General features: G+C 52.0%; 4 protein-coding genes across 8 annotated transcripts; 2 read left to right on the forward strand and 2 right to left on the reverse strand.

The window, feature by feature from the left end:
- Positions 1-12,743: 12,743 nt before the first annotated feature.
- Positions 12,744-30,323, forward strand: Ppp1r9b (protein phosphatase 1 regulatory subunit 9B). Of its 3 annotated transcripts, none has more exons than XM_046420356.2 (10): positions 12,748-14,617; positions 18,597-18,729; positions 20,659-20,782; positions 22,745-22,849; positions 23,885-24,020; positions 24,555-24,707; positions 24,783-24,836; positions 27,872-28,101; positions 28,431-28,527; positions 28,711-30,323. In XM_046420356.2, the coding sequence occupies exons 1-10, from the start codon at positions 13,244-13,246 to the stop codon at positions 28,762-28,764; spliced, it is 2,460 nt and encodes an 819-aa protein (XP_046276312.1). In that variant the 5' UTR covers positions 12,748-13,243; the 3' UTR covers positions 28,765-30,323. The 3 variants fall into 3 exon arrangements, with proteins under 3 accessions (XP_046276314.1, XP_046276312.1, XP_046276313.1); XM_046420357.2 differs by having other exon boundaries at positions 13,073-14,617; positions 20,662-20,782; XM_046420358.2 differs by lacking the exons at positions 27,872-28,101; positions 28,431-28,527; positions 28,711-30,323 and adding an exon at positions 24,972-26,204 and having other exon boundaries at positions 12,744-14,617.
- A 124-nt stretch (positions 30,324-30,447) lies between these two features.
- Positions 30,448-50,308, forward strand: Samd14 (sterile alpha motif domain containing 14). Of its 2 annotated transcripts, XM_058571528.1 has the most exons (11): positions 34,233-35,793; positions 35,903-36,461; positions 37,329-37,383; positions 44,141-44,307; positions 44,720-45,008; positions 45,942-46,029; positions 46,111-46,185; positions 46,260-46,419; positions 47,477-47,596; positions 47,691-47,846; positions 48,653-50,308. In XM_058571528.1, exons 3-11 carry the CDS (start codon positions 37,341-37,343, stop codon positions 48,806-48,808), a joined length of 1,254 nt encoding a protein of 417 aa, XP_058427511.1. In that variant the 5' UTR covers positions 34,233-35,793; positions 35,903-36,461; positions 37,329-37,340; the 3' UTR covers positions 48,809-50,308. The 2 variants fall into 2 exon arrangements, with proteins under 2 accessions (XP_046276315.1, XP_058427511.1); XM_046420359.2 differs by lacking the exons at positions 34,233-35,793; positions 35,903-36,461 and adding an exon at positions 30,448-33,990.
- Positions 50,309-50,578: 270 nt separating this feature from the next.
- Positions 50,579-65,205, reverse strand: Pdk2 (pyruvate dehydrogenase kinase 2). Its single transcript, XM_046420361.2, has 11 exons — positions 64,991-65,205; positions 62,764-62,905; positions 55,368-55,439; positions 54,808-54,992; positions 54,290-54,379; positions 54,023-54,100; positions 53,269-53,345; positions 53,080-53,178; positions 52,870-52,977; positions 52,215-52,328; positions 50,579-51,646 (listed from the first exon to the last, which is right to left on the reverse strand). Exons 1-11 carry the CDS (start codon positions 65,106-65,108, stop codon positions 51,506-51,508), a joined length of 1,224 nt encoding a protein of 407 aa, XP_046276317.1. The 5' UTR covers positions 65,109-65,205; the 3' UTR covers positions 50,579-51,505.
- A 4,110-nt stretch (positions 65,206-69,315) lies between these two features.
- Positions 69,316-98,249, reverse strand: Itga3 (integrin subunit alpha 3). 2 transcript variants are annotated; one of them, XM_046420447.2, is made up of 26 exons: positions 97,635-98,249; positions 90,605-90,732; positions 90,252-90,331; positions 88,073-88,322; positions 86,119-86,205; positions 85,510-85,717; positions 84,881-85,077; positions 83,251-83,339; positions 82,996-83,132; positions 82,743-82,829; positions 81,837-81,904; positions 81,628-81,764; positions 80,923-81,072; positions 80,742-80,839; positions 80,308-80,455; positions 80,007-80,075; positions 79,091-79,170; positions 78,931-79,008; positions 78,334-78,436; positions 77,999-78,181; positions 77,689-77,811; positions 76,847-76,960; positions 75,616-75,714; positions 71,760-71,885; positions 71,262-71,402; positions 69,316-70,558 (listed from the first exon to the last, which is right to left on the reverse strand). In XM_046420447.2, exons 1-25 carry the CDS (start codon positions 97,838-97,840, stop codon positions 71,292-71,294), a joined length of 3,156 nt encoding a protein of 1,051 aa, XP_046276403.1. In that variant the 5' UTR covers positions 97,841-98,249; the 3' UTR covers positions 69,316-70,558; positions 71,262-71,291. The 2 variants fall into 2 exon arrangements, with proteins under 2 accessions (XP_046276403.1, XP_046276404.1); XM_046420448.2 differs by lacking the exon at positions 97,635-98,249 and adding an exon at positions 91,526-91,783.
- Between the last annotated feature and the right edge of the window lie 41,172 nt (positions 98,250-139,421).

Here is a 139,421-nt window from a genome sequence, read left to right on the forward strand (position 1 = left end):
CTCCTGTATCTGCCAAAGGACCTTGGTCCAGGGGGCTCTTCTTTCCCAAAGCCTTGCATTCAGAGAAGGCTGAGCCCCCCCCCCCTCCAGGTGCTGGAGAAGGAGGCAGGACCCCAGGGCTGCCAGTGTTCCACTGTCCTTGGTATCCAGGTAAGCAAGCCTGCAGGCCTCAAAGTGAAAGGTGCTTCCCACCTCACCCCACAACCTAGCAACCCGGGCAAGGACGTCTGGATTTGCCCTGGATTGGGCCTCCAGGTGTGGGCCTGCAGATGGGCTTGGCGTGTGGACTAGCAGGTAGGTTGCTTCATCTTTGTCCTCTCTCTTTCCACCTGACCACCTCACCTGTCTCTGGAGAGCTACCAAATTCCAGAGTCAGCAACTGCTGTGGATCTCAGGCAGGTGTTTGTCCCTGAATCACCTTGACATCTCTCTGACTTCTCAAAGATGAAGGCAGAGAGGAAGAGCAATTCTGGAGGCAGAGGGCCATTGGGGCAAGGGGAGGTGCCCGAGCTGGGCAGCTGCCCAAGCCTCAGCCCCTGAGCTTCCCCATGTGACTCTTCTCCCTCCCCCCTGCTGTCGCCCCTGCTATTTTTGGAGCCACACACTCACACCCTCAGCTGTCTTAAGGCAGAAGTGCCTGCACCCAGGGTCACCAGGCCTGAGGAGGTCACCCTACCTCAATGGAAAAGCTGTAGCCAACTCCCCTCTGATTCTCCCCAAGACTGCCCTCTTTCAGAAGAGCCAGAGACTGTTCTGGAGCCAGCTAAAAGTAACCAGGAAGCCTCCTCAGTCCCTTAGATTACCAGATGGATTCCCTACCCTCAGAGCTGCCTGAATCCCAACTTGCTGTTGTAACACATAGCACTTTCTGTTGAAGCCTAGGGCTGGAATGGGCGGGGTCATAGGGTCTTTAAACTTCTTATTTGGGGAGTTTTTAAAAAGCATACAGAGCTGGGCTTGGGTGGTGGAAGCCTATAATCCCAGTGGCTTGTGAGGCTGAGACAGGAGGATGGCAAGTTCAAAGCCAGCCTCAACAAAAGTGAGGTGCTAAGCAACTCAGTGAGACTATGTCTCTAAATAAAATACAAAATAGGGCTGTGGATGTGACTCAGTGGTGGAGTGCCCCTGAGTTCCATCCTTAGTACCTCCCCCAAAAAAGAAGTATACAGAATAATATAATAGCGTCTATGTATTTATTGACTTGTGGCCAATCTACTGTCATCTATGCTCCTTCCAATTGCCCTCTCCCATTTGATTTCATCTGTCAATGTTCCAGTACATATCTGTAAAAGATAGTGGCTCCTTTTAACATAATCACAAAACATAATAAATTATTAATATAATCAACAATCCCCTTAATATCAAACTTTCTTTTCTTTTCTTTTATTTTTTTAAAGAGAGAGAGAGAGAGAATTTTAATATTTATTTTGCTTTTTTAGTTTTAGGCGGACACAACATCTTTGTTGGTATGTGGTGCTGAGGATCGAACCCGGGCCGCACGCATGCCAGGCGAGCGCGCTACCGCTTGAGCCACATCCCCAGCCCAATATCAAACTTTCAATGTTCAATTTCATACAAATTTCATGTGTTTGTTTTCAAGAGATAAGGTCTCACTATGTGGCCCAGGCTGATCTCAAACTCCTGGGCTCAAGCCATCCTCCTACCTCAGCCTCCTAAGTAGCTGAGACTAAGGGCACATGCCTAGGGACCCAGCTAAGTTCTTCTTCTTTTTTTTTTTTTCTTTTTACAATGTATTTGTTTGAAATAGAACCTAAATAAGATGGACATACAACTGATTGTATGTCTTTTAAGTATCTCCAAATTCCTGGCATGAGTGAGGCCCTGGATTCAATCCCCAGTACCACCTAAATAAATAAATAAATGCAAGCTCAAAAACAAAAACCCCTCCAATCCATAAGTTCCTTGTCCATCTCTTTCTCTTCTCCACCCTCCCTCCTCCTTCCTCCTGGCTTCTCTTCTTCCTTCCCTCCTTTCCCTAGCACTCTCTCATTCCTTGAAAGAGTCAGCTCTTCTGCAGTTTTCTGATTTTGCTGATTGCAACTCTCTGGTGTTCTTTAACATGTTCCTCTGACCTCTGCACTTTCTGTAAATGGTATTTCCTGTACATTGTAGCTGGATCCAGAGGCCTGATCAGATTTAGGTTCAATTTTCTTTTGCAGAACCACTTTATAGGTGCTGCAAGTGTCTTCCATCTGGAGGCAGATCATGCACCATCAGCTTTTTTAGTTTAGATGTTTTTTCCTCCCCTTTGGAAAATGATGATATTAAAATTTGATCTTTCTTTTCTTTACTAGCTGGAATACTTCTAGGTAGAGAAACTGAGCCAAGTGTGGTGGCACACACCTGTAATCCCAGCAACTAGGAAGACTGAGGCAGGAGGGTCTCAAGTTCGAGGTCAGCCTCAGCAATTTAGTGAGACCCTATCTCAAAATAAAAAAATAAAAAGGGTTGGGGATATAGCTCAGTGGTAGAGTGCCCATGGGTACTTAAATTAATCATCATCATCATCATGATACTGCCCTTCACTAATGATTTGGTTACCTGAATGGCACAGTTCATATAGAAAAAAAAAAAAAACATAAAAAACAAGGTAAATGCTTGATTTGTTTCCTGTATTGACCAGTTTCACAATAATAGGCTGATTTCCTAGCATCCTCCAAACTGTGACTAATTAGCTTTCTTTTCACTATTAGTTTAATTGTGAATTTATGGTTTAAATATATTTGCTTTAACCCATGTGACTAGTGTCCCTCCTGGTGTCCACTTTGCCGGTCTTTAGCTCTCGGTTTAGCTCTCCTCACCAGTGGGAGCATCCGGCCAGGAGGGGAGGGACCATACAGAAGGGTCAGGTCTCTGCCTGTGTGTTTCTCAGCCTTGTCTCTGCAGGCTCAGCCAGAGCTTCCATCGCCTCTGCTTCTCTACTGCGACCCCAGTCCTGCCCTGGCCCAGCTGGTTTTCTGTCCTCGCTTCTTTGCCATCCGCGTCCATCTCCCCAGCTTCCTACCCTGTCTCTTCCCTCCCAACGAACCCTGCATGAATGAATGCATGCGCGATATCCCCAACTCTCTCATCCCACTCCAGGATCCATGAGCCTGTCTCCCTAAGTCTCTTGATCTTTGAGGACCATATTTTCTTTATCTGCATCTAAAACAGGGGATTATACGTGGTGGTGAGGGACAAAGGAAAGGCATTTTCGTCACTGTGATCTGATTCTCGCATCTGCTTCCCAGGCTCCACCCACATCTTTCTCCCCCATCCTCTTCGTCGCCCCCAGCGCAACAACAAAGGGTGCGACTCGTCAGTTAGCCACGAGAGGGCGCGTTCGCCAGCTCCAGCCCGCCCTGCGCCTGCGCATTGGTGAGGCGGAACCAAGAGCTGAGCGGAGAGCCCGGGGGCGAGAGGGAGGAGGAGGGCGGCAGGGCGCCCCGCCCCGGGTTGAGGATGCGCGATCGTGGTGCATGCGTGCTGAACGCGATGGTTGAAGGGGGACGCAGAAGGGCACCCAAGGCCGCGCGCCCCATGTCGTCCTCCTCTTCCCAATTCAGAGAATGTTCTTCCCTACGGAGAAGAGAACCTGCACGGAAGCAGGAGGCTGGGCAGAATGATCTCTTCCCCACCTGTCCCCCACCCACCCATCATCTGTGTCAATCCGACGACTTCCAAAGACATTTCCATATCCCCCTAACCCTGCAGGCACTCTGGAGCACCAGCCTAAAGACTTACATCCACCCAGAATCTTCTCCCCGTATTCACCAGTGGATTCCAGCCCTCTAAGAGGTTTCTTGAATCTCTGACACCCCCACCCTCCACCCAAGCCATCATCACTGAGTTCGAGAATGCTAGAGACTCTTCCTGCCCAAACTTTTTAGCTTCCAGGAGAAACGGAGTAGGGGAGAGACTGTCGGAGGTCAGTGCCATAGCCATTTCTACGGAGGCACTCCCTCTCTGTAAAGGGGCGTAAGAACGATCAATGAGATAATGGAAGCCAAAGTGCTTTGTAAACTGTAAAGCTCTAGAGAAAGTAAGGGGTCTTTTATTTATTTATAGCGGACAGTGCAAGGCAAAGCTGCCCAGGGCCAGGCCACTGGCAGGGCCTGAGAGCTGGGGCAGGTCAAATTTAGAAGCCAGCACTCACTGATAAAAGTATTGGGAACATAAAAGAGACACAATCTCTGACATCTTTTGTAGACGGTATGGCTATTTACATAGAAAACCCAAGAGATTTCTACATGGATTATTATTATTAGTGTTACTAAGGGAGCTCAGCAGGGTTGCTGGACAAAGATCAGCATCCAGCTACAAATAAAATACAAAACTCTAGTGTTTCTACTAGCAATAATTTATTAGAAATTATACATTTAAAAAAAAAATAAATCATTCACAAAAAAAATTAAATGATGGAAAATCCAGAAGAAGCCTGCTGTGGTGGCTCACGCCTGTAATCTCAGCAGCTCAGGGAGCTGAGACAGGAGAATTGCAAGTTCAAAGCCAGTCTCAGCAAAGAAGAGGCACTGAGCAACTCAGTGAGACCCTGTCTCTAAATAAAATACAAAACAGGGCTGGGAATGTGGCTCAGTGGTCGAATACCCCTGAGTTCAAACCCTGGTACCAAAGGAAAAAAGAAAGAAAGAAAATCCAGAAGAAAACCTTACACAATTTCAAGTATTTGTGGGGAAAAAAAAGTTATTGTAGCCTATAAAAGTAATAAATGGAGAGAAGTAGAGTATGGTTGAGTTTAGGGACCAGACTCCTCAATGTCGTTTTCATTCAATGATTCTCTCACTAGTCTGGGTGTCGAAGTCTTGTAATCCCAGTGTCCATCCCCGGACTGAGTTTCCTGGCAGGAAGCAGGAGGACCACAGGTTTGAAGCCAGCCTCAGCAATTTAGGGAGGCCCTGGGCAACTCAGTGAGACCCTGTCTATAAAGAAAATTCTTAAAAAAGGGCTGTGGATGTGGCTCAATGGTTGAATGCCCTGGGTTTAAACCCTAGTACAAAAAAAAAAAAAAAAAGTGCTCTCCGCATTAATCTGTTGATTCAATGAATGTCCAATAAATATCCCAACAGGATGTTCCCCAGAGCTGGGTAGACAAATTCTAAAATTCAGATGGAAGAGCAAAGGGCTAATAAAGAGCTAAACAAGTCCAAAGAAGAACAGGACGGGGTCCTAAACCTAACAGACACCAGGATTTTTTTTGAAAGCCATACTAATTAAAACAGTGTGGTATTGGTGCCCGGCTAGACAAAGGGATCAATAGAATAGAGGGCCCAGAAACAAATGCAAGCATATGTGGGGATTTGATTTATGATGGCAGCGACATTGCAGCCCAGCGAGAGAGGAACAGATTATTCAATGAAGAGTATTGGGACAATTGGCTTTTCATATGAAAACTCTTCACATCATCCATAAATATTAATTCCAGATGGATTAAATATCTGCTAGTGAAAAATAAAACTTTAAGGTAATTAGGGGGAAATGTAGGAGATCCATGGATAGGAAAGCAGCATTTCTTAGACAAAAGACACAAGTTATAAAAGATGGTCTGATTTTATTACAGGACCCCCTGAAAAGCCTTCTGCTATTAAAATGACAAATAACAGCCTGGGTGGCGATGTTGGCAGCACATGAAACAGATCAAAGGTTAGTATTCAGAATATATAAAGACCTCCCAGAAACCAATAAGGAAAAGGCAAGCCTTTTGAATGCCACTTTCCCTTCTCCACACTAGAATCTTGGTCTGATTCAGGAGTTTGGGCTTTGGGGAAGAATGAGCCTTGCCTGGTCTCAGCAGTAAACTGTTAGTCTAAATACAGCCAAAAAAAATTCATTTCTCTGGTCAGTGATTGGGTTCGGTGTAGACATGTATGTGATTCTGGTCACCAAGACAAGATGGAGATTTCCTTGGTGGTGGTGGGGGGGGGGGCTTCTGGAAAAGAGTCTAAGAAGAAAGCGTTCACTTTCTTCTGCCTTGGATATTGCTGCCTATATAAGATACATGAGCTGAGGCAGCAATTTTGGGATCATGAGGGAGCTGGTTTAAGAGACAAGCAAACATGATGAGGGTGGGATTATCCTCATGAAAGAAAAATGGAGAAATGGGAGAACCTGGTCCTTGAAGTCACAGTTGAATTTCAGAATGAACCAACTCAAAGACTTCCTGTTATATAAGAGAATCCTTTTTGCTGAAACCACTTCTAGTTGGGCTTTCTGTAACTTGTATCAAAAGCTATAAAGGACAGAGAAGGATATGAACATAAGTGATTCATCCGGAGGAAATTCAGAGGGCCAAAGAACATGATAAGAAGCTTGACCTCATAGGCAGGGAATGCAGACTCAAATGAGATACCACTTCACATCCATCAGATTGGCAAAGATAAAAAATCTAACAAGAGCAAAAGTTGGCAAGGATGAGGCCAGACAGGACATCTTGTACAAATGCTGGTGATGGAAAAACCAATAGGTTCAGCTGCTGTAGAGATGTTTGGCAATACTAGTCAGGTGGAGAGCGTGCCTGCCCCAGTTCTGCTTCTAAGAGACACTCTAAAGACGGTTGAGAGAACTGTCTGAGGATGTTCATTGCAGCAAAACATGGAAATGATCTAAACAACCATTCCGTGGAGGAACTGATACAGAAATTGTGGCTCATTCACATTATAAAATAACAAACAGAAATTAAAATGGACAAATCAAAGCCAGAAGCATTAACATGGCTGAATTGTGAAAAACATCTCAGACAGAAAAGGCACAAATCGTACACATAGTATGATGGTTATCACCTTAATTGTGAAATGACAGAAAGCACTACTGTTTTATGAAATTTAAATGTGTAGAAAAAAAAACATGAAATTATGGGCTATTTTATTTTCATGGTGCCAGGGACTGAACCTGGGGTCACTTAACCACTGAGCCACACCCCCAGCCCCCCACCCTTTTTTTGTAATTGTAGTTGGACACAATACCTTTATTTTATTTATTTATTTTTATGTGGTGCTAAGGATCTAACCCAGGGCCTTACACATGTGAGGCGAGTGCTCTACCGCTGAGCCACAACCCTAGGCCCAGCCCCAGACCTTTTCATATTTTACTTAGAGATAGGGTCTCCCTAAGTTGCTTAGGGCCTCGATAAGTTGCTGAGGTTGGCTTTGAATTTGTGATCCTCCTGTCTCAGCCTTCTGAACCACTTGAATTACAGACGTGCACCAGCAGGACCAGCAAGTCTATTCTTTAAAAAGAAGAAAATTCTGACACATGTGGTAACACTCATGAATCTTGAAGACATGACGCTAAGTGAAATGAGCTAGTCACAAAAAGACAATTTCTGTATGGTTCTGCTTATATGAGGTACCAAGAGTGGTCAAATTCATAGAGCAAGTAGAATGGTGGTTGCCAGGGCAGCTGGGAGAGTTACTGTTGGACCGATACGGAGTCACAGTTTGGGAAGATGAAAAAAAGGTTGGAGATGGTAGTGATGGTTACACAATGTCAATGTACTTAATGCCACTGACTTGTATACTTGCAAATGGTTAAAATGGTGAATTTTATGTTAGTTTGCTACTATTAAAAAGTGATAATACAAAATTGGGATCTACCAAGGATGTGTTCCAAGTTTGGGAGAGTAGAAAGGACAGGCAAGCAAGGCTAGGGGAAAAGGAACCGGAACTTCATTCAAACTGGAATGGTCACTTTGTATTACAGGGAAAAAACCTGAAGCAAAAAATGTCACACCGCTAGCATTTGTTAATTCTGATTCTGATTTTCTGCACTTTTCTTATCTTTAAAGAAACTTTTCAGGGGCTGGAGTTGTGGCTCAGTAGTAGAGCGCTTGCCTAATACATGTGAAGCACTGGGTTTGATCCTTGGCACCACATTAAAAAATAAATAAATAAATAAAAGAAAGGTATTGTGTCCACCCACAACTAAAAAATATATACATATAAAGAAACTTTTTAAACTAAACGTTAAAAAATAAGGACTAATACGTTATTTTTTAATTAGAAAGTTTCTCTTTCTCTGAAGTAGAACTCCCCCTACACACCTCTCTCTCTCTCTCTCTCCCTCTCTCTCTCTCCCTCTCTGAAGTAGAACTGTCCTGAAGTATCTGAATCTCTCATCCTGGGACTGAGGCCATCTGAAGTGCAAGGAGCTGGGTTTGGGGGACCCATATCTGGACAGTGCCAGAGGCTATACATGTGCTGGATGCCACATTAACCCAGTCAAGATGGAAGATGGCAGGATCCAGGGCAGGTAATGAAAAAACTGGCAGAAGAAGGTGACTCTGAGAGTCAGTCGCCTCCTCAGGCACCCACTGCACAAGATCCAGAGAGCAGATGAAAAATAGAAACCATCAAAACATAGAAATGTGTATTATTAGCAGTTGGAGCAGGCAGTTAGAAAGAGTTCTTCGAATCTGCTGATGACAAAATATATTGCCTAATCTTTCCGGTTCTTTTTCTTTTTTGACCTCCCTGCGTGTCTCTGGAGCTCCCATGGCTACGGCTGTCTGCGCTGCAAAATACATATTTACAGGCCCTCCAAGCCAAGCTAAATATAGGCTTTCCTTTAAAACAACTGATGATTTGGAGAAATCTTTCCTCTGTCCCACCCTCTCCCCCCAACACACACACCACACACACACACACACACTAACTCCTTCTCAGTTCCTCTTGCCAGTCTCCAAATGTATTGAACTTTCCAAGGGGCACTAGACTGAAGTGTGGGAGACTGATGGAAAGAAAGGGGGCAAACCAGAAAGAAGAGGCAGGAGGAGTCTCTCAGCTACAGGAGGTCCTCACCACCCCTCTCCTTGCAGATGCATGGACAAACAGGAATGAAAGACCCTTTGGGAAGTAGAAAAAGGAGGTGACCTTCACTGCAAGAATGATCCCAAGAGACTTGGAGGAACTGCAGGCAGGGGGTACTTGTATTTCAGAATTTCACGAAAGAGGCCTTAAAAAAGAAATTAGAGGCCCAAAGTTCCATGAAAACAGATTTAGAGCTGCAGATACCAATTTTCGTTCTTGGTCACACCTGCCCATATGTGTGCATGTGTGTGCATACACACACCCCCAGATATATGTGCCGTCAATAACAGCGAACACCCCCAGCTCCTCTGTGCTTTATGCATTTAGCACCACTAATCCTCACAACAACTCTCTGAGCTTGGTACATTACATTTAAGTCCCTTAGCTTGAAAGTGGCAGCTTGGGGATTTTAACAAAAATGGTGTGGCTTCAAATCTCACGTCCTGCTCTGTTCCACACACAGATTGTGGAACACTCAGGATCACCCATACTCAGGAGATGATCAGACATTCAAGTTAGGCCAGTTGAGGAAATTGAGGCGTAGGGAGGGGAAATGAGTAATCCAAGGTCACCTACCAAATGGGTGACCCTTGTGAACCCTAGCCTGGTCTCTTTCCTCAAAATGAGTAAGCCACTGCTCAGCCCTCCTCACTCCCCTGTGAAAGGGTCAGACAGGGGCTTCTAAAGGCCCCACTAACACTGATATGCTGAAGTTGAGCTCTGCTCTATGTCAGTGTACACACACAAGTACACCTTCCCAGTGCCCCGGCAGATAAAGGAAGAAATTGGGGCAAGGACTACTGGCTTACCACAAAACATCTGAAGGACAGAGTCTAGACCTGTCTCTGCTCAGATGACCGTGCCCAGGGAAAAAACACTTTTGGAGGCTGTCTCAAGGCCCCAGGGCTGGGAAGAGAAGCCAGTCTTGGCACCCAGCCTGGGCCTCAGCCCAGGGCGCTGAAGTCTCGGGACTTATCACACATCGTGCCTCTCCCTGCCTGTATTGCTGTTTTTGCAGCTACACCCCATGTTTAAAGCAAGCAAGCCTCAAGGAACAGTCCTCAAAGAGCATCTTCCCAAAGGCTCTCATCATATGAGGGTGTGTGGGAAGGTGGGAGGGAGTTGGGGTGAATTATATCTGCCGTTGGCCTTTTAGCAAGTTCTGGGAAAGCTTCACCTTTCCCATGTATCTAGTTGTCTGGGTTGTCACCTCTCCTGGAACTTGATTTATCCTCTCGGAGAACAGAGGGATTACATGACTTGTCCAAGATCACAGAGCTAGTAAGTTGTAAAGCCAAAGTCAGAACCTTGGGAGCCACTCCCAAGGCACAAAGGAAATGAAAGAATGTCCATCAGAAGACCACGAGGCACCTTGACCATCAAGGTCTCTTCCACTAGGAGCATGGGAAGAATAGGGTGCTGAGTTACCCTGGGGTGCTGAGCGAGAGGGAACAGGTGGGCATCAGAGCCTGAGAAGTGAAGTAGGGTATAAAGCCTTCAGTTGGACGGTAACTCTCCCAAATGTAGCCCTCTCCTCACGGTGGGATCACTGATCCCAGAGAGGATGAAGGAGATCATGACACCCATTCCCCACCCATCTTACAATCCAGCAGCTTGGTGCCTGACCTCAGGGAAGAGTGATGGGGAAGCACTTAAAGCTCCCTAAAAGCTTCTTCAGGAATCCTAGCTGGAGGTTGCTCAGCTAACCAGGAGCCCATGAAATAAGAATCCAGCTCATTAGTCTCAGTCACCCAAGGTCAGGGCTGGCTCCACCCTCTTGCATCCCAAAGCCCTTAAAGGGGTTTCACCCTCATAAATCTCTGGACAAGGAAGACCGGAGCATCCTAGTAATTCTATTTCACTCCAAGCTGCTGCAGAGATGTTGTTGGGGGTCCCAGGGTGCCTGCATCTGACAGTTGGTTTTCATTTCCTCCTCCCACCCTCAGAAGCTGGGGGCTCCCCCAGCTGGCCAGAAGCGTGGGCACAGACCCCTTGGGCTGGGACTAGTTAAGATGACTCACTACAAAGGGTGTGGGAGATTCTGGGCAGAACACCCAGGGGCCTTCGCCCTCCTCCAATCCACAAAAGAGCTTCTAAGGACACTGCCCAAATTCCCAGCCCCCACCTGGGTAAGCTTTTAGTCCTCTCCCAACTGCCAGAGCTGGTTTGAGGTAGGGGTTCAAGTCCCAAACTTAAGCTTGGAAACCCAAGACCCAAAGCTTTCTCCTGAAAGAGGCCTTCTAAAAAGCATTAAAAAGGTGGTACTGATGGGAGCCTGAGGTGGGCGTCCTCACTCTGCACCATCTGGAAGTGCAAAACTGGGGAGGGGATCATCTCCTGTATGATGGGACAAAGATGTAGATGGCATTGGAAAGCCTGAAGTCTGGGTTCATTTCCGGCTCCAGATCAGAACCCACATCTTCCCTCCCCCTTGGCACCAGTCTTGAGATCCACTCTTGTGGTTCCTGGCCCCTTCCCATCCCAATATTCAGGGTTCCCAGGCGGCTTCCCCACACCCCATCCCCCACATACAGAGCTCTTAAGCACGTGCTGACGGGTCAGTATCCCGCAAAACCCACACCTATAGTGGAGGGGTACCAGAGCTCCCTCCGCCAGCCCTACCAGGCCAAGACTGAGCCAGTGGGAGATTAGGAAGAGGATGGAAGGGAAGGGGGAGAGGCAGGCAGAGGCCACAGGAAGGCCCGAGATGCAGGAAGCAGCTGGGAGAGGGGGGGAGGCTTTGTGCCTGGGTTGTTCTCTGGGTCCTAGAGTCCACTCTGTTCGTCTGGGATCTGCAGACTGGATCAACACATCTGGATTTGTCCAGAGGGTGGACCTTCACCTCCAGGACTCAGACAGCTGTGGAGAGATAAAAGGCAACCCTAGGCCACTAGTGGTGAATGTGAGGAATGGGGGATCTTCAAGGCAAGGCACCTTTCTGGGTTTCCAGGACAGGGCATGTGTAGGTCACTGTCACCCCTCCTCCCTTTGCAGGCAGTGGCCAGGATCCTTTAAATCAGAGCCAAGTTAGAACTCTCTTTGGGGAAACTTTGGCCCCAGGCCTCTAGAATTCTTCCTCCCAAACCCCTTCTTCCTGTTTGAGAGACAAGAGTATCCTGGTCTGGGTATTTACACATGAATTCGATTTCGGTTCAGAGCAGGCAGGTGACAGGACACTCTCTTCAGACTTTCCAAGAGTAAAGGCCAGGTTTAAGGATCCCTTGCCACTTAGGTAAAGGGGCCACCCCCTTTTATTATTCCTCCTCCACCACTGCAAGGTCAAAAACGGTGGGCTAAGGTTTTACACCTTCGAAGATAAAAAAAAAAAGATTCTCTTTGGGAAATTGTTAAAATGCAGATCCCAGGGTCCAGTCTCTGAGATTCTCTTTCACAAGATTTGGAGAAGGGCCTAGAAATCAGTATTTTTACCAGTCGCCCAGCGATTTTGATGCTGATAGCCCTGAAGCACTTCGAGGAGCCCTAAGACGTTCAAAGAAATGATCCTTTGCCCCTCCCCACCATTCCCTCCCTTTGGGGAAAGAGAGGGGCCGCACTGAGACCACCATGGCTGAGTTGCCTCTCCCCAACTTAAATGGGAGTGCGCCTATGCGGGTCGAGATAAGCCGCAGAGATCGGGATGGAAAGGCTAAAGAGAACTGGTCATGGTCTGGGGACAGCGGAAGGTTCCCAGCCAACCATAGGCAGGGGAAGCAAGACGCTGGGGTGGAGGGAAAGGGGAGGGCTCACAGGCTCCGGCCCCGGAAATCCGATCCCTTTAGGACCCAGAGGTGCCAGTCCCCCAGCGGCGGCGGCGAGAAGGGCAGCCGCTCGGTCTCCGGCAGCCGCCGCTCCGGCAGAGCCAGAGAAAGACCGAGGCTCGGGGCGAGGGGGGGAGGGAGGGAGGGAGGGAGGCGCGGCGGAGCGGCCCGGCGGGCCGAGCAGCCATGGGCGCTGGGGTGCCGGGCGCCCGGAGAGCCGAGGCCCCCGGCTGGAATGGGGAGCGCCCGCGCCGCCAGCCCCACTGACACCGCCTCGGACGATGTGAACCGGCGCCGCCGCCGCTGCTTCGCGGGCTGGGCGCGCGGTCCCAGTGGCCCCGGCCGCCGCTCTTCTAATTTGGGTGGGGGCGACCGCACCAGGCCGCTTGGGCTTTTTAAGGGGGGCTGGCTGTCTTTGGCAGCTTGATTGGGGGAGGCGACCCACACAGGGCGCTCGGAGATTTTTTTTCTGTTTCTTTTTTTTTTTTTTTTTTTTTTGGAGCGGGGTTAACTGTTTTTGGCAGCTCGGTTTCTGGAGGACCCTGAAAAAGGCCTTTCGGGGTTTCTTTCTTTGGGGGAGGGGGCGGTGGTCCCGACTTGGCCGGCCGCCTGCTGGAGGGGGGCAGCGGGGAGCGGGGGGATGCTAACCCGGCTCCCCCCACCATGATGAAGACGGAGCCGCGGGGGCCCGGGGGTCCCCTCCGGAGTGCCTCACCGCACCGCAGCGCCTACGAGGCGGGCATCCAGGCGCTGAAGCCGCCCGACGCACCTGGGCCCGACGAGGCACCCAAGGCGGCCCACCACAAGAAATATGGCTCCAACGTCCACCGCATCAAAAGTATGTTCCTGCAGATGGGCACCACGGCGGGGCCGCCGGGCGAGGCGGGCGGCGGCGCAGGCCTGGCCGAGGCCCCGCGGGCGCCCGAGCGCGGCGTGCGCCTGTCGCTGCCGCGGGCCAGCAGCCTGAACGAGAACGTGGACCACAGCGCCCTGCTCAAGCTGGGCACCAGCGTGTCCGAGCGCGTGAGCCGCTTCGACTCCAAGCCCGCGCCCTCGGCGCAGCCCGCGCCGCCGCCGCACCCGCCGTCCCGGCTGCAGGAGACGCGGAAGCTGTTCGAACGGAACATCCCGGCAGCCGCCGCCGGCGACAAGGAGGCCGCGGCGCGGCGGCTGCTGAGGCAGGAGCGCGCCGGCCTACAGGACCGGAAGCTGGACGTCGTGGTGCGCTTTAACGGCAGCACCGAGGCGCTGGACAAGCTGGACGCCGACGCCGTGTCGCCGACTGTCAGCCAGCTCAGCGCCGTCTTCGAGAAGGCCGACTCGAGGACCGGCCTCCACCGTGGGCCCGGGCCCCCCAGGGCCGCGGCCGCAGGGGCTCCCCAGGTCAACTCGAAGCTGGTCAGTAAGCGGTCCCGGGTGTTCCAGCCACCGCCGCCGCCGCCCGCCCCGTCGGGGGATGCCCCTGCCGAAAAAGAGCGCGGCCCGGGAGGGCAGCAGCCTCCGCAGCACCGAGTGGCCCCCGCCCGGCCGCCCCCAAAGCCCCGGGAGGTGCGCAAGATTAAGCCGGTGGAGGTGGAGGAGAGCGGGGAGTCGGAGGCCGAATCAGCGCCCGGGGAAGTGATCCAGGCCGAGGTGACGGTCCATGCGGCCCTGGAGAATGGCAGCACCTCGGGAACCACAGCCAGCCCGGCACCCGAGGAACCCAAGGCCCAAGCGGCCCCCGAGGAGGAGGCGGTTACAGTGGCAGCGCCAGAGAGGGGAGTGGGCAATGGGCGGGTCCCGGACGTGGCCCCAGAGGAGGCAGACGAGTCCAAGAAGGAGGACTTCTCGGAGGCGGACTTGGTGGACGTGAGCGCCTACAGTGGGCTCGGGGAGGACTCTGGGGGTAGTGCCCTGGAGGAGGACGATGAAGAAGACGAGGAAGACGCGGAGCCCCCCTATGAGCCCGAGTCGGGGTGCGTGGAGATTCCGGGGCTCTCGGAGGAGGAGGACCCGGCCCCGAGCCGGAAGATCCATTTCAGCACCGCGCCGATCCAAGTGAGTGAATCCCCTGCTGCCCGCGCCGCCCCTGCCACGTGCACGCGGTCGCCCCCGCCTCGCCTGCGGGGGTTTGGCAGGCTGAGTCAGCCCCTGCCACCCAGCCCCCTTCCCAGAAGTTCCCACCCTGAGGGGGGCGTGGGGGAGTTCCAGCTGTTTGTCAGAGGGAGGCGATTTTCGATTTTCGGGTCTGTGACCTGGCGACCTGCCCCGACCTGCCCTCAGGTTCCTCTGCCTTGCTGCCCCGCCTAGCACCAGCAGAACCGGCCCTGCCCCGTGTGGGCTCTGGGACACCTGCTTTCCCTTCCTCTCCCAGACATTCCTTCCTCCAGAGCCTGCCAGAGGCTGGGACTTGGATGGTGTGAAAGGGCGTGGGTGTCCTCAGGAGTCACTCCCCACAGATGACGTGTTCCATTCGGAGAATGAGGGGTCAGGGGGCTTAGAAACACTTGCTGCTGTCCCCCGTAGGGGAGCTAGGTCTGGTGAGGAAGTAGGGAGTCAGAAACTTCCCAAAACAAAGGTGCAGGGGACTGGACGGTGTGCCTCCCTCCTCCTCGTCTGTACTCCCACCCCAACTTTGCAGAAGTGAAAGAGGGAAGCAGGTCGTGAGGGTGAACAGGGCCATGGACATGTGACTGAGGCTGAGGGAAAGACCCTGGCGCTAGGGCTCTGCTCCCTGGGGTCTATGCTGGGCTGGCTTCCCAGGTCCCTCATTGCATAGGGAAGGGAAACTTCCTGTTACCCTTGAGGGGGAAGGCCTTCTGCAGACCATGAAGGAGAAGGGGTGGGGCTGGGAGATCCCCAGGGTGCCTGGCAGAGGCCCACAAGCCTTTGCTCTTGGCTGCTCCATAGAACAGACTCCAGTGGCCTTAGCAGGCCCCAAATGCTCTTGCCACATTCTTTGAGTACCCTGAAAGAGGATGGGAACTTCCCCTTTTGGGGGTCTCAATTTGCACTCCCATCCTCACCACCACTGTTGGTAATTGGTTTGTGGCCTGTGCCTGTGCTCTGAGATCCTCAAAGTAGTGCTGGTGAGGAGGGGATGTCTCTTGGGAAGAAGTAAGAACCTGAGCCCCCCACCCCACTGCCCTCCACTTTTGACTGGCACATTCAGCCTTGATGTTTCTCACCACCCCAGACTCATCTATGCCTGGCCCCAGGTCTGCCCAGTGGAAGTATCCAAGTCCTGGGACTCTCCTTGGCCTGGACCCTGCCCAGTTTTTAACCTTCCCCAGCCAAGCCCCATCTGTTTGCTTACAGTTTCCATAACTACTCCTGGACACTGAAGCTGCCCAAGTTTTTCTCCCTGCCCAGGATTCTCACCCTCTGCCCTCTCTCACCTCCTAGCCTAAGTAAAAGGTTAAGGGAGAGTGGCTGTTATTCTCCTCCCGGGCTTGCCCCTTGCCCTGGCTCGGACCTTAGGAACCTTTTCCATCCCCTGTCCCCTCTGAAGGCAGTGGGATCCTGAAGTGAGTGAAAGATGTGGTATTCTTGGGAGGGAGTCAGGAGGCCCCCACCCCTGCCCCCACCAGCAGTTGGAAGCCCTCAGAGATGGAGTGAGGTCTGGGCCTCTGTCTATATCTGACACCTTACCCTGATTTTTTGGTAAAAAATAGCACATGATTTAGAGCAGTGCTTCCCGACTCCCTAGTGACTGTGAGACTGGCCGCCCCGCATGAGAGCCAGGGCACTATGTAGGTGCTGAGTGACTTTGGCTATGCTGGGGATTTCCTCCTACCCACCCTGATGCAGGGGCCGCAGGTTCCTTCTCCCTGCCCCCAACCCTGCATTGATCCTGAGTCCAGGGTTCCCTCTCCCTCCAGTGACCCAGTTGTTGCCCTTATGGAAGCAGAGTATTCCATGGACTACAGAGAATGTAGTTTCAGACTGTCACCTGGGTGGTGGGACTGGGCCCAGGGCCATTTGATAGGTGGGGTTATTGGGTTGGGGCCTCTGAACCTGAGGCCTGGAATTCCTGCAGGGGGCAGGATTTGAAAGGTGAACAGGCACTGGGAACTGTGGCACATGTCTGTAATCCCAGCAACTTGGGAGGTTGAGACAGGAGGATGGTAAATTGGAGGCCAGGCTCAACAACTTAGTGAGACTGTCAGCAATTTAGGGAGACCCTGTCTCAAAAAATAAAAAGGACTGGAGATATGTCTCAGTGGTAAAATGCTCCTGGATTCAATCCCCAGTTAAAAAAAAAGAAAGAAAGAAAACAAGAAAAATGAACAGGTTTGATGAGCTGAGGAAAGACGGGAGGGCAAGACCCATGACAAGATGGAAAGGTGTGTTAGGGGTTGCAGTGGGATGTCTGTGGTGGTAGTGGGGTAACCAGGAAAGGAATGGAAGACCTTCTCCCCTGGAGCAGAGGTGAAGGTTCCTCAGATGCAAAAGTGAGTCTAGGTTTACCGCAGCCCCTGTCCCAAGGCCTGGAGCACTTGTGCGATGGGAACAAAGTCACTGGTCACCCACCTGCCAGAGCCCAGCTGGTATGGTCCCACCCTGCCCAGCCACTGACTAACCCTTGTGAATTGGCCAGCGGACCCAGCGTCTTGGATTATATGTGGAATGGGTGTCCTTTTCCTCCAAGGGGCTTGGGATTCTGACAGATGTTGGGAAAACAGCCCACTTACCACTGCACAGTGCCAGATGATCCCCATGGGCCTGATCCTGAGTGCCTTTCAGGCTGTAAAATGAGGGCATTGGACTAAGTGACCACATAGGCCCCTCCCAGCTATGCTTGTATTTAGTCCTATAAGTGCCCCTCCCCCTTCCACCATGCCAGGGAGCCTCTGTGGTTGGGGGTGGGGATGACATGGAGCAAGCCCAAACAAAGGCTGGGACACAAGAGTGCCCATGGGGCCGGCTCCTAGAGCAGAGGGGGCCCTGGCAGGGTCCTTGGGGGAAACGCTGTCCCACTGCAGCTCCTCAGGCCCAGCCAGCTGCTAGAGCTGCTCCTTCCCTCCCCTGTCCCCACTTGGCTCCAAGTAGTGCCAACCTGTCAACACAGGCAGTGAAGCCAAGCAAGTCATGGAACCCCAAACAGTGCTCATTACACTCCCATGGGGGCACCCTGCCTGTGACCAGAACCAAGCACTCCCACAGAGCTCCTGCCCCATCTTCTCTGGTCCTTTGAGGGAAGGGGGGAGCTGGGGAGTTCCCCTTGACAGAGATACCCAGGAGGAGGGGGACAGCCAAGAGATACCAAGCATACCATGGCAGAGGCAGAGAGGCTGCCCCTTCCCCAGGATCCCTGGTCCTCTCAGGGCATGGGTCCTAGGGTCTCTCCCTGGGTCTCCTGGTTACAGGAGGCACAACTCAGCAGCCAATCCAGAGGGACACAGGCCTGGGCATAAGGGCCAGCTTTTGCCTTTGCTGTTGCCCCTGAGGTGCCCCTGGGGTTGGAGGGCCTGCCCTTCTCCATAGGAGTAGAGAGGATCCTTCCTGCTTCCCTCCCCTACCTCCAGTCCACCTCAGGTGCAGGGCAGAGTGGGGTCCTGTCTGCCTCTCCCATCACTCCCTCCTGCCCCCACCCCACACCTGGCATCCTCCAGCACAGTCGCCATCCTTTATCCTGCTCCTCTCCCTCTTTGCTCAGCTGTTCCCATCTTTCTGTCTTAATGTCCACCCTCACCTGTCTGACCCTTGGGTCTTGTCCTTCACTCTCTCGCTCTGCTCTGGGTATCTAGGTTCTTGAGCCTGACAGTCCCTCCAGTAGTGCCCGTCTGCTCTGCACAGACCTGCTGCGCTAGCTCTGGCTGCAGTGTGGCTGAGGCAGGCTGGGTGCCTTTCTTTTTTGCCCCTGCTGCAGGCCCAAGAACTTTGCTCAGAGCCGGGGTCATCCCAGGACTGGGGGATGAGGATAAGGGAAAGGCCTGTGGCAGGAGGGGAGCAGGGGGCATCAGTGGGGCTCAGCCTCTTCATGCCAGCTCTGCCCTTGCCCTCTTGGAGCCTCTGACAAGCTGCCCTTCCCCAGGTATTCAGCACCTACTCCAACGAGGACTATGACCGGCGCAATGAGGATGTGGATCCCATGGCGGCCTCTGCAGAATATGAACTGGAGAAGCGGGTGGAGAGGTTGGAGCTGTTCCCTGTGGAGCTGGAGAAGGGTGAGAGGCCTGGTCTAGGCCACCTGGGCTCACCTAGGCTCCTCTCTGGTGCCAGCCTCCGAGGAGCACTCCGGGGCTCTCACAAACATGCTGGGCTTCTCCTCCAACTTGGACCCTTGGCAGCCCTATCTTGCCTCCCTCACGAGTGCCCCACAGCTGCTCATGCACTCCAGCCCAGCAGGGGTGCTCCCTGCCCCACTCATCCAGTTAACAAACCACCATGTGCTAGGCCCTGGGCTCTGTTGGAGGGTTGGTGGTGGGCCAAACCAGGCTCCCTCTCTCAGGGAGGTGTCCCCTCAGGGAGACAACAGGGAGTAGACATAGATGAGCAGCCACTGTGTCCTTAGGAATCGTAACAGGTGTGGAAAGAGAGGGTCGCTACTGTTAAAGCATTTAACAGAACCTGACCAGAGAGCGGGCAGTGCCTAAGGGAGCAACACTTGAGTGAGCTTGAAGAGAAGGAACTCAGGGGGTGAGGGAGAGAGAAGAGGGGTTTGGATGCACTTTCACAGTGAAAGCAGGAAGGGTGTGAAGACAGGGCCCCCAGACCATGCCTTTTCCCTGAGATGGACTGGGAGCTATTGCAGGGCATGGGGAAGGTATTCTAGAAGGAAGACCACATCAGGCTGTGATGCAGGATCAGCAGTGAATGGAGAGACCACTGTGGTGTGGACCAGGTGTCGGCAGAGCAGGGGTGGGGGATCAACAGGGCCTGGTGGGATTTGGCTCATCGGAGGCTATGAGGGAGTGGGGTGCTTCCCAGGTCTGGCAGTAGGAGGGTGGTGGTGCCAGCCCCTGGAGGAGTGTCTGAGGGAGGGAAGGTCACCAGTTTGGATATCAGAGGCCCATGAGGTAGACCGGACCAATGTGGCTGAGGAAGTAGGCAAGAGAAAACAAGGTTTTTGGTCAGTGAAGCTCTGGGTATAGATGAGACTGCTTGGAGAGGGACCAAAGGATTAAGGCCAAGTCCTGTCACAGACCCCATTCCAGCCACACACTTTCTCTCTTTTTATTGGGTCTTTTTAATTATGCATAACATTAGGACTCACTTTGATATAATAGTAAAAGCATGGAATACAATTTGCTCTGTTAAGTTCCCAGTACTTGCCCTTTCCCTTCCCTCTTCCCTCCTTTTCCCTATTCTCTTCCCTTTACTAATCTTTCTGTATTTAATTTTAGTGTTTTTTAAATAGTGTCTTGTGGGTACATACAATGGTGAAATTCACTGTTGTCTATTCATATAGGAACTTAGGAAGGTTAGGTCAGATTCATTCCATTATTCTTCCCTTATCCCGTTCCTCCTCCTTCCAACTCAATCCCCATCATCTAGTCCACCCATCTATCTTGTATTTAATGGAATCCCCGAGTTCCCCCGACTCTCTTTGGACTAGCTTCCACATATCAGAGAAAACATGCAGTCTTTGACTTTTGGGGTCTTGGCTTATTTTGTTAGCATCATAGTCTTCAGATCCATCCATTTATCAGCAAATGCCAAAATTCCAGTCCTCTCTGGTTGAGTAACACTCCACTGTGTGTATATATATCACAATCCGTTCATCTGTTGAAGAGCACTAGGTTGGCTCCATAGCTTAGCTCTTGTGTGTTGTGCTGCTATAAGCATGACGTGGCTGCGTCACTGTAGTATCCGGCCATGTGCTCTTATCTGCATGTGTAGTAGTCTCTCACTCCCACTGCCCTTGGCACACTCTGTTGCCTGTGAGCTCTTTAAAAGGGGCAAAGGGGAGCGAATGAGCCAAGTGCTATTCTTGGTGTCCTGGCAAAGAGGGGTGGACAGAACCATGCCCCTTTCCCAGTTGGGGGTCATCCTCTAAGCTTGAGGACTGCCTCCTGGAGGGGAGCTGTTCCCTAAAGTGAGGGTTCAGGTTGAAGGATGTCCTGCTGTCCCTGACATCTTGCCCTTCTGTCCAGCAGACTCTGAAGGTCTGGGCATCAGCATCATCGGCATGGGGGCTGGGGCCGACATGGGCCTGGAGAAGCTGGGCATCTTCGTCAAAACTGTGACGGAAGGTGGCGCAGCCCATCGGGATGGCAGGTACCACCCCCAACCTCCCCACTCCTCTTAAACCCCCTCCCCAATATCATCTGTGGAACAAGCCACTGTGTGGGGGGACAAGCTGTTCCTGGGAGCTTCTGCGCTCTGTGTGGTTCAGATGTTTGTGGAGCGCTGCGCTGCCAGGTGCTGTGCCCGGCCCCAGGGATGCGCAGTGGACAAACAGATGGGAACCCCTCGCTTATGGTGCTGGCATTCTAGAGGAGGTGTAGTGAAGATGGTGACTGTGTGTCTTCTTGTGTGTATTGGCATTGTACCGGGAGCATGGGCTGTTTTTCTGGGTATGTTGGGGCATTTCTTTCACCAAATAAATACAGTGTGCCTGGCTGTCCGTGGGCTGGTGCCTGGCCCCACGCGGTCAGTGTTGACAGCCTTGCCCTCAGGAAGCAGGCAGTGTAGTAAAGGGGACACCAGACAAGGGACACACAGAAAGTGGCAGAATGGAGAACATTACATAAAGATAGAACACAGGAGGCTTGATTTCTCTGGGAGTCAGGGAAGGCCTCCTGGAGGAAGTGACATGGGAGCTGAGAGCTGAAGGCTGGACGGGAGTTGGCTAGGCCCAGCAAGGGCAGGAAGTTCCAGGCAGGAGAGCAGAAGGCAGGCAGGGGGATCCTAGTGTTGGTGTGATGAGTCCAGCTGGGGTGCGCTCTGGGGGTGGGGCTGCTCTTTGTCTGTGTCGTGTGTGCCTGTGCAGAGCATCTGTGGTGGAGGGTAAGTTCTGTGGGCCAGAGGGACCAGGGAGGGTTTCATGAAGCTCTGGGCCAACAGGGTCACACCTGTGCCAGCTCTTCTCCTGTGCTTATGCTGCAGTGGGGAGGTAGGGTGTAGGTGAGCAGTGCTGTTGGCACCCCCAAGGGAGACTGTAAGTGAGAGCTTGGCATCAGGAGTCCTTGGTGGTGGCACCCCCAAACCCAGACCCTCTCCTGTGACAGATGAGCAGGTGTCTTTGTGAGGGCTGGCTGACCTTGGGGTCATGTTGGTAGAACCTAGTTCCCCATTCAGAGGGTTTCTGCTTGTTGTGGCCCTGGTGGCATGGAGAGGGACAGAGAACAGAAAGGGTGACAGTCCCTGCTCTTTTTTTTTTTATACCTTTATTTTATTTATTTTTCTGTGGTGCTGAGGATCGAACCCAGTGCCTCACCCGTGCTAGGCAAGCTCTCTGCCACTGAGCCACAACCCCGGCCCCCTGCTCTTTTATTTGCCGCCTCTCCCTTCCAAATTGAATTTTCCAGATCCTCACTCATTGTCACCTGCTGATTGGGGAGTGTGTGTGTGCATGAGTGTGTCCGAAAGCTCGTGCCATGTGAGGGCTTGGGACCTGTGGGGCCAGCTGTTTGCGGTAGGCTGTGTCTCCATTTCCATGGGGAGCCCTGATAGAAAGCCTGCAGTTCTCCAGACAGAGGTGGGAGTGGGGGAAGGAGGTGCTCAAGTCCCCACTGACCAGGGCAGTCCAGGCTCCATCACCCCATCTCGGCCCTGAGTGGAGGACAGGGCCTCTGGAGGCAGAGCTGGAGTGCCTGTGGGATGTACCTCTGTCAGTGTGGGTGAGCACCAGGGTGCTGCTCAGATCTGAGACTCTTGAGAAAACGTCTGGGGACTCAGGTCTGGGCAGAAATGTCCATGTAAGAGGGCGGCATGGGGCATGTATGCATGGCAGAGGATGTCACACCACTCTGTTGAGTGTGATGGAGGAGGGGGCAAGAGTGTGATTGTTACAGGAAGTGTACCTGCCGCCTCTCCCAGTCCTAGACACCTGTGTCTGGTTGGCTTGCCAAGGTCTTCCTATTCACACAGGTGGGCCTGGTCAACACCTAATCCCCTGATATCATGAATATTTTGCAGGTAGACAAAACACCTCAGGTTTCTGATGGGAGGGGTTCATCTCTGCCGCAGGGTCACGGTTCCCCTTATAACCCCCTTAACCAATGTCACCTCCCCTAGGATTCAGGTGAATGATCTCCTGGTGGAGGTGGATGGAACGAGTCTGGTGGGAGTGACCCAGAGCTTTGCAGCTTCCGTGCTCAGGAACACCAAGGGCCGAGTGCGGTGAGAGCCCAAGGGGTGGGGAAGGGTGGGATGGAAGCAGGCAGGAGGCTGGGCCCTCATGTGGCTACTCTGTCCACCTGCTCACATCCAGTCAAGGTTTCACTGGCTCCTTATCTGCAAAAATTTCTGTGTCCATAGTCCCCTGCTCCAGGCCTGCCTTCCACCCTGAGCTCCCTGGCCACTGCTGGCCACCAATACTCAGGTTTCTAGGCCCACCACCCATGCCCCTCCACACTGTCCACTTGGGCTTGTTCTCCTTTCCCCTGCCTGTATCTGACTCACTCTTTAAAGAACCAAGGTGTTCAGGGTGAATGCCAATCAAACTGGGCTCCTCTCATCTGCGCTTCAAACCACCCTCCCAGCTTGCCCAAGCAATCCTGGGAAGACTGCTCCCTGAACCCAGAAACCCAGGAATTGGGTTCCAAATTCCCTGTGTCCATTTCATCTCTGGCATAACATTTAAGGATCACTCCCTTCCCCCTACAAGAGGGGCACTACCCCCAGGAAAGGGTGGTGGAGAGAAACAGGATGTGGGTAGCCATGGGAGGAGGGGCTGGTGCCTGGAAGTTCCACTGTTTCCTCTCCATCCTAATCTTCAGTCAGCATCATCCCGCCCCTTCCTGAAGTTCAGGGACTTGGAGCCAACCCAAGACACACCTCCACAGCCCCAGCCCTCCCGGATGGGTCAACTTTGCCATTCCCCTGCCTCATTTTTCTCCCACATGGTGGTGAGAGAGCCCCCTATGCTGGCAGCTCCTGAGCTTATGTCCTGTGCAGTCCAGCCCAAAGTTTGGCTGATATCCACCTCCCATTAACTGGCCAGGAGGGTTAGTGGGCCTTCCTGCCTCCTCTGGGAAGGAAACTCAGTAAGGCCCCCCAGTTCCTCCATTCATTATTAACACTGCAGCCTCTGGACTCAGCCTCTCATTTCACCTCCCCTGGGAGGGCCTGGGCCTGGAGAGGGGAGCACTAGCAGGGAGGATGCTGGCATTACCAGCTGAAGATAGGCAGGGGATGACACTGGTGCCCCTGCAGGTTTATGATTGGCCGGGAGCGGCCGGGAGAGCAGAGTGAAGTAGCCCAGCTAATTCAGCAGACCTTGGAACAAGAGCGATGGCAGCGGGAGATGATGGAGCAGAGATACGCCCAGTATGGGGAGGATGATGAGGAGGTAGGGACTCGGGCCTGCCTGGTGGCTTGGTTGCCCTCTGCTGGCCAGATGAAGCAGTACAGACGTCTCCTCCTAGGCTTTCTCAGGCCTGGTAAAGAAGCCCAAACCCCTTGTGGAGTCCCGGTCTGAGGGAGGAAAAGCAGATCCTTCACTCAGAGAACCCCTAGTCTGATGGAAGAGTTACACCCTTTGTCTTCAGAGAACCTTCCTGGTCCCTCGCACAGTCCCCACTCTGAGCATAGGACATAGCCCCTGACCTCAGGGGTCCTAATCTAAGGAGGGAGACAGGTGCAGACCTCAGGGGACCCATACTGTGAAGGGCACAGTATGGGATGTTTTTCAGGGTCCTAGTCTTATGGGGAAACTACCCCTGCCTTCAGGGGACTCCCTGGGCTATTGGGGGAGGCATGAACCCACCCCTGGCCAGCTCCAAGTATGACACGGGCAGACAGCTACTGGTCTCAGCTCTAGTCACAGGTTGCTGAACACCCAACAGGGTGGGTAGGGCCCACGGCCACTTGTCTCCCTTCACAGACAGGGGAATATGCCACTGACGAGGATGAGGAGCTGAGCCCCACATTCCCAGGTGGCGAGATGGCCATCGAGGTGTTTGAGCTAGCAGAGAATGAAGATGCATTGTCTCCTGTGGACATGGAGCCTGAGAAGCTGGTGCACAAGTTCAAAGAGGTAGGAGGAAAGCCCAGGGTGGTGGCCCTGGGTGGTGGCCCTGCTGAGCTGAGTACCACCCCCTCTGCCCTGCAGCTCCAGATCAAGCATGCTGTAACCGAGGCAGAGATCCAGCAGCTGAAAAGGAAGGTGAGGGTGCATGTGTGTGCACGTGTGCTATTGTGTGTGTCTGCATGTGTGTCGAGGGGCAGGCCTGAGGGCCGGAGGGAGGATCCCCCCTCACACCTGCAGCAGTCAACACCCGTACTCCACCCACGGCCACAGGTGCTCATGGAGCAGACTGCTGTGAGGTGAGGGAATGCAGACTGAGAGTGCGAGCTTGGACCCCATCTGCTGCACCGTTCATTTGCCACTCTGGGCCTCCATCTCCTCAACTGTTAAGATGGGGCAAAAATGGGGTCAGGGTTGTGGATCAGTGGTAGAGTGCTTGCCTAGCATGCATGAGGCACTGGGTTCGATCCCCAGAACCATATAAAAATAAACAAATAAAATAAAGGTATTGTGTCCATCGACAACTAAAAAAAAAAAAATGGAGTAAAAATACTAGCAGCACCTAGGAGCCTGTTAAGGATTAAATGAGATAATGCACAGTCCCTCATACAGGAGATGATCAGTCAAAAGTCAAGTGTCAGCTGTTACAGTGGAGCAGCTAAGTTGAGCTCTAGATGTCTTGGTTTACATTGTCCCACACACTTCCTCCATGTACAGGCCAAATACACACTACCAAAGGAACACACACTGATATGTGCCAGCCTTAACCCAGGTACATGGTACCCACAGACCCAGACACCTAGACACACACACCCTCTGAAGAGTCCTAATCACAGGACAACGGCACCTGTGCTTCTTATGACATTCTACCCAAGACCATTAGCAAGATACGTGGACCCACTGCCCTTGAGTGCTCTGAGACACATTGGTGTGACCATCATTTAGAGCACCTGGCTTGGGAAGTGTTACAGGACATACATATTTTCACCTGAGCAAGCATCACAGATGCTAATGCTGACAGCACCAGGTGGTGACATGTGACATACAAACATGCATATGTCCATGCACAGATGCTTACAAGAACACTGGGTGCCAGCACTCTTGCAAGCATAGATACACAGACTTCATAGTGAAGGAGTTGCACCCCCACAAGTTTTCTGGTTTGGGAGAGATGGGTCTACAGGGGCCACGTGGACCCAACACACCCAGGTACACGTGTGCATTCACTCCCACTTGTGCATGGAGTGGGCAGGATGTAAGTGGCTGAGGCACAGCAAGGGCATTCCTCACAGGGAGACAAGCTGGAACTTGGAGGCTGGCTCTGGGAGAAGGCTGTCAGGCTGAAGGGCAGTCGTGTGGGCAGGCTGGACTAGAGTGGGCTGTGCCCAGCAGTGTGCCGTCTTCCCTCTAAGGACTCTAGCCTTGGCTACAGATGACAGGGGGCTGTGCAGTCACTGGGGATTTTCAAAAGGTCACTGCTCAAAAAGTGGGAGGATGTGAGGGTAGAAAGGACTTAGAGGCTGGCAAACTGGTTGGAGGCCTGGGCAGTACCTGTTAGAGTGGTCCAGAACTCCCAGATACAAGTCAGGGGTGTGGAAAGGAAGGGTGGGTCAGAACCTCATTTCCAGGGTTGAGGTGACAGGCCATGTTCCTGGGAGTATGCAGGGCATTCAAAAGGGGGGGAGGGGCGGGCAAGTCAGAGTTCTGTCCAGGGTCACAGAGAGCAAGAGGGCCTTCAGTTTTTTGTGTTTTTTTTTTTTTTGTACTGGGGATTGAACTCAAGGGCATTTTATCACTGAGCTACATCCTCAGTCTTTTTTATTTTTGAGACAGGGTCTTGCTGAGTTGCTTAGGGCCTCACTAAGTTGCTGAGGCTGGCTTTGAACTTGTGACCCTCCCCCCTCAGCCTCCTGAGTCTCTGGGATCACAAGCTGTATTTGACCTAAGGGGCCTCCAATTTACAAACATCCATCAAGTTACTTCTAGATGGCTGACACTATTCCAGTCACTCATCATGATGGGCAAAAGCAGAGTTGGTCCGTGTCCTCCTGCAGCTTACAGTCTGCACACCAGTGACTGTTGTTACAAACTGACACGGGACTCTGTAGGAGTGGACAGGGCTGCTAAGCTCCTAGAGCAGAAAAAACTTGGCCCAGGTGAAAATGGGCCATGTTTTGCTGCTAGAGTTACAGGGAGCTTCTCTGGGGCAGTGATAGATGGAGTAGAGAGCATGGGACAAGCTGGTGAGGAAAAACTAGCCAGAGAGAGTACATGCCACTCCCCACAGAGGGAACAGCATGTGCAAAGGCCCTTTGGCAAGTCTGAGGGTCTACAGGAAGATTTGTGTGGCTGGGCCACAGAGAACAAAGTAGCTGCTTCTGAGGTGACTGAAATGGTGGTGCCTTCAAACAGGTGAGAAAGTCTGGAAAGGAGGCATTGGTTTATGCAGATGGGGACTCTGGTTTGGGGCATGGTGCCTACGAGGAGCTGGGAGATAGGACTGGAGCTATCTCCAGTAATTGGAGAGCTGGAAATTGGGAGTGAATTTGGGCTGAAGATTGGGATTTGGGGCTCAGGACACAGAGGTGGTGAGGGAGGTGGGTCCCTGCCCCAGGTAGTATGTGTGGAGAGAACAAAGGCTGAGCAGTTGGGGACCAAAAGTTACCTGGGACCTGGGAGAGACTAGATTGTTCAAGAAGCCCCAGAAGCTTCAGCGGCCGGGACTGCAGAAAGGACAGAGAGCAGTAATGACCCTCGCCATTGCTGATGTGATGTCTTTCACATCTTCCATCTCATCTGTGTTAAAAGCTCCCTTGCAAGCTGGTGGCGGGGGGAGGGGGCAGTGGTGGCAGTTGTCATTCCAATTTTATAGATGGGAGGGCTGAGGCTTGAGACTGAGCTGTAAGACCTAGTCAGTGGCTAACAGAGGTCTCCTGCCTCCCTGGGAGTGTGGTGCAGTGACAGGGACCCTGGCTAGGAACCCTGAGGCTGGGGTCCTATGTCTTCTCCCTCTGGGTTTCAGTTCCCAGGCTCAGCCAAGGAGAATAAGTAGTTGGGGGTCAGTGGGTTCCATGTCTGCAGGAATCCTCAGGAGATTCTGGCCCCAGTGCCAGATGGGGATCCCTTGAGCTCCCTCTGGCCCACACCAACCCAGGGCCACTCCTCCCTCTCAGCTGCAGAGCCTGGAGCAGGAGAAGGGGCGCTGGCGGGTGGAGAAGGCACAGCTGGAGCAGAGTGTGGAGGAGAACAAGGAGCGCATGGAGAAACTGGAGGGCTACTGGGGCGAGGCCCAGAGCCTGTGCCAGGCTGTGGACGAGCACCTGCGGGAGACCCAGGCCCAGTACCAGGCCCTGGAGCGCAAGTACAGCAAGGCCAAACGCCTCATCAAGGACTACCAGCAAAAGTACGTGGTAGGAGGCTGTGGGTCCTGGGCCCAGGAGTATTGAGTTGCCTTCAGTGGTAGTCCCTATCCCCTCCCCTGAGCAGAGAGACAAGGAGCACAGAGGTTAGAGGACCCCACGGTGGGGTACTTGGGCCTGGAATGACTAGGGCCCAGAGGCAGCGCAGGGCCAGGCCATGGAGACATTAGGAAACCTGGGACCTCCTGACCTAAGAAGCAGCGCAGCAGAGCTGGCAGTGGATCTGAGGACAGGGATGAGGACCCTGATTCTTCGGTGGACAGAAGCCAGACCACATACCCTTACCCACCATCTGTCCATCACCTGTCTCCAGGGAGATCGAGTTCCTGAAAAAGGAGACTGCACAGCGACGGGTTCTGGAGGAGTCGGAGCTAGCCCGGAAGGAGGAAATGGACAAGCTCCTGGACAAGGTAGGCTCAAGGGTAACCTGGGGGCAGGGCTCTGTGAAGGGAGCAGCATGATTGCCCCAACTAGCACCTGTGGGCCCCAGGATGCTGCTGGCTGGGAGCTCAGGGTCATTTCCTCACTGGGGTGGTGGAGGGAGCAGGGTCATGTTTGGTGCCCAAGCTTGACCACCAATCCTTGTTTTCCAGATCTCAGAACTGGAAGGAAATCTGCAAACACTGAGGAATTCCAATTCTACTTAACAGGAATCATTCCTTGACTGGACAATAATAATCCCCTCCCATTGTCCTCCCTCCCCTGTCCTCAATACCCCACCCCACCCTCTTTCTGCCTGGGGACAGGTGCCCCGACTCCCCCTATCCTTCCACCCCACCTCCCCCCAGCTTCAGGGACCAGAGGGCCCATATCACAGGCCCCCTTAAGGTGGCCCAGGCAGACACTGGTGGCTGGAAGGGCGGCCTCCTTCTTGCCCCATAGGGCTGAGGCATAGAGGCCAAGGGAAGCTTAGGGCTGGCCTGGGTGGTGGATGGACACATGGACCTGCAGAACAAACTGCCAGACTTTACAACCTCCAGCCTTTGTCTCTGGACTGGAGTGGGGCTGAGGCTCTCCCAGCATCTCGCCAACTGGAGGCTGCTCCCTACCCATGGGGCTTCTGGATGCCCCTGGGCCTCTTGACTTGAGATTCTTTCTACCTTCTTGGCCCTTCCCTCTCCCCTATCATTGTGCTGTCTGTTGCATTCTGACCCTCCTGCTTGGGGGTGGGGGTTGCCTCAACACCTCCTGTACCTGTTCCCTATCCTGGGAAGGATAGAGCCCACCCCAGAGCCCAGCAGCTGGGCCTGGCCCTGCACTGATTTCTCATGTATCCTTCAGGGAAAGGGGAGTGAGAGTAGAGGAAAGTAGAGTCCAGGACACCTGGTCCCCAGCTCCCCTTTTCCTGGAAAGAGCAGCAGCCCTCAATTTCTCCTTGTGCCTCCCCTCTCCCAGGTGCCAAATAGCCATAACCTCCTCCTGAACTGTTCTGTGGCCTCTCTGGGGTCCAGGTTTCCTGGCCAAGCCTGGGAATGTCAGGGAGGAGGGGAGGTCAGCTTAGGGGGCCTGGTTGCAGAGACGCCAGTCTCAAGCAAGGGCAACAGTTCTCACTGAAAAGCCAGGCCCTGCCCTTCGCAGCCCTGCCCAGGGCCACACAGCCTCCCTCCACCCCGCCCCCGCTGTTTTCCAATGTTTTGACTGGAGGGCGAAATTTTACTACTCTTCTTTTTGGAGACCAGGGCTGCCCCGCTGGCAGCCTGCTTTCTAAGTGAAATCGACTCCGTTTCCCCCACTTCAACCCCAAATTGGGGCTTTGACCAAGGAGGTGAGACCCCCCCAAAACCCCTCCCCTTTCAAAATCCATCTCGTTTTGCCACTTGCTCATGCCCCTGCCCCAAGCCTGGGTTTTTGTTCATTTTTTAAAAACAACCCCTTTCCATCCGTTTCGGCCTCTCCTTGTTCCCTGTAAACAGACCATTAACATCTATCAGTATTTCTTGCCCCTCTCTTTCCCTCAGACGTGCCCCCACCCCCGGAAGAGCTGGCTGTCTCAGTGCCGGGCCCCTGTGCTTCACCCGGCAGATGGAGGGGGCGGAGCCGGTGGGCGGGGCCGCGGGGCGCTTCCGGCTTCTCGGGCTAGCGGCCGCCCCTGCCCCGTCCTTGGAGGACCCCGTCTCTGTATATAATATATATATGTATGTATTGTTCCCGGTTTTGTACGGACCATGCCCTCTGTCAGGTCGTCCCCATAAAAGCAGCCCCCAGAGCCTCGCTGCCTGATTTCTTGATTCACTGGGGGTGGAGGGGTCAAGACCACCAGTGTTGTCCCGGATCCTGATGCTCTTTCTGCAGAGTTCCCAGCCCCTGCAGACTGCCTTTCTGCCATCATTATCCCATCAGCATATATGCTTTTTGTCCAGTCCTCCTGGCGTTTTTAGACAGTCTGTCGCATCCCTTTTGCAAGGTTTCTGAAAAATCCAGAGGATGGGCTAGATATGGTAAGGTGAACCCCAAGTCCTTCCCCTGAGTACTGAAGGAAGGGATACTCTTCAGAGGTGCCCTGTCTTAGGTGCTAGAAGGATCAAACATTTCTTGGAGTGGGAAGTGACATGTCAGGGCAGTCTTGATCCTAGAAATGTCCAGTTTGCCCTCCTGGAGATGAGCCTGAGAGGTCTTAAACAGCCTGAGTCCCCTGCTCTTTTCCAGCAGATCTGGCTGCAGCCTCCAGATCTGATACTAAAGGGTCATGAATCCGATTCTGGAGTTCCAGGGACAAGCTTTGCTGAGTCCCAGAGGTGCAGGCAGAAGGGAGGGGCAGGAACTTGTGGCAGTTCCCAGTGCAAACTCCCCTGCCCTGATGCTGTGGTGCAAGTATGGGGAGAGAACCGAAGCTGGATGCTTGTGTTCCTTGACTTGGCCCCAGTGGGATTCTCAGTCTCCCCACTCTTTACCATAAGAAATAGAAGTGCCAGCCTGAAGGGCCCTGAACTCAAATGACAGCTCCTGAAGCAGCTACTCCCTGTGGATAACTGTCACACAGGTATCATTCATGTCAAGGCAAATTCTGGCATCTCCTAACTACCCCTTTAAATTTCTAGTTTATATTATTGCCCATGTAGGACCAGTCCAGTCCAAACCTATGGTTAAGGACCATATCTCTCAGAGCATCTACTCCAAAGTAGATCATCTTGGGAACACTCTGAGTGCTCTGGGGATACTGAAGACAGATCCATCCAGCATGATCCCATGATCATAGGTCATCCCATGATCATAAGTCATCCCATGATCATAGGTCACGGTTCCATAATTAAAAATCACAACCCAGGGTCACTGGAGAAACCTAGCCAATAAGTCCCAAGAAGTGACATGGCTGGGGAGGCAGACCTGGGGGTTTACTGAGGGCTTCTGCTGGTCTATCTGGGGCTAATCATCCAGGGTGGAGTCCTGCTATCACCATCTGTCATGGGTCAGGTGAGGGACCTTATACATATGTCCAGAAGGTGGGCCTAGTAGCCCCCTCGTGTTTAAGCCCTTGTATGGCTGGGTGTATTGTGGCTTTGCTGTGAGTTTCTCAAGCCTGAGATATGACTTGCCCATGAATTATCTCCATATTTGAGGCTGGGCCAGTTAGTCATGGCCAGGCCTGTGTGAAGTTTTCCACCTTAGCTCCCCTACCCCCATTCTGATCCCCTACCCAGGTCACCTGCCCAGATCTTGAGAACTTGAGCAGTTTTGCCACAACCCTAGCTGAGAATTGTCTCAGCTCCCAGCAACTTAGGCCTCATTAACAACATGGGTCCTCTCAGGTCTAATATATCCTCCCCCAGAATGCCTCACCCTAGCAGTGTCCTTATATTCTATCTATCACCACCCCCCCAACCTCTTGGGATCTATATGAGTTATATATTCAATCCCCCTACTCCAGATCTCAGCCTGTAAACCACGTCCTCTTTAAAAGACTCCAGACACAGCCCAAACAGACTGTCACCAGAGACCCTACCCCCCTCAGCAACCTATGGCTGCTAGCAGATCCTGTAGATACCCAGAGAGTCCCAGACTTCCACAGATCTCCTAGGATCTGCCCTCACCTACAGTTCCATGCCACAGACCCTTGGAGGCCTCAGACTACAGATATGGATGGGCCATGAGGGAGCTTTCCTTCTCTAACCTTTTGGCCTGTCTCATGAATTCTAGACCCTTCTCCAGCTTCACCACCTACTCCTATACCACTTTCCTTCTACCTCTCTATTCCTTCTAAGTCTCTAGCTTCTCCAAGGTAGGGGGTAACAAACACCTACCTTATGGATTTATTGTGAGGATGACATTAATAATCTGAGAAGTACTTAGTAGAGTGCCTGACACACCTCAAGCCCTGCCTATGGCAGCTAGTTGTTGATTACATGATTTCTCTGGGTACCTTTCCTCCACCACCACCTCCCGCTGGCTCACCAGGTCCAAGTCTGAGCTCATCCCTCCTTTACTCCACCCAGCTCTAGGGCTTCCTGCCTCTAGCCAATACCCACAGCCATCCAAGATCCCTCCTTCTCCCTCAATTCTGTCCAGCCAGCCTCCAATTCCTGCCACTTGATTCTCTTCTATATCCTGGATAGTTCTCAACTTGATTTTTATTCTCCCTGCCCCCTACTGTCGTTTCTTCACAGCCTCTTTTGAAGGGGCTCTTGCCCTCAGGATGTCCTCTGCAATCAGCTTTCCACTGAGGAGCCAAGGGTTCTTCCCAAAACGCAGAACTGCACCCCTCTCTCCTCCGTCAACGTTCTCCACCTCCCTCCCCCATGGCTACTAGAATGGAACGCAAACCTCCCTGTGCACCTTTGCATCATCAGCTGGTCTTCCCCTCTGGCCCCTTCACCCGCAACCCCTATGGCGATGGGCATTTCTCCCCTAACGGCCTGTAGGAATCCTCCTCCTCTAGGAATCTTCCCTGTCCACCCTCCCCAGACCAACCAGGCGCCCTCGCTTGCTCTCTCCCTCCCGGCCGAAGTGTCCTCTTGAGACCCGGCCCACAGCCCCGGGCTCGGGAGGGCCTCCCAACTCGTCAGTCCTCGGGGCTGCACGGCCAGCGCCCTCGGCCTGGACTGGGTCGGTTGGGTTCACTGCGGTCCCCTCCGGCTTCAGCGCGGGGCTGGCTGCTGGGCGGGTGTTTTGAATGAGTGTGTGAGTGAGTCAATCAGGAGTCCTCACGGACCCTGCAGACTGGGCGGAAGCCCAGTGGGGCCGCCTCCCGGCCGCTCCCCTGCCCCCGCGCCGGCTCCAGTGCGTGGCGTCTCCCGCGGGCCGAGAAGTAGCTGCAACTGGGAGACCCCGAGCCGGGCCGGCCGAGGCGCCCGCCGCCTCCTTCCGCTCGGATCCCGCCGCCTCCGCCCCCTGCCGCCCGCTCTTTGTCTCCCGGCGCCCGGCTTCCCCGCCACGCGCCCCCGCACGCCCCTTCCCGGGAACCCCCGTCGACCCCGCGGACGCGACGCTGAGCGAATCCGTCTCCCAGGCCGAGGCCCCGACCGGCCGGGCCGGCGGGGGCGGGGCGGGAGGTGGCGCTCCTCCGCTCGCGCGCGCGCTCGCTCCCTCACGCTCTCTCACACTCACACACTCACACACACTCACACACATACGCACACGCACGCACACACGGAGCATCCTTCCGTCAGGTCTCCAGGTCCAGCCCCGCCCGCGCTCCTGCTTCCTGCAAACCTTCCTCTGCCCCCAAACTGCCCCCGCTCTCCTTTTCTCTCCGGCTGCGGGACCCTCCCCGCCGACCCTCCCCCCCCACCCCGGGATGGAGCATGTTGAGCCAGCCCGGAGCCCCCCGCGGCCGGGGTGACGGTCCCTCGCCCCTCTCCTGCCCGGCCCCCGCCTTGAGCACTATGGGCCTGAGGGGTTCCCGAGGCGCCAGCCACTGAAGATGACCGATGCTAGAGGTGAGAGACCGGGCCCCCGGGGTGGACAGGGAAGCCGGGCCGGCCACTTGGCCCGAGTGGGGTTGGATGGGTCCAAGGGATAGGGACCTTTTCCCCCTATCCCTAGGGGGACCGCGCGGGGCTGGGGAGCTGGGCTGTCAGGGGAGGGGGCGGAGATAGGATTTGTGTCCCTAATCCCCTCCCTCTCTCCCAGAGAAATTAATAATAATAATAATAAAAAAAAACCACTGGTGTGGGGGAAGGGGTAGAGGGCTTAACTCCTTCGTGCCCAGCGAGGAGCTGGACTGGTGGGTTGGAGAGAAACTGGCCACCCGCTGTGATTAGGGAGAGGGGCCCTGGGAGTGAAATAGGTAGCCATCCCCACCTCCACCCACTGTCCAGTGGAGCTTAAGAGGGGTGTCGGACTCCTGCAGGCTGTCCCCAGCCTGGGGCCTGTGGAAGACTGGCCACATAGGGAGGGGCACAGCCTCCCTAGATCCACAGTCCATCCTGCCTGGCCTTCCCAGTTGCACTTTCTCTGTGTCTGTCTGTCTCTCTCTCTCTCTCCCCTCTTCCTGGGCCCCTTTCTTTCCTCTAGCCCATAGGCAGTGGCTCTCTGGCACCCCACCCTGGACCCCACTCAGGGCTCCCAGCTCTCTGCCTTCTCCACTGCTTTTCTGGCCCCACTCTGCTCTTTCTTGGCTCTTTCTTCTCAGCCCCCTTTGACATCACCAATCTCTGTGACTGTTTGTTCCTACTCCTGCTTCCTCCCTAGATTGTGCACCTCTACTTTCTCTTTCTCCTTCCCTTGGGTACCAGATTTATTTTTTAACTCACCTGCATCCCTTTCTCCCAGAAGAAAGTCAGAGGTCACTGATGCTCCTCCAGAAACTGGAAGTTGTAGGGGAAGAGAATGGTCTGGTAATGTGGCTGTCCAGAGGAGCAGGCTCATTTCTACCCTTGTTACCTGTCTAGGAGTATGTTTGTGTGTGTGTCTGTGTGTGTACGTGCTCATGTACACTTCTCACCCAGGGAAGAGGGTGAGGTTGAGTATCTAATTTTCCAAGACTCAATTTTGGAAGGAGAGGTGGCAGGGTCTGGTGACCTTCTGCATATCAAGCTTCCCTAGAATTCTCCATGGGGCGGTGTAGGGAGGGTTGGGTCCCTCATACACCCTAGGGAGCTGGCTGTTGAAGGGAAAAGCAAAAGGAGTTTGTGTTGAATTAGGTGGACTGAGAGTGGGTGTCACCTGGAAGCCCTAGCTCACCCCAGAGGGTGCTGAAAGGGGCTTCCACACACAAGAGGGTCTCAGTCCTGGACTAGGTCCTTGAATAAAGAGCACATGAGCTTTCCCTTCTCAGTGTCTAAGAGGAGACACCACTGATGCCCTCAGAGGACCCCTATTCTGATGGGAAGCTCCTGTCTTGAAAGCCCCTATTCTAATGGGGGAATACATGACCTCTCTCCCATCTGATATGGGGAGATAAGACCCATGTAGGGAATCAGTGAAGTCTGAAAAATTCTTCATTGCCCACTGATTGGAGAAGGGTGAGTTTAGAAACTATGTAGAAAAATAGACAGAAGAACTACTATGACAGCTTTCTGGAAGAGGGGACAGCTGGGCCCTAGTGTCAGATAAGACTTTGTGATCCAGTGTGAGAATTTGGTTTATTCTTTAGGGTAGCCTCCCTTCTCATCTGACCCCTCAGGGCAGGAAGAACCATTCTAGATCTTGGCTACTATTAATCCCCAGAGTTCAAGAATGTTGGGAAGGTTCTTGGAGGCCCTGCATCACCAACCCCTCCCCTACCTGCTCAGCCCCAGGTATCCATGGTGTCTGGGGTGGAGGTGGTTTTAATATGGTTTTAATACTTCCCCTAATCCCAGGCTGTGTATACCAGCTCTCCTGTCTCTACCCTGTCCCTTCCCCTAGGGGGTGTTTTTTCCTCAGGAGTACCCCAGGAATTTCAGGCCATCCCTCAAGATAGCGCTAAGAACCGGGCATGGGTCAAGGCAGAGTTCTGCTTCTTATCTTCTGCATCTCAAGTTTTCACATCTGAAAAGTGGGGATACTAAGATCTCAAGCCTGGCTGGCTCACAGTGAGACCATTAGAAACAGAGGAGGAGGGGCAGAAGGTATGTGCTCCAGCTTCTGCACATCTGTCAAGGACATGGTGTAATCCAGTGCCCTGCCCTTTTCTAAGGGACCTGAGTGTTAGAAGTAACTGAAGATCATGTCTTACTTATGCAGTGTTCCTGCCTTAAACCATCAGTGACTCCCAGGCTTCCTCCTTGTCTTCTCATCAGTATTCCCCTACATCTGCTAGGAAAACCTGTCCAAATGCTTTCACCTGCTATATCCGGCTTCCCTACCTGCCATCCCTTCCTGCTTCCCACCAAATAAGCAAACAAGAACAAAATAACGTGGTCCATCCACACTCCTTCCCGGAACATACTTGATGCTCTGAGCATTGGCTGTCCACTGTTCTGCTGTGAGTACTCCTCATACCCTCCTGCATCTGTGCGTCTGTCAAGAACAGGGAGAACTGTGAGTCTGCCTAGAACAGTGGCCCTGCTGATGGTGCCAGTTTCCTGAACAGCTCATGTTCAGAAAGGCAGGTGGTGAGAGCCCCAGTGGACGGTGGGGAGGGGGGAAGCAGGATTGGATGGTGGATGGAAGACGGATACAGAACTGATAGTTGCAAAGATGGGTGGGTGGATGGATTGAGGTTAATATTGGATGGATGGGATGGATGTTAGACAGGTGGGGGGAGGAATGGATGAATGACTGGATGGATGGGTGGATAATCAAGCAGATCAAACAGATGGGTAGATAAATAGATAGGTAGGTAGATGGTTGGAAGACCCTGGGCTCTGATTCTGTATTTACCACTAACTTGCTATGTGATTGTGGGTTAGCCACTCCCTCCTCTGTTTCTGTGTTTGTAAAATGAGAGGATCGGATTTAATAATCTCCACGACTTCTTCTATACTTGATGTTGGACAGTTTATGATGATTGAAAGCTTTTTAGGGGACACTAGTGATGGAAGGGCCCAGGACAGTGAAGAGCCCTGTGTGACGGCAACAGCCAGTTGGCTTGGACCACTGCAGGGCCAGCCTGCATCTGTGCTCAGGGTTGGCTCAGCCATCCCCTTCTGCTTGTGCCTGCTGCCCCGACACCCCCAGTGTAGAGGAGGACTCAGATGGCTTCTCTCCCAGGGCTGTAAGACAAGCTTTGAGGGAAAGTAAGGGGCCAGCAGACCAGGAGCAGGTGTAGCCATGGACCTGTCCCCTGACTTGACCAACCTGAACCTCTTATCCAGGGTCTCTTTTTCTTTCTCTCTATTTGTCTCCACAGCTGTCTTGAGTCATGGCTTCTTCAAAGCTCCGAGAACCCGCAGATGAGGTTTTTGGTAAGTTCTATTTGACTCCATCTCTACCAATAGACACAGCCAAAGAGCACTTCTTTCCAAGGCTACTGGGCATGGAATGGGGGAGAGTGGACCTTCGGGTGTTCAGTGTGTGTGTGTGTGTTGTGGCCTGGCTCTGTCACCACTATCTTAGTGGGTCCTCATCTACTTATCTTACTCTGGTACCAGGCCACATACTCGGTCTCACGTGCACTGTGTCATTTCTATTAGGTCTGTCCGTTTCACGGAAAAGGAGCATAGAATGCAGTGTTAAAGTGACTTGCTCTAAAGATCACATGATAAGTTAGGTGACAGGCCTGGGTCTAGAACCCCAGACTTCCTGACTCACTGTGCTCCATCCCTGTCTATTCCAGCCCAGACAACACGCATCACCTCCTAGTCACCTGCATAGTGCATGCGACCTCACTCCAGGGCTCTGCCCTGGAATCAAATGCAGCACACATACAACCTCACACCCCCACATTGGCCCCACATGCTGGTCTGCATGGCCTTGTCCTCAGCACATACTGGGGTGCCTGCGTGGTTACCTGTACCTTCATTTGGAAATTGACTGCCCCAGTAGGGTGGCATTCCTAGCAGGCCCTGGGGTGGAGAAGCTGTTTCCCAGCTGGATTAAGGTATGTGGCATGGGGGGCTCCCAGCTTCTTGTCCCCTGCCTTCCTATATCCATCTTCCTCCTCTCTTTTCCCTGCCACTGCTCCTGGCCACAGTGACACCAGGGCTGCTGTCTCTTGGCTTCTGAGGAACACTGCTTTCCATCCCAGGCTCCCAGGGGCTCCCCTGGGCCTCAGTCTCTGGGTCCCTGTGTCCCCACACAGGCCCAGCCTAACCCTTGGCTTAACAGGTGAGCTGTGCCTCCCCTGGGCTTTCCTGCCTCCCCTCCCCCTCCAGTCTCCACCCTCTGCTCCTTACCCAGGCCCTTCCTGTTTCCCTTTTCTACTGAGAGAGCTGAGCCTTGCTTCCTGATGGGAAAGGCAATTAAATATTCATTATTCCCACTGCCCAGGGCAGGAGGGAAGAAGAGGGGGCACAGAGGAGGGAGCAAGGAATGGCAAGAGGTGGAAGAAGGGGTTGAGGGGCCTGGTAGACCAAGGGGTCCAGGAGAGGCTGGGTGACCTCGCCTCAAAACTTCTAAACTGTCAGGGTAGAGTTAGTTGCACATGCCTGTAATCCCAGCAGGTCAGGAGGCTGAGACAGGAGGATCCCAGGTTCAAAGCCAGCCTCAGCAAAAAGCAAGGTGCTAACAACTCAGTGAGACCCTGTCTCTAAATAAAATACAAAATAGGCCTGGGGATGTGGCTCAGTGGTGGAGTGCCCTTGAGTTCAATTCCCAGTGCCCAAAACAAAACAAAAACTTTGAAACCACCAGGATTCCATTTGCCCTCTAAACTGTCCTATGGAGGGTGACCATGGTGCCCAGAGTCGGGAGCAGAAGGCCCTTCTCCTTGGCACAGGTTGGCTAAGCACCAGCTGAGTGACAGGAGGGTAGAGGGTGCAAGAGTACAGGTCTGGGAGCCAGGAGACCTGGACACCATCCTTAACTCCCTCCTACCCAGGCCAAACCTTTCTTCCTTGACCTTCAGCTTCCCAACCCATAAAATCAGGAGTTGACTCAAAGTTGCTCCCATTTGTGCTTCAGAAAGGATGTAGTGTATTTGGTGGTTACAGATATGCCAGACTGCCTGTCTTTAGCCCTGGCAGGATCTTACCAGCTCTGCGCCCTCAGGCAAATTAAGGCTGCCCTGGGGATTGGTAGTGTCCCTTCCTCCTGGGTCGTGGGAAGTAAAATGAGCCAGTAATTGTGAAGCACTTAGATGAGGGCCTGGCACTGAAGAGCCCAGTGGGGAGTAGCTCTGCCTCTTCCTCAGTTTAGTCTTCAGGGCTTGCTGATACCAGGCCACGCCTGGGTGTCTGGGTGAGGGGGTCCGAGGGCTGGGAAAGGAGGACCCCTCCCCGCTTCAGCCCAGGGGCTGTGGACACAGAAGCAAAGCAAGTGCAGCTGCGGGGCCAGAGAATTGAGCCAAGCCTGGGTCCAAAAAATCAGTCCTTAAGCCAGCATCTGCCCCCTCAGAGCCCTCAGCCGCTCATTGCCCCTGATTAGCTGCAGCAGCCTCTCTGTGTCCATCATCCCCTTTCACCAGCCCATTCCTGGCTCCTCTTTGCAGGCTGCACCAGTCCTCTGGCTGCTCCTCAGATACTCCAAGCCCAAGCCTGCACCATTCCCTCTCCGTAGAAAATTCTGGGTCTTTCTATTACCTCAGCTCTTGTCACCCAGGCCTCAGCCTGGCTGTCTAAGATGAGTAGCAGCCCTCAGGCCATCCTTGTCTTTTCAGCCATTCTGGAAAGATCCACAGGCTTCTAATAGGTGCCAGGTTCTATACAAGGCTCTGGGGAGAGTCAGCAAAGAACAAGGCAGACCAAGTCACTATCCTTAGGGAGCTTGATTTCTCGGGTGGGAGTAAGTGGGGGCCCTTATCCTGAGAGCACCAGAGACAAACAAAGGTGACCATCCTGTGAGGCCAGAGGAGGTGGGAAGAGGAGGGGTGTGTTAGTCAGCCAAAGAAGGGTGGAGTTGTGGCACTGAGGGAGGGCTGGGGCAGGTGGGGACAGAGGCAGAGGCAGGCAGAAATACATCATCATGGTGTGAGCATTGTTCACCACCCCGGGCATAGGACAGGGCCTGGTACAAAACAAAACTGGGTAGTGACATGCTCACACCATCAACAGCAAATGCCAAGTTGTAGGCATTATGATGAAGCACTTTATATGGACGATTCTACTTAATGTTCACGACGAGGCTCTCAGTAAGACACTGCTAGTTTGGCCCCTTTTTACAGATGAGGGAGCCAGCACCCATTGTAAGTAACTTGTCCAGGATCACCCAGACAGCAAGTGACAGAAGTGCCCTTGGCCTGGGCCATGCAGCTCCAGAGCCTGTGCTCTTACCTGAGGTGTGGTAGCAGAGTCTAGCGCAGGAGGAGTCCAGGAAACTCGGAAAGGTGGGCTGGGTCTCCAGGTCTTGATGCAGGGCTGAGGCTCGGGAGCTGGACTTTATATTGGCTTTGGGATCCACCCCCCACCATCCCCCACAGACCCCAGAGGGTTTCAAAGCAGGAGAGTAGGGGACATGGCAAGAAATGTGCTTTAGAAAGTTCCTTCTAACCTGTGGAAGGTGCGGGAAGGGAAGTGTACCCAGATGCAGAAGCCACGCTCTGCGATGGCAGCCGCTGGCAGAGGTGGAAGCACTGGCGAAGGCCTGAGCTGAGTTAGTGCAGTCTAGATGGGGAGGACAGGCCGCCCGATGTGTGCAAGAAAGGCCAGTCAACAGAATTTCCTTCTTTTATTAAAAGAGTGCTTACAAAAATGTTGGCATGATGGCGCACTCCTGTAATCCCAGCCACTCTGGAGGCTGAAGCAAGAAGATTGCAAGTTCGATGCCAGCCTCAGCAATTTAGCAAGACCCTTGGTAATTTAGCGAGATTGTGTCTCAAATTAAAAAGTAAAATAGGCAGGGGATGTAGTTTGGTGGCAAAGCAACCCTGGTCTAATGTCCAGGACTAAAATTAAAATAATAATAAAAACATTACAAGTCTGGGGCAAGAAGATGACATGTTTGAGGCCAGTCTCAGCAATTCAGTGGGAACCTATCTCAAAATAAAAAGGGGCGGGAGTGTAGCTCGGTGATAGAGCACTTGCCTAGCATGTGTGAGGACCTGGTTACTGCAAAAACAAACAAAATGAAAAACAAGTATTTACTAAGCACCTACTATGTGTACTATGTACCAGGCATTGTTCTGCACCTGGGGTAGTGAACAAAATAGAGAAAAATCTGTCCTTGTGGAGCTGACATTCTAATGAATGAAGAGAGACAATAAAATTACACAATATGCCAGAAAGTGATAAATGATGTGGAAAGAAAAATGGAGTGGGCTTTTGGAGTGTTTGTGGGAAGGTGATATCAACTGAGTGGTCTGAAGGGCCTCGGTGTGAAATTGAGCAAAGACCTGAAGGAGGTGAGGGAGAGAAGCAAGTAGAAATCTAGCCAAGGGCTCTGTAGGAAGAGAGACATGCAAAGGCCCTGAGGTGCAGGCTGGATTTCCGGGAGGAAGGGTTGCTGGAGGGGAGGGAGAAGAGCAGAAGCTCTGAGCAGAGGAGTGACAGAACATCGGGTTTCATTAGGATCACACAGGCTGTGTGCTGCAGAAAGACTGTATGTGGGAAAAGAAGGGGGAAGGTTTTTTTGTTTTGTTTTGTTTTTTATAATAAACAAGGCAAGAGATGATGGTACCTCACTGTGAGTAGTACCTGTCTGCTCCCTGCCCTCCTCTCTCTTTCCTGTCCGTGTGTGCATGGATGAGTGTGTGTAGACTCAATCATAAACAATATGTTTTGAAAAGTCTCAACCATAATTTTTTCCTTGGTGGTACAGGGGCCTTGCACATGATAGACAAGCACCCTACTGCTGAGCTACATCCCCGGCTCCCAACCATGTCCAGAAGTAGGGAAGAGTGCCAGTTGGACGCCTGTAATCCCAGAGGCTCAGGAGGCTGAGGCAGGAGGATCACAAGTTCAAAGCTAGCCTCAGCAATTTAGCGAGGCCCTAAGCAACTAAGCGTGACCCTGTCTCAAAATAAAATATAAAAATGTGGCTGGGCATGTGGCTCATTAGTTAAGTACCTCTTTGTTCAGTCCCTGGTACCAAAAAAGAAAAAAAAAAAAAGAGGAAGTAAAGAAGAGTGCAGTGTACTCTGCCATGTGCTCATGTCCAGGTCACCCCACTTCAACAAGCGCCGACTCACAGCCAGTCTTGTTTTGCCTCTGTCCCTCCCACTCTCTGCCCTCATTGCTCTGGATTATTTTGAACGGAATCCAAAACATCATATCACTTCCCCATAAATATTTCAGTATGTCTAGATATATTTTGAAAGTAGAGCCAACAGGAATTCTGGCTGGATCAGTTTGTAGGATGGGAGAGAAAGAAGTCAAGGATGACTCTGGGGGGTTGACTTGAGCAACGGAACCAGTGGAGCTATCAAACTGGGGAGCCTGGGGGGGGCAGCTTATGGGGAGGCAGAGCCACAGGTTGGGTTTTGGTGTGGAAGAAGAAGGAGCCCACTGGACATGTCAGCGGAAGTGCTGAGTGGACAGTTGGACATATGAATTTCCAGCTGGGCATTGGGCTGAGGGAGGACGGTAGCCCAAAGCTGCCTGACCTGGGTGGCTTAGGTAGGCAGTGGGACCTTTCAGGGAGCCAGAGAAGTCAGCAGTCTGAGGCAAGGCAGAGGGTTTGTTTTGATGTATTGAGTTGGAGGTGTCTGGGGTCCTTTGTCACGGCAAGTTCCCTGGCCATGGCCCAAGTGCCTGGGCTTGGAATTCAGGGGAGCAGTCAGCTAGAAATAGGCATAAGTGGCCATTAAGCCAGGTGTGTTTGGGGATGTTTACAGAAAAGAGGGAGGAACAAGCAAGACAGGGATGGAATGGGGTCCCAGAGGTCCAAGGGAGGTGTAGAGGGGAAAGGTGTTGAACCATGTTGAGATGCAGGAAGAGTCTTTTCTATTCAGAGACCCTAGTGCCAAGGTCAGGTCCAATCAAGCGTGAGGGCACCATTCTCAGTTAGGTACACAAAAAGTGAAACTGATCCATAAGTGCTTTTGTGTGTGACCCACTGCATTTGCCTGCTCCTCCTTGGGGTCATCATGCAGGACCTAGCACTGGGCCACAGATCCCCTGATGGCAAGGACAGGCTTCAGAGGCCTGTGGGGACTTTCTTCCTGCCACTGCCACTGGCTTGTGGGAGTCCCTCGGCCTCACTTCAAATGCAGGCCCCAAATGCTCACCAGTGTTCTCTCTGAATACTACCCTAAGAGTGACACAGCAAGTGTCCCCACAGGGCCAGTTTCTGGAGCCAGTCTAGTCAGGCTCAAATCCCAGAGGACTGCTAGCTGATGGCTCAGTCAAGTGACTCGACCTCTTTGAGCCTCAGTTTGTACAGTGTGTATAGTAGCTGTGGGGGCCTCCCCTCCCAGGGTTGTTGTTTTTCTTCTCTTCTCTTTTTTTTTTTTGTACCAAGGTTTGAGCCCCAGGGGCACTTAACCACTGAGCTACATCTCCAGCCCTTTCTTTTTTCCTTTAATTTTTAAAATTTTGAGACAGGATCTCACTGAGTTGCTTAGGACCCTGATAAATTGTGAAGCTGGCCTTGAACTTGTGATCCTCCTGCCTCAGCCTCCCCAATTACTGGGATTATAGGCATGTGCCACCACACCTGGCTCTCAGAGTTGTTTTGAATGAGAAATGATGTTTGTAGTGTCTGGTGCATTGTAGTTGCTTCTTGAGTGGTAGCCACGATCACCATAATGTCTGCAGCCTCGTCCAGTTCCTCTCCCTACAGAGCTTCCCTCCCACCATCCCTAGAGGTGCCATCCCCACTTCCCTACTTTCAGCATTGCGTATGCCACCTAGTCATTTGGAAACTCCAGACCTTAGGAGCTGGGTTGGCGTTTCCCCCTCTGACCCCTCCAAATACGGCTACTCTGTGCCTCTATGCAGGCTGTACTTATGTGCTGACATGATTAGCTCTCCCCCAGCCAGCAAAGGGGGGCCCTGAATTCCATCTCCCCTGGCCTTGCAGTGCCTGGCACTCAGAAGTACTGGCTTAATGCCTGGGGTGTGAACAAGGTGGACCTCTGGGCTCTCCACCTTCAGGTGACTGGTCTCTGCCCATTCACCTGGTTTGCAGATCTGGACTTGGCTGTGCCAGAGACCGCCAGACTGGACAGCAGTTTACACAAGGCCAGGGCCCAGCTGCTGGCCAAGGGCCGAAGACACCGGCCATCCCGCTCCAGGCTTCGGGACAGTGCCAGCTCTGCTGAGGATGGTGAAGGTTCCGATGGGCCTGGAGGCAAGGTTGGGGCAACACCCACCCACCCACACCCACACCCACACCCACACACACACACACACACACACACACACCTCTCTTTCCCCTGGGCTTTCCCTGCCCTTGGGGGAAGCCTCATTCCCAGAGAGCTGATGTAATAATAATGCTACCAAATGTCAGCCACTTCACTTCTGGCCAGCTCCTCCTATTAAAGTAGAAGCTCCATTTGCCTTGGTTGTGCCCCAGGACCCAGCTTGCAGATCAGGAAGCTGAGGCCAGCACAGGTTCAATATTGGTCACAATAATAGCTAGCAAGGCCAGGGACCTCAACCCTTCCCTATGCAGCTCACGGGGAGACCTTCCCTCCAGACCCCAGAAGGACTCAGGAGCCAGGGCTCCAGCACAGTGGGGAGGATGAACGGCTGTCCCCTCCCCCAGGTGACCGATGGCTGCGGGAGTCCCCTGCACCGGCTGCGCTCGCCTTTGCACTCGGGCCCTGGCTCCCCGGGCGGGGGCTCTTTCTGCCTGGAGCCTCCTGGTTTGCGGCGCAGTCTGGACGAGGACGAGCCGCCGCCGTCGCCGCTCACACGCTACCGGCCCCTGCACAACGCGGCCTCTCACGAGGGCCTGGCTGCCGCCTCCAGCTCGCCGCCGCGCTCCGCACCCTCCTCGGACAGCTCGCCCAGCTTCGTACGCCGCCACCCGCGCGCGGAGCCGCACAGCGAAGGTGAGCTCGGGCGGTGCCCCCTGCCGGTGCGCACAGGCACCGCAGCTTCCCCAGCCGCGCCCCGCGACACGGAGGCAGTGGCTGCGCCCAGTGGAACTGGGTGGCCATGGGGAGCTGGGGAGAATGAACACCAAGGTTCATTCATTCCTTTACAGAGAAATTACTTTGTGCCAGACACTGCTGGATCCTAGGGTACAAATAGGGCAAATAGAGGCAGTTCTTGTCCTCCTGGGGTGTGTAGTTTAGAGGAGCAACAATCGAATCATCCCTTAATTAAATGTGCAGTTACAAAGTGTAATGATTGCTACGCAGGAAATGTGCATGTGGTGGAAGTGCCTGTTATCAGGGTGTCTGACCTATTTGAGAGCATCATCAAAGACTCCTCTGAGGAAGTGACATTTGAGCCAAGATTGGAAGGCTAAAGTTAACAGTAAATAGTAGTGATCCACCAGGCGCCATGTCACACGCCTGTAGTCCAGAGGCTTGGGAGGTTGAGGCAGGAGGATAGCTAGTTCAAAGCCAGCCTCTGCAAAAAACAAGGCACTAAGCAACTCAGTGAGACCTTGTCTCTAAATAAAATACAAAATGGGGCTGGGGATGTGGCTCAGTGGTTGAGTGCTCCTGAGTTCCATCCGCAAAACTTACACCCCCCCAAAAAATAGTAGTGGTCCCTACCTTGTCAATTTGTAAAGTGCTTTACGGTTTGTCAGAGCCTTTCCTATGCATCCCAAAGATACCATGACATGGTCAGGGATTATTACCCCCACATTTGAAATGACAGAATCTCAGAGAAAAAGTGACTTATCCTAGGTCACACAGCTAGTGAAGGACACCAGAGCAAGGGTGGCTGATTCTATATCAAGAATATGCCAACCCGCCAGAGAAGATAGGCAAGCCACTGTACTGGCTCTTTGCTCCCCCTGTCCCCAAAAGATGACAGCCGGGATGCCAGCCCTCCTGAGCCTGCCAGCCCCACCATCGGTCTGGATAAGAAGACGCGCCGGAAGTTTCTGGACCTGGGGTGAGTGAAGGAGGGGCCACGGTGCAGAGCTGGAGCTGCTGGGATAAGAGCAGCTCTGCCACTCCCCTGCCCTCCCCACAGGGTCACCCTCCGCCGAGCATCCACTGGCAAGAGCCGGAAGGAGAAGGGCAGCAACCGCCTGTCCATGGGCAGCAGGTAAGAGGTGCCCACAGTGCCAGCTCCCAGCCTCCCCTTGGTGCCCACACCCATGCTGGATGATCTCTTCACAGGGAGTCGGTGGAAGGGTCTGGCCGGTCAGGGGCCTCCCCGTTCCTGCCCTTTTCCTGGTTCACAGACAGCGGCAAGGGCTCAGCGTCCTCAGGCAACGTCACTTCTCCTGCCTGCTCCCCTAAACATGAGGGGTTCAGTCCTAAGAAGTCAGCGTCACAGGTAGTCTCAGGACTTTCTTGCCCCCAAACTGGCCCCTGGATTCAGGTGACATGAGAACATACTACACCCTGGTCAGACGGGGATCCAGGCCTTCCTAGAATCCATTTGTCCACCTCAGAGGCACTGTGTGTTCCATGACTCCATCGTCACCTGACTTCATTCACTCATCTCAGTAGTTCATTGCCTCACTCATTCATGGCCTCCCGCATCTCTGACACCGGGGCCCTGCTGTTCACCCAGCCTGGGGTCTCCCTGCCTGCTAACCCCTCTGCCTGGCTCAGGTCTGATGTGACACCCTGTTAGGAGTTGGGCCACCTGCTTGTGGGGTGAAGCTTCAGAGATATAGAGGTGAACAGGACCCCAGCCTGGTGCTCTGAGAGCTCACAGCCCTGCAGGAGGAGCAAGCCCAGGGACAGAAGCCGCACTGAGTGTGTGCTCATGTTCATCGGCACTCTCCAGATCACCAGGCCCCAAGCACACCTTTTTGCTTTAACAGTGAGGTGGGGGAGGCAGGCTCACTCCTCTATTGTACAGATGACAAATGAAGGCCCCCACAGAGGGGATCTACTCACTGACTTGCACCGATTTCATTGCAAAGCTCCATGACCCCCAGCCCTGGGGATACTGTGGTGGGCAAGATCCAGCATAGGCCCTTATAGAACTGATAATCCAGTGAGGGCATCTACCAGCAGGGTGACAGCGTCACAGGTAATACCAGGAGTCAGGTCCCAAGGACACCTGACCCAACCTGAGGGAGTCCTGGTGGGCTTCTTGTAGGAAGCAGCACTGAGCCTAACACCTCTATTCCTGCCAGTTCTTCTGTCTGGCTTAGTTCTAGCCCTGTGCCCCCTAGATGGCTGCCTGCCTCTCAAAGGCCCCAGGTCATGACATGTCACACAAGTCACCATGTCCTGTGTTTGCCCAGCTCCCAGCTTGTGCTCAGAGGGCACTGAGCAACTTTGGGTGCCTAGTCCGGGACTTCAGCTCCATGTAGACAGGGTGGTGGGCTCGGGCGGGGGGCTCCCTTCCTCATCAGCACACACCCCTTCCCATATAGGAATCCACCCTGAGTGACGACTCCACGCCCCCCAGCAGCAGCCCCAAGATCCCGAGTGGTCCCCGGCAGGAGGCCAAGTGTTCCTACCCCTACCACACGCTGTCCCAGTCTTCAGATGAGGTGAGTGAGGCTGGCCGCCATGCCGGCTGGAGTCCTGCTGAGTGTGCAGGCTGCGGCCGAGCCTCTCCCCCACATTCTCCTGTCTCTGTCCCAGTTCCTGGATGAGCCCCTCCCTACTGTCCAGCACTGGACCAGCCAGCAGGTGGGCCAGTGGCTGCATAGCCTCAATCTGGAGCAGTACGCCGCTGAGTTTGCGGCCCGGCAAGTGGACGGGCCACAACTCCTGCAGCTGGACGGAAGCAAACTGAAGGTAGGTCAGAGTGCAAAGGTCATGACCCAGACAGAGCTTGAGGCAACCTTCAAGGTTGGGGAACTCCTCATGCTACTTTGACCCTCGGCCCAGCCTCCTGAGCTGCCTTTCCGCTCTCCAGCCACTGCTGTGACCTCTGACCTCTAGGCATGGTCCTAGAGGGGTCTGGTAGGGGACCCCAGTCCAGCTGGAAATCCAAGCCCACCACTTGAACTTGATCATCTAGCTCCAGCCCAAGCCTCCAGGCTGATCTTTCCCTTTGGGACGGTCATCTGACCTCTGGAACTTGAGTTTTCCAGTATCATGGGAAGCCAAGCCTCTCCCCTGGTCAGCTCTGCCCCATTCTCAGTCTCAGAGGCTAGCAGTAGTGATGTGTCATGGGGACGGTTTGCAGGGTGGCCTCTGAACTCGGCTGGAAGGTTCCCAGCCTGTCTCCAGCTGTCATCTGAGTTGCTTGGGGGTAGTGGGGAGGGGCCTTGGCCACCGACCAGCTCTGTGACCTTGAGCAAGTCACTCCCCATCTTTGGGCCTCAGCAGGTTGGGCAGGGTTGTGTGGAGGCTGAAACCCCAAGTGGAGGGAGGGAAGAAACGGATGGGGAGGCCCACCTCAAGCCTCATCTCTCCCAACCACTCCAATTCCACACTCTCACTGAGGCTTCTGATCCCTGGGCAAGTCACAGTAGGAGGCAGAGGCTGCCCTTCAGGGTGTATCGCTGGGACAGAAGGAAGCCCCGGGCTTGTGTTGGCTGGAGCCGAACCTGGAAGGTTCTGGGATGCTCTCCTCCACCCTGGGATTTTTCCCCCAGAGCCTGGGGCTCAGCAACTCGCATGACCGGGCGCTAGTGAAGCGGAAGTTGAAGGAACTGGCAGCAGCTGCGGAGAAGGAGCGCAAGGCCCAGGAGAAGGCTGCGAGGCAGCGGGAGAAGCTGCGGCGCCGGGAGCAGGAGGCCAAGAAGAGCTAGGGGCGGGCAGGGTGGCACTGGCACCTGGGTGCGGGCAGCCACCAGGCTCAGCGGGCACAGGCCTCACCAGGGGGGTGGGCCTGGGTGCCAGGCTTGGGCTGGCCTAGCCCCACACTCTTGGGGGCACGTGCCCTCTCTCACTCTGTCTGGACCCAGAGTCCCCGGGAAGGGAGACCCCAGGGAGAGGGCCCAGTAATAAATCCGATTCTGAGGACTTGTTTGGCACAGAGTTCCTGGGGGAGGCAGGTAGCAGCTGAAGGGAAGAGGGACAGAGAGGCCAGGGCTGAAGTTAAGTCCAGAAGCCCAGAGGAGCCTGGGTCAGGCTGGCCCTATGTCCTCAGGCCAGGGTGGTGCTGGGTATGAAGGTGCCTGCCTGCCTCCCAGAGGCCCTGCACCTGGGAGGGTCTTCAGGCTCAGAGGGTAGTCTGGGCATCTCAGCAGGGGACAGAGCTGTGCCTCTCCAGCTCTTCAAGGTGGCTGTGTTGGGGGAGAGCTGTTCTGCTCCCCAGGTAGATCAATGAGCATTACAGCAAGTCGCACTCAGGGTAGACTCCCAGCCAACTCCTCAACAGGAGAGCAGAGAGAGCAGGAAGAGATACGTGTGGCCTCTGCAAGGATAGGAGAAGACAGGACAAAAAAACCCTTCTTTCTCCTGCCCTGTCCTGTGAGTCCCAAGGCAAGGACAGCATCCAGGCAGCCTGTCCCTTCAGGGCCTATTCAAGAGCAGGACTCTCACCTGCTCTCCAGCCAGGACTCCTCCTCCTCCTGCTCCCTCAGAGAGCACTTGAGCTCTTTTGGGGGGCAGAACACACTTGGAAGCATCAGGGACAGAGCCCTCCCGGTGCCTTGGTGCTGCTGAACCCATGGCACTTCACCCCAGCCGGCAGAGGCAAAATCTGGGGTTCACCTGGAAGCTGCTGGATGGGAAGGGTCCACTGGCTTCCTCCATCAGCCCCGGCCACTGTGAGGAGCTCAGGGCTCTAGACCAGGCAGGGAGCACAGGCTGCAGCTCACAGGCTGCAGGGAGGGCCAGGAACGACCCCCCGGGTGGGAGTGGTGTCTGTCATTTTTGGAAAATATCCAGAGACAGGTTGTCCAGGTACCATGCTGGCCAGCAGCCAGCCCAGCTTCTGAGGCCCTGGTTAGAGCTACCAATGGAACCTGGGGCTTTGGATTAGAAACCCTTCCCCCTACTGTCTGCCTGGAGAGGTGGACAGGACCAGTGCATGCTGACCCCTCACTCCTCCCCGGGGTCTGTGGCTCCAGGCCAGGGCCCCCTCCCTGGGACCAGCACTTTCCTCCCCTCTGCCATTTGGGCTGGGAGTGGGGCTCCAGAGAGAAAGGGAGCAGCGGGGGCACCCCTGGGCTTGGCAGAGGGGCTGGTGGGGAGATGGGAAGGCATGCGTGTCCTTGAAGCCATCAGGAGCTATAGTGGGTGTCCACCTGCATGTGAAGGGGGGAGGCGGTTCTCAATTTCTTTCAATAAACATTTACAATGTGCCAGTGACCTCTCTGTCCCAGTTGTGGAGGTGGGTGGGGACACAGGGACGAAGTGATGTCATGTGTGGTGGACTGACAGGCCTGTCACTGTTGCTGGGCTGTCAAGAGCTCTGGAGGACGCTGCCTGGTATTTTACTCCTGGTACATACGGGTGAGGTCCAAGCTGGGCCAGTGTCCTGGTGGCATCGTGTATGTGACACAGGGTATGGCAGTCTATGTAAATGTGGGTGTGTGTGGCTCCCTGCCCCCAGCAATGCAGCCAGGCCACAGTCTTATTCAATCTCCTCTTTACTGTGAATGTCATTGTCACCGTCACAGCCACTGGGAGGAACACACAGCTTTAACCCCCTGTGTGCTAAGGGGAAGGGTGGGGGCACTGAGGGCTATAAAACTAGCTATGTACAGAGCAGGGAGAAAAGGAGAGAAAGCCACTCGAGTACACGCTGGGCACAGCAGGACTGAGGTCAGGCAGGACCGAGTGGGGGTGTGGTTGGCAGACGGTGTGCACGTGAGGACATGCTGGGGAGGGTGGCACAACCTTGCCAAGGTCACCTGAGGCTCCCTGGCAGGGCAAGCGACCTCAAGGTTTCCCCAGGTTCCTCTACTTTTGGGATAGACCTGGGCTGAGAACCATTCCCTACTCCCCACCTGCCGACTTCTACCTTGATGCATAGAGTGGAGGCAGAGGTGCCGGAGCAAGACCCCGGCAAGGGTCAGAGGTGCATCCTCTCCCTTCCACTCCCCCCACCAGGCCTGGGGGCACCTGGCCCCTTCCTAACACTGACGATGGACCAGGGCAGTATGCCTGTAAGTGGTGGGGAGTAAGGCAGGAGGAAGTCCAGGGCTATGGTGGGCATGAGGGGGACCCAGGACCCCTGGCAGAAGAGTGATAGTCCTGGTTTCAGGACCACCGTGGGAAAGCGTCTCTAGGGCAACCCATCGGGGTGGATCATCCCCAATCCTCAGGCATCACCCATGGAGACTGGGACCCAGGGAGACCACCCAGGTGTCTCCACGGAGACAGATTGGCACTTAAGGACCACCACAAACCAGTTACTGCAGTGACTTCCACAGAGATAGAAACTGGTCATCAGGGAGAACCACCCCCACCCATTTCCTGGGTGACGGAGAGGGTCGCCTTGGTGGCCAGACCCCAAGGCAGCAGTCTGTCCTCTCGACTACAGGGGAGGGCGGCCCCTAGCTGACTCGGTAGGTGGACGTGTTCTTGGGCTCTGTGCTGGGCACACACCAGTCGCCGGCCTCCTGGATGGTCTGGTAGTGGCGCCAGGCTGACTTGTTGTAGACGGGCAGGCGCTCCACTGAGTCTGTGGACAGGGCCTGCGGAGCACAGGGTGAGCCTCGCACCTCCCTGAGACTTGCCCACTCCTCAATAAACCACCCTTCCCCAGGTGGCTGTGCTGGTCCCTGATCTGCACGTCCCACCGCAAGTCAGCCCAGCCACCAGCCACTGGTTGATACACGACCCTGCTCAGAAGGGCAATGGAAGGGTCTGTTCCCTCCTGTGTCCTGCTCCTGCCCATTCAAGAAAGCTACTCCCTCAAAGGTCAGGGAGAAAGAGAGAGGAGGGTGGGCTGTGACCCTGATTAAGGTCACCAGGTTGGGTCCTCAGTTTCACCCTCTGAGCTGGATAACAAGACCTCCACAGTCCCCTTTCTTTCCAGGTCTAAAAGGTCAAAGGTCCCTGAAAGAGGGGTCTTAATCGTGGGCCACAGATTGAAATTCCCTCCCAAGCTGGGGGCTGAGGGTCATATGGGTTGAGGAACTGTACCCCTGCTGATTCTGAGTCTAGAAGCAGGAAAGGAGGGAGGGGTGGATGGGAAACCTCACAGCGGCCCTGCCTGCCCAGAAAACCCTTCTCCAGGGGACTCAGTGGGCAGGGCCTCACCTTGAGATAGATGACAGCATCGGTCCCAAAGCCTTCCATGGAGAAGAGCTGCAAGTCCCCCTGGAAGTACTTGGCATAGAGGCGGGAAATGGGGAGCCCATAGCCAAAGCCAGCCTGCGGGGAGCAAGAAGGCAGCAGTGAGGGGGCTGGGGCAGGTCCTGGGGCCACAGGGACCGACAGGTGAGTGGGCTGCTGGGCTGGGGCCATGCAGGGGCCTCCAGAACTGGGACGGGGAAGGGCATGGAAAAGAGAAGCCCCTGAAGCCAGACGGGGGTGTGGGACGGAGGAGGCCAGGCAGGCAGGAGGTCTGCTCAGGTAGCCAGGAGGCCTGTGCAGGTCACAGGGCTCCCCCTGGGAGTGGGCAGGGAGGCACTGGGCAGCAGAACAATGTCACAAGAAAGGCAGTAACTGTGGGGAGAGGGAGGGAGGACCGAGGAAAGGCGACAGGCAGGAAGACGACCCTCAGCAGAGGTGGACCTGTGCAGGAAAGGGAGAGATGAGGGGACCAGGAGGCCCAGACTCAGGAGAGGGAACTGTCACTACACACTGCCACGGAGGGTACAGCATCACTGGGAGATAGGGAAGCAAGAGGGAGACAGGTGGAAGAGGCGGGCATCCCCCAGGAGCTCGAGGGCCCTGGAGGAAGCCATCTTACCAGCGGGGTGCCCCCAGTGCCGGGCTGGGGGGTGGGTGCTGTGGAATACATGTAGCTGAACAGTCGCTCAATCTTCCTCAAGGGGACACCTCCACCCCGGTCACTCATCTGGGGCCAAGGGGACATGTCAGGAGCCCTCCAAAGCTTAGTTTTCCACCCACCACCACCCTGACCTTTCCATGGTTTTCCCCACCCACAAGGGCCACCTACTTTGATGGACAGATCTTCCTCACCCAAGGCCACCATAACCTTGATAGGGGGGAGAACGAGGCTGGATTCGTGGCTCTCCACTGTGGCTCGCATGGCATTCTGGGGAGGGGGAGGGAATGAGGGCTGAGCTGAGTGAGAGAAGCCAGACCTAATAGGAGCCCTGTGAATGGGGGTCCCCAGCCTCCTCACCTTGAAGAGTTCAAAGAGCATGTGGTAGAGGTGGGAGGGGACGTAGACCATGTGAATGGGCTGGGTGGAGTTGGCAGCTGCAGGGAGTCAGAGCAAGGTCAGGACACAGCCTGGAGTAACCTTCCCACCCTCCTCCAGACAGGCCCAGCAGCCCTCCTGGCCCCCTCTTCTTTGGGTAACAGCCACCCCTCCCAAGCTGTAACTGGGCAATGGCTGCCCAGCTAGAGACATCCCCAGCCTCCCTTGAGCTGGAGGGAGCCAGTGACTCACAGAAGCCCGGTCTTCCCTGTCTTCCTGAGAGCTGGGGGTGGGGAGCCAGCTCCAAATACCCTGCCACCCAGAGGCGGGCCAGAGGGAAACCTCTCTCTTAATTTAGCCACTCGGATTTGGATTCTGGAAAGGCAGCCAGACTGACGGCCCACCTCCAACTTGGCTCCCCCATCGCCCTCCTGCTAGTCCTCCTATTTCCTTCCTATCCATTTGAAATCATCTTGTTCATGTGTTTGTTGGCCCCATCCCCCAACCTCCCCAGCACCCAGAACATAAGCTCCCCGATGAGAACAGGGACCTTGTCTGTCTTGCTTGCAATAAATATTTATCAAATATTGAAATAGTCACCATCAAATAAAAAATCCTAAAAGCAGCCCTGCTTCTCCCCTGCCTGGAAAGCAGCACCCCCTTCCGGCTGCCCCCCTCACCCGGCTCTCCCCTGCCCCGCCCTCCCGGAGACACCCGCGCAGCCTCACTTGCTCACCGTTGACCTCCTGGATCTCCAGGTCAGGTGAGGCCATGTAATACTTGTCACAGAGGAGCTTGGCCATGTCATAGGCATCTGCAAGAAGATGGGGCCATTCGGGGTATGGGTGGCTCACATAGCAGGCAGTCCCCCTAGCGTGGACAGGGCATCACCAACATTACCTTCATGGGGATGTGCCCCTACCCACCGGGAATGGGTCACCCCTGGCAGGTGGACTTAGAGTGGTCCCCAAGTCTCCTGCAGGCCAGGCCCAGGGAGGCTCACCCTTCACCACGTCAGACACCTTGCAGTTGGGGTCGATGCTGCCGATGTGTTTGGGGTGGGCAGGGTTGGTGCTGCCATCAAAGATGAGGGCTGTGGGTGGGAGAGAAGGTGCTGCTGGCTGGGCCTAGAGCCTGTCCCTGCATCCCCTCTTCCCAGGGCCATCCCAGAATCCACCCTTCTCCAACCTCCTAGGGGCTCTGATCCCAAAGTGCCCCCAACCCTGGCTGCACCCGTGGCTCAGGCCACCTGGGACCTCTGCAGGCCTGAAGCATGCTTCTTTCCAGAAGTTTCTCCCCACATCTATCCCACCTGACAGCTGTCCATCTTGATTTTGAAATTAGTTGAGCATGAGAAACTCGTTGAATTTATGATGGCTATGACCTGTCAACAATCACAGTGAACCTTCCTGGACAAAGAAACTCTAAACAATAATCTGTTTATTTTAATTCATGTGCTGGGGATCTAGCCCAGGGGCTCCCCCCTCCTCCCACCCCCACCTTCCCGGCAGCTGGGCTCACTGTGCTGGTTGATGAGCATGCGGATGGAGATGCGGCTGAGGTAGAAGCGGTCCAGGAAGTACTGGATGTTCTGGTTGGAGACCGGGTCATCGCCGTAGGTGTCCTTGTACTCCAGCACGCCCTGGGCCATGGTGGGCACCACGTCATTGTGCCGGTTCCGGATGGTAACCAGGGCATCAGTGAACCTTTGGAAGGTCAGATGTTCACCCCACCCAGCCCCAGCCCTGGGGCGCCCAGACTCCTCCTGGTCTTCCCTTCCCAACCCCACGACACACAGCACCCCCTCCTCCTGAAGCCCACCCTTAATCTCCTGCTGCTGTTCCACAGTCTTCGTGCTCAAAGCCCAGAGCTCTCAGATCCTCTGAAGGGCAGCTCCCCAAGGGCAGGGCCCAGCCTCGCCCAGCTGACTCCCACACTGAGAATGGAGTCTGCTTCTCCCCTCAGACTGGACACCCCTGCCTAAGCATCTTTTTATCCTGCTGGCGTTCCGCCAGGAGCTGCAGCCTCAGATGCCCCTCGCCTGGACCTGCCTCCCTGCCACACTCAAGGCCCTCACTCACTGGTGCAGGGTACGGTGGTCCTCAGGGTCCTTGTCCAGGAACTCCATGATGTCCAGCAGACTCTGGACATACCTGTGTGCAGAGGGAAGGAGGGGACTTGGCTTCAGCTGCAGCTGGCGAGGCCGCCTCCCAGCCCCTAAGCCAGACCTTGTTCTTGGTCTGTTCCCACTGTGGGATCTGGGGACAGGCTGCAGCACAGCTTTCCTCAACCCATGTCATCTGCACATCTCCCTGTCGGCCTGGTAAGTTATGCAAACCTCTAATCCATTGGTTCCCTATGGCACCTCTGCTTTGGAAACTAGAATACTAGTCTTAGGGGAGCCTGGAGATAATTCCATCCAGGAGGCCCCATAGGTCAGGAGAGTGGACCAAGGGCCCAGCAGTGAGAAGACACTGAGGTCCACCTGCCCTTTCCCGGACACATCCTATCACTTCTCCCATAGGCGTCTGCTGCATCCCCTGGGGTACAGACAGAGACTGGCCAGCAGGGACCTCTTCCAGAGTGACATTAGGCCTAGGGAACAGGATCCTAAAATGGTGAGTAGGCAGGGCCTGAGGGAGGGCTAGGTCCCTGGAAAGCCCAGAGAGGCTCCTTTTACTCTGAAGGGCCCCAGCAGCAGTGCACGGTGCCTGCTCCTACCTGCAGCTAGGTCAGAGGATGCAAAAGGAACACAGGGCCAGCAGGGGACAGCTTCTGCATATGAGTCACCTGGGCTAGCAGATGATGCCAACCTGGAGCCACTGTCCCCCCTAAGGTTCCCGGTTTCTCTGCTAACATGCCCAGTCTGCAGCCTGTTCTCCTGGGAGGGCAGGAAGCACTGGGTCTCTGGCAGAAACGCTCCAGCCAGGAGGCAGGTGGGGGAAGGGCTGCCTTTAGCCCCGTGGCAGGGGGCCCAGGCTTGGCGGTGTGTCTGGAAAGGGCCCTACCACATTCAGAGCCACTTCCAAGGCCAGTATGCTCTGACCTTCATGGTGACCTCTGAGAGGTAAGAAAGGGATGAACCTCAGTCACCTCAACCCAGGCCTGGGGCAGCTGGGAGGGGGATGATGAAGGCCCAGAGGTCTCCAGCTCTCCTGTCACCCATCAGGCTGTGACTGCCAGGGATTCCCATCTCCAGGCCTCCACTCAGGCTGTTCCTCTGCTCAGGTGCCCTTCCACTTACACCCACCAACTGCTGCCCTTCCCTCGCTCGCTAAGACAGCAGAGAAGATGGTAAACGAACCAGCTTGGAATGGGCTCTGCTTGGTCCCCGTCCTAGCTCTTCCACATCAAGCTGTGTGGCCCTGAGTAAGTCATGGAACCTGTCTGGGCCTGAATGTCTTCGTTAGGAAAATGGGGACTTTGTAGACACATTTACTACTGCTTTTTGGTGAGGACTAAATGATCACTGGCATGGTGTGGAGCTCATTGCACTCTCCGAATGCTTGCTCAGAAACGCACCATCTGAGTACACCCTGAGGCCCCGTGCCTCCGACACCCCTGTACTTCTTATAGGCCCCAAATGACACCATTCTTTGGTCCACACTGCCCTGAAGAGCTCCCCTCTGTGGGCAGGAATGGGGGCTCTTACCCCTGGGGCTCCCCGCAGCCTCCCCACCCAGGGCCCAGGATACAGCCTGACAGACAGAGGTGTCCTTGCTGACAGGGTGGGGACGGGGAGCCACAGTTGAGATCAGCTTCCCCCCAGAGTTACCCCATCCCTGTCCGAAGACATTGGATGGCACTAAGACCTCACTTCGGTCTCCTGAAGAATTACAACAGCTGACACTTACGCAGAGTCCACTGTCTCCACCTGCACTTGGACCTGGGATACAGAGTGCAAAGTATTTCCCTCGTTTTGAGGACAAGGGACCAGCTCAGAGAAGGCAGGTACTGTGCCCCAGCAACACAGTGAGCAGCAGGCTGGGATTTGAACCCGGGTCTACTTGGCTATACCCTGTGGCCAGCTGCTCCCCATCCACACTGCTCCGAAGAGTGATGCTTCTGCTGCTGCCGATGGCGACAGTAGGCAGCATTCTCTGGGTCTGCTCTGTGACCCCCTGGTGCTTCCCTTTGACCTCCACAGGGATCCCATGAGGTAGGCGCTGCTGCGAGACAGATGAGGAGGTGAACATGCAGAGCCGGGATGCTCTCTCCCAGGCCCGTGTGACTCTAAATCCTCTACCGCGTCCAGAATAAAGCCTCATGCTCAGATGACTCTTAGAGAGATTTGGGAGAGAATCCCCAGTGCTGGGGGGAGGGAGAAGAGAAAGGGGAGGGGGCCAGCTGGAGCATGGCCCTGGGATCCCCTCTCAAGACCCAGGGGCAGGTGGGGATGGAGGAGGCCAGAGGAGGAGGTGGAGCTGCTCCCTGACTGCACATCGCCAGCAGGGGCAGAGTTCTAGTGCCCGAGGGTAGGGCTGCTCGGTGAAGCTTAGCGGGCAGCATGGGGTGTTCACGTGCCACTGACGTGGAGCAAAGGACAGCAGGATGAACTGGCAGTGGGCACCACCGCCAGCCAGCCAGCACAGTATGATAAGGGACATCACAGTAGCCACAGGCTTTAGACTCCCTGACAGCCCTGGTTGTATTCCCAGGACAGAGAGGACATTCCCAGAGGATCCTTGGCCTGGCCCTGGCCTGATGCTCCCAGGGGCCTGGCACTCCAGATGTCCCCCTTGGGCTAGACCTGGAACCTACAGAGGAGACACAGGGGGTGGAGCCCTGCTGGCTCCTGGGCTGCCTACCCTCCCAGCACCCGGGAAGAGCTGGGTCTAAAGTAGATGGCATGTCCAGGCAGAGCGGGCAGTGGGGGCCAAGCTTCCCACCTGGAGGTGCCCCCAGGGCTGCCTTCAGGGTTCTCACCAGTCCAGAGCCCTGACAGGGAAGGCAGGGGGGTGGCATGTGGGGTGGCGGGTGGCCACACCTCAGTGAGGAATGTGCAGAGAGGGGGTGCGTAAGACTGTGAACATGAGGAGCGTGCCTGTGGGGGTACAAGTGTGTGTGCACTAGTGTTCACAGCTGCTGGGGACAAAGTAGACCAGGAGATAGCCACATGAGGGCCATGTGAGGGGGTGGCTCTCTGTACTGAGTGAAGAGGACCAGAGCCAGCCTGTACCTGGAGCACTCTCTTGGGGTTCAGGGGCAGGCTTGGCTATGCACTGAAGTCCACTGGCTGCCCAGTCCCCCGCTGAACAACGGGGTTCCCAGCAGGAACTATGGGGTGGGACTGCACAGATAGAAGGAGATAATCCCGGCTCCTGGTTCCTACCAGGCTCAGCATCTGCTCCTTAGTTATGCAGGGGGGTCTGGGGGATCCGGCAGCCAGTTCTGCCCAGGCCCTAGCCCAGTGGGGGACCAGATCCGCCTGGGCCTGCTGCTTGGAATTCTCTGGGACTGGGTGGTTCCCTGGGGTGGCAGCAGGGTCTGGGGTCCACACACCTTGCACATAGGCAAGGGAGGCTGGCGAGAGGATGCTGGCCACACCCTATCACCTGCCCCCTTCCAGCAACCCCCACAGACTCTTAATGACAAGAATGACTCACCGTCATTTGATTCTACTCTAACTCCTACTTAGCCCAGAGCGTTTTCTAAAAGCACGTCCCCACTATCCACACCTCCTCTGGCCATCCTCCCCTGCTGAGAGGAGCCTGGTTGGCCACCAGCTGACAGACTCTTTGCTGGTGGACCCTACTTTGCAGGGGACTTACACGTGAGCTTAGAGATCTCAGTCTTTCTCGCTGTGGTGGATGCCCACCGGCTCTGGAAAACCTCTCAGCACCGCGACACTGCCCACGGGGTGGCCTGCCGCTCCCTTCCAGAACACAGCCTCCAGATCCCGTAGCCCTGGTTCGACTCCCAGCTCCACCACCCATTCCCAGGGTGGCCTAAGAACTTCTTCACCTCCCTGAACCTCAGTTTCTCATCTACAAAGTGGGGGGCGAGAGCAAAGTCCACTCGGAAGGTTGTGGGAACGAGTGGCGCCTGTGAGCACTCAGGCTGGCCCTCAGCTATGCAGGTTTTGTCCCTCTGGTCACTTATATCACACCGTCTAGAAACCTCCACCACAATTGGATCATCTGTGGCCTGGAGGTGCTACTGCCCGGAGGCCTGGGGACATCGCTGGTGTTAACAGAGTTCTGTATGCTTTAACAATGGCATTTGACCCTGAGAAACAGAATGGGTCTCCATGTTACAGACAAGGGAGCAGAGGTGTAGGGCCACCATACTGTCTGCAATACCTAGAACGTCCCCACCTTCCTGTCACCTCCAAAACATGGCCTGCTACCCCAAGTCTGTCCAGCTGAAATAACACATCAGGTTTATTCCTGAACCAGGAATTCTTCAGGTACAGGGACTGCCCAGACCCTGCCCCAGCTGAGGGGAGACCCTGCCAACCATCACCGCACAGTGACTATGACACTACTGCCAGCTGCATCTGCACAGTACCCTTTTGGTTTCCAACAGAGAGGGGTTTTTTTTAATATATTTTTTTAGTTGTAGTTGGTCATAATACCTTTATTTTATTTATTTATTTTTATGTGGTGCTGAGGATCGAACCCAGCACCTTGCACATGCTAGGCGAGTGCTTTACCGCCAACTCCAGCCCCTCCAACAGGGAGCTTTATTTCTTACTCATCAGACTTAGTCTGGTGGCTGTCTTGCCAGGTTCCCTGGGAAGTCACCGCCTCTTCTCATACAGACCCTGCCCACGCCCACCGCATCTGATCTGTCATTTAGCCAGCTGGAGCTTTCTCCTGGAAAAGGAGATCTGCACTCTTATAGGCAACCACTTTGTCCCCATCAGGAAGTCCTTCTGCTCTCACACCTCAGTCTCTCTTGCTGTGGCTGATGCCCACTGGCTCTGGAAACAACTCTCAGCAGGCTGTCTCTTCAGCATGCCAGGAGGCCTTAACAATCCCTTGGCTGGCTCTCCTCTAGGTTGAATCATCCTCTGGTGAAGTATTCTCTCTTGTCTAACTTCACTCCCTCCTGCTGTTACTTGACATTACTTCCAAGCTTTGACAGAAGAATAAATTAGGTCAAGCCCCCCCAGGTCACTGATTTTCAGAAATGGACTCTGTGTAGCGTCCTGGGGAGTCATGGACAGTCCAGCAGTCCCCTGCCCTCCTCCTGCACCTCTGGCTGTCCCCGGAACACAGTGTCCAGGGAGGGGAACTGAAAAGCCTGGTCCCGGAGTCAGCCTGAGTCGGTCAGTCCTGAGAGGCAGCCAGGCCAGTCAGCCGGACAGAGTGGGAGGAAGGCTGGGCAGAACAGATGGCACCTTCTGTCTCTCCCCAGTGCTCCACCACCCTGTGGTGGGACACGCTGGTTGGCTCGGAGATCCTGGGCTCAGCAAGGGGTGACCTGGTTGGGCTACAGGAAGATCAGACTCTGCCCTCCGTCCCTCTATCCCACCTTCATGGTCACACTGGGCACAATCAACCCCTCAGAGCACGTTCCCGGGTCACCAAGCCGGGTGACCAAGCCAGCCCCTTCCCATTCTGGCTATGAATTGCCTACATTCCTCTGAAGTCCATTTTACCTTCCACCATAATTTTTATATATATATATATATATATATATATATATATATATATATATATATATATATTTTTTTTTTTTTTTTTTTTTTTTTTTGGTGCCAGGGATTAAACTCAGGGGCACTCGACCACTAAGCCACATCCCCAGCTCTATTTTGTATTTGATTTAGAGATGGGGTCTCACTGAGTTGCTTAGGGCCTCGCCAAGTTGCTGAGGCTGGGTTTGAACTTGTGATCCTCATGCCTCAGCCTCCTGAGCCACTGAGAATACAGGTGTGTGCCACTACGTCCAGCTTCCCACAACTTCTGATTTGGTCAACATTCATTGTGCATCTACTGTATACCTGGCGGTGTGTGTAACACGTTATCTACCGTGGCTCATTTCATTAGAGTAATTCAGGGGTGTGCGTGTTCCTGTGCAGACATAATGCTGGCAGGGCACCAATAAAGCCCCTGAACCCTGAGCACTGTCTGGTTATGGGAAGAGGGTAGGGGTTCGCATTTTCTTCTGCGTTTTTGTATTTTCCACGTGTCAAAATGATATTATGTTATCCTTCTTCAATGAAGGGGGAAAACACTCAATTATACTTTTAGAATAATAACCTTAGGGCTGGGGTTGTGGCTCAGTGGTAGAGCGCTTGCCTAGCATGTGTGAGGAACTGGGTTCGATTCTCACACCATGTATAAATAAATAATAAATAAATAAAAGATCCACTGATAATTAAACAACATTTAAAAAATAATAATAATAACCTTTGATTCTTCATTTAAAAACAACTAACTCTTCAGTGCTCACTGCTCCTCCCTCTATCTCTGATGCATTTGGTTTGCCCGGTCTTGGTAGAAATCATATTTTCCTATGAGAGGATGGGCTCCCTGAGAGCAGCCATTGCTGTTTTCTTAGACACAGCATGCTGCTGGGCTCAGGTGGAGACACATGCTCTGGAGTCCAAAAGGAAACCACAGCCATTCCACCCTGCGGGTCCCAACAGCCAGGCAATTGTGCCCCGGCACCATGACAGCCCACTGATGATTAGCCAGCTATATGCCTGGTGAAGGACACATCCTGTTTGTGCTTCATGAAACAGGCTGTTGGCTAATGACCTCTTTACCTGACCCTGCACCCTCCTGAGTGCCTTTCCCAGGCTTCACCTCTGCTCCTCTGGCTGCCTGCAATAAACTTATGGACTTTGTCCTCCAAAACTCTTTGGGAAAAGACTGTGTCATCCCTGTATCTATTTGAGCATTTTCCAACATCCAAAACAATCAGACTTGTTGCTTGGATTATATAATGTGTTCCAAGATTTGCTTCTTGTTTCTGTTTCTCAAAAAGTCACCCTAAATACCAGCATTTCGGGAGGCTGAGACAGGAGAATCATGAATTCAAAGCCAGCCTCAGCAACAGCGAGGTGCTAAGCAACACAGTGAGACCCTGTCTCTAAATAAAATACAAGATATGGCTGGGGATGTGGCTCAGTAGTTGAATGCCCATGAGTTCAATCCCTGGTACCAAAAAAAAAAGTCACCCTAAATAAATAGCGTCTAGTAGGGGCTGGGGTTCTAGACCCAGGCTGGTGGCCACTGCTGACATTATTAGCCTGAATTAAGGTTTTGACTATGAAAACTGATTTCTGGATGGATCCTGGGTTCCCAGAGAAAGCAGGATGGTAAGAAGAGGGGTAACCCGGACACAGAAGTGAGGAGGCCGACTATTCATGCTAGGGCCTAGGATTCCCATGTGACTCTGGGCAACTCCCCAGCCTCTCAGAGCCCCTGTGTCTTCCCTTGATCCCCACCCGCCTCAAGGCAGCTGGCAGTACAGACTCCATCCCTGAGCCAAGGGACACAGGTGATGGAATGGGAGAGGTCTCACCAGCTCTGTACCAGCTGCACAGAGGGTGTGCTCAGCACCCGATCCGGAAGCAGGTTAATCTCTTTCATGATGTTGGCCAAGCGCACAGGGAGCTCCTGCCGAAGGAAGGTGAACGAGGTTTTCTCACAGGCATTGCTGGACCCTGGTGGAAGACAGAGGGGTGAGTCCATAGGCACAAACCCTGGGAATCCAAGGACATCTCCAGGATCAGGTGAGCTAAACCTTGCATTGATCAGGGTTTAGAGGACAAGGGACCTGCCCAGGACAAAAACAAGGCAGCTCTCTTAATCTCTGCGGTGTTCAGGCCTCCCCATCACCTGTCCAGTACTTCAAGACCTGCATCCCCTTCCCATCCTATTTGCCTTTAAACATGGGGACAGGGCCCCTTTGGGACCCATTTGGAGCTGCTCTGGCCTAAGTCACCTCACTTCTTTCTCCTTTCCTCCCAGTAAGCTTTGGCACTGGGAGTAGATCCAGGGGGGCAGAGGCACCCAGGACATACATCCCACCTGAACTGTACCCTAGTTGAGGGGGGCTGTACCTAGACTCCCTTGGCTGCAGGGTCCAAGCATTGTCCCTGGGCACTCTACAGGCTGGTGAGGTGGATGGATGCCCACTGTAAGGTTACCTCTGTATTAATGATCCCCCACTTTTCTTTGGTACCAGGATTAAACCCAGAGGCACTTACCACTGAGCCTCATCCCCAGACCTTTTGCTATTTTATTTAGAGACAGGGTCTCACTGAATTGCTTAGGGCCTACTTAGCTACGTTGCTGAGGCTGGCTTTGAACTCGTGATCTTCCTGCCTCAGTCTCCCAAGCCACTGGGATTATAGGCATGCACCACCATGCCTAGTATTAATGCCCTCTTTGAGGCAAATGGGAACCTTGATCCCCAGTAAAGATGAAAAGCTGGGTGAAGGACTGGAGAAGGCTATGAGCCAGTGACAGGAGACCTGGGTTCTGGTCCAGGTTCTGCCTCCAAATCTGTCATCCAGGACAAGTCATCATCCTTCTGAAAGTCTCACTTTCCCCACTGTACAAGTGGAACAAACTACTCAAAGTCCTCTGCAGGTGTGACATTTCTCTCCAGTATGGGCTGGGTGGCTTCTAAGGGCTGAGAGTGGGCCCACCAGGCTTTCCTACATGAAGGAAGCTCAACACTCAAACAGGGTAGTGGGTGGGAAGACATATCCTGAGAAACAGGTGCCATATGTCTTGGCTGCCACCTCCCTGACCTCTTTCTGTCAGTGACGCAGCTGTAACCTAAGCCAGCCACTATCTACTCAACTCTTGAGAGACCTGGGCCCCCCCTCCCAATTTCTAGCTGGCACCACGGAAATGCCATTTAGACAGACAGGGCCCACACGTCTGGCTGCCACCTTAGCTCAGCCCTCCTCCTGCCCCAAAGCCACCCCTAGGACATTGGTAGGGGGAGATCCTGGGGGATCTCCTGACCCAGCAGCCCCCAAAGGGGGGGTGGGGGCAGTCAAGGGAGGGTACAAGCAGCATGACCACCTCATGGTGACCTGGGCCTCTGCCCAGCTGAGGACAGGCAGCCAGGCTAAAACAGGTTTGATCTTCAAGTGTCCTTGCCCACTGAGGCAGCTGCAATGGGTGGAGGTACACCAGTCAGGGGCATTGGCGCCTGCTGGCAACTTCTTCTGAAGGAGCCTCCTGGCCCACCTGCCCAGGGTCTTCGCTCCTGCCTGCTCAGGAGGGTCTGACCCTTCACCTCCAGCCTAGTTTCCTTCCAGATGGCTGCACCTCTCAACCCTGCCTTGTCGCTGCTACCACCATGCCCCCTAGTTCCTCTGTCACCCACTCTTTAAGAGTTGTGGAGACAACCGCCGTTGGCCTTTCGGTGCCCAGATAGGGCTCCGCTCCCTCCCTGTGCTGACATCAGGCCTCGCTGCCCCTTACTCTCGCAGATCCCTCTCAAAGCGAGCCCAGGAGGAAACCTTGGACCCCCTCCTTCTCAGCGCCCCCACATTCCCTCGTACAGTTTAGGGGACAGTGTCTTCTGCTGGGGGCACCCTTAACCCTTTCAGCCCTGCCTCCCTGTTAACCCCTTCCTGCCTCAACTCTTCCGAGCAAGTCTTCCTGGCCACAGAGGGCCTCTCCGCTCCTGGGGGTTAACCTCTCGTTGCCAGGACCCCTTCTCCGCGCCCCACCTGGCGGGCCCGGCGGCTCTCCGCCTCCCGCCTCCCTCCCTTCGGACTCCGTACCGAAGTCCAGAAACTGCTTCATTGACAGGGGCGACGGGGAGAACTTGCTGAAGTGCTCGATGTACTTGGGCGCTCCTGCCAGGGACGCATTCTTCAGCAGCGCCCGCACCCAGCGCATGGCGGCGGCGCCCGCAGCTCGGGCTCAGCTGGGCTGCGGTCCCTGCGCGGGCAGCTCTGGCGCTGGCTTGGCCCAGTCCGGCCCAGCGACGCTGTTCGGCCGCCTCCTCCCTGCTTCTGCCCTGACGGCCCCTCCGACGCGCAGCCAATCAGCACTCGTGGCTTCTCGATATAGCCAATAGCCGCGCACAAACAATTCCGGGAAAACCAATAGCCTTGTGCCCCGGCACGTGGCTTTTTCTGGGTCCGCCCCCTTAACCCTGTCTTTGCCGGGGTGGGTCTGTTGTTTTCCTAGACTGTGTCGACGTCCCGCCCCCATCGGCTCCCTCCTCCGGTGCCTCCCAGAGGCAAGCCCCGCGTTAACCCCTCCCTTCCCCGAGGCCAGCAAGCCCTTTGCTTCCTCTTCCACTCTTGCCTTGCTTTGCTCCCTCACCACTTTTCTTCACTTGCCGGGTCCTTTTTAACCCTTCCTTCCCTGACTTATCCAGGTAACTTTCAGCGAATCCCTTTTCCAAATAAAGGTACCTGTCTTACCTGTCCTGATCCCTACCAGCTCTCCTTTCTGGAGTCTTGTGGCTTCCCAATCCGGGTGATTGACACAGACTGAGTATTTGCAAAATTAGGAACCGGGATACGAGCCTATACTAATCTGCCCTATATTCATGCAACCCACTCGCTTCCATAAAGATCCAAGTGCCCCAGGAGAAGGTGGCGTTTGCCTTCCTAAAGTGAAAAACACCCAGAGCCCAAAACCCTCACGATTAGCAGCGGTGGAGGCAGCAACTACCATCAGTGCTCATTTTCGAAACACTTTCATTCTATTATCGGGTTCACTTGACTGATCATAAAGCCTTGGACATCTTGCGGCGACCACCTAAGAAAACAACCTTCTTTGGACCCGGTTTCCTCAGAGTAAGATCCGAGGGGTTGGGGAGTCCTGAGATCTTGGAGCCCAGCCTTCGCCACCAGCGCCGCCTCTTTTGTGAGAAACGTCTTGCGCCCACTTGTGGAAGAATGTAGTATGTCCCATCCTGGGCCTGGGGCCCGAACTGACTCTGAGGATTTGCACCAATGGTTTGATCAAATCGTGAGCCCGCATTTACCAAGCGTCTTATATATGCTAGGCTTTGTGTTGAAATCAGGAAACACAGGATCATGACATAGCCTTTCCCCTCAATCATTTCATTTCTCAGTTTGGGAGATGGCTGCACAAGAAATGAATCAATAATAGGATGTGATTGTAGCCTGGCTTCACAATGGAAGGCATTCCTTTAATGGATAATAATCTGTGTGCCAGGCACTGTTTGCTGCATTACCTCATTTAATTCTCAAGACAGCTCTATTGTACTATTATTATCCCCCATTTGATAGATAGGAAAATAGAGTCTCGGGGATCATTCTGAACTACAGATCTGACCTTGTTGCTTTCCTGCTCACAGCCTTTCAGTGACTCTCTACTTCTTACTGGACTCTTTTCAGTTGTCCCATGATGTGCTTTGGTTTCACTCCCAGCCTCCTCTTCCACATGTTCCAGCTCAATTCCCAGCCCCACCTGTGTGCTGCCTTGAACTGGCTTCTAATCTCCAAGTCATTGCAAACTCCATCTTTTCTGTCTGGATCAATTTTCTCAACTTCATCTATCCATTCTTCATATCTCATCTGCTTAGTCATTCCTTCCTCCAGGAAGCTTCCCTGACATTCCCAGCCTGGGTTAAGAGCTTCCTCCAAGGGCTCCTTAGATCTCATAATCTTAGCAAGAGCTTACCACACTGAGTGGTAATTTTTTCTGATTCATCTGTCTTTCCTACCGGACTCTGAGCTCCAGGAGGACAGACACGTGTTTATCTTGGTATCTTATTCTCCAACTTGGGGCGCGGTGCCTGGCATGTGGTTGAGGATGGAGTGAAAACGGAAGTGCGGTCAGCAGGGAGACATGCCCAGAGATATCGGAGAGCACTACCAGATGTCACTGGGCCAGCAATTAGGAGGCAATTGAGGCCCTGGGTAATCGTGGCTGCAAGTGCCCTGTAATGTATGGGATATTATGCATAAAAACCCAAGCCCTGTGCCTAGCAATAAATGGTATCTATTACTATTACTACTGTCAAAATAACAAGGACAAGCCCATGACTCTGAGCCTAGGTGTAAGAGAAGAAGAAAGTTCCCATGACCCTCACCTTAGAGCTCAACTTCCACACAGTGGGCTCCTTCTGCAGAGCTCGCGGCAGGGTGCAACCCAGTCATGCTAGGTGAGGTGATGCTGAGCTCCCCAAAGCTCCCAATCCTCAAACATCCCACATCCCATGCAATATGGGTTGGTAGGGGGCTCTCAGGCTGACAGAAACTTCATCTCGACACAGGTTTTCCCAGCAGCAGTTTTACACCAGCAATTAAAGGGTCCAGCCTACAATTGAGTTGCTTCTCTCCTATTCAAGCTCATTGGTCAGAATGAGTCACATGGCCTCACCCAACAAGGGGGGACCTGGAAGTGCAATCCCATCTGCTACACAAAAAGGAAAGAATCACCTTGATGGTTCTTTTAGAGATGCAAGAGCCAAGACCTTCTCTGGCATGCAGTTTGGAGGTGCTGCAGCTCCCGGCTCCCAGGAGCTCAGGAAGCTTGGCACTGTGGAGCATGTTTTTGTAGTGGCGGAGGTGGCATCTCTACCACCTGTGTTTCTTGCCTAGAAGTGTAGCTGCCCTGGTCCTGCAACTGTCTTATTCTCAGGAGTGGCTTAGTAGGAAAAGTGTCTATTCCCAAGCCTATGCGCGCACATGTGTGCGTGTGTGTGTGGGGGGGGCGGGTGTTGGACTGGGCATGTGCAACTAGTCAGAGAGGTGTATAAACTCTCCTTTGACTCAAGCAGGAAGTGGCTGTAAGCACAGGACTGATCTGGGCTCAGTTTTGCTCAACATGAGCTGGGATTTGACACCCCCACCATGGTGTTATTCCCAAACAAGTGAATCCCAGATTCTGGAAAATGAAGGTCTTTGATCACTGGGTTCTAAGAACTTGGCTTCTCAGGGGTGGGGCTGGGATTTTCCTGGGGGAACTGAACATTCCACTATCAATCATCCTGAAACAGGGGAAATCCCAGCATAGAAAATGAAGGGCTGAGGTACAGGAAGGGTGTTGGACCCTGCTGGAAAGAGGGGCGGGCAGAGAGCTGCCACAAGGTCAAGGCTGAGAGATACCAGGTAGACATCAGGAGGAACTTCCAGAATAGCTTGGGCCTGAGGGCTCTGAGTGGCTCAGTCTGGCATCTGCCCCTAGGTTTCTTCAGACAGTTATTTCCAGTTGTTATTGAAATCTTCTAAAGGGTCAGAGCTTTAGATAAAATTCTCTCCTTTTCTCTCTTATTTATTCGTTTGTTTGTTTGATTGGTTTTTGGTGCCAGGGATGGAACCTAGGGGGCCTGATGCTAGGCAAGGGCTCTATCACTGGGCTACATCCCCAGCTTAGCCTTGGGGAAAATGAACAGTATTAATATGCAACTTGGAGTCAAGAAATCAAGGGGACACAGCCTTGTGGAGGGGACAACCTCAGTACAGAGGAGGAAGTGCTTCAGGAAACACGGGATGCAAGGGGGGAGCTTCATCCAAATGGTGGGCCACCTAAGCTTTGGTACCAAACACTTCCGGGGAGCTTGCAAAAGACGAGAGCTCCAGGGCCTCCTGCTCAGAGGCTGGGGGATGGATACTATGACCTGCTCACCTTTGCAGCCTTGGGTAACTGGTTCACCGTGATTGCATCAGGGTTCCCAGGGGTGGTGGTGGTGAAACAGAGGCAGAAAAGGAGGCTCTTATGTGAACTCAGTCACTGGCTGAGGGATCTGTCTCTCTACCCATGTACCATCTTTGTTCTGTGACAGCCAGGACTACCTGTTCCTAAACGCAGTAGCTTGTGCCTCTTCCCACCCCCGCATCCCTCCCTGCCTTTCCAGGCCAGCTCACGAGACTGGTCTGTGTCCCACTGGGTCTGCTCAGGGCTCTTCCCTCATCCTCACCTCTCAATCTCATTTGTGTGTCTATGACCAGCCTTTAGGCAGGGGCAGCCCTGAGAGCAGGGGCTGGCATCTCCTCCACAGATCTTTACCCTCAAACCTCTGAGAGCCCAGCTCCCAGCTCTGTCTACCTGGGGCCAGCTGGGTGGTGACGTCGTCATTTGTTTGGGCTGACCTGGGGAGGATGGAGGCAGGTGCCACACGTACAAACTGGGAGAAGTTTATTGGTTGCAGTGAGAAGCCTGTGTACAAAGAAGGCACGAGGCGGGCAGGAGCTCCCTGCTACAGTACCGTGGAGGGGGTGGGCAGGGGCCAGGAGAGGTCCTGGGAACAAGCCTTGGCTTCCTCTGTAGCCCATTGGGGAGGGGGCAGAGCCACGTTGGCTCTGGAAGCTGAGGACAGTCAAGGACTCCACCTCTAAGCCCCCAGTTCATGGGCGGGGGGCACCAGAGTGGAGCCTGGCCTGGGGTGGGATCAGGGACAGGCTCCTTCCCTGCCCTACATTCAAGCGTCGCTCCCTCTGTGGTCTTTCCAGGCCTTTCTGAGGCTGGGGTGGTAGCAGGGGATCAGGATTGGTATCTCCTCTGCGTCCTGCCGTCTGCCTGGCTCAGGACTGGTCTCCTGCTCTCTAGAGACTTCCATCAAGCTCCAGGGCAGGCCCAGAGCCTCTGGTCCAGGATGTCCTGCTGTCTGTCTCTGTTCCTTTGGGCTGTCTGCCCTGCTAGTTCCACGGAGAGATACTTCAAAGAGGTCCATGAAAGAAAGCCACCCTGGGACCTTCTTTCTAGTTTGTTTGCTCCTGGATCACAGCATGCTGGACGCCCCTGGACAGCCTTTAATGGAACCCCAACTCTGTTGCTGGGCCCAGCTGGCTGCTTCCCATCAGTAGTTTACTCTCAACAGCAAAATCGGTCCAGTGACTATGGCTCAAGATGGATCCAGTGTGAAAGGGGTAGGCGTCACCACATTGAGGCCCCTTGGCTAGGTTCTGGCGTAGGCAGAGACTGGGACGGGGTGCGTCCATGTACCACACATGGTGCACGAGCCCAGGGCACAAGCGGCAGGCTCCACGTGTCTAGGGCACAGGGCTGCCATGTGCTCAGCATTGCAAGGTCCCGCTGGGAGGTGTCCGCAGCCAGAAGCACATGCCTCCGCCCAAAGACGAGTGTGTGCCTTGATCTGCTGGTGCCAGCCAAAGGCAATGGCCCCTGTGGACTGTCAAAGGCATAATTTATGATAAATAGGAAGAAAGGGGACACCAGGGGAGGAGGGAGTGGGGTCAGGAAGGATGTCAGTAGTATCGGTCTCGAGTCTGCCAGCTGGTCACCCAGTGCTTCTTGGTGGGCAGAGTGCTCCCTGGAGCTGGGTAGCGCTCCTCCTCCCGGATGCGCACCGCGTGGTACTTGGGCATGATCCGGTAGTAGCGGGTCCGCTTAAAGAAGTCACACTGGAGTTAGGGGAGAAGAGAAAATGCGTCAGCATACAGAGTTTAAGCGGAAGTAAGATGTGCCAGCCTCCCCCCAGACTCCCAGTCCTCAAAGCCAGGATCCTGACTCAAACATGCCCCATGTCCCTGCACTGAGATGGACAGGGAGGATTAGTTTCCCCACCCCCGGTCCAGGAGAAAGAGGAGCTGGGGAAGGCAGAGAGGAGAGGAAGAAGCTGATGGAGACCAAAGGACAGCCGCAGAGACTACTGGTGGAATGGTGGGCCAGGAGAGTGGGGTGGTCTCCCCTGACCAGCAATGGGGGGTCGGTTGCTTATCCCAAGGAGTGGGGGTACTGCTCAGTAGGAAAAGTGCTGGTTCCCCGGAGTCTACCAGTGCCCTCCTTCCCAGGGGTATAGAATCATCTGGACATGCCTCGTGATCTACAAACATGGGCCTAGCCTTGGCTCTGACCCTTTTGCAATCCCCAAAAAATCAAAGTGATCATGGGGAGGATTTTGTGTTTCCTTCTTGAGGTCTAAGTCCCTGAGAGCTAGCTTGGGGGACAGAGGGGAAGTCACACAGAGTAGCCTGCTGTCTTGAGGTGGTGATGGGGACAGAGGAGGTCAGAGCAGGCCCCTAAGCCAAGAGGAAGAGACAGGACAGAGACAGAGGCCCCGGCCAGCTGGGGCACTCGGGGAGGAGGGCCCGGAGGCCGCGTTACCCGGGTGGGCCTGGGTGGGGGCTGCCCCCCTCAGTAGTCGTCCGTCAGCCTCTCCGTCTCTGACGGCTGGCTCTTCATCTCCGCCTTCTGCCTCTTAGCTTCATACAGGGCGCGAGTGCGGGCTCGCTTGAAGAAGCCGCACTGGAGGGGAGGAGGTGGGGAGTGGCCATCAGGGGCGCTGGGGGTCGGGCCAGCAGCTCTCGGGGCTAGGGCTTAGGGCTGGGGATCCTGGAGGCCTGGGACCCGATCCCAGCCTGGTGGTGGGACCAGAGGCCGGAGCTCCTGTGTTCCCCTTTCCAGCTTGCTGTTCCCCCCATGAACCCAGGCAGGGGGTGAGACTAGAGTTGGGAGAAGGTGGGGAGGACGTGGGGTAAAGGTGGGGCTGAGATGGAAATGAGGACTGGGATGGGGAAATGTGGGATGAAGGGAGGGCTGGTGAGCGTGTGCTGGCAGGAGGTCCCAGAGTGGGAGTCCCCAAGGTGGGCTGGTGCTCCTAACCTTCCACAACAAGAGGATGATCAGCCCCAGGAGCAGCAGACCGGCACTCACAGCCACAAGCACCAGCCACAGCTCGATCTCAGCTGGTAGCTCCTCCACCAGGTCAGAGTCAATGTCCACAGAGAACTGGAGAGGGCAGAGGAAGGACTCAGCCCCTGTCTACACACTTAGACCCCAGACTCACCCTTTTTTATCCTAGCTGGGCCTGGGCCTTGGGCCCTGCTGTTTGACTTGATGCCAGTAGGGGGCAGCCAGGGACTGGATAAAGCCCTTGCCAGCCCCACTGACACCAGCAGGTCTACCTGTCCTGCTTCTTTTCACAGATCTGGCTCCAGAGGAGCAGCCCCAGATCTGGGAGGCAGCTTGGCATCTGAGACTGTGACCCACATATTCAGATTTGAGTACCAGCTCCATCCCTGATGAGCTGTGTGACCTGGGACAAGTAATTTCACCTCTCTGAATCACCATTTCATGCTCTCTGATAAGGAGATCATAATGCCTAACTCACAGTTTAGTGAAGTGACCAAAAGCATGGGTTCTGGAGCCAGAAGACCTGGGTTTGAGTCCAGCTGTGCTATTCACTAACTGCATGACCTTGGGGAAGTTGCTTAACCTCTCTGTTGCTTATCTGTAAAATGGGAACTATAATAATATCTACCGCATAGGTTGCTAGGGAGGATTAAACACATTAAATATGAATAAACTGCTTAGAGCAACACCCGCTATTCAGCAAGCCCTCCATAAACATTTACCAAAAAAAAAAAAAAAAAAAGCCACAAACAATGCATAACACCTAGTATTCATCTTCTTTCCCTATAATGGAGTGGTGTGTATATGTATGTACAGATTGAATACCCCTTATCCAAAGTATTTGGGGTGTTTTAGATTTTGGATTTTTAAAAAATATTTAATATTTATATTTGCAGGGATTTTTTCAGATTTTGTTTAAGATTTTGGATTTTTTTTTAATATTTACATTTGCAGAGATTTTACTTGTTGAGCATGATGTTCAAAAAGGTTCAGATTTTGGGAGACTGGGGTTATGGCTCATTGGCAGAGCACTTGCCTTGCATATGTGAAGCATTATGTTTGATTCTCAGCACCACATAAAACAAATAAATAAAATAAAGGTATTGTGTCCATCTACATCTAAGGAAAAAAAAAAGTTCAGATTTGTCTGGGGTTGTGGTTCGGTGGTAAAGGGCTTACTTAGCACGTGTGAGGCATTGGATTCAATCCTCAGCATCACATAGAAATAAATTAATAAAATAAAGTCATTGTGTCCATCTACAACTGAAAAAAATATATATTTTTTTTAGAAAAAGGTTCAGATTTTGAAGCATTTAGGATTTTTAGGTTAGGGCTGTTCGAAATATAAATAAATATGATTTTCCCTGATTATACATGACTTTGAATTTTAAATTTTTTTTATTTTTAAAAATATAAATGATGGGGCTGGGGATGTGGCTCAAGCGGTAGCGTGTTCACCTGGCATGCGCGGGATGCTGGGTTCGATCCTTAGCACCACATAAAAATAGAACAAAGATATTGTGTCCAGGGGCCGGGGTTGTGGCTCAGCGGTAGAGTACTCACCTCGCATATGTGAGACCCTGGGTTCGACCCTCAGCACCACATAAAAATAAATAAGTGAAATAAAGGTATTGTGTCCAACTACAACTAAAAAATATTTTTAAAAAAGATATTGTGTCCACCGAAAACTAAAAAATAAATATTAAAAAATTATCTCTCTCTCTCTCTATATATATATATATATATCTATATATATCTATATATATCTATATATATAAATAAATAAATGATATGGTTGTAGCTCAGTGGTAGAGCACTTGCCTAATAGGTGTGAGGCACTGGATTTGATCCTCAGCACCCCATAAAAATAAATACAATGAAGGTATTTGTGTCTATCTAAAACAAAAAATATTGGGCTGGGGTGTGGCAGTGGTGGAGTGCTCACCTAGCACGCATGAGGCACTGGGTTCAATCCTCAGCACCACATAAAAATAAAATAATAAAATAAAGGTATTGTGTCCATCTATAACTTAAACAAACAAACAAACAAAAATACATATATATATATATATAATGTATAAATTATATAAAGAAAATTAAATGCTCCCAGTAATTAATTTACTCTCTAGAAACAACTATCTCTATAATCTTTGGTGAATCTCTTCACTTTTTTTTATTGCATATAATCCACATTGATGGGGCCACACTACACACTCCTCTCTGACCGGCTCCTTTTTTCTCTAATATCATCATCCTTCCTTGTCTGTTGATAAAAGCCAACCTGATCTCTTCAGAGGGCCATGCAGTCACTGTAGGAAATGTACCACACTTTATTGACCCAATCTCCTACCAAAAGATGTAGATCGTTTCCAATTTTCCGCCCTCATTCACAGTGCCCTAAAATATCCCCATACACTTATCTCCGATACTTGTCCTATTAGCTCCTTAAGATACATTATCATGTGCTGGATCAAAGGAAATGAATGCTTTAAATTTTAATGGATATTGACAAATTCATCTCCAAAAAGAATCCACCAATTTATACTCCAGTCAAAAGAATTTCCCTCCTCCTATCAGTATCAGCCAGCATTACTCTTTTTAGTATTTTCCGATTCGATAGGAAAAAAACTCTTTTTTTTTTCTGTTATTTTTATCTCCTTATGACTAAATTAAACATTTGTGCTGGGCATGGTGGTGCATGCCTGTAATCTCAGAGACTCCTACTGAGGCAGGATGATCACAAGTTCAAGGCCATCCTCAGCAACTTAATGAGGTCCTAAGCAACTTAGCAAGACTCTGTCTAAAATAGAAAATAAAAAGAACTGGAGATGTTGCTCAGTGGTTAAGCACCCCTGAGTTCAATCCCCAGTACCAAAAAAAAAAAAAAAAAGAGAAACATCTGTATACCTCATGTATACTACCTACTTATATTTTTAAATATTAAAATATATATCAATACTTTGTCAAATATTCTATAAAAACTTTTTAAAAAGCAGTTTGTCATGCGTGCTTTTAGTTTCTTTACCATTTCTTTTGCTATATACAGATTTAAATTTTCATGTAATTTGTCAAATTTTTCCATTGGAACTTTGGGTTTAATAAAGTAACTCACTTTCCCCATAATTAAAGGTTATCTTCTGAATTTTTTCTGATATGTTTAATTCCTACATTTAAAATTTTCATCTAAGCCCAACATATTTTTGTATATGGCTGCACATCAGAATCACCTAGGGTGCTTTTTATTTTTGGTGCTGGGAATTGAATCTAGGGGTGCTTTACCACTGAGCTATATCCCCAGTTCTTTTTATTTTGAGACAGGGTGAAAGGGTCTTACTAAATTGCTGAGAGTCTCACTAAGGTGCTTAGGCTGTTCTTGAACTTGTGATCCTTCTGCCTCAGCCTCTGGAGCCATTGGCATTAATGGCATGTGTCACCATGCCTGACCACCTAGGGGTACTCTTTTTTTTTAATATTTATTTTTTAGTTGTAGTTGAACACAATACCTTTATTTTATTTATTTATCTCTATGTGGTGCTGAGGATTGAACCCAGGGTCTTGCATGTGCTAGGCGAGCACTCTACTGCTGAGCTACAACCCCAGCCCACCTAGGGGTACTCTGAAACACCCCTATACCATGGTCCCTTCCCCATGATCAGATTCCACTGCTCTGGAGGATGGTCCAAACACCACAAGTCCTGCAGGTGAACTGCATATGCTACCAAGCTTGAGGCCCACATAGCTCAAGAGTCTTTGCATGCTCTTAAAGATGTCCTATGCTCCATGCTCCAGGCCAGGGTCTGCAGTCCTCGTCAACATGCTCACTCACCCACGTGGTCTTGTTCTCCATGTTGATAGTGGGGACACTGGTTCGTAGGAACAGAGTAGCTGAGCCATCTACCCTGACACGGTCAAAGTCTCTGTAATCCTGGAAGGGGAAAGGGGGTCAAATGCAGAAGGCTCTCTGAGCGTCCTTGCTTGTCCCCAAGCACAGCTAATCTCTCACCCTCCCACCAGGCAGCATCTTTAAGCAGCAACCCCAAAGGGTCCATCAGTCAACACAAATGTGCATCATTCATTCCTTCATTTGTGCACCGGGTCCTGTGCTAGATGCTAGGGACAGCAGAGATAATGAAGGTCACAGTCAGGCCTCTGGGCTAAATCTGGCTCCGCACCTGCTTTTGTAAATGAAATATTTGGGACACAGAGCCACACCTACTCATTTGTGCATGGCAGCTTTTGTACTCTGATGAGGGAGCTGAGTAGACGCAGCAGGAGCCATGTGGCCCGTTCAGCTGAAAAGATTTATAAGTGAGTCATGGAAAAAAGTTTGGTATAGGTGGCAAGAGAAGGCTACAACCCTGAGTCAGGCACGATAGGAGTCACGTGTGGCTTCTCAGAAAGCTCTGTGGGTGTCCTGAGGGAGAGAGGTCACTTCAGCTGTTAAAGTCAGAAAAGACCTCACCAATGGCAAAGAGATGAAGCATCTGAAGGAGACCCTGAAGGCTGAGTAGGAGTTGACACATGGAAAACGGGAAATGGCATTTCAGGGGGAAGGAACACAGGGCCAAAGGCTTGGGGGTGCAAAAGGTACAGACACAGCTTCAGATAATGGAAATATGAGAGAAGGTCTTTTTTTTTTTTTTTTTTTTAAATCAATGAGCCACATCCCAGCCCTGTTTTGCATTTTATTTAGAGACAGGGTCTCACTGAGTTGCTTAGCGCCTCGATTTTGCTGAGGCTGGCTTTGAACTCACGATCCTCCTGCCTCAGTCTCCCAAGCTGCGGGGATTATAGTGATGGGCCACTGCACCTGGCTAAGAGAAGGTCATTTTGGCTGGAGACAAACATTACACATCCACACCCAGACATGCAGACGTCACCCTGGCATGGCCCTCAGTGACAGGGATACTGCTGTGCATAAAACACGATGCTGTCACTGCTATCACACACACACACACACACACACAGGGTCCCTGTGACCCCTGGCTTCACCCTCCCCCTGTTGCTCTCCCCACCCAGGTGGGTGGCATCGAAAAACTCCAAGCATGGGCACTGACCTCGATGAAGGTGCTGTTCCATACCCGAGCCTTCACTGTGACATTGGTGACAATGGAGGCATCAGGAATGGGGCACTCCAGCCACACGCAGCGGGCACGGCCAGTGGAACAGGACTAAGGTGGGCAGGGAACAAGAGACATGAGATGGTCTGGGTCTCTGGCTTCTCTGTGCCTTCTCCTTTCCTTCCACCCTCTAGACCGCCCCCCACCCATGGAAGCTGAAGGAGCCTGACTTCATCTCTTTAGCCACACACATTCCCGGCCTCCACACATATACCTTTAAGACATGTTCTTTGGGCCAAGCTCACAAAATGTCGGGAACAAGAGTAATGTAAACTCTAGCCCTTGCTTATATAAATGAGGTCCAAGCCCAAGACCCCCTTCCCAGCCCCTCCTGGCCTGAGCCTGCCTCCTTCCCTTCAGCTCTGTGCCTTGGGATACCACCTTCAACCTGTCCACCCAGCTGGACCTCTGCCGCTCCCAGGCCATTCCTGTCTCCCTTCCTACAGAAGATGCCTCACACATCCTCCTGCTCCTCCCCAAAACCCAGTCCTAGTGTCCAAAGCCGTGAGCATCCAGGTGGTCCCCAATAGGTAGGGACCCCTTAGAATAGAGCGGTGTCTCCTCCCTTGGTTCACAGTATGGGATGCTCCCTATCAGAATGGAACACCCTCTGAGGGCAGACAGTGGTTCTCCTGCTCTGTCTGGGGGCTCCTGAGGGCAGGTACCACCTCACCTCTGCAGACAAGTGTCTCCAGTAAGTAGTCTCTACCTTCTGCCTTCATGTGCCACCCCATGACGGGGTCAGCATGATGCTCCCCATCCCTGCCCTGACCACTCACCAGCACAGTCTCAGACTTGGCTTTTTTGGCAGCAGCCAGAGTAACAGGTGGTGGGCCCTGGCCTCCCCCTGGGTCCAATTCTCTCCTCCTGCGCTGGGGAGATGGTGGCCTGTCTCCAGGGTCCTGAAGAGGTAAGAGATTTGCTAGGAAGGCAGAGGGAAATGTGGGAGCAGGGATGGGAGAGGAGAAAGGGGGGGGAGTCAGGCTCCCAAAGGGGTATGAGGTGGGGAGGGCCTTTGGGTCCTTCAGCATGCAAATGAGATTCAATGCAAATGAGATGCAAATAAAACATTCCTGATCATGAACTTACAGAGAGAGTGAGGTTGAGAGGGTTGACAAGGTCTCCGGGTGGCGAACAGGGCCAGGACCCATTGCCATGGACGGTGATCTCCGTGGGGTAGAGCAGCCACTTGCCATTGGTGACTTCATAGGGCCACTCCAGACCCAGGACCAGGGTCCCCAGGGCCACCAATCCCTCCCCTACTGGGCTCACCTATGGGCACAAGAGATGTCCTGGTTACAGTCTTCTAGCAAACCACTCCATCTCATCAATCCCAACCCTCCCATCCTCCAACCCCAGATCCAGAATGAACCCCCATCAACTTTCCCAGGAGTCCCCAACCAGAACCCCAGAGGTACCCTTACCTGGAATTCATATTTGAGAGGGCTTCCCACGTCCTCCACAGTTTTCATGCCAGCCTCGCCCATCACAGTCCCACCAAAGAAGCTTTGTAGCCGGTGATTCACCCTAGGGTAAGAAAGCTTCTTGAGTCATGGGAGGCTGGGGTCCTGGCAGAGAGGGTGGGCACCAAGGATGGTTAACTATCGCTCCTCTGACATCAGATGGACCTGGTATAAACCTTAGCTCTGCCATGTACCTACCAGCTGTGTGTCCTCAAGCAATTTATTTTTCCTCTCTGAACCTCTGTATCTCCATCTGCACAGTGGAGTTAATAACAGTTGGAACAACACAGGGCAGTTGTGAGAAGATGATTCATTGACATATGTAAAATCCTTTGCCCAATGAGCTCTCAAGAAATGGTAGGGATTGATATCTTAGCCCTAGGGTGGCTCGTGCCTCCCCTTCTACCTGCTCTACAGGAGGATAGAACAATAAGGACAATGACTTTTGGTGAAGCGAATCGAAGACCCAGGGGCAGTGGAGACCTGAGGTTAGCAGGCCAAGAGAAGTGTCAGGGGAGCTTGGAGACAGGGAGACATGGGGAGCAGAGTTGTACCCACATGCTGAGCGAGGCCTGGAGCGTGTAGTCCACAGATAGTTTCAGAGTCACGGGCCGCAGGTTATCCTGGTGACTTGATCTGGGAAGGGAACACAGGGGTTGAAAAGAGGCCGCGGATACTACCTCACCCTGACCCAGGCTGCCTTCACAAGGCCACTCACGTGGAGAGCTGCAGCTGCACCTGAAGGTCCCTTGTGTGCAGGGTCACCCCTATGACCTCAAAGGCAATGAGCAGCTCCATCTACAAGGGCCAGAGAAGAAAAGGACATTGGGGCCCAGGAGGGATATTGCGACGGGGAAAGAGGAGAATCAAACAATAAGCTAGGAGGAAGGTTCTCTGGCCTCTTCCTGTCCTAGACCACCTCACTACCTTATTTGACTCACTTTCCCCCCTTTTTCCCTTGCAATATCTGGACTTTGGCATGACCTTGAGCAAATTACTAAATTCTATAAAGCTGAGCTTCCTCTTCTCTAAAATGGCAGGTACCTCCTCAGAGAACATTGTGAGAATTGATTTTAACATCACGTAAAAGAAACCGTTGAGCTTAGGGCGGGCACACCCCAGGACTTGGTAAATCGGTTTTCTTACTTCCACCTTATTGGGGTCTGTAAACAAGTCAGGATGGCGCCTGGCATTTTGCCAGAGGGAGTGGTTTGTGAAGTAATGCCAGCGAGCCATTAAGTGTGGAGATTCCTTATTGGTTGACTGCTGTATCTAGTTTATGTTAATTAAGATAAGCTGTGTGGAATGTATATATACCGCTCCTGTCCTACAATAAACGGCTCCTACTCCATCAATATACACAAGTTGCTCATCACCCCTGGGTTAGTTTGCTGCAGCCAGACTGCAGCACACCTGCTCTAGCTTTGTGCCCAGCTCCCTAGTGGCCCAATTTTTCTTGGTTGCTGGGCCTCATTCCCACACATACCCCCCTCCACCACCACCACCCACCAGGGCCTCCGGGTTCTTTGCTTCAAGGAAGCCCCCAGGGCAAGCAGATGAGAAGGGCAGGTGCAAGCAGGTGAGGAGGAACAGCCTGAGCCCACAAGGAGTGGGAGGATATGGCCTGTGCTCACCCTCTGGTTCCGTTTGAAGGGGTTCCCCAGTTCGCACAGGATAGTCTCATTGGCTTGGCAGGTCCCAGACTGAAGAAAGAAGACAAATAAGGTCAAGGTTGGGCTTGTCTTCCCTCCCACACAGAGCAGGGTCAGAAGCCCTAGAAGCTCCCAAGCAGAAGACACGGCAGGCAATCGTGGAGGCCAAGCCCAGAGGAGGTGGGGACACGATTAAGGATAATGCATGTAAAGAACATGAACATGGGGGTGCAAATACGCGGGGAGCCCTACTTGGGCTCGGGGCCTGGTGGTGGGCACTCACTGGGCGCACTGAGGACAGCAGCAGGGCAGGAGGCACCTCCAGGTTGAGCAATGCCTCATGGGCATCTTCCCCAGCCCTCTCCCTGCTTGGGGTGTTGGTCACATTGATGCTCAGGAGCAGTTTCCGGACGTCTCTGCTGTACTGGAGCCTAAGGAGAGCAGCCCTGGACTAAGCCCAAAGCCCAAGCCCCAGGACACTCCCCATATTCATAGGTCCTGACCCTCAGGTCTCCTAGGTGAGGAAAGTTCCTTCTCTGGCCAGGCCATGCCCCACAGTCTCACCTGGAAGACTTGGCACCTGGCCCATCTAAGTTCCTCTTTCCAGGCTCATCTAACTATGAGGCCCCGCCCCTGTCCAGTGTGGCCCCGCCCCAAGCCCAGTGAGCCAATGAGGCCCGTCGCGCCCTTGGCCAATCAGCGCTGCTAAGAGCCCACCTTTCCAGCCGCTGCAGCTGCTCAGACACGAAGTACGCTTGCATCTGCAAGTTGCTGTCGCACTTGTTGTCAGGCCCACACTCCTTCTGGAACTGGACCTGGGGCAGTCGGAGGTGTGAGAGGCTACACCCCATAGAGCGAGCCCTCACCCTGCAGCCCTCCTGGCTCGGGCCCCAGCCACCTCGGTGTGGTTCTCCTGAGTCTGCGCCTGGTTGAGGACCGGATAGGCGTCCAGGGACCGTGGCCCCAGGCGGGGACGCTCAGGCATCTTCAAGGGTAAAGAGTAGTTCATGGAGATGACAATGGGGCGGAGTTTGTCGCGGACATTGTCCTGGGGAGAGAAGGCAAGCTGAGCCAACAGTGCCCTCTCCCAAGTCACCCTCTCCTTACATCACCCTGAGCCTGAGGGAGAAGCTGGCGCTCTCTCCAACCTGAAGACCCCCTAAGTTGGCCTTGAACCCCTTAGTCCAACTATCAGATTCAGACTTTCTACCATCTTGCCTGCCCCCAAGAGATGAGACTTTGCTCTCCCTTCTGAGGTCCCTCCAAGTGGGGTTTGAGCCTCCATTCATCTATTCCCCAGGAGGAATTTTCCCCTTCCATTTTCAATCTCCCTGGAATGATATTGAACTTGCCCCTCAATCATGGACTCCTTTTTTCCCCAGAGGTGAGCTAAGATCTCCCACAAACCCCTCCCTTTTCTTAGAGGTGAGAAGGCCCTTGGCTCCATCCCCACCCGGGGGGGCTCTATCTGTTCCCTACTGTGTGCTGGATACTGCGCACTATACCCTCATCTAGAATCCATCCGCCTATGGCATTCCAGGCTGACTGCCCCTCACCCTTGACCTGGTGGAACACGGGTCTCCTCCCTGTTCTCCTCCCTCACCATCAGGAGCAGCTCCAGTGTCTGGCAGCGCGTCTCAGGCATGGAGAAGAAGCCATGGAAGACAGCTGACTGGCTGCTGGCAAAGCGCAGCCGGGGCGGGCGGCGGTCCCGGTCAGCCTCCAGGGTATAGGCCAGGGCTACAGGTACACAGGGCAGTCAGTAAGTAGCCAGGTGAGCGTGCTCCCCCTTGCCCTGTGACTGGCACTCACTGATGTTTCGCCTGTAGTTGGGGTTCCCAGCACTCTGGTTGTAAGCAAAGCACAGCTCCACTTGCACACTGTTGGTGGGAGGACAAGGAGGGACCCGTCACTGTGGGGCACAGATAGCCAAGCCCTAGCTCTCACTCCTGTACTAGGTAAAAGGGAACCCAGGGCCCTTCTGGGGAAAGGCAGGGACAAAACTGGGGCATCCACAAAGCTGGTCTGTGGTATCTCTGTCCCATTCCATCCCACTCCCCTAAGGCCAAAGAAAGTAGGATTAAAAATCACAATTGGGAGAACACGCCCAGAGAGCAAGACTTGTCCAAAGTTAAGAATTAGGAGCCCTGCCCGGTCTTGAGCCCAGGTATCTGGATCTCCAGTGCAGACCTCCTCTGTCCACCCACCACCATTAACACCACTTTGTTAGCAACTAACATTTTTTAAGCACTTAAGGTATATAAAGTTGCTGTTCTAGGGATTTTTTTTTTTTGATACATTGTCTTATGTAATTATAACAACCCTGTGAATTGTTTATTAACTCTTTTACAGGTGAGGGATCTAAGACTCAGAAATGAATAATTTGCCCAGGGTGACTCTTCCTTCTTGTGCACATCCATTCCTCTTCCCTCTTCCTCAGAGTCCTCACTCCTCAGAGCCTGCCCTCCCCCACAGTGCACAGCTGGGGTTTGAACCCACAGTCCAGAGCTCCTTTTCCTAACCACTATACTCTACTGCCCCCAATTCCCTCACTATCTCCTGTAAGAAATTCTGCTTTTTAATGAGGCTGGATAGGGACAGAAATGCTAGTCCCAGTATCAGATATCTAAAGGTGAGATATCAGGAGTGGCCAGGGGAAGGGCTTGGGGGCTGGGAACCCTTCTGGCCTGCCCATACATGAGGAGTAGGTGGTCTCACCAAGAGGTGGCTGTGCACAGTGTAGGGTCCAGCACAGCTGGCCTGGCAACCAAGGTCCTGTGGAGGATGTTGATGACGGGCCGAGCCCTGTAGGGACAACAGAAGCAGGGAGATTTCAGTGCCTCCCACCTGCCCCTGGCCATGGCTAGGGCTCAACCTTCTGTGGACCTAGTGCTGAAGATGGACGAAAATGGACTCCACACAGACAGGGATGAGGGGAGAAAGGCTCCTGTCCAGCATCCCCCTGGCTCACCGCAGCAGTACAATATGGTCCGACAGGCTCCCTACAAGCAGGTCTGGGTAGAAGTTCTCATCCACGTCCATTTGCCCACTCAGAGAGTAGCCAAAGGTGGACAAGCCAGGAAGCCCCAGCTTCTCTCCATGGATTACCTGGGGACAAGGGAAAGGGGTAGAGTCAGGTTCTGGGGAGGGAGGCCTGGGGAAATCTGGAAGGGGTGGGTGAGGGAGAGGTGGCAGGGGCAGCAGAGGCGTCCCCGGCTTTTCATACCTGCTGGGGCTGTCTGAGGAGCCCCCTGGAGCTGCTGTGGTAGATGTACACTTTGCCAAGGCCTTCAAACGGGGCTCCCACCGCAATATCTGGGAGGAGAGGCAGGAAGCGTCACCCAGGTACCAGGCCCCACATCTCCCGAACCCTGTGCTGCAGGCCACAGAGCCCCGCGTGGCATTGATCTCACCCTGCCAGGCGGTGCCGACAGCAGCAGGGACATTGCAGAGGTCTGCAGCTCAGGGTTAAAGGTGACCATCTGCAGCCCAGGTGCTTCCTTTTGCAGGTGGGAAGGCGGGTTTCGAAGAGGGGAAGTGATTTCCCCACAGTCACGCAGCAAGTCAACGCCATAGGCAAAGCCACATCCTAGATTCCTGAGCCCTGCCCAGTAACTTCCCCTTTCCACATCCCCACCAATCTAATCCCTAGATATCCTGGCTCTTCTTCTAATGCCATTTATCAGCAGGGCCTGAAAAGGAGGTGTTCCCATCTGTGGCTGCCACAGAGCCCTCATGAGGGTGCTGTGGGGTAGGTACTATTACCTCCATGTTATGGATGAGGAAAAAGACTCAGGAAACCCAGAGACACAATGAGTGAGGGAAGAAGAGGATGTGTGAGCCCGTACCTGATACCAGGGGCTGGGATTTTAATCATATCCACAGTGAACTTTTACTTCAAGTGTCAAGACTTAAAATTCATTATTTCCACAAATGAACCCAAAACATTTTATGATCTTCTTAAACTTCACTGAACTCATTCTCATTCTGCTGCACTTGACCTCATAGGGTCTGGATTATCAGAAAGCCAAGCTTGTTAGCAAACTATGTCAGCCACAGGCAGAAACTAAACGAGCCTTCCATAGGAAGTGCTTGGGCTTTACCGCCCCAAGTTTCTGGCACCCATTTTGTCTCTTCAGAGGTCCCTCTGCCTTTGGTTCCTTTTAGCTCTCAGCTAGGTCCTCAAAAACTGAGGTTGTCAGAGAAGTGACTTCTGGATAAGCGAAGGGCTCCCATGGCAACCAGGCTGACACCCTGATCTAATCCTCTCCACGACACCCCAAGTCCTACAGAGCACTGGTCATACTCCTATATTAGGGCCCCCACCTTGTCCAGTTCTAATCATCCCACACCTGACACATGACAATCCTGATCTCATCTCTCCTTCAGTCCTACAACCTCCGCCAGAATCATCTTTCAAGGTATGAAGCTATATCATATTGCACCTCTGCTCCAAAACTTTCTCTGGATGTCCCTTATACACCCCAAAACCCCAATTAGCCAATAGAAAGCACCAGTTCCTCTGCCTGGCTTTCAAAACACCCACCCCGAATCCCACACTCCCTCTCCAGCCTGTCTCTGATGGAACATTCGCTAGATTTGGCACATGGATAAGTTCCTGCATTCCCACTGCACCCCTTCTGTTCCTTCCCATTATGTACTCTCAACCCATCCTTATCAACCACTTATCACCTCCTCCAGGATCACCTGTCACCGTCTGCACATCCTCCCTCTAGGATGGCTCTGAGAAAGTTGGGCCCGAGCCCCATCCCATGTCCTCCACAGGCCCTGTCAAGCCTGGTATGCAGCTGGTGCTCAGTCAGTGGGGGTGCTGGGGAAGGGGTGCTGGCTCATACCCTGGAATCCATCCTGGTTGATGTCACCAATGCTGGCCACAGAGAAGCCGAAGGCAGAGCGACTGGGGCCATGAAGGAGGAGGGAGGGGTGGGCAGGGAAGGAGGTGCCCGCCTGGTTCATGAAGACGTAGACCGCACCCCCGACTTCCTCTTTCCGCTCAAAGTAGTAGGGAGCACCCACCAGGAGGTCCTGCCACCTGCACAGGTGAGAAAGGGCAGGGTAAATGAGAGTGTGAGGTTGGCCCCCCAAATGATGCATAACTTGCAGAATGGTGGCAGGGTACACAATTGTGCCAACGGCACCTCAGGTCCCAGTGCATGGGAAGGACACAGGAAGGGCCAACATGGCCCACTGAATAGGAAACACATGTCATGGAGAAGCCATGCAAGCAAAGATCACACCCAAACTGCCCAAATCTGTTGAAGCCATACAAAGACAGGTAAAGACAGGAAAGTGCAGGTGTCCTGCATATGGCATGCAAATACAGAGCCGCCTATCCTCTGATTGACTCACAACAAGCAGCGAACAAATGCACAATTGCAAAGTTTCCATTTTCCTGACCTGGCCTGGCCAGCCCACCTTCCCACACCTCTCACCCTGGCCCCAGAGGATGTCCCTAGATTCTCACCCATCGTTGTTCAGGTCCGCCAGGGCAATGGCGCTGCCAAAATAAGCGCCCACCTGCGTGCCTTCCAGCACCTGCCTCCTCCGCAGGTCTCCGCCCACCTCCTGGCTCAGCAAGAAGACCGCCCCCATATGTCGGTGTCGTGGGGCACCCGTCACAACAGTGATATCCATGGGATGCAGGATGGCACTGCCTACCTGCACCGTGTATCCTAGGATGAGGGGAAGGTGTTCGATAAGCCCCCAGCAAACTGTGTCCCCTTCTACTCTGGATCCATCTCCCTAGTTTCCTGAACCCCATTATGTTCAATTCCAAGTGGGACAAGAAAGTGGACCCCTGAGCGCCTGTGTCTGTGCCCCATTCCAGCCCCACTCCTCCTACACTCTGGACTGAGCTCTGTAAGGGTAGCAACTTTGCATAACGAGAACTTGGAACAGGGGCTGGCATACAAGTAGTGCTTAATAAGTGTGTACCAGTTGAACTAAATGCCATTGGTCACAACTACACTTTAGCCTCCCTCCTCCACCAGGCACTGAAGGAAGAGAGCCAGTGTATTAGGGACTGAGCCTCCTTCTTTTTTATCACCCAATGGGCCCCCAGAACTGAACTCACCAATGTAGAGGTTTCCTTGGTCCTCTGGGTCCTTGTAACTATACTCAGATAAATCCCAGTCCTTCCGCTGAATCATGTAGCTGTTTCCTTCACAAGGATTTGGGGAAAGGGAGGGGTAGGAGTCACCAACCCTTTCTCTTCCACCACGTCCAGCCCTCCCACCCCATTGTAATAACACCTTTTGTGAGCACTTTGTCATTTACAAAATATGACCCCTTTAGAAATTTCATGATGTCATATGATGGATGACTCCCATTGTGCAGATGAGAAAAGTGAGGCCCTAGGAGGGAAACTGACTTCCTACAGAGCCATGGGAACTAGCTGTAGAGGCATGGCCAGACTCCTGCCTGCAGGCTCCTGGGTGTGGACACTAGCTGATACTTTCCCACCCTCCAGATGCCTTGGGCAGGCTCCATGCCATTATCTTGTGGGACCATCCCCAAATTTGGGCTGCCTACCTGTTCCCAGGTAGAGTACCTGTGACCCTGCCAAGGTTCTAAAGGACCAGGGGGAGACAGGCAGGGCCAGGGGAGGGGGCAGAACCTCATTGTTCCATGAGCCCAGAGCTGTGGCTATGGCTGGGCCACCTGCTGGTCAAGAGGAGGAGACTGAGAGTTCCCTGCCTGTAGATTCTGTGAAATAAGGATACATGAAGAGGAGAGGAGTCACTATCACTACAATCTGTGTGATGGAGAGAGGTAGAGATGGAGGACGCCTGAGTCATCAGACACCTGTAGGACAGTATGTCCTGTAGTCCCCAAAAGGAGGGTGGCCCTCCATGCATGTGACATGAAGAAATACCCCTGGCTTTGGATAAGTGAAAAGAAAAAGTAGCAGGATAGCATGTTTAATAGGATCCTATTGGCAAGTTTTTGTCTTTTAAAAGTTATCTATGTATTCTAAGTCTGGAAGGATTCAAAAGATACTATTAGCATCAAGAAATGGGTTGAGGGCTGGGGCTGCGGCTCAGCGGTGGAGCACTTGCCTATCATGTGTGAGACACTGGGTTTGATTCTCAGCATCACATATAAATAAATAAATAAATAAAATAAAGATATTAAAAAAAGAAATGTGTTGAAGGAGATGGGTGGGAGAGGAGGGACATTTTTACTCTTTGGGGGGTGGGGTACTGGGGATTGAACTCAGGGGCACTAGACCACTGAGACACATCCCCAGCCCTATTTTGTATTGTATTTATTTAGAGACAGGGTCTCACTTTTGCTGAGGCTGGCTCTGAACTCTCGATCCTTCTGCCTCAGCCTCCTGAGTTGCTGCACCACGCTGCCCAGTGACAATTTTACTCTTTATTTTACCAAATCCTGCTTGTAATATTTAGTGGTTGTTCCAGGAGCATGTTTTATTTTTAAAGTAAGTTTTTAATCTAGGTGCAATGGTACACACCTATAATCCAGCTATTCAGAAAGCTGAGGCAGGAGGGTTGTCAAGTTTGAGGCCGGCCTTGTCTTAGCAAGACCCTGTCTCAAAAATATAAAGGGTTGGGTATGTAGCTCAGTGGTAGACTACTTGCCTACCATGTGTGAGGCCCTGGGTTCACTCCCCTACATCACAAAAATAAATAAATAAATAAGTTTTTAGTGGCTAAGTTGCAGTCAGATGGACCCACATGACAATTCAGGTTTCAGAACTTATTATTGGCCACAGGCTATTTATTTCACTTCTCTAAGGCTCAGTTTTTTTATCCTATAAAATGAATATTATAAGAATACTTGCCTTGTAAGAGTATAATTAAGACAGTCCCTGGCACACAGTAAATGCTTTAAAATAGTGGAAGTCATGGTTGCCACTGTTGGCACAAGGTCTTCTGCCCATCTCTCCTGCCCCCTAGTGGGGATGGTCTGGGGTGGGCAGTCCCAGTGGCTAACAGGGTAAGGGGTGGGGTGGGGGTGGGTGGTGAGTGCTCTCTGCTCCTCCTCCCTTTTTCCATGGTCCCCACCTTTCCAATTGTAGGCACCAGGGGCTCCGAAGTACACGGTGTTCTGGGTAAAGCCTCCACTGGTGCCCAGCTGGCACATGCCCGTCTCCAGGTAGTCGGTGTTACTGTTGCACATCTCGTTGTGGTAGGTCTGCCAGTCATCGCTGGCATCCAGCTCTAGGTCGTTGCCCCGCACGTAGCACTTGCCTACCATTCGCCGCTGGTCCTCCGACCCTGACCACAGCACCTGGGTGTAGCGGTGGGCACAGACCTGGGGAGCACCCCCCAACACATGAGGCCTTAGCCAGAGCAGGGGCCCAGGGAAAGCTGTCTCCTCTGGCCCAGGCACCTCGGGCTTTGTGGGACTGAAGGAGAACCCCCGGCTTCTTTTCCTTTCTATGGTGATAATTAAACTCACATTCCCTTTCCAGTACCCAGAAATCTGTTCTGAAGGTCAAGAGCAATTTTTGGAAAATTTGTAAGGACTTGAGAGTAGCTAAGACAGCTAGGAGAAAGGATGAGGGAAGGTGGGGCTTAGGTTCTAAAGTCAAAAATGGGTCATTTCCAGAGAGATTAGGGGACTTGCTTCTCTCTGTCCCCAGATGACCCTGTCTGCTTAATAAAAGGACCATTATTAAACCGGAATAATAATAGTAATACTCATAATAATAATAATAGCAGCAGCTAACACTTACTGAGTGCTTACTATTTGCCAGACATTAACAACTCCATAGTGTGGGGACACTTATTTCCCCCGTTGTAGATAAAGAAACCAAAGCACAGAGAGTTTAGTAGCCTGTCCAAGATCTCACGCCTACATAGAGGCAGAGAATATTCAAACCAAGACCCTCTGGCTACATAGCACAAGATACTGTGCTGCCTCATAAAGGTGACTCTACACACATCTCCAGGCCTCCTGCAGCTACTCAATATAGATTTATTGGACAAACCAGTGAATCAGATTAGTGTGTTCTAGGGCTGGGGGTGTAGCTCAGTGGTAGAGCATGTGTTAATAAGCATGCTCCAGGCAAGAACACAAAAAGAAGAAAAAGGGGGGTGTTTTAAAATAGCCTAGGGCCAGGCACAATCAGAAACTGGCCCCATTCTTGTTTATTTGCTTTTCCCTGATCCCTTCTAGCTGTGAGAGCCACTAGCATGTCACATGAGCCTGTCCTAAGTTTCTAGGACTAGCACAGTGCTTGGTACTCAGTAGGTACTCACTAAATATTTATGGAATGATTGAATGGGTGAGTGATTACCTCATTGCTAAGGACCCAGGATCTAGAATGGCTTTAAATGGTCTCGTTGACCTATAACCATTCGCAACAGGGGTCACAAAAACGTGTTTCAGTGAACTGATGCAAACCTGGAGCTCTGAATAGTGTTCAAAGGTGACAGAAATCACAGCAGTGATGGCTACAGGGGTGGTAACTGACTATAAAGAGGCACAGAGAACTTTCTGGGGTGATGTACATATGCTTCATCTTTCATGCGTGTTGATTACGCAGGTATATACATATTCCTCAAAACTCACAGAAACGGGCTGGGTGAGTAGTTCAGGGGTACAGCACTTGCCCAGCCTGTGTGAGGGCCTGGGTTCCATCCCCAGTAATATAAAACAAAAACAAAACAAAAAACCCAAAACAAACAAATAAAAAAAAACCCTCTTAGAAACTTCAAATCTGTACATTTCACTGTATGTATATTTTACATTAATTTTAAAATGAAAACAAAAATGTCCATCTGGGCCTTGGAAATTGAGACCCCAGGGGCCAACACTAAAGGATGTGTGTAGGAAGTGACAACTGACAGCAGGGAGTAGCCTCCAAAGCAGAGCTGGGTAAGCTGGGGTCAGCAGGGCTGCGTCTCTTCCGGCAGCCTGCCTCCCAGGAAGGAGGCAGGCCAGCGCCCAACAGCCTGGGGCCCTCTCTGCCCTTTGCTCCTGCAAGTTCCCACGAATAAAGAACACCCCATGTGGGTGCGGGGAGGAAGCGGGTGATTCAGACAGGACCCAGGCCATGCCCCGCCTTGGGAGACAGCCAGACACATACCCCCTCCCCTGGAGTACAGAGTGCAAGGATAGAGAGGCCTGTGGAGACGCAGCCACTGGAATGGACACTTGCAAAGACCACATGCATGCACCCCTGGAGAAGGAAGGAGAGAGCAGGCAGGGCAGGGCCAGCAGTGAGTGCCCACTTACCAGGACTCTGCCTGCAGGGCCCTGGCTGGCCACAGTCACCCCGAGCCACATGTCCTCAATAATGTGATGGTCAGGGTCACCTAAAGGCATGGGAGGGATCATGAACCAGGGCACCTTACCCTATATACCAGTGCCCCAAACCCCCAGAGGGCAGTAGTTCTTTTAGACTCCCAACCCCAGTAGGGCAGCCCCGGCTACTCCCCTCTTCAGTCCGTCATAACTTTGGTATCTACCAATCCCACATCTGCTCTAAGGCTCGCTGTTTTACTAGTCACTAGATCAGAAATCACTAGAAACTGCATAAGCAAGCCTTGTCCTCTTGCTGTGCCTCCCCACCAGACACTGCTCCTCACTTTTCTCCGTGATGTCCATCCGCTCACAGTCGTTCTTGTGGGCAGTGAGGGGACACAGGTACACAGCACCAGTCCGGTTGGTGTAGCCATCAGACACAGCGAGTTCCCTGGGGGCACCAGCCAGGAGCCTGGGGGCAGGGAGGCAGGGGGTTCCAAGCTCAGACTCTCCCAATCTCCCCCCAGCCAACTTGTCATTCAACACCCAGTTACTGAGTATTGGCTCTGTGCCAGGCTCTGGGGCTGGGACAAGAATGGACCCCAGCCCCTGCCCTCCAGGAAAGAGCCCAGGCAGGCAGGAACAGACAGTAAGTGCCACAGGAAAAGGACACAGAGAGACCTGCAGAAGAGGGTGTCTGAGGACAATGACCAGGTGTCACCCGATGAAGGGGGGCAAGGGCACTTTAGGCAAAGGTACTGCATGTGCCAGGGCCAGGAAACATGAGGAAGCAGGGTGATTCAGAGCTCAGGCCCTCCATAGAGTCGGAGCCCAGGAACATCCGGGGAGGGACAGGAGGAGAGGGTGGGAAGGGCCTTGGAGGAGCCGCAGAGGGCAACCCAACCAGATGACATGGTCAGATCTGGGTTTTCAAAGGAATGTTTTGGCCTCAGAGATGAAGGTAGAGGGGAGGAGTCCTAGAACTGGGTTCCAATGACCTGACACTTTGAACGATGTGATCCAGCAGCCCTGTTCCAGTGTATGGGCAAGGACTATTGCCTTGCCTCCAGAATCCATCTTTGGGGACATGACATTGACAATGAGCTCTTACAAGGGTGCTTAGAGCCCTGGCAATCCATCCCACGCCAAAGGGGTGGCTGGAACCAGAGGGATCAGCCCTGAAATATTATCTCTGAGGATAGTCGTGGGGCCATGACCATCAGACATCCTCGTGAAAGAGGCAAATTCCTCAGCCCACCACTGACCTTCTCCATCGAATCCAGGGTACCCCTGCTGGAGAACCCAGTTCTTCCATGCCTCCTCCCCAGAAGTGTCCCTGCAGCCTCTCAGTGTTCTGCCAGGACCCCTCCTCGATCCTGATGATGCCAGTTTCCTGGATGGCAGGCACCTTTCAGGTGCTCCTCCAACTGGCCCCAGAAACATTATCACCTTGAGGCCCCAGGCTCAGAACTTGGGCTCCAGGGCTCCCATCAGACTCTGGAAGTGCCAAGCAAGGGCTGTGCCTGCAGCCTCTGCCAAGGACCTACTTATGAAGGAGGCAGGGAGTGGGTAGGGCAGGGCCAGGCAAGCTGGGGCCTGGAGTGTCTCCTCCCACTGGGATTCAGGAATGCACAGCCTGGGGTGCTGGGAAGGGGCGTGGCCTCTGCCTGCACCTCACATCTGCAGCTCAAACCTCACCCTGGGGAAGTGTTCCTGGGAGTGAGGGCTGGGCTTCCCCAAGAAGAGTAACATTATGAGATTATGAGCCCTGCAGGGAGGCTGACAGGAGCCACAGTGGCCTAGTCAGTCTCCTTCTGCCTGGGATGGGGAGGGTGGCTCAGTGAGTCCACTGTCTGACCACCCATGGACATTCACCCCCAGGGCTCCTAACAGATGAAGAAAGCCAGGGCCCCGTGGGAAAGGAACATCACAGCCTGGGAGCTGGTGACCTTGTTCTAGGATCTATTCTGTCTCCAAGGGTAATTTCCTCTCCCAGAGCCTGGATTATCTCATCTGTAAAATGGAAACAGCAGCTGTCTTACCCACCTTTGGGGGTTATTGGAGGAATAAATGGGTTCACTTGGTAAAAAGCTTTCTGACTATGAAGCCATGGCTGATGTGGTCACTGCTGTTCTGATTTCTTGTGGCACCAAGACTGGCTCTAGCATGACCCCAGACTCCCTTCAGGGACCCCAGGAATTTCAGTCCTAACACAGGTTAGGAGGCCTGGAGCAGAGGGGAAAGGAACAGAGTACTGCCATCCTTTAGAGGGAGCAGGGGACTGGACACAAGTAGGCTCCCGCAGCTTGACAATACCAGGCAGTCCCTGAGGGTGTGGGCACTGGTGGCTAGAGTCATTCTAGGGAAAAAACAGTATCAGCTGGAGGTGGAGGTCTCCTATGATGACCTTGAGAGGGTACAGGCTTCAGCAGTGAAGGGGACCCTAAGGAGCCCAGGTTGCGTTCCAGGACATGCAACGTAGTGGAAATACTGCCCTCATGCTGCTCCTGCCCTGTCCAAGCTGCCGGCAGGAGGTGCCCAAGGAGTGGGGTCTCTCTGCCTCCCAGTGCCCTCACCTCAGCCAGGAGGAGCTGAGGGAACCCCCCTTCTAGCTGCCTGAGGTACTGAGCCAGCAGAGCTGGGCATAAATGGCAACTGGATTAAACAAATTCCTATACCACCTATACCCACCCCCCTTGCCAGAGCTGCCTTGTGCCCACAAATGGAGGAGGGGACAGGACCCATGCTTTAATCCCAAACCCACATCCTAGGTCCCCCCCTCAGAGATTCCACAGGAGCCCCCCCACACCCCCTGGAGTATTTTTAGCTCCTACTTGGCCCGCTCAGAGGCCCTTTAAGGCCCTCTGGCTCCCAGCCCAGGATCCAATGGGTCTCCAGCCAGAGGCCTGCATGTGCATAGGGGAAGGCAGGTTTGCAGAGAGTCAGGTTCCTGCTTCCCCAGTCACAGCCAGGTGTGCGTGGTGAGGGCTGGAGAATCCAGAGGCTGCAGGGAACCTTACTAATATGCAAATGAAATACAAATTGTTATGCAAATGAAAACTTCAGCTAGCTACCTGCTGTTGGGGCTAGTCCAGATCAAGCAGTCCAAAAACCCACCCCTCTCAAATCAGCATTTAACCCAACTCCCAGCCAGTCAGAAGGCAGAGGCAGCAAAAGTGTGGCCCGGATGAAGCTCTAGGAAAACTGGAGGTGGACCTGGCCTCTCCTGGAGTCAAGCTGGGCTGGGAGGGAGGGGGTGTGGAGGAAAAGATGGCTCAAAGGCTCTCACCTAGCTGCCTCCTCTTGAGTATGTTCCATTCTGAAGGCACCTCCTGGCCTCTGGAGACCCCCTGAGCCCTGAGTTCTTCCTCACCCGGCCCCAGTGTTACTCCAGGGCAGCACGAAGCTAATGGAGCAGCACAAAGTGGTAGAATTGGAGAAGGCTGGGGAATGGGGCCCAGGAGAGTTCAGGGCACCAAGTTGGCTCACTCCAAAAAGGAGGGCCCCCCAGGCACTGGGGTGATGCTCAAAGAAACAGTCTCTATGATTCAACCTCACAGACTCCTTCATCTCGGGAGTGTGGGTGGAACCTGTGGAAAGAGGAGGAGGCCAGAGGATCTAGCACTCAGTCCCCTGCCTTATTCCTAGGGTCCTTAGCCCCTGGGCTCCTTCCCATGCCAGGCCAGGAAGCAGGAGGGGGAGGGGATCTGCTCTGGCCTAAAGCCCTGGGGTGGGAAGGGGCAGCTCCTAGATGCTCAGATGCCAGCCCTGTGCCAGCCCTGCTGCCCAAATTAGCCACCTCCCCAGAGGCTGCTCCTATGGCGGCTGAAACTGCAGCCCTCCCATCCTCCTTAGGCTGCCCACACAGCCCCCTCTCCTCCTGGTGACTCAGCCCAAGAACCAGAGCAACACGCTGGAGGGAAGGAGAAAATGAGGACAGCAGAAAGAGGCTGGGGGGGTGCTCCAAGTAATGGAATAAGCACAACAGTCTATTTTTCCCATTTCTTCTCCCTTTCCCCGGCTCTTCAGGACATCATCTTCCTCCTTGGTTTAGCTCTGATGGAGTCCCTTTCGCTGCTTCTTATTTCTAAGATCAGCCTTCCCTACCTCCTGCCCACTTTGAAGCCCCCTGGCCTGGACTGGTCATTGGAGAGAGTCCAGGGAAAAGTCCTCCAGCCTGAAGCTGCCGTGCTGCTTCTGCTGGCACTAGCAGGAGAGGCTGCCGGCTGCCTGCCCAGGGAAATGTGTGTTGGGAAAGCACAACAGGTTGCCCAGCTCCCCCTGCCCCAAGTATGATCTCATTTCCAGGAGCTGCAGCCACTCCCACCTGAGGCCTCCCAGACATCTTTATTTCCAAGCAAGTGAGGAAAGGAAAGAGGGTCCAAAGGGATCCCCTAGAGTCTGAGATCAAGCCAGACCAGGGAATGGCAAAGCAAGTGCTGGGGTGGATCAGAAACCACCTCCCAGAAGAACAGTACTTCTGCCTCCCAGGACTCCTCATGCCTCTTGCTAAGAAGCCCAAAGTGCCAGGCACCTCTAAATCCCAGCAGCTGAGGAGGCTGAGGCAGGAGAATCGCAAGTTCAAAACCAGCCTCAGCAACTTAGCAAGGCACTAAGCAACTCAGTGAGACCCTGTCTCTAAATAAAATAACAAAAAAGGGCTGGGGATGCGGCTTAGTGGTTAAGTACCCCTAAGTTCAATCCCCAGTACAAAAAAAAAAAAAAAAACCAAACAAACAAACAAGCAAACAAACAAAAAGTGCTTTGGTCCTCATTCCTCCCTTACAGAGACTGGGAGCTTGGGGCTGGGTTGTGGGTGGGGAACCCAAGTGCAGAGATGAAGGTGATGACACAGCAAGGAGTGTCCACCTTGGGGTTTTAGCCATTTCTGGAACAAAGCGTTCTTTAAGAACGCAAAAGCTGTGTTCTTCCCTCCTCCTGACCCTAGGATGAGGTTCAAATATACATGATTTGCATATAATTTCAGGGGTCCCTGCATCTCCTGGAGACCTTCTGTGAACTCCAGACAAAAGGCCTGTTCAGGACCATGAACACTTTGGTTCTTCCAAAGGGACTTTGAGACTAAAAGAATAGAAACCTGCAGCTTGACCTACTAGCTCCCTTGAGCTCTGTGCTCAGACAGCTGTTCACATCTGGCTACACAGCTGGTTGCAGCTAAGCCCAGCTAGGGCCAGCTGACTTTTCCAAAGGGCCAGGGGGCTGCACTCTGTAAGATGAGATGAATCAAGATAGAGAACTACCCCTGGATGAGACTGAGGATACCCAATGGGGAGACTCAGAAATTGTCTAGAACCACCTGCCATTCAAAGGTGCAGCAACTTTGAAACTCCTCCAAGAAGAACCCCTTGGCTGGGCTATCTTGGGTGGAGTCCATGGGCAAAGTGGATGTACCCCATCCTGGCTTCAGTTTGAGAGCCTCTGGAGGGTCCTTGGAGAATTAGGCATATACAGAGCATTTTACACACACTATCCCATGCAAGTCCCACTAAAACCCCTTGAAAAGGGCATGTCGTTCCCCTTCTGCTGACATGTGAGCAAACAAAGTCTCAGGTGTTAGTGACAGAGCCAAGACAAGACTCTGGCAGTAGGACTTTTGAGCCACTTCTCCCTCCATAATGCCAAGTTGCCTTTCATAGGCCAACAGAGGTGGGGAGGAACACATAGATTCAGGTCCAACACTTTTTTAAGGAAAAATTGGCCACTGGCAGGGAAATACTTGCTCAAGATAACACAGTAGAGAGGGAAGGGCTGAAGAATCGGTTTTTATTCTTTCTTCCCAGTCCAATCTTCTCTTTCACTGTGTTACTTTATGTCATGGAGATTCTGCATCAAAACACCTGAAAATCGGGGCTGGGGTTGTGTGAGGCACTAGGTTCGATTCTCAGTACCACATATAAATAAAGGAATAAAATAAAGGTCCATCAACATCGTAAAAAAAAAAAAAAAATATATATATATATATATATATATATATATATATATATATATATATATGAAAACAAAACAAAATTTTAAAAAATGAAAATCATTTTCTGGGCTAGGGTAGAAAAAAACATTGCTATAGAATCTTTCACTGGTGGTCACTCAGGGCCTTCAAATGATGGAAGGCTGGCCAAAGCCAGACTGAAGTTGCTAAACCTGGCTGGGTAGGGTGTGGTGGCCCTACCCTCTGAGAAGAAAGCCAGATGGGGGAGAGGCTAAGTCCAGGTAGGTAGCCTGGACAGGGGCTGGGCCAGCAGGGCAGGGGCAGGAAGGTAGCTGAAGCAGAGTTTGGACTTTGAACACTCCAAACTTCAAGTTTCTGCAGGCCTCAGTTATAGCTGGAGCATTTTCAACTCAGTTTTAGGCTGACCAGGTCTTCTAGTTTAGCCAAGTTAGAGACCAGGTAGGGACAGATGCCTAGCAGGTCACCTAGGTGAAAGGGGTCTGCCTGATTTGTCCCAGCCACTGCCCTTTCCCGGGCAACATTACCTCCTCCAGTCACCCTCTTTCCCTAGCTGCCAACCTCAGCAAACTGAGCCCCTGCAGAGAAACCTCTGAAACCCCCAGCTCTTCCGGCTCACACACGCTGCAGGTTCTCCTTGCAGCTGTGGGGAAGGAGGGCAGAAGGAAAAGAAAAACACCATTTCCCTCTTCAAACCAAAACAAACACACTCAGGGCTGCCGGTTCAACATGAATCTGAGGAATGCAGGGAAGAGGTCTGGTGGGAGAGCCCCCCCCGCTTGTGGGTGGGCGCCAGAGACCAAGCCTGTCTTCTACTGCCCCTTCCTCTAGGAGTCGGAGGGAGCCTCTGGACAGCTCCAAACACCCAGACTCCCCATCACCTCACTGCAACGCCAAGCAGTTGAGAAGGCAGTCCAGGCTGGCTCTGCAGAGGGCGTGGTTGGTGTGGCCACAGACTAAATGCAAGGTGTAAGTGGGGGCTTAAATGCATTTGCTGAGGATTCTACCCAGGCAGAGGGGAATGAGGGTCCGCTAAGTGTTTATCTTGCAGTTTTCCCCAGCTTCCAGTCCCGCAGAGAAAAGACCAATGGTAGGTAGCCGGTTTACTAGGGGCTCAAGCAACAGAGACCCCATTTCCGCTCTCGGGAGAGGTCCGAAGGGTGGAAAGGTGTCGTCTAGACAGGTTCTGGCAGAGTCAGCACTCGCCAATGATTACCGCTCCCCAATCCTTCACTTCCCGCCAAGCCCGGCAGTCTGAGAGCTGCCGGGGTACCCGCCCCCTTAATCCTGGGTCACAGTGGCCAGTTGCAGCGGGTCTGGAAGTCCGAGGGCCCAGGGCTCCCACCCAGCTCCGGATCCGCACCCCCGCACATACTCTCTCCTTCCCCACCCCCGCCAGACGGACTTACAGGTATCGCTGCTGCCGCTCTGTCTGCCGATGGAGGGCGACCGAGTAGCCAAAGAGGCTCCCCGGGTTCTGGGCCTCCTTCACCACCAGGAATCGGGTGTCCAGGTTGAAGGCGGAGGCGACGCGACCGCCGGCCGCCACCATCAAAGCGAGCGCGCAGAGCATCCGGCGCGGGGCTCGGAGCGCGCGGTTGGGGCCGGAGCCCATGACTGAGCGCGAGCCGGGGCGGGGACCAGAGCGCTCAAGGGCGCGGTGCGGAGAGTGAGGACCTGTTCACCTGCTCCGGGCGCCTTCAGAGGACACTGGAGCCCGCCGCGCCGTTGCGCCGGGAGCTGATCAGTTTCTCGCTCCTAGCCGGCTCAGTTTCACATCTGCTCAGGTCTGCGCCCTGGGATCGCCTTCTAAGGTCCGTGGATCTATTCTCACGCCTGTCCGGCTGCCGGGTCACCGTCCCTACACCCGGAGCACCCGGCTCCCAGCTTGTCCCGGCGGCGCCCCCTTGACCGCGCTATCGCCTTCTATCCCGGCCAGGCGGCGGATCTGGCCAAGCAGACCCGTGGACCACAGGGAGGACGCGAGGGAGAGGTCCCCCGCGGCGTGCGCCCCGCCTCCTCACGCCCAGCCCCGCACCTCCCCACCTTGCGCGCCCAGTCCCGGCTCCGCTTTCCTTCCGGGGAAAGAGAAAAGGTCCCGGCCCCGCCACCGCCTCTTAAAGGGGCAGCACCGCCCCTCCCTTCTCATCCTTCCTACCCCGTCTCCGCCCTCTTCCCCAGACACCTGTCAGGAACCCCTAAAGGCTTGAATTTCCTCTCCCCGCCCCTCGCTTCTCCCAGGAACCGTCTCCTCCTGAGCACTACAGATTGAACGGGCGGGGCCAGGGGTGGGATTTGTCTGGCCGCTTCGCTGAGGCCGTTTCTGCCACTTGGAAAGGCCGTTCCAGGCGCGGCCACCTCGGCTGTCCGGGCTAGACAGATGAGGCGATGACATATCTGGGAATCGACGTCTGCGCGCAGCTGGTTGGAATGGTGAATTGGCTTTCGCAGCGCCGTGAATCCCTAAGGGATGACTGACGGTCTCTGGGCGTTCTTCTCGCACCCAGTACCTTCACTGTCGGTCGGGATTTATTTCTCCTGCTCACCCACTCCCACCCATCGTGATCCAAGCTGGGAATGGTTCGTCAGCAAAGCCAAACAGATATTTTGCAGTGGTAATAACAAAGCATCGCTAATTGTAATTAGCAAAAAGACAGCATTTTCTCCTGGGCAAAGCCTTCTGGTATCAAGGGATAAGGCTGTCCTTATGGAAACGAGTTTCTCCTTAGAGCGCACTGCGTGGCCAGAGAGTTGGGTCCAGACTGAGCCCATTTCTCATCCACTCCTGTCTTCAGGGCCAAACCTAACAGAATCCCAATGGCCCCTCCCTCATCCCATAGCTCAAACTGTATGTTTGGAGACTGGGCGGGGACACCAACCCCCACAGGTGTGTAGTAGGTGGTGCCAGATGGAGGTAGGTGGAGGAGGCCAAAGATCTCATAATGGACAGAAGACTCAAACTGAAAGGGAATTTCAGAAGGTAACTCTGCACTTTGAATCTAACTCACATTTCCCTTATTGTCACACGAAGACCCATTTCCCCAACAGTCTTTTTTCTGTATACTCTTACAATGAGAAGAAAAATACCACATATTAAGCACATATAAAGCAGGCAATACACTAGGTTCTTTATAAATATCATCAATTCCTCACATATTGAGATGTTAACTGTTTTAAAACAGGAAAATGTAGGCTCAGGGGTGTTAAACAATTTGACTAAGGCCACACAGCTAGGATTTCTCTGTTACTTCTGATTCCAGTGTTATACCTGACCTAAAGTCCTTCTTAATCACTTATGCTAATAATTAACAGTTGTACAATCCTTAGGACAGATCCAGGTTTGGGGGGACCTGAAGCTTGTACAATTTGGCACTCTCTTTAAGGAATAGAATGAAAAGACGAGTAATACAAAATTGGAATCAGAGCCTGGGAAGGGGCCCCAGCCTGACTTTACAGTTTACAAATCATTTCATCCTTGTGAGATCAAGATTATCATTTCATTTGCCTTAGGTCAGAGCTAAACCTCAGGAGGTTACCTAGATGTACAGCATCATGTGATTCAGGAAAGACCCGGCTATGGATGGAAACCGCTGAATACAGCTGTATCTTTAAGAGACAAACTCCAGGCAGATGTGGTTCAGCCAGGCAGACGTGCCTAAACAATAGCAGCTGCGATAACAGTCCTCTCTGTGGTGTTTGGGGAGAGGACACTTGTCCCTGTCTGCCCTTAGGATAGCATTTGTTCCTAAGCAGTGACCCAGCTTCTCTCATGGTCAGTCTTGAGACATCCAGGGTCAAGGAACAGGAAGTTGGAAGAAAGCTGAATGTTGCCTTTGCTCTTCCAGTGGCCTCTTAGCTCCTCCACCTTGTTCCTAAAGAAGGGAAGATGGCCAGGGTCAGCAGGGCAGGGTTCAGGGTGGACATTCAGTGTGGGCAGGGGTCCTGCCCCAAACAGCTTGGAGTCCTGTGATGACAGATGGCTCCACGCCAGGCCTTATCTCTTTGACCATCCCAAACAGGAATGAGCAGCATGTCCGATCTGGGGCCTGGGAGCAGGAAAGGGATGAGGGATGGCTTTTCCACTCCAGGGGAGTGTCCAGAGGGAATGTGGGAGCAGGAGCTGGGGCGACTGCTAAGGGGAGGGCCTGGCTAAGGAATGTAGGGGAGTGTCAGACAGATCTGGGGGAGATGTAGGAGACTGGAAGGGTCTGGGCTGGAGAGATGGGGAAAAAGAAATCCCAAGTTCATGCCACAGACCAGAAGTCCTTTGGTTTTTATTCCCATCCACAGCCTCATTTCATTCCCCAGTTGACTTGACCATGTCATCTCCATCGGTCAACTTTTCCCCAGGTAGAAGGGACCCACCTAGTAATGCAGACTGAGCAAACATAGACACGTTGACTTTTGCTGGTGGCTTTTAAGCCTCAGCCCTCCTGCTTCCCCTAGCGTCCTACACGTGATGAGCGGATAAGAAAACCTGGTGCAGCCTCCTTTGGCAATGGAGGCAGATTCACAAGCCCCTTCCTGCCTGAACATTGGCCCCAACCATGATATAAACCAGAGTCGACCTCCTCTCCTGGCTCTCAAGCCCTGTGGGACCCGCTTGAGAGGCTGGCCCTGCTCTACTGAGACCACAAGCATGTAAATAATAAACCCTTTCAAGCCCTCGAGGGTGTGTGTGGCATCCTTTCTTCTTGACATCCAAAAGAAACTTTGGATGAGGTCCCTCGGTCTCTGCAGGTGACCACAGGAACGGGCAAGCTTCAGGTTCGGCTGGAGGGTCAGGGAGCGGCGAAGAAGTATCTGGACAAGAGGGAAAGAGTCGCCAGCTGTGGTGATCCTTAGGAGAGAAGAACAGCAAGAGTGTGGGGACCCTGTGTGAGGTGAAGTTTCCCAGCCAGAAAAGTGACAAGGTCAATATTCTTTAAGGGCGGATCCTGTTCATGGAGTGCTTGCTGTGTTTGCCCCAGTCTGCCAGCCCCAGGAGAGGTAAGGATTGTGTGCTGGAGCCAAGGGGTTGAGCACAGATGCTCTCCTGTCATCTCTCCTTGGGTAAATTCCCTTCCTGCTCTGGGACTCCATTGCTAAAATGAAAGGGCTGGGGAAAAAAAGAAAAAAAAATCCCTTATCATTCTTCAATCAGCGTCCAGTGTGTCCCAAGGCTTCTTGTGTGTGTTTAACTAAATAGACTAAATCTCTGCTATTGAACTAAGACTCAGGTTTCTATCTCTGACTTGAATTGAAAATGCAAATTACTGGGGAGGGAGGGAGGGAGGAGTGGCCAAGCATAAATGGGTTTATCTGATTTTCTTCCCCAGTGACCCAGATGTGGGCCTAGCCCAGGCCAAGTCTCTGGCTCAGAATTCCTCATCCTCAGTCCTCCACTCAAGACCAGTAGGGATGTATCAGTGCAGGACTGAGTCCCCCTCTATACCCTCGCTCCACGGGTATCAAAAATGAGCGAGGCCCTCTTCCAAATCCCTGCTATGGAGCCTTGGCATCTGGAAAAATGAAGCCTTCTTACGACTGTGTTCTGTACTCAGGTGGTACAAGTGGGCATCTTTCATCTTTCATCTCTTCATCTCCCAACGTCCATGTGAAGCCCTCACCCCTCACTCCTTTCCACTGAGGGCTTCACATGAATATTGACTAGAACATGGGCTCTGTGTTCACAGCTGTTCACCTATGTGGCTACGTGTCTCTGAATATTTTATGTATATTTGAATGTGGGAAGGGAGCTGATATTTATCAAACACCTACTATGTATAGCCCATCCGTTTATGTATGTTACCTTCTAAGAACCCTCTGAGGTAGTTGTCTCCCAGTTTACAGATGAAAATACTGAGATACTCAAGGTACATCAGGTGGGAGCACTTCCTCTGATATACTTGGTACCACCCCAGGGCTGCCTGACTCCAAGGTCTTCTCCTTTTCCCCATAGTGTGCTCCTCAGGGACAAGGTGTAAGACGTGCACCTGTCCGTATTTACCCTTCTGCCAGAGGCTCTTGGGTAGGGTCAGTAAGACCCTAGAGAGGGGCTAGGTAAATAAATGACAGTGGCATCCAGCTTGCACATGGTACATAGTTCTGGTCTGTGCACCCTAAGACTTTCCCCACTGAAGACCAATGTCATCATGACTTACCAATAGCTGAGTTTTATCACCTTCTTTGAAATGTGATATGATGGATGTGTATCTGTCACACAATGGATAACACAGTTATTTGCCCAGGTAGAAATAAAAGACTAAAAATGTGGGAAATCCTTTCTCCATTGTGTCTTTCTGAGATTTAGGTAAAAGTTATCCTGCAGTAATGACTCTTTTTTTAGTTGTTGATGGACCTTTATTTTATTTCTTTATTTTTATATGATGCTGAGGATCGAATCCAGTGCCTCACACATGCACTCTACCCCTGAGCCACAACCCCAGCCCCCCCCCCCCCGCAATGACTCTTGAACCAGCTTTCTCCAGGGTTCCAACCCCTGTGGATGTTGTCACTAAACCCAAGTTCCTGGTGGGAATTTCCTCAGGTGCTGTGACTCGGGGCACACCAAAGTGACCCACATGTGTCCCCCAGCCTGCTCAGCTCCTAGGGGTTCATTTCAATTGGAAGCGTGGACTTCCCCCTCTCTCCACCCAACCGGGACAATCCCTGTGTACCTCGGGGTTCGCCTTCTCGGTCTCTTGCCACCTTTCTGTCCCTTCTCCCTGGATCACTGCAGTCTTTCCTGTTGCTGCCCTGCCCCCAGCTCTCCCCACATCTGCACAGCAGCTGGAGCCACATTCCCTCCTCACTCTCCCCCTTATCACCACTCATGGCTCCTCTCTGCCCTCAGGACACTGCGCCCTCCTTGAAAGGGCCAGGCTCATCTTTCCATCTGTCCATGACCTCACTGCTTCCTCTTCTTGCTTCCAACACCACACACAGGAGTCCCTTGCTGTTCCCAATGGAACCATGCATCTGCCCCACCCTTCTGCTGTTCCCGCTGCCAGGCATCCCACTGTCCCACCTCCCTCAAGTCATCTGGGCCACCTACTATTCTTCTAGGAAGCCACAGCTCAGAAGCCACAGCCTCTCCCTGCATCACCTGTCTGAGCTCCACGGGAGCAGGGATCCTGCCCTTGGGTTACCAGGACCCTGTCCACCTCTCCAGCCTGGCTTCAGCCCCCGACAGCTCACAGAAACTGGGCATCAGCCTCCTCTGATGGGCAAATCCCGTGGTTGTCCTTGGTCCTTTGTCCCAACCTCTCTAGGGTGGCAGCAGCCATCTGTTGAACTCAGGCAGGTCTGTGTTTTGGTGAAATCCCACCCCCCCATCCTCTTCTGGTCCTCCTCCCTCTCTCCTCCCAGCACTGTCCCCCACAGGACTCCTCAGCCCACTGGGCTTCTCCTTGTGGTCCCTCATTTGACCTTTGTTTGTCACTACTCTCTTACATGTTGATGATACCCACCCAGCTCTGACCTCGAATCCTCGCCAGCCACCTCCAGCCATCAAGTTCCCCTCGTGTCCCCCTTGCCCCACATCCCGCTCCCCCTGGGCCAGCCTCTGTCTCAGCACCTCCTGCTGAGGGGGCAGGATTCCATGGACACACCACACTGGGCTGATGGCTGCCACCCACCTCTGCACATGCAGGTCACTCTGCCTAGAACATCCTTAACCCACTTGTCCTCTTGGAGAATGTCCAATTTTTCTTGGAAATCTCTCATGAGTTCCCACTCTTCCTCACACCCACACACACGGCATGTAACACACACACACATACACACACACACACGGTCCCTTGGATCTTCTAGGCCTTGCACTGACTGCTAATATGGATTTGTAGCATGATCATAGACCGGTGGGACAGTGGCCTTGAACAAGTCCCTTTACTTCCTCCTCCATAAATTGAACTTGAAGACACCAAACTCACAGGTTTGTTGAAGAAGCAGAAATTGGGCCCAGAAGTATGTTCCTTGCTCTCTAGGTAGTAACTGTCCCACTCAGTGTGGTGACACCAGCACACCCACCTCCATGACAGACGCTGACATTCAGCAGGTCTTCAACCCCTGTATGTCCAGCTGAATTCAATCGGCCACACAGTCATTATGGGTGAACTAAGGAACCCAGTGGAGGTGAGCAAGAGGCCAGCTCTGTCTCTTTAATATCCCCTGGTTCCTGGCCCCTCCCCCACCCCGGGATCCTGTTGGGACAAATGTCTTGGCTCAGTGGGTTGAAAAGGAAAGTCAGAATTCTGAGGCTGTACCACTGACTCACTTCCTCCTCCCTGCCTGCTGTGGACGACGGAGGTCTGAGTAATACAGGTGGAAGCCTCCCCCAGGCCCTTGTCCCTCATCCTAGCCTGTGACCCCAGGAGGGCCATGGAGCCAGTTGCTGTGGGTTTAAAACCTACTTGCAAGTTTAAGCACAGCTAAAGTGTTCGCCCTGTGGGGCAGATTGAGGGTGGAGGCCCCCGCCTTGCCCTAGGGAGCCCAAGCTGGTGTGCAAGGCCTGGCGCTTTTATGGAGTTTGATTTGGGCACCAGGAAAGTACCTCCTGCTGAGGATGGTGCTCTCTCCTTTCCTGGCCACCCAGGGATGCTGGGTAGGGCAGAGGCCTATTAAAATCCAGGGAGCGGCCAACAAGGTAGTCTGCACCTGTAATCCCAAGCCACTTGGGAGGCTGAGGCAGGAGGATGGCAAGTTTGAGGACAACGTGGGCAACTTAGCAAGACTCTGTGTCAAAAAAAGTGGTGAGGGGATGGCTGGGACTGAAGATCGGTGGTAGAACACTTGCCTAGCCTGCACGAGGCCCTGGGTTCAATCTCCAGCACCACAATAAATAAGTAAATTTTCTAAATGCAGGGTGCCCTACCTGGTAGAGTGGCCTCAGCAACCTGACAGGGAGGAAGCAGGATGTGACAGCATTGCCAGAGAATAGGCCCTGGAGTACTGATGAGTCAGGCAACTGTGAAGGTGGGGGAGGGTAGGGAGGCTAGAACATGAGGAGGCCGGACAGAGAAAGGCTCAGAGGGGCCTGTCGGGGAGGGGGGGGCCGGACAGGGTTCCAGACAGCACCCCACTCACATGCACATGCACCCCTCTCTGGTAACTGTTAGCACCTGAAGACAATGGCAAAGGAGATTTCAATGTCCTGCAAAATCCCCCAGGGCTTTGGCCCTTTCCCTCTGGGGGTCCCCTTCCCCACGCTGCCCTGGACCTCAGGGACTCCCCTGAGTGGAGCAGTCATACAAGGCTGAAGGGACATCAAGGCTAGTCCTTCAAATGGCAGAATCACTCTGAGCAGCCACCCTGACATGTGTAGCTCAGAAGCAGTCGGGCACAGTCCTCTTCATCTGGGAATGGCACCTGAGGGTGCAGAGGCAGGTGCAATGGAGGAGGAAGGGGCTGTAAAGTCCAAGTCCAAGGGCAGGAGAGTGGGGCAGAAGTCACAAGCACATTTGCCTCCAAGGGCCATGCTCAGGGGGACACTGTGCCAGGCCCAGGAACTGGGCTTCAGCCTGCTGGCCTAGAACTGAAGGAAGCCGGTGGTGTCACCCAAGGGAACAAACTGACAGCCTTGGTGGATTTCAGAGCTTCCTCTGGTAAGGACACAAGAAGACCATGTGGGGCAACGCAGGGATAGAGAGGAGAAGGGGCGGGGGTCTGTCCCGCAGGCGAGGGGAGGTAGAGATGTGGATGGACTTGAAACATATTTGGAGGAGGATGAGCAAGGACAGGAGCTGGTGGGTTGATGGGGACCCAGGGTGAGGGGCAGCAGCAAGGCTGGCCAATGAGTTAGTGGGATTCCTAGGGTCTCCTGGGTAGAGAGGCAGGACCGGCCAGCCATCTTTCCAAGGTCCCAGGACAGGAATGGAGACAGGGAGACCAGAGATCACAAGAGACCCCAAAGCAGCCCACCCCAAACCCACCAGCAGAAAGAAATTCCTTTAGCCTTTTCCTTTTGGGGCTGCCTGGGGCCTGCCAGCCTGGCTCCATGTGTTTGGGCTGGGCCACAGGATGCTCACCCATGACAGCTCCCAGGGTCCCACTTCCTATGGGCCTTTAACCATCTTGCACCTGGACTCCACCCCCTGTCCCCAGTGCTGCCCTCCTTCCTTCCCTCCAGCCCTCTTGTGGTTCCAGCTTTCTTGGTGGCTCTGGATGTAGCCCCAAGGGACCCCATTTCATTCCATGACATTCTATTCTCTGTACCCAGGATGCCCTGAGAAGAACTCACAGGGACACTTGCCCACCCTCCCCACCAGTGTGCAAACAGAGGCAGGGGGTCCCCTCACCCCAAGGGACTCTCACCTCTGAGCCTCAGTTCCTTTATTGGCAAAGAGCTGACAGCCATGCCTGACTCTCAGGCCTGCAGGGAGGACTGAGTGAGGTCAGCCACGGGAAGCACCTGGCATGGGGCCCAGCACACTGCGCCTTCCCTTCTCTTTCCTTAAAGACAATCGTCACCTGGCTCTGAGAGATCCTCTCTTTCCCTCAGATCTGACCCCACTCACAACCCAACCCAGACGCCGCACAGACCACGCTCTAAGCCCAGCTCCCCAGCCACAGCCCAAGTCCTCGGCCAACCACCCTGCCTACCTGCAGTCCTGATCCTCCCTGCTCCCCGTGCTCCCCTCACAGTCCCAGCTGTGAGGTGGACCCCCTGCTTCCCTCGCTCACCTGTTCCCTCTGCCACAGGCTCCGGCTTCCTCTTGCCTGTCCGCATTTTCTCTTCCCTCACCACCTTCCCTAGGTCCCACGGGATGCTTTTCATTCTGCCCCCACCCTGGCTCTCCCTCCAATAGAGTGTTTGTCACATTTGGTCGCCTATTAGCTTGTCTCAAGTTGCTGAAGTTCTTGGCATTTCCCTTTCCTTATGTGTAAATGGAGCTAATCGTACCCTAACCATAGAATCATTGTAGAGAATAAATGAAAACGTGCAAGGTGCCTGGCACATAGTAATAACTCAATAAATGTTATAATGTGGTAGAGGGTAGCAGCAGTAGTCTGGGCCCAAAATTCTTGACCTTCAGGAAAGCCAGTTCATACCTCATTCCCTCCATCCTGCCAGTAGCCCCTACTGCACTTCCCCGCTGGAGTGGAGATCAAGAACTGCCTCCTCAGACTCATGGAAAAATTCACGACATCCTCCTTTCCCTCAGGGACCATCACTGTGGGACATGAGTGTTTTATGTCAAGGAAAGCTGGGTGCGGTGGCACACACCTGTAATCCCAGTGGTTCGGGAGGCTGAGACAGGAGGATCATGTGTTCAAATCCAGCCTCAGCGAAATTGAGGCGCTCAGCAACTCAATGAGACCCTGTCTCTAAATAAAATATGAAATAGGGCTGGGATGTGGTTGAGTGGTTGAGGGTCCCTGAGTTCTGTCACTGGTACAAAAAAAAAATGTCAAGGAAAAAGACACTCAAAGCTACTGGGGACATTAGCACTAGCTGATGGGGAGAGGTGCCCCCATCACAGAGGAGCCCAAAAAGCTCTCCCAGGGCTCAGATGGAGACCCCAACACAAGGGAAAGTAGGCATCCTGGAAAAAAAACTGGGCTATATTTTTTATGTACATTCATCTTTTATTCTTCATGACAAGCCCTTGAGGTCCGCCATGCTATCCTTTTTTTAGAAAGGAGACTCGAGGCCCGGTGTATCCAGCCGCACAGGGAGCAGGATCCTCGACTCGCTCTGCCCGATGGGGGAAGGACTCCCGCCTAGGCCAGCTGCCCACTCAGCCAGGGAGGCTGTGGGTGGAGTGGGGCGGAAACAACCACCAGAAGTCAGGGGCACGCGGCAAACAAGGGTGCCAGGAAATGACCCGGACCAGGGGCCCTTCCTCCCGGCCCGCCCTGTGCCCCTGGCCGCCTGCCACCTTCTATTCCCGGTGCTCCCTCCAAGGAGACAGAGAAAGCTGGACCAGAACCCCCGGGGATGGTCCTGAATGGGGACAGGAGGATCTTGAAGCCCCAGACCAGCTCCTCTAGGTCCAACCCTCTCCGGTGTCCTAGGAGGAGGAGGAGGACAAGCAGGGTCCTTGAGGTCTTGTCCTGTGTGCCAGCACAGGGGAGGGGCCGAGAGCATGGTGTGGAAGCTACTGGGCAGGAGGTGAAGAGACCTGGGCCCAGCAGTGGCCGGGACCCCCAGAGGCCTTCCATCCCTCCAATCAGCTTACTGTCCCAGAATGGCACCTTCCAGCCGGGACAGTGCAGTTCTGCTCACTCTTTTGCTCACTACTAATTTGTTATTTCAGCAAAATACATGGCGGAGCTCAGAAAATACATTTTCATACCGATGAAGTGGTGAATAGAGTGGAGGTGATAAGCAGAGTTGATAGGAAAACAGTGTTTTGTAAAGAGCGGAGACTTCCTGGTCAGGTGGCCTGTGAGCTCGTAGGTTGTCATTTCCCAGCTGGTGTTTCCTGGGGCACCAGAGTCCTGTGAGTTTTGTAAACACACAAGGAGAGGGGAGGGGACTGACTATCCACTTGGAAAAGAATGGAGTTGAACCCCGACCTCAGACCATACCCCAAAATTAACTCAAAATGGATCAAAGAAATAAAAAGAGGAGATAAACCTGTACAACTCTTAGAAGAAAATATAAGAGTAAATCTGGGTGATCTTGGGTTTCGTATTAAACTTTTAGATATAACACCAAAGGACAATCAACAACAAGAAAAATGGATGAACTGAACACCATTGAAATTTAAAACTTTTGTGCTTCAGAGGATACCATGAAGGAAGTAAAAGAGCTGGTCATGGTGGTGCATACCTGTCATCCCAGGGGCTCCGGAGGCTGAGGCAGGAGGATCATGAATTCAAGGCCAGCCTCAGCAACTTATTGAGGACTTAAGCAACTCAGCAAGACCCTAAGCAACTCAGCGAGCTCCTGTCTCTAAATAAAATATTTTTTAAAAAGGGCTGTAGATGTAGCTCTGTGGTTAAATGCCTGTGGGTGCAATCTCCAACACCCTCCCCACACAAAAAAGTTAAAGAACAACCCTCACAATGGAACAAAATATCCACATATCTGATGAGGGATTTGTATTTAGACTACATAAAGAACTCTAGCTTTAAAAATGGGCAAAGGATCTAAATAGATGTTCCTCCCAAGAGGAGAGAGAAATGGTCAGTGAGCACCATGGAAAGATGCTCAACTCATTAGCCATCAGGGAAATACAAGTCAAAACTACAATGAGCCAGGCATGGTGGTGCACTCCTGTAATTCCAGAGGCTCTGGAGGCTGAGGCAGGATCACAAGTTCAAAGCCAGCCTCAGCAAAAGCAAGGTGTTAAGCAACTAAGTGAGACCCTGTCTCTAAATAAAATACAAAATAGGGCTGGGGATGTGGCTCAGTGATCGAGTGCCCCTGAGCTCAATCCTTAGTACCAAAAAAAAAAAAAAAATTCACAGCAGCATTATTCATAATAGCCCCAATGGAAACAGCTTGAGCATCCTTCAACTGATGAGTGATAAACAAAAGGTGTCCAGAACAGGCAAAGATGGAGACAGGTAGGAAGTTAGTAGTTGTCTAGGGCAGAGGACAGAGAAATGAGGGAGGCAAGTTGAAGATGATTTCTTTGGGGCTGACAAATGTTCTGAATTTGATTATAGTGATATCTACACATATTTGTGGATATACAGTCCTGTGTCACCTAAAAAATGACATGGACATATTTTGAGAAATGCATTCCTAGGCAATTTCATCGTGGTGCAAGCATCGCAAAGCGCACTTACACAAACCTGGGTGGTAAGACCTGCTGCCCACCTGGGCTGCATGGTACATGCCATCACATATGGTCTCTGGTTGACTTAAACATCACCATGAGGCACATGATTGCTACAAAAAACCCATTGACTTGTACATTTTAAATGAGTTGTATGACATGTGAATTATATCTCAATAAAGCTTAAAAAGAAAATACAAGGGTGTGCATGTGAATTTACCATTATATTAGTTTGGGAAGTGCTGGGTTAAAGTGGGAATTTTTGCTGGACACAGTGGTGCACACCTGTCATCCCAGTGACTCAGGAGGCTGAGACAGGAGGATTGTAATTTCAAGGTCAACCTCAATCACTTAGTGAGACCCTCAGCAACTTAGGGAGACCCTGTCTCAAAATAAAAAAATAAAAAGGCGTTGCCCAAAACTTTGATCATGGTTTAACAGTGGAATCATCTTCTAAGGAACCTCTTAGAAAATACTTTCACAAAATGGAATTTTGCAAGTTTGGCTGCAAGCAATGGGGAATCACTGAAGGTTGCGGGGGTTGGGGGGGGGGGTGGAGGCCTGGCTAGACTTGCACCTTGAGGGAAGCCAGGGTGTAGTAGGGGGACTGGAAGTGGTGGAGACAGCCTAGTGGTGTGGTGCTAGTGAGGTGGGTAAATGGAATCTGAATCGATGTTTCTCCAGAGGAGCTATAAAGAGGGCCAGTGTGCCTATCAAAAATGCTCAGCATCGTTAATCACCAGAGAAATGCAAACCCGACCACAGTGGGAGGTCAGAGCATGTATCACACCCACTAGGAATGCAGGCGGGGCTGCAGCCCTGGAGGGGACTGTCCTGCCTCCCCAGGTACCCAGAAGGATTGCCCTCCCCCAGCTCCAGGAAGGGAGCTTCTTCTCACCCTGCACCTCCTGACTCAAGCTCCAGAATTCCCCAGACCCTTCCCGACCCTGACTGCAGCCCCTGGCTGCCAGAGGCTTCCGGAGAGGATGCTCCACGCCAGCTGTGTTTATGTCCCTCTTCCTAGAAGTGGGATGGGCAGCCCCGCTTGGCAAGGCTGGTGGGTATGGGAGGGAGGCACTGGATTTGGGGCCCAGGAGAACCTCAAGAATGGGGACAACAGTGGGTGGGAGCAGGCTGGCTTCACTAGGTCCAGGTGAGCTGGAGCAGAGGGTCTTGTCCTGTCCCGGGCACAGCTTTCTGAACTGCTCCCCTCTGATGCAGAGCAGAGGGCTGCAGGAACTTGGGGAAGGGAACTTGGCATCTGAAAATTCTTAGTCATGCTGGGAGCAGTGGCACATTTCTGTTCCCAGTGACTTGAGAGGCTGAGGAAGGAGGATCACAGGCTCAAGGCAAGCCTTGGCATCTTAGTGAGACCCTGTCTCAAAATAAAAAAAATAAAAAGGGCTGGGATGTGGCTCAGTGGTAGAGTGCCCCTGGGTTCAATCCCTAGTACCCCCTCCAAAAAAAGTATGTATCATAGCTTTTATTGAGCACTTACTGTATACTCTATCTTATACCAATTGCTTTGTGTGCATATCCCATCTAATATTTTTTTAAAATCCTATGTGGAGGTCCTATTATTATTATTCCCATTTTATTTATCTAATTATTGGGGGATCAGAATCTCACTATGTTGCCCGGGCTGGTCTCAAACTCACAGCTCGTACAAGTGCCAGACTTCTCAGGGCTGGGACTACAGTGTGTGCCACTGTGCCCAACTGTTATCCCCATTTTACAAGGTGAGAAAACTGGACCTTGGAGGGTTTCAAGATCTTGATATTATACAACAAGGAAGTAGGAAAAGGGAGTCTCGTGAAATTAGGCTGGAAGCTGAGCATGGTGGCACTTGTCTGTAATCCCAGCAGCTCAGGAGGCTGAGGCAGGAGGATCACGAGTTCAAAGTAGGCCTCAGCAACTTAGAAAGGCAGTAAGAGCTGAGGATGTGGCTTAGTGGTTGAGCGCCCCTGGGTTCAGTCTGGGCACCAAAAAAAAAAAAAAGAAAAAAGAAAAGAAAAGAAAGAAAGAAATTAGGTTAGCGATGGAATTGTTCATAGGGACAACTTTAGGAAAGCATACAGTTGCCCTCTCCCAGCTTTCCTGCTCCTCCACCCAGCCCTCTGCGACCCCTCCCCCACCACCTCTGGGTGACTGGTGACTGGTGCTTAGCTCAAATTCTCAGTGCCTGGTGCGATGAGATTTCTTTGAAAAGACAGCCTCTTCTTGATTGGAGGCTAGAGGAGAGGGGAAAGGCTGGGGAAGGTTGAGTTTGAGGGCTGTTTCCTGCTGCACACTCTTGGTGGGGCAAGTAAGGGGACCCCCCAAGGAGCTTACAGGCATCCAGCCCTGGTGGGGCCCTTCCTGAGGGGTGACCAGCAGGGAAACGGCTTTCCAGGAGGGGGCGCTGTAGAGCAGGTGAGAACCACAGTGGACTACCCAAAGGGCAGATGGGGTATTTTCATCCCAGAACCAAGTAAGGCGGGCTGGCAGGGCAGACGCTAGATTTCACAAAGAACCGCCACAGCAATGGATTCTGTACCCAAGAGGGAAAGAGTCCCCAGGCTGGAAGAGATGCTAGCCAGCCTAGAGGCAGGGGGATGGCTGAGATGGAGCTGCTCCCAGGTAACAAAGGCAGTGTGCTTCTGTCTGGGGCCAAACCTGGGCACAGTGGTCTGGACCACTGATGCTTGATGCTCTCACAGTTGGAGGCAGAGGAATGGACCCCATGGCGTCCTCCCTTAAGGAGGGCTTCTGGGCCTGCGGCGGAGCTCACGACGCACGAGGGGAGGGGCTGGCATTATTCACTCCCCAAATATTTACGGACAGCGTTCCTAGCGCTGGGCCCTCAGCCAAGGCCCTCGGGTCAGGCCCTGCGCCGAGTCCATTACTCTTGTCTCACTCAAGCAGGCCCTGGATGCAGGGAGGGGAAGGCAAGAGCAGGAGCCTGGCTTGCGGGGCCTGGGGGTGGGGAGCTGGGAACAGTAGCTACCATCCCTCCCCCAGCCCATCCGCCTGGCAGGAGTCTGGCTGCATCCCAAGGCTCAGGGCCTGCTCTCCGGAGAGGTGGAGGAGCTGGGGGCAGGGATGGGGCCTCCCCGGCTCCCAGGATGGGGGTGGGAGCCGTCTTTCTCAGCTCCTAGCTCAGAACATCCAACCGCAAGAGGGGGCTCCCCCAGGCCCAGGCTGGGTCAGACAAGCTGCTGCCTGCCTTACATCCTGGGCGGGAGGCAGTCCCTGGAGGCAGAGCCGACAGGAAAAAATAATCAAGGAGCTTGAGGGTGGGGGTGCTGCCCAGGGCACGTCAGCCCTGACAGCAGCCACCTCCCAGAGCACTGGGTCACCTCACACGTGCTCCCAGACACACCCAGAAGCCCCAGGTGTGGAGTCTGGGGTAGCCCCCATCAAGTGAAGGGGGTGGTTCTAGGCCTTGCAGAGTGGCCCGCTCTGCGCTGCCCTCTCCCTCTGGGCCAGGCCAACCTGGGCACCTGGCCTATTCCCAGGGCCCTGCCCACCTTCTGTGCCACCCCTCATCTGCCTCCGTGACCCCACTTCCACCTATTATTTCTGTCTCTCTCTGTCTCCGTCCCCCTCTCTCTGTTTCTCCTGTCAGCAAGACAAGCTGGGACAGGAATCCAGGTGCCACCCACCCAAAAGAGCCCTTGGTGGGAGGAGGGGAACGGAGCCCCGAGAAGTGGTCATGGATTCTCCTGGAGCGTGGACAGCCCAGAACCTCAGCCCTCTCTGTCCCTCTCAGGCCCCACCTGTGTCCTGGGAGGTTGGGGGTGGGGAGGAAACAAACGGCATCTCCCCATTTGATGTTGTTCAAGTAGCAAACCCTCACCTGGCCAGGAGAACACCTGCTCCCCTTTCCCCGGAAAGCCCCAGAGGACAAGGGGGCAGGCATCCCCATCTGCCTCCTGGAGAGACCCCCTCTGCCTCATGGCCAGTGTGGGGAAGGGCCAGCGGCCTGCGGGACTTCAGGGCCCCTGGGCAAGGGCTCCCATAAGGGATGGGACCTGTGCTCCATCACTGTCTCTGCTCCCCCAGATCTGGGGTTCCCTCCCTGGGACTGGACACAGGAAAGGTCAGACCTGGGAGGTGGAGAGGCTCCCAGTGCCTGCCAGCCAGGCTGGGGGCCGCAGGCTCTTCTCTGCACACCTTTTGGGAGTCCTGAGGCTGGCAGCAAAGGAGCCAACCTAGAGTCAGTGTGGGACTGTCATGGGCCACCTGAGCACCATTCCCTAGCCCCAAGCACCCGCTCTCTGCCTCCTGCTCGGGCTCCTCTCCCTGGCTCCCGCCCTCGGCCACCCTCCCTCCCTCAGGAAGCCTTCCAGGTGGAGTGACTCATCTCTGGTTCATTTTAAAAGTGCTGGACAGGGTTAGCTCAGTGGTAGAGTGTCTCCAACCTGCAGGAGGCCCTGGGCTTATTCCCCAGCAGGGCAAGCAAAAAAGAAAAGAAAAGAAAAGAAAGCCTCACTGAGTGCCTTGGGGGACCAGAGGAGCCTTTCTACCCCTGCTCAGATGCCAGTCAGCACTAGGCAGGGAGACACCCCACTCAGGTTAGGGGGCTTGGTGTGTTCTGGGGGGTTGGGGAGATCAAATGAGAAGGGGGACAGTCTCTGACAAAGGCATCTGGGAATGCTTGCTGGAGGAGGTGGCATTCGGAGATGGGGGTAGCCCAGTAGGGTCCCATCAAGGCAGGCTCCCATTCCTCTCTGGGGCTGTGCCCACTCCTGCTGCCTTTCACCCTCATATTGACCTGGAGCCTCCTTAACCACTGGAGCAAAGCAAGTCCCCAGCGCCCCTGGCAGCTCTTGCAGGGGCTGGCCTCATCCCACCTGCCATGGGTTGTGCAGTACACACCAGAGACTGCATCTGTGCAGTAGAGACGAACAGGATCCCTGCGGCTTCCCTGGGGATGGCCAGGGCTGTGCTGGTGACAGCCTCCTGAGACCTGAGGTCCCTGGGGACATAGCCCCATCCGATCCCAGAGACCTGGTCACCTCCTCACTGTGAGGGGCGGATGGCACTGTGCGGGTGCAGCTCCTGCTCCCCCCGCACCTCTGTGGCCTTCAGCCTCGGCTCCTCCAAGCTGCCCCTGAGTTGCTGCGGGACTTGTTCCTCTCTGCTCAGGGCCAGCTGACTCTCCTTGGGGAAGGGACCTGCATTTAATCCCTGTGCTTGTTTGGAGGTCAGAGTCCTTCCATCCGAGGTTGTGGCAGGGACAGGAGTGGGAGCTCTTCCTGGGGAGGCCGGTGAGGTGAATCTCCAGGGCCTCCTGGCCTCCTCCAGCCAAGGCAGCCTTTGGCCGCCAGCACCCTCCCCCTCCGCGGGGCCAGAGGGGCGGAGCTTCTGCAGCCCTGAGCAGGGAAGGGGCTCAGACCCATCCAATCTCCCTGCAGGTCCTCCAGCCCTCGGGCCCATCACCCCAGGGGCCTTGGGTCCTCCGCACTGCCAGGCTCAGCCTTCCCCCTCCCTTTGGAAAAGCCTCCCAGAGTCTCTGCAGCACCCTCCACCTCGGGGCCTCCCACCTGGGCTGTGGGCTCTGAGCTGAGGAATGCACCCCCTTTCCTTTGGTTTCTCCCGAGATGCCCCTCACCCAAGGCAGGGGGCGGAGGGCCCTTCCTGAGCCTCGGAATGATGGGAGACGGAGGGAGCTGACTGTTCTACTCTCATTACACACCAGCTCTCCTGGCGGTGCTTCTGTCCCACCCTGGTGGCCTACTGTCATCTCCTAGGTCTTCCATCTCTGTCTTCCTACCCCCGTCTCTCCTCAGGAACTCTCCCAAGTGGTCTTCTGAAGACAGCGTCCTCTCCAGGAGCCCAGCAAGGTGTTGCCTGGCAGATCTGTGTCCCCCAGGAGTTCTGCCGACAGCTTTTCTACAGCAAATGTGTGTGTGTGTGTGTGTGTGCTGTTTTTTTTATGTTTTCTTCCCCCTCTACACAGATGAAGAAAGTTGAGTCCCAGAAGGAGAAATGAACTTCTTAGGGTCTAGCAGTGAGGAACAAAGCAGGAAAAAGAACTGAGGACTTTTAAAAAGTCTAAAAGCTGTGTAACTCTGGGAAGGTTCATAGGTCTCTCTGGGGCCACTTTACTTTATTGAATGATAATGTTTTTATTGAGGTATTGTTATACTTCAATACCCACAGACAAGAGTGGGTGGGTTTTCACAAAATTATCACACTGTGTAATCAGAACCCAGGTAGAGAAATAAAGTATTTCTGGCATCCCCCAACCGCTCTATGCCATCCCCAGTCTCTATTTTCCTAGCAGGTAACTGCCCTTTTCATTCTACCACCATAAATTGGTTTTGCCTGTTTTTGAAGTTTTTTTTTTTTTTTAAATATGGTTTTTCGTATCTGGCTACATTTTTCCCCATTCAACATTAAGATTGTGAGATGAATTCATTTCGTTTCTTGCAGTTACAGTTTGTTCCTTTGTACCACTGTATAGTATTCAATCGTACATAACAGAAATATACCACCATTTGGGTATCCACTCTACTGCTGATAGAAATCCAAGTTTGGGGATTTTGTTTGTTTGTTTGTTTCAGTTTGGAGCTGTGGCACTGGTATAGTGGTGAATTCTCATGCATGTTTTGGGAGCATGATCTATGCTTTTCTGTTGGATACATGCCTTGATATGGTTTGCTGGGTCCTAGAGATGGCATGCGTTTCAATTTTTTAAAAATATTTTTTAGTTGTAGTTGGACACAATACCTTTATTATATTTATTTATTTTTATGTGGTGCTGAGGATGGAACCCAGGGCCTCGCATATGCTAGATGAGTGCTCTACCACTGAGCCCCAGCCCCAGCCCCCATACATTTCAATTTTATCTGATGCTATCATTTAGTTTTCCAAAGTGATGTATCAACGTACACTCCCCAGCAGGTAGAAGAGTGCTACTTGATTCTCACCATGCCAATATTCAGTATTGTTGGTCTTTTTCCTTTGAGTTCACTGTGGGTTTTGCATTTCCCTAGGGACTAATGATGTTGAACACTTCCCCACAGGAGGCCAGGGAACCCAGAAAGCCTTTCCAGGACTGTGTCTGTTCAGATCTCCTGCCCATTCTCTCATGAGCTGTCTGTCTCTTTCCTATGGATCTGTAAGAAGTCTTTGCATGTTCTGGTTGCAGGTTTTCTGTGTAGCAGATACTGTTACCTACTCTTTGTTGTTGCTTGCCTCTGCACTGTCTTAAAGGTGAGTTTTGATAAGCAGAACTTCTCATTTTAATGGGGAACACTTTGTCAAGATTTCCCTTCGTAGTTCATACTGCAAGTGTCATGTTTAAAAACTCTTTCTCTGTCAGGCGCAGGGGCATGCCTGTAATCCTAGCAGCTCAGGAGGCTGAGGCAGGAGGATTGTAAGTTCAAAGCCAGCCTTAGCAACTTAGCGAGGCCCTAAGCAACGGAGGGAGACCCTGTCTCTAAATAAAATATAAAAAGGGCTGGGGATGTGGCTCAATGGTTAAGCACCCCTGGGTTCAATCCCCAGTACCAAAAAGAAAAAGAAATCTCTTTCTACCCTGAAGTCATGAAAATACCCCCTGTTCTATTTAATTAAATTAACTAATTGACTTAGCGGTATTAGGGATTGAACCTAGGAGTGCTCCACCTCAGAGCCTCATTCCTAACTTTTTGTATTTTTTATTTTGAGACAGAATCTCCTTAAGTTGTCAAGGCTGGCCTCAAACTTGCCATCCTCATGCCTCAGCCTCCTGAGTCACTGGGATCCTATGTTCTCTTTTAGTTGTTTTATATTTGAATCTATATTCCATCCAGAATTTTATTTTTTGTATGAATATCTTTTTTCCAAATAAATATCCAATTGACCAAACATCATTTATTGAAAAGACCCTCCTTTTCCCATATAGTATGGAATTATTTGTAAGAAAAATCAAATGACCACATTTGCAGGAATCTATTTTGTGGCCCTCTATTAGCATAAGGTCTTTCCTTATACTAATACAACACTATCTTAATATCTGGTACTGGAAGTCTTCCGGCTTTGCGCTCTCTCTCTCTCTCTCTCTCTTTTTTTTAGGTCTCTTGGTTATTCTTTGCATTTCCTTATAAATTTTAAAATCAACATCAGTTTACACATACATGCACATACACAATTTCTGCAATAATTTTGATTGGGATTGCATTAAATATATAGATTGATTTGGAGAAGATTGACATATTTACAATATTAAGCATTCCAATCCATGAACATGGTATATCCTTTCATTAACTTATGTGTATTTAAGAATATCTCAATATTTTGTAGTCTTTTTGTATACTGAATGGACTTACACTTTTTTGGTTAAATTTATTTTTAAGTAATTGATTTTTATGGTGTATAAATGTTGTCCTTTTAATTCCTTTTTCTAATTGTACATTGATTATGAATCATTATTCCATATGCTAATCTTGTATCTAATGACCTTGTTAAATTCACTTACTTATAATTTATTCTAATAGTTTGTATATTTGGGGGATTTTCTGTATGTACCATTATGCAGTTTGATTTCTTTTTCCTTTTTTTTAAAAATTTTTTGGTGGTGGTACTGGGGATTGAACCTAGGAGTGCTCTACCATTGAACTACGTCCACAGCCCTTTTTATTTTTTATTTTGATGCAGGGTCTCACTAAGTTGCCCAGGTTATCCTTGAACTTGTGATCCCCTTGTCTCAGGCTCCCAAGTTGCTGGGATTATAGGCATGAGTCACTGTGCCCAGTCTTTAGCCCCCTTTTTAAAATTTTTATTTTGAGACAGGGTCTGACAAAGTTGACAAGGCTGGCCTCAAACTCGCAATCCTCCTGCCTCAGCCTCCCCAGTAGTTGGGATTACAGGCATGTGCCACCATACCTGGTCGGTAGTTTTATTTCTCCATTTCCAATTCCCATATTTTTTTTATGCCTTATGGCCCTGTCTGGGACCTCCAGTATAGTGCTGGACAGAAGTGGTGATAGTGGGATTCTTGTCTAGCTTTTGATATTAGTAGGAAAAAAAAATATATATATATATATATATATATATATATATATTAGTTGTAGCTGGACATAATATCTTTATTTTATTTATTTATTTTTATGCAGTGCTGAGGATCAAACCAGTGCCTCACACGTTCGAGGCAAGCACCACTGAGCTATAGCCCCAGGCCCAGGAAAACTTCCAATATTTCACCTTAAGCCTGATGTGTGTGTGTGTGTGTGTGTGTGTGTGTGTGTGTTAGTAACTCTTCACAATGCTATTTATTTGAACACATCTTTCTGATAAGGGTAGGATCTGAGGGCCTGGGTGTGGAACACTGCAAAAAAGTACTGAGGGTCCCTGGGAGGGAACTTCTCCTAGCTCAGTTGATTTTTTTTTTTTTTTTTGGTACCAAGGATGAACCGAGAGTGCTTAACTACTGAGACTCATCCCCAGCCCTTTTTATTTTTCATTTGAGACAGAGTCTTACTAAGTTGCTTCGGGTCTCACTAACTTGCTGAGGCTGGCTTCGAACTTCTGATCCCCCTGCCTCAGCCTCCCAAGTCCCTGGGATTACAACCATGAGCCCATGGCTGGCTCCTAGCTCAGTTAAAAAACAAAATAGAGTTGCCTCAAAAAGGGTAGCACCTTTATAATGATCCCCCAACATGTCCTCTGTCAAAATTTGGCACAACTGGGGGTAGTGGGTCACGCCTATAATCCCACATACTCAGGAGGGCCTTAGAGACCAGGACGGGGACCCCAGTACCCCAGTGCTCCCAGGAGTGGGAGCATCCCATGGCTAAAGAGGGAAAGTCCTGAACCCAAGACACACAGGTGATAGTACACAGGCAGAACTAGACCAAACCCAGAGTCCTTGGCTGTCTGGCCAGACGGGGACAAATGTCCTGCACCGAATTCTGGCCTGGTCACAAACTCCAGGAATGACAGAGAAGAGAAGGCTGAGAGAAGGAAGATAGAACAGGTCAGGAAAGAAAAGAAGCCCCGGGAGTGGAAAGTCAGCTCTGGGGTCCAAGGTGTGAGGACCTGGGAGGCCCATGAGGTCGCTGAGCCTGGGCCGGGGAGAAACTGGAGCCAGTGCAGCCGCGAGCTTTTATAGTCAAATGCCATTCTTCCTTTTCTGGCCACCCCGCCCCCACGCTGCCCACTGGGAATGTTCGGAATGTGATGAGCTGATAAGAGCGGTGGCTCCCACTCCACCTGGCACGGAGCAAGGGGGGGAGCCATGCCACCCCCACCTAGCAGAACGGATTTTCTTGGTGGGATTTCAGAGACCACAACCCCAATGCAGGGACTGCGTGGAAGATCTGAGGAGGGTGCCCCTCGTATGGGGCAGATAGGCCAGATGCCAGGGCTGTGGGTACAGCCAGATGCTCTCCAGCTGTGCTGTGCTGTGCTGTCAGAGGCTTAGGGCCTGGCTGAAGGAGCGGCTCTGGCAGGAGAGGGCAGAGGGCAGAGGGAAGCCAGGCAGAGTGGCTGGCACTCCACAGGGAGACTGGGAACCATGGCTGCCGGGCAGGGAAGCCTCAGGGGTTCTGTCTAAAGGGGACCTCAGTGGGCACTCCTCCACCCTTGCTGGGTTGAGAGCCCTTAGGAGGCAGACTGGCTCTCCTAGGACCCCCGTTGGGATCCAGGGGTGCTTTCCTTCAACACAGGGCAGTTACTTGAGCACACGGGGACACTTGCTTCAGTGTCCACCCTGCCCTACCCTGCCTTGTTGTGGACCCGAGTGGCCTCCCCACTGCATGGCACCCACCCACCACCCACCTTCACAGAGCGAAGCAGCCCATCTTGTAGAGACCTGCTGTGTGATGGGCACTGTGCACGGAGCTGGCTGACCAAGCCAAGGTCCCCGCCCTCAGGTGCTGTCCTCCTGTAGGGACAGTGATAATAGCCAAGAGGTGGATGCTTCCAGTGAATGGAAAAGCAATGCCCTGATGGTGACTGGTGGCCTGGAACCAGGAGAGGGCAGGGCAGGAGCACGGCTGGAGGAAAGTCCGAGGGGTCTGGAGGCCCTGGATCCGGGCCTTCTCCAAGTACCCGCTTTCTGCTCTCTGGACAGACACTTCAGAAAAGCTGCCCAAACGGAGCAGAGGGAAGGGAGGAAGGGGGTGGGGAGCAGACTGGCGGTTTGAGGTTGGGCCTGGTTGAAGGAGAACAGAGATGGGGAAAACCTCAGCCCCAGGGACCACTGTGTGGCTGTACCTGAGACCCGCTGTGGGCAGCCTGAGACTGGGCAGGAGGCCATCCAAACCTTGCTCAGGGCCCACTGCCCGTTGGCTCGGCTACAGAATGAAGGGCCACCATGCCACATGGCTGCCTTGGGAATCAAGCCAGCCAGGCTGCAGGCCTGGTCCATGGAGACCTGGCTGTCCTTACCCACTCTGGTGGGGGGCTTCTAGGGAGAAGGGGTGCGCTAGTTGCCTAGAGCCCCCACAGAGTCTTGGCCACCTCGCACGATGCCTGCTGGCACGTGTCAGGACTCAGAAGTGCTTGGGGAATAAACACCATGAATGAATGATGAGTGAATAAATAAATGAGGAATGAATAAGCAAATCCATCAACCAACCAAGTCCTGGAGGTTCCCCGCCAATCCTTTAGGAATGGGCAGGCCTGCCACCTGGTGGTGGCTGCGCTAACTGCAGCCATGGTCTGGCCGGGCCTCACCCTTCCCCACATAGCAGGACCCTGGATTAGAGTCATGAGGGCTGGCCCAGGGGTCGCCTTGCTCCCCCTCCTGCTTCTTGCCACACCATCTTATCTTCCAGCTCATTCATGCAATATTATTTTTTTTTCTTCTTTTTTTTTTTTTTTTAATACCAGGGATTGAGCTCTGGGGCATTTGACCACTGAACCCTGTCCCCAGCCCTATTTTGTGTTTTATTTAGAGACAGGGTCTCACTGAGTTGCTTAGCACCTCACTTTTGCTGAGGCTGACTTTGAACTCACGATCCTCCGGTGTCAGCCTCCCAAGCATCTGGGATTCCAGGAGTGTGCCACCGTGCCCGCAATATTCTTTTATTTTTCTGAGCAAAGAGTCCTCCCTCACCTTTGCCTGTTAGAAGAGCCCACCTGGGAGTCTAAGCCATTTCCCCTTCCCCTTCTTTTTCTCTAGGCCGAGAGCGAATGAAAAGGCTTCTCTCCACCATCCACACAGGAGGGTCCCCCCGAGAAGGGCCCAGGCCGTGGGCTGGCAGAATTCTCCCCACTGCCCTCCTGTCTCTTCCCTGGGGCCCAGAGCCATGCTCAGCCACTCACCCCACAGAGTGGGAAGGTGGTAAGGGCCACTCGAGTCAGCAGTGAGGTCAGTGGCTCTGATGCAGGGAAATACGCTGGCCTAAGACAAGAGGCATCTCTGTGTGACTTTGGTCATGTCTCTGCCCCTCTGTGGGCCTCAGTTTCCCCACCTGTATAAGCAGAGGCACCTCTGGCTCTGCTGGTCCGTGGCTCTGCCTCTCCATACCTGGCTGCCGTCCACACCCTTCCCTCCTCCTGCAGGCCAGGATTTCATAGCCACCCACCACCTTCCGCTCTGTCCTGCTCTTCAGCCTCCAGAGCCAACCGTAGAGCACACAGAGGCAGGAAGGTGGGACCACCGTAGCCTACCCCTGACATCTGTCCTTCCCTCTCTCTTTAGATCAGAGTTCAACTTCTTTTTTCCTTTTGCAGTTCTGGGGATCAGACCAGGGCTTCGCAGCTGCTAGGCAAGTGCTCTGTCCCTGAGCTACATCCCAGCCCAGAATTTCACTTTTACTTGGGGCAGAGCTAGAATCTCTGGAGCTCTCAGAGGGGAGGCCATGAGCAACCCTATGTGACAGCCACAGGTGCAGGGACATCTGCATGGCTCCTCCTCCCCTGCTCCAGTCCCAGCTGAGGTCCTTATACAAAGCCACTCCAAGGGGCCTTGACAGTACCGTAGGTAGAATGTGGTGCCCACCCCAGGGTGCTGTCTCCCAAGGCTCCCGATGCCGCCAGTCCCTGGCTACAGAGCAGTGCTCCGTTCAGGCATGTGCGCTTGGGCCCCAAGGCTTGAAATCTTACACACAAACAGTTCTACCACCTGTCTAACCACAAGAGCATAAATCCAGGCCTTGGCTGTCATCTTCTTTGTCCCCCTTCCTATCATCAAACAGAATCTCTATGCTTTTTATACATCCGCTCTTCCCAGGTGTTCTGGGGAAACACCTGCCCTTGTCTCCAGAACCAATAGGATGTCTACATGTGTATGAAGAGATTTATTATAAGAAATTGGCTCACAGGATTATGGAGGCTGGCAAGTCCCAAGCTCTGCAGGGCAATTGGCAAGTTGGAGACCCAGGGGACTGATGGTAAGGGTCCATCCCAGCAGCCAGCTGGCCTGACACCCAGGAAAATCCAGTGTTTCCTTTCAAGCCTGAAGACAGGAAAAGCTAATGTCCCAGTTGGAAGGCAGCCAGGCAGGAGGAGAGAGGCAGCCTGCTTGTTTCATTGGGGCCTTTCCCTGATTGCATGAGCCCACCTACTTTGGGAAGGGCACTCTGCTTACACAGTCTACTGGTACAAATGCTAATCTCATTCATAAACAGAGAACCCAAAACCGTGTTGGATCAAATATCTGGGGACCTTGTGGCCCAGTCAAGTTGACAAGTAAAATTAACCATCATAGCAACTAAGTCCTTCTGTCTGCCCATCTTCCTGGGGACCAAGGCTGTTGATGGACACCCCATATATCAGCCAGGGTAGGGACCAGGAAGGCTCAGCCTCAAGGGGAAAGGCCTGAGGGAGCCCAGCTAAAGGCAGGTGAGGCTGGGGCTGACCCAAGAGCAGAATGATGTGGGTCAATGTGCTTCCCCACTGGAAAGGGCTTCCGCCACTATTCATAGTGATCATCTACTTATTGCTTTGTCCATGGGGTTGATCATCGTGCCCATATGGGGTGACAGGGAGCACAGGTGGCTGGATTGGAAGATTCCCAGGGTAAGGAGGCTGAATTCCAGTCTGCAATCAGCCATGAGCCTGCAAGGGCGAGAGGGTGTCCTAGGAATGGGGTCAGCAAATTTCAGCCCACAAGCTAATCCAGCCCGGCAGCTGCCTTTGTAACTACAGTTGTATTTATGTGTTGTCGGTGGCTGCTTTCTTGTTGTGACAGAGAACATATGGCTTGCCAGTCCAAATAGGTTGTATCTGGCCCTTTATAAGATGTGCCTACCTCTGCAGCAGTTGGTCCCCTGGTCCATTCATTTAGCCATTGAAGAACACCTGCAGGATCCCAGGGATCAGCTGGCTGGAGTCAGGGAGACCAGGGACATCATCTCTGCCCTCTTGGCAGGGAGAGTTGGTAAGTAGAGACGGCTTGAAGCCACAGAGGCCTTGCCACAGTAAGCCACATTACTGTGGAGTTCAAGAGCAGGTTCCCAACCAGATGCACCCCTAAAAAGATGAATGAATGGAAGGCTCTGGAAGGCGACGGGAGCTTGCAGCGGCAGGGTGGTGGGTGGGGAGGAGCTGGGCCGTGCATCCTGGAGCACATGTTGGTGAAAACCATCATTTCCAAGGACAAGAAGGCTTTAGCCACCCAAAGACGGGGACTAGATGCAGGGAGTTGTGTGCTCCTAAGCAGACTCCCCCTGGGCAGAGCTGGGAGTTCGGGGGCTTGAGAAATGTTGTTCAAGTGTCTGGAAGACATTAGGACACACAGATCTGAACTCAGGGGAAAGGGTTTGAGGAAATCTCAGAGCTAAGATTTGCAGCTTCTCTAAGCAGAGAGATGGTGCAGGGAACGTGGGAACTGAGAGCTGAGAACAGAGGCAGGAAAGGACCCTGAGACATTACTGAGCATCTACTATGTGCTTGGCTGCTCGCAAGGTGCAGAGAAGGGAGCAGGAACCAGACATGGCCCCCATCCTTGAGAGCTCACTCTTCAGTCAGCGAGAGACTCAATAGATCATCTCAACATAATACGGTAAGTGATAAAATGGATGCATGTTTGTTTGGCTCCAGGGATTTGGCCAAAAATGATTTAGCGGAAAGCACTTTGGCTCCCTGCCAATGGGTAATGGCCAGCAGAGGATGCTCCTGCTGCACAACATCTGTTCCCTCTTCTGGTAAGGGCTCTGCACCTTCCCTTTAGGGACCTGACTCCGGCTCCCTGGGCCTGTGTTAAAGGGGCTGACTCCCTCCAGCCTCCTTCCCCGACAGGGCAACTGCCTGCACAGGACCCAGACTCAGCCACTTCCTTTGAAGATACCAGGAGCTTCAGGGACAAGCCTCCCAGAGACACCAATGAGGCTCAATCCCAGGACGATGTCAGGGGAGGTGCTCTCAGTGCCGAATGGCCAGGAGAGGAAAATGCAAGCACAAGCTGGGGACAGGGACAGCAGACAGACCCCTGAGATCTGGTGACATCCTACCAGCTCTGCTAAAAAGTGGGTCTGCCTGGCCCTGGCAGTAAGGCCCCTAACCCTTGGGTGACCAACTTTTGTGACCAATCTAGGACACAGCCATTCCAGACAAAAAATAAAAAACATAATGATATCATATATAATATGTATCTTATTACTTTAATATAAAAATAGGTGTTCATTTTAAATTATATTATTCTATATTATTTATTTTTTCTGGTCCAAAAAGGACATTATTTATTTATTTATTTCTGACTGTCTATAAAAAAGCCTTTTGAAAATACATAGGATACATGATTCACTCAGAAACAGATTCTGGCATAGATTCTGGTGATTATGATGAAGACTAATTCCTAAGATCACTGTATTAGTTTCCTATTGCCACTATAACAAATATTTGTGGCTAAAAACAACACAAATTTTTTAGGCTGTTATTTATACATTAGTGCTAATTAATACAACCAGTTCAACAATTTAACATGGAAAAAAGAAAAATATACCACTGCTTTTTTTGGTTTGGTTTTAAATTTTTGTGGTACTAAAGGTTAAACTCAGGGGCCCTCTACCACTGAGCTACATCTGCAGCCCTTTTTATCTTTTTTTATTTTGAGACAGAGTCTCACTAAGTTGCTTAGGGCCTCACTAAGTTGCTGAGGCTGGCCTCGAACTTGCATTCCTCCTGCCTCAGCCTCCTGAATTGCAGGGATTACAGGTATGTGCCACCACACCTAGCCACAAACATAAGTCTTTTAAAAAGGAGAATAATAAGACAAATTAAACAGATATTACTTACATTAAATTTAACTGAAAAACAACGCCATGTTCCTTAGCGGTCCATGCCAGGGTGGCTTTTTCAATCCTCTGCTTTGATGACATGTCTCTGAATTGCTCACAGTCCTTAGGACATTTTTTTTTTCTTTTTAGGTAGCAGTGAAATGTAAAATCCATTTTAATCCAGACAGTCAAGTGGAAAGTGCCCTGTGAACTGCAGGCCCATGTTGTACTGATCACTCCTATATTGCACAAAATATTCTCTCAACAAAAACCACTGAGCCAGGCTGTGGTTGTGGCTCAGTGGTAGACAACTTGCCTAGCAAGTGTGAGGCCCTGGGTTCCATTCTCAGCACCACATAAAAATAAATAAATAAAGTAAAGATATTGTTTCCATCTACAACTAAAATTATATAAAAAAAATGAGCCTGGAATACTCAGGATTTAACCTATTAACAATAGCAGGTTTTTAGAGTTGTAGAAATTCACTAACAGGGACTGAGGCTGTAGCTCAGTGGTGGAGCGCTTGCCTAGCATGCACTGATAAACTACCAGGGTCATCTTATAAACTACTAAGGTCTAAAATGCCCATCGTTTTAAAATGCATGGGATGCAATTGGATGTACACAGTGGATGTAATCAGAAGTTTGATGCTTCTTTCTCAGAGAAAATTCTTTTAAAGTACAGAGGTCATTTGAATTTGTGATATTAGGTATCATTTTCCTTCCACCTGGAAGATTCTTTTAGGACCTCTCAAAGTGCAGGTCTATGGTTGTTAGCTGTGCTACCTTTACATCCATCAACTTCTTTTTTGAGTTTTAAATGTTCTCCAGTTTTGTTTTCTTTATTTGCACCTCTTTTACAATGTATCCTGAGAGCCTGGATGCAGCTCAGTAGCAGGACACTTGCCTCCCACGCACAAGGCCTTGGGTTCCAAACCCAGAGTCACAAAACAAACAGGCAAACAAAAATGTTGATCTGTTGTCTTGGACCTATGTGATTTCTGACAAGAAGATGCTAGTTGTGCTGTGTATGTAGAGTGTCCTTTTTTTCCCTTGGGTTCTTTTTAAGATACTTTCTTTGTCACTGTTTTTCAGCAATTTGATTAAATTTTTTTCTTGATTCTGCTGTTAAACTCTTGTACATTGATCTTGCATGTGGTGACCATGTTGAATTCTGATGAATTCTAATGATTTGTTCATTCTGCTGGGTTTTCTTGGATGATATTTATATTGTCTGCAAACAATGATAGTTTTATCTCTTCCCTTTCGAAACCATGTATTTCTTTCTTTTTTATTTGTCGTGTAGCTCTGCCTGTCTATGACTTCCAATACTACGTTAAATGACAGCACAGACAGGGTGTCCTGCTCTTTCTTTCATACCAGAGGATTGAACTGAGCCACATCCCCAGCCCCATCCCTTTTTAAAAAAATATTTTTTTAGTTGTAAACAGACACAATATCTTTATTTTATATATTTGTTTTTATGTGGTGCTGAGGATCAGAACCTAGTGCCTCACACATGCAAGGTAAATGCTCTTCCAACTGAGTTATAACCCCAGCACCCCCAGCTCTTTTTATGATTATTTTAAAACAGGGTCTAAGTTGCTTAGGGCCTCACTAAGTTGCTAAGACTGGCCTCCAACTTGCGTTCCTCCTAAACTGCTAGGATGACAGGCGTGCACCATCACGCCTGGTGTGTCCTGCTCTTTCTCAATCTTAACGGTACACATGTAAAATTTCTCTATTAAGAATAGTTTTGGGGAGTTGGAGATGTGGCTCAGTGGTTGAGCACTTGTTTAGCATGTGTAAGGCACTGGGTTTGATTCTTAGCACTGCATATAAATAAATGAACAAAATAAAGGTCTATCAATATTAAAAAAAAAAAAAGAATAGTTTTTGGCACTGGGTGTGGTGGCACATGAGACAAGAGAATAACAAGTGCGAGGCCAGCCTGAGAAACTTAGTAAGACTTTAAAAAAAAATTAAATTAAAAAGCTGGGGGTGTAGCTTTAGTGGTAGAGCATCCCTGGGTTCAATCCCCAACATCAAAATATAAGATATTCAATATTATTTGTCCAAAAAAGAAAGAAAAAGGCAGAAGGAATGTATGGGCAGGATATCTGTGGTATGTGCATTAAATGTATGTGGCTGAGGGGGGCTGGGATTGTGGCTCAGGGGTAGAGCGCTCGCCTAGCATGGGCGGGACCGGGTTCGATCCTCAGCACCACATAAAAATAAAAGCATTGTGTTGTGTCCATCTACACCTAAAAAAAAAATATATATATATATATATATATATATATATATATATATATATATATATATATTTTTTTTTTTTTTTTTTTTTTTTTTTTAATAAATGTGTGTGGCTGAGGAGCCAGGAGAGTTGGGGGACGGTTTGGCAGTCATGGTGGTCCTGTCAAGAAACCACCACCAAAGAGATGGGCTCCATGCTTTTGAACTAAGAAGTTAATAGACCATCTTTAGGAGAGGACTGGGTGACAGACCAACTGAGCCCATAGAGCAGAATTTGCACCTATCACCCCTCCCCTCAACACTGGCTTCCCTGTCATTAGCATCTTGCATTAGAGAGACATTGTTACATGACTTCCCGATGCTGATACAAATGACTATTTCAAAGGCCATGGCTGAGGGTCAAGCTCACTCTTTGCACGGTGCAACTCCATGGATTCTGACAGATAATTTCAGGAATCTGACATTACAGTGTATATAGGATAATTCCACTGCCCTAAAAATTCCATGTTCTACTCAGCCCTGCCCCTGAACTTTTGGGAACCCTGATTTTTTTTTTTTTTTTTTTTGCCTTTTTCAGAGAGTCCAGTAGTTGGAATCCACGTGGGATCTTTTACGTTGGCTTCTTTCACTTAGCAACACGTACCTCAGATTATTCTGTGTCTCCTTGTGTCTCGGGGGTTCATTTCTTTTATCCCTGAGCAACGTTTCCTTGTATTCCGGTGCCCCGTTTATCTATTCACTCACCGGAGGATGTCTTGGTTACTCCTAGATGTGAATAAATCTTCTATATATATCCACGTGGGGTTTTTTGTGTGGATATAGGTTTCCATCTATTTGGGCAAAAACCTAGGAGAGTGATTGCTACAGAGTATGGGAAGGCCAGGTTTAACTTTGTAACAAATTTCCAAATTGTCTTCGGAAGGGCCTATCCTATTTTGCATCCCCACAACAATGAGGGATTGTTCATATTGTTCCACAACCTTCTCCAGTATTTGGTATCGTTGGTATTTTGAATTTTAGTCACTCCAATGGGTGTTCATTTGTTGTTTTGTTGGTACTGGGTATTGAATCCAGGGGCGCTTAACCACTGGTTCACATCCCCAGCCCTCTTTTATATTTTATTTAGAGACAGAGTCTCGCATTAGCAAGACATTGTTACATGACTTCCCGATGCTGATACAAATTACTATCAACCAAAGGCCATGGCTGAGGGTGCTTAGAGCCTTCATAAGTTGCTGAGGCTGGCTTTGAACCTGCAATCCTCCTGCTTCAGCTTTCTGCTTACAAGGCGTGTGCCACTGTGCCGGATCATTGTCCCTTTCAAAATTAGGTTATTTATAGGCACGGTGGCACACACCTGTAATCCCAGCAGCTCAGGAGGCTGAGGCAGGAGAATTTTGAGGTCAAAGCCAGCCTCAGCAATGGTGAGGCACTAAGCGACTCAGTGAGACCCTGTCTCTAAATAAAATACAAAATAGGGCTGGGGATGTGGCTCAGTGGCTGAGTGCCCCTGAGTTCAATCCTGGTACGAAAGGAAAAAAAAATTAGGTTGCTTGTTTCTTATTGTTGAGCTTAAAGGTTTTTGCAATTATGGATACAAGCCCTTCATCAAATATGTATTTTGCAAATATTTTATTCGGGGAGGAAAAGAATATGTATATTTTATCCCAGTCTGTGGCTTGTCTCTTCATTCTCTTGAGAGCATCTGACAGAGCAGGTTCTCCATTTTGATGAAGTTGTTATGGTTTGGATGCGAGGTGTCCCCCCAAAGCTCACGTGTGAGACAATGCAAGAAGGTTTAGAGAAGAAATAATTGGGTTATAGTCTTGACCTAATCACTGAATTAATCCTTCATAGGGATTAACTGAGTGCCACCTGGAGGCAGGTGGGGTGAGGCTGGAGGAAGTGGTTCATTGGGGGCGTGGCTTTGGGGAATGCATTTTGTGCCTGGAGAGTGGAGTCTCTCTGCTTCGGATCATCATGTGAGCTGCTTCCCTCCACTACACTCTTCCACCATGATGTTCTGCCTCACCTTGAGCCCCAAGGAATGGAGCCAGCCTTTGATATTCTAGGACCTCTGAAACTGTGAGCCCTCAAATTAACTTTTCATCCCCTCTAACTGTTCTTGCCGGGTTCTTTAGTCACAGCTGACTAAAACGTAAGTCTGACTTCTTTTTTCCCCCTTTTATGTACCATGCTTTTGGTGTCATATCTAAAAGCCCATTGCCAAACTCAAGGTCATCTCAGTGTTCTCCCAGACCATCTACTATGGTTTTATAGTTTTGCATTTTGGATTTAGCACTATGATCCACTTGGAGTTAATATTTGTGACAGGTGTCAGAGCTGGGTCCGGATTCATTTTTTCTATGTGATGTCCAGCTATTCCGTCACCCTTTGTTGAAAAAAAAAAAAAAACCTTTCCTTTCTCCATTGAACTGCCTTTATTCCTTTATCAGAGCTCAGTTGGCTGCCCTGTGTGGTTATTTCTGGGTTTCCTATTCTATTCCTTTGATACCTTTGTCTATTCTTTCACCATACCACTGTGTTGGTTGTTGAAACTTTGTAGCAAATCTTAAAGTCGGACAGTGTCTGTCCTTAGCCATTTTTCTTTCTTTAGTATTGCTGATTATTTGGGATCTTTTTTCTTCACATATCAATTTTAGGATCAGTTCACCAGTACCCACACACCAATTTTCTGGAATTTTGATTGGAATTGCATTGAATCAATAGATCAAATTGGGAAGAAATGACATCTGAATAATGGTGAATCTTTCTTTCTTTGAGCTTGGAATATCTTTTCATTTATTTAGACTTTTAATTATATTTCATCAGAGTTTGACTCACAAATATTTTACACATTTTGCCAGATTTACGTGTAAAATTTTTTTGGTACTAATGTAAATGGTATTGTGTTTTAAATTTTAAATTCTAAGCAAGGTGTGGCGGCACACACTTGTAATTCCAGCCACTCTGAATGCTGAGGCTGAAGGATCACGTGTTCAAAACCAGATGAGAGTTGGGCCTGGTAGTGCACCTGTAATTCCAGCAACTCAGGAGGCTGAGGCAGAAGGATCACAAATCTAAAGCCAGCCTCAGTAACTTAGCAAGGCCCTAAGCAACTTAGTAAGACCCTGTCTCAAAATTTAAAAAATAGAAAGTGAAGGGGGTACAGCTCAACAGTAAAGTACCTCTGGGTTAAATTCCCCATACCAACAACAGAACAGACTGGGCAGCATAGTGAAACTCTTAAGGAACAAAAAATAAAAATTTTAAATTCCAATTGCTCATTGCTGGTATACAGCAAAATAATTGACTTTTGTATCTTAGCCTTGTATCCTGCAAATTTATTAGTTCCACACAGCTTTTGTTTATTCTCTGGGATTTCCTTTCTTTCTTTCTTTCTTTTTCTTTTCTTTTTTTTTTGTGTGTGTGAGTGTGTGTATGTGTGTGTTACTGGGGATTGAACCCAGGAACATTCTCCCTCTGAGCTATATCCCCATCCTTTTATTATTATTATTTTATTTCATTTTGAGACAGGGTCTCGCTTAAGTTACCCAAGTAGGCCTCAAATTGTGATCCTCCTGTCTCAGCCTCTTGAGTTGCTAGGATTACAGGCCTGTGACACCATGCTTGGCTGGATACATAGTATCTTGAGGGACACTGACTTTCTCTTATACCCAGTGGGAGATAGCGCAAGTTAGTGTTAATCTGTAGGAAGCCACTTTCTTGCATGCACATGAGGACAGTGGTTCCTTGGGATGCTGGTTGTACAAGCATACTAAGAAAGCAAGAAACTGGGTGTGGTGGTGCACGCCTGTAATCCCAGCAGCTCAGGAGACTGAGGCAGGAGGGTGTCGAGTTCAAAGCCAGCTTCAGCAAAAATGAGGTAGGTGCTAAGCAACTCAGTGAGACCCTGTCTCTAAATAAAATACAAAGTAAAGATGAGCACGTGGCTCAGTGGCTGAGTGTCCCTGAGTTTAATTCCGGGTAACCTCCACCCCCACCCCTACCCCCCAAAAAGAGAAAGAAAGCAAACTAAGCATCGTGCTGACGATGTCACTGCTTCTACAGCCTGAATATAAGGATATGTGTCACTCATCCAGCCCAAGACCACTGGACAAACACTGTGAGGGAAAGGAGGCACTCCTTGGTGGAGCACCCTGAGGGACGGGGTGCTATTCAGCCCACTGGGCTCTTTTGGGACAGCCGCTAGTCTCAGCTTTCCCCAGTAAATCTTACCTTGCACTCTTTCTCTGGGCATTGAGTTGCTTAGGGCCTCTCTAAGTTGCTGAGGCTGGCTTTGAACTTGGGATCTTCCTGCCTCAGCCCCCGGAGCCATTGGGATTGCAGGCACGTGCCACTGTGCCCAGCTAGGATCTGATATCTTTAGGGGCCCTCATCAGCCTACAGCAGATCCTGAAGCTTAAGTGTTGGTAGCTTCACAGTTAAGCCGCCTTTTTAGCCAACCCCTCACCTGAAGCTGTTTCCCCTTTAAAACTTTAAATTCCAACCTCCTGCCCTCCGACCCTAAGAGCAATCCTGCTACCAGCCCCCTCTGCCCGCAACCTCATCAGGACATCAGGACATCCAGCCTAGTCTGCTCCCTCATGTTTAAGAAGCCACTCTTCACTTCCTTCCTTGTTCAACTTAAACACCCCCCACCCCCACCTCCACCCCAACCCACTGGAATAGCCACTGCCAGCAACTTGAAATCCTCCTGCCTCAGCCTCCTGAGCTACTGGGATTACAGGTCAGCACCACCACACCCGGCTGAGTTCAAGTTTTGAATTCACCATTTATGTGTCCACTCTCTGTGCTCTGATTTCCCCTCTACTGAAAGGCAGAAATGAGAGCACCCACTCGTAGGGTGGTTCAAAGCGTGAGTGAACTCCCACCTGTAGGATACTTCCAACAGAGCCTGGCGCTCAGGACAGCTGGTTTCATCTTCCCTCTTGACTCAAGGGAAGAAATCCTCTGCTGTCGGGTCAACCCCTATGGTGGGGTTCCAGATCCTTCCCCTCCCAATTACCTACTCAGGGAAGGCACTCTGGATCAGCCCCTCTCCCGCTGCAGTAACTGACACCTAAACAGCTTGCTCCCATTTAAAACGTGTACACACACACACACACACACACACACACACAAGCTGCTTCTTGCCAGATTCCCTCCAGCTACTGCCTCCACCTCCCTCCTGCCTTTCGCAGCCACCAGGATGGAGCTACCAGGACGAGCTGCCTGAACCCCATTTCCACCCCTCCACTTGCCCCTCAGCGGGCTATAAACAGCCTCCCAGTTGCCCCCTCCCTGGCATCACCAACCTCTTCCCTGAGACGTCAGCCAGTAGTTACATTTCAGTCCTCATCCTGTCCCAAGCAGACCACAAGCCATGCAGGATTTGACCTTGCAGACTGTGCCCCAATCCATGCGCCCTACCACGCACAGCCACCTCCCTCTCTATTGCCATCGGCTCTAACCACTCTCAGCTATTGCCTGGGACCCTCCTTGGCCCTGTGTTCTCTCCCTGCCTCTCTGGGCCACCTCACCGCGCCTGTGGATCCACTTACTGCAAGATGCCAAAGACTCAACTTGCATCTCCAATTCCAGCTTCTCCCCTGGCCCTGACATTTTTTTCTTGCGCATTACAGTTGTACATACTGATGGGATTTGTCGTTACCTATCCCTACATGTGCACAATACACAGTGCAACAATGAAACTCGCAATGTCACTCACCAGCACTCCCCCCACTCCCCGTCCCTCACCTCTTGATCCCTTTTCTCTACTCATCTCCCTTTGATTTTCACAAGATCCACCCCCATCTTTCTTTTTCTTGTTCCTCTCTAGCTGCTGCTTAGGAGAGAAAACATATGACCCTTGACTTTTTGAGTTAGATTTATTTTACTTAATGTTATGGTCTCTAGATCCATCCATTTTCCTTCAAATTAAATGAGGCAGGAGGGTGTGGAGTTCAAAGCCAGCTTCAGCAAAAATGAGGTAGGTGCTAAGCAACTCAGTGAGACCCTGTCTCTAAATAAAATACAAAGTAAAGATGAGGATGTGGCTCAGTGGCTGAGTGTCCCTAAGTTCAATTCCAGGTAACCATCATTTCATTTTTGTTTATGGATGAATAAAATTCCATTATATATATATATATATATATATATATATATATATATATATATATATATATATATATATCACATTTTCTTTATGCATTCATCCATTGATGGACACCTAGGCTGGTTCCATAGATTGGCTGTTGTGAATTGTGCTGCTATAAACATGGGTATGCGTGGATCACTTAAGTAAGATGATTTTAATTCTTCAAGACAAATACCAAGGAGTGGAATAGCTGGGTCATTTGGTGGTCCATGTCTAGTCTTTTGAGGAACCTCTATACTGATTTCCATTGTGGCTATACTAATTTACAGTCCCACCAACAGTGTAAAAGTGTCCCTTTTTCTCCACATCCTCCCCAGCATTTATTATTATTTGTATTCTTCTTTTGGGGGGTGGGTACTAGGGATTGAACTATGGGGCAATCAACCACTGAGCCACATCCCCAGCTCTATTTTGTATTTTATTTAGAGACAAGGTCTCACTGAGTTGCTTAGTACCTCATTTTTGCTGAGGCTGGCTTTGAACTCACGATCCTCCTGCCCTGGCCTCCTGAGCTGCTGGGATTACAGGTATGTGCCACTATTAGTTTTTAGGGGCTGGGGTCATGGCTCAGTGGCAGAGAGCTTGCCTAGCATGTATGAGGCACGGGTTCGATTCTCAGCACCACATATCAATAAATAAAAATAAAGGTCCATTGATAACTAAAAAAAAATTTTTTAAAACCCTTCAAAATCTTTATATGTTAGTTTTAGGTGGACACAACATCTTTATTTTTAATGTGGTGCTGAGGATCAAACCCCGTGCCTCATGCATGCTAGGCGAGCACTTTACCACCGAGCCACAACCCCAGCCCCTATTATTTGTATACTTGATGACTGCTATTCTGACTGGTGTGAGATGAAATTTCAGTGTTTCAATTGCCCTAATTGCTAATGATGTTGAGCATATTTTCATATATTTGTTGACTATTTGTATTCTTTTGAGAAGTGTCTGTTTAATTCATTTGCCCATTTATTAATTGGGTTATTTGATTTTTTAGTGTAAAGTTTTTTGTGTGTGTTCTTTATATAACCTAGATATTAATCCTCTGTCAGAAGAGTAGCTAGCAAATATTTTCTCCCATTCCATAGGTTCTTTCTTCACTCTCCTATTTTTTTCCTTTGCTGTACAGAAGCTTTTTAAAAATCTTCTTTGTTTGTTTCTTTGTTTTTTATGTGGTGATGGGTACATTGAACCCAGGGCTTCATATATGCTAGGCAACTGCTTTACCTCTGAGCTCTCTCTCCAACCCTGTGCAGAAGCTTTTTAATTTGATGCCATCCCATTTATAAACTCTTGGCATGATTTCCTGAGCTTTAGGGGTCCTGTTGAGAAAGTCATTGCCTATGCCTATATGCTGGGAAAAAAAAAAACCTAAGTTGTTGTTGTTGTTGTTGTTTTCCCCTAGGAGTTGCATAGTTTCTGGTCTAATCATTTCCAGCTTATTTACAGATTTTTCAGATCTGTGTAGCCTGTAGACAACCCCTGCTGGACAGCTCTTCCTAGGTGTCTGTCCCAAAGATGCTCCAACTCAACATGATTCACAATTAAACTAATAAAGCAACCACTTTAGAGAACTATTGGCAGTACCTTTGAAAGCTGATTATACATACATACATTCCATGGCTCACATCCACCTTTAGGCAGTTAACACGTGAACCAAAAGATATGTAGAAGAATAATCAGAGCCGTACCATTCAGGATCATCCCAGACTGGAAATGACTCACATGCCCATCAACAGCAGGATAGACAAACACATGGTGACATATTTACATGATAGAATACTCACATGCAGTGGTGAAAATAAACCACTTACAAATATATCCAATAACATGGGTAAATCTTACAACCAAATGTTGAGCCAAAGAAGCCAGATACATGGCTAGGGTGCAGTTCAGTGGTAGACATGTGCTTATTATGTGCAAGGTCCTGGGCTTGATCTCCAGAGCACTCCCCCCCCCCCAAAAAAAAAGACAGACACAAAAGTACATACTTTTTTAAAATGTATTTTTTAGTTGCAGTTGGACACAATACCTTTATTTCACTTATTTATTTATTTTTTCATGTGGTGCTAAGGATCAAACCCAGGGTCTCGCACAGACGAGGCGAGTGCTCTACCACTGAGCCACAATCCCAGCCTCCAAAAGTACATACTTACATGAAAGTCAAAATGGTGCAAAATAGACCTACTTTGCTAGGAGAAGGTTGATGTTTACCTTCTGGGGCTTCTAAGTACAGCTAAGGTTTTTCCACCAATGCTCTGCCAGATGCCAGGTACACGGCTATGTTTGATTTGTGCAAATTCATTGATTATGACTTGAGTACATTTTTGCAAGCATGTTATACTCCAGTGAAAAGTTAAAAAAAAAAAATGGACACATCGTCTTTCCCATCATGTATCCTCTCTTTTTAGGGTTCTCTCTTTCAGAGAATGGCCTCAACTTTCCACTCAGTTGTCCAAATCAGAAGTTTGGGTGATATTCTCCTGAACACCCTCCCTACAATCCACACCCAACCCTCTCCATAGCTCTGTGGTCCCCACCTCCTTGCTCTCTCTCACATCACTGCTCTCTACCACCTGCCTCTTCCTTAACCCAGGCCATGTATCCCTCTTGCTTGAATTATACAGTGGCCTCCTATATGGGCCCTTAGCCTCCAATCCTGTCACCTGAATGCTCTATCCCCACACTGAGGTCAGAGAGACTCTTCTAAAATGAAAATCTGATCATGTATCTCCCTTGGTTAAAATATTTCAATTGTTTCTCCCAGCCTCTATATAATCTCCCACTTCTGGCTGCTAGTTCTGAGCTCTGGGCCCCTGACCCCACCCGCTTCACCTTTAGACACCTGTCCCCAGGCCATCCTCCAGGGGGGACCCGAGCTTTCAAGCTGACTATTCCAGTGGCTGGGAGCCCCCCCCTCCACCTCTCCAGGCCAAGTCCCATACATCCTCCAGGTCTCATTTCAGGTCTCCTCCTGACGGGAGAAGGGTTGGGCCTCACTGGGTGGTCACAGAAATGTGTTCTACCCTTGTCCCAGCACACATCACACAGTAGTGAAACTATTTGACTATGTGTCCATTTTTCCTCTTGGAACCCGGGATCCATGGAGGTGGCAAGGTGTCTGGTTGGTCATCACATCCCCTGACACAGTCTGACACAGCATAGAGGCACCATGAGGATTCACTGTGGATGAGGGACTCTGGAAGGAGGTCCAGCCTGCAGAGTGCTAGAGGCTGGAGTGTATCTTTGAGGGAGTTGGTGAGAAGATAGCGAGGAGGTCACCCTTAAGCTACAGGAGAGTCCTGGAATTTAGAATCAGAATATTAAAGCTAGAAGGGACTTCAAAGGCCATCAAACAATCCACTTTTTTTTATTTACAAACGAGAAACTCCAGGGAAGGAACACTGGCTGGACAAAGATGGGCGGTCAGAAGGGGTAAGGGAAGCCAAGGGGTATTGATGGTGACGATGGAACTGAATAAGTAAATAGATAACATTCCTTCTGTGAGGGATGGCCTTGTCCCCTGCAGGTGGCCCACTTCGGGTCTGCCCAGTGGAGCTGGACACTGCCTCATGATGACCACTAGATGGCGCCAGCTCCCAGGGCAAGGGAGATAGCAAGGCCTGGCCTGTTCACCTTGGGCTTGGTTCCTCCTTTGAGTTCCTCCCCTCAGACAGAGCCAGCCCAGTTCCTGTGATGGTTCCTAGGCTGCATGATACCTGGGCTCCAGGGACCAGCTTGCTTCAACAGGTACCTTTCTGCCTGCCAAAGCCAGGGTGGGCAATGGACCTTGTTTGGACATCAGCCAGCGCTGCCCTCTTTCCCTCCCACCAGCCTCCCAGAGGCACTGGCTGCCCTGCTTCACCCTTCCACCCAGGGCAGGCCTCCAGCCAACACTTGCTCATCTTGTTAGCCCAGGTGAGGTCCAGTGGGTGGCACTGGTCCCACTGCATCCTTCAGTTACCTCTCCCACCCAGCTGTTGGTGGTTCCATTCCGGTTGGTCCCTCAATGGACCCACTCAGGATGCCCCATTTAGGAAGTCATTCCTCTTTTGGCCCTGGAGTCTTCTGCCTGGCCCATTCCTCCTACAGACATGGCTCAGCCTCAGCCAGGGGTTTGCCAGAGCAACACCAAGATGGTTCAGTCCCTCTTTGGTGTCAGAGATTCTCATTTAGACACTCAACAAATACCTACTGTGCACTGTCTTAGGGATCTGGAAGGCAGCAGAGAACAGGAACAGCAGTCCCTGGCATGCAGTGCAATGGGGGACAAGATGTTAGCATGACTTCACCAAATAATTGTTCCTTTAAGTCCCTAATGTTGCAGTTTCAGTCCCTTTCTAGAACTCTTAGAATTTCCTGAATGGGCTAGGCATACCTGTAATTCTGGAAACTCTGGAGATCGAGGAAGGAGGATTGCAAGTTTGAGGCCAACTTCAGCAAATTAGTGAGGCCTTAAGCTACTTTGGGAGAACTGTCTCAAAGTTAAAAAAAAAATTAAAAACAGGAGGAGGCTAGGGATGTGGCCCAGTGGTAAACTGCCCCTGGGTTTAATCCCCAGTTCAAAAAAAAAAAAAAAAAAAACACCAGAATTTAGAAATTATCCTCATGCGACCCACCACCACCACCACCACCCCCTTCAGGCTTCCAGATTTCCAGGGCTGAGCTCATTGACTACTGGGGAGCCACGGGTTGGGTGGGGTCGGAGGCAGAAAGCATGAGGCTTCTGAGTCACCTGTTCCTTCTGCTCTCAGTTGAATGAATGAAATGAACCTGAGACACGGCTTGCCCGACGCTGTCCCTTCCCTCTGGGGAGTTGGGGGCTCCAAGCAGGCCTTGGCTGCCTCTCCCGCTCCCATCCTCCCTCAGAGGGGAGCCCGCCCGCCCAGTGCCCTTCCTGCCCCGAACGCCGCAGGCTCTCTGGGCTCCCTCT

The sequence above is a fragment of the Marmota monax genome, unplaced genomic scaffold (assembly GCF_021218885.2).
Source record: "Marmota monax isolate L192 unplaced genomic scaffold, Marmota_monax_Labrador192_F-V1.1 WCK01_AAM20220418_F8-fsc00064, whole genome shotgun sequence".
NCBI lineage: Eukaryota > Metazoa > Chordata > Mammalia > Rodentia > Sciuridae > Marmota > Marmota monax.

What these genes read in the sequence shown, in the direction of transcription:
- Ppp1r9b (XM_046420356.2), top strand. Translation starts at nt 13,244, where the DNA reads ATGATGAAGACGGAGCCGCGGGGGCCCGGGGGTCCCCTCCGGAGTGCC. An exon ending in GCAGCCCATCGGGATGGCAG is followed by an intron (nt 20,783 to 22,744) that starts GTACCACCCCCA and finishes CACCTCCCCTAG; the next exon opens with GATTCAGGTGAATGATCTCC. An exon ending in ATCAAGGACTACCAGCAAAA is followed by an intron (nt 28,102 to 28,430) that starts GTACGTGGTAGG and finishes ACCTGTCTCCAG; the next exon opens with GGAGATCGAGTTCCTGAAAA.
- Samd14 (XM_046420359.2), top strand. Translation starts at nt 37,341, where the DNA reads ATGGCTTCTTCAAAGCTCCGAGAACCCGCAGATGAGGTTTTTG. An exon ending in CGCCTGTCCATGGGCAGCAG is followed by an intron (nt 46,186 to 46,259) that starts GTAAGAGGTGCC and finishes ATCTCTTCACAG; the next exon opens with GGAGTCGGTGGAAGGGTCTG. An exon ending in TGTCCCAGTCTTCAGATGAG is followed by an intron (nt 47,597 to 47,690) that starts GTGAGTGAGGCT and finishes TCTCTGTCCCAG; the next exon opens with TTCCTGGATGAGCCCCTCCC.
- Pdk2 (XM_046420361.2), bottom strand. Translation starts at nt 65,108, where the DNA reads ATGCGCTGGGTGCGGGCGCTGCTGAAGAATGCGTCCCTGGCAGGAGCG. An exon ending in GACCACCGTACCCTGCACCA is followed by an intron (nt 54,993 to 55,367) that starts GTGAGTGAGGGC and finishes GACCTTCCAAAG; the next exon opens with GTTCACTGATGCCCTGGTTA. An exon ending in GCACTGGGGGCACCCCGCTG is followed by an intron (nt 52,329 to 52,869) that starts GTAAGATGGCTT and finishes TGCTCCCCGCAG; the next exon opens with GCTGGCTTTGGCTATGGGCT.
- Itga3 (XM_046420447.2), bottom strand. Translation starts at nt 97,840, where the DNA reads ATGGGCTCCGGCCCCAACCGCGCGCTCCGAGCCCCGCGCCGGATGCTC. An exon ending in TGCTGTCCTCAGTGCGCCCA is followed by an intron (nt 80,076 to 80,307) that starts GTGAGTGCCCAC and finishes TTCTTTCTTCAG; the next exon opens with TCTGGGACCTGCCAAGCCAA. An exon ending in CTCTCAACCTCACTCTCTCT is followed by an intron (nt 77,812 to 77,998) that starts GTAAGTTCATGA and finishes TTACCTCTTCAG; the next exon opens with GACCCTGGAGACAGGCCACC.